Source organism: Rhodamnia argentea, chromosome 11, assembly GCF_020921035.1.
Source record: "Rhodamnia argentea isolate NSW1041297 chromosome 11, ASM2092103v1, whole genome shotgun sequence".
Classification (NCBI taxonomy): Eukaryota; Viridiplantae; Streptophyta; class Magnoliopsida; order Myrtales; family Myrtaceae; genus Rhodamnia; species Rhodamnia argentea.
The window spans coordinates 16115468-16231751 of record NC_063160.1 but is presented as its reverse complement, the minus strand read 5'-3'; the positions used below and the strand labels follow the sequence as shown (position 1 = coordinate 16231751).

At 41.9% G+C, this 116284-nt stretch overlaps 20 protein-coding genes, 1 long non-coding RNA gene and 1 pseudogene across 35 annotated transcripts; 14 read left to right on the top strand and 8 right to left on the bottom strand.

Moving 5' to 3' along the window:
• Positions 1 to 3335: 3335 nt before the first annotated feature.
• Positions 3336 to 6091, bottom strand: LOC115731882 (probable leucine-rich repeat receptor-like protein kinase At1g35710). Its single transcript, XM_048273037.1, has 2 exons — positions 4042 to 6091; positions 3336 to 3835 (listed from the first exon to the last, which is right to left on the bottom strand). The coding sequence occupies exons 1-2, from the start codon at positions 6089 to 6091 to the stop codon at positions 3414 to 3416; spliced, it is 2472 nt and encodes an 823-aa protein (XP_048128994.1). The 3' UTR covers positions 3336 to 3413.
• A 3935-nt stretch (positions 6092 to 10026) lies between these two features.
• Positions 10027 to 12557, bottom strand: LOC125312942 (probable leucine-rich repeat receptor-like protein kinase At1g35710). Its single transcript, XM_048273036.1, has 2 exons — positions 10655 to 12557; positions 10027 to 10448 (listed from the first exon to the last, which is right to left on the bottom strand). Exons 1-2 carry the CDS (start codon positions 12555 to 12557, stop codon positions 10027 to 10029), a joined length of 2325 nt encoding a protein of 774 aa, XP_048128993.1.
• A 4255-nt stretch (positions 12558 to 16812) lies between these two features.
• Positions 16813 to 18111, bottom strand: LOC125312941 (annotated as a pseudogene).
• An 8130-nt stretch (positions 18112 to 26241) lies between these two features.
• Positions 26242 to 28013, top strand: LOC115729718 (NAC domain-containing protein 92-like). Its single transcript, XM_030660345.2, has 3 exons — positions 26242 to 26667; positions 26792 to 27069; positions 27263 to 28013. Exons 1-3 carry the CDS (start codon positions 26484 to 26486, stop codon positions 27740 to 27742), a joined length of 942 nt encoding a protein of 313 aa, XP_030516205.2. The 5' UTR covers positions 26242 to 26483; the 3' UTR covers positions 27743 to 28013.
• A 6120-nt stretch (positions 28014 to 34133) lies between these two features.
• LOC115729712 (cystathionine gamma-synthase 1, chloroplastic) lies at positions 34134 to 39321 on the top strand. The gene is made up of 11 exons (XM_030660337.2): positions 34134 to 34759; positions 35164 to 35267; positions 35579 to 35652; positions 35750 to 35918; positions 36227 to 36286; positions 36394 to 36597; positions 36695 to 36781; positions 37209 to 37316; positions 38511 to 38606; positions 38706 to 38824; positions 39021 to 39321. The coding sequence occupies exons 1-11, from the start codon at positions 34246 to 34248 to the stop codon at positions 39142 to 39144; spliced, it is 1659 nt and encodes a 552-aa protein (XP_030516197.2). The 5' UTR covers positions 34134 to 34245; the 3' UTR covers positions 39145 to 39321.
• A 2064-nt stretch (positions 39322 to 41385) lies between these two features.
• LOC115729715 (SPX domain-containing protein 4) lies at positions 41386 to 45501 on the top strand. Its single transcript, XM_048272535.1, has 3 exons — positions 41386 to 41911; positions 44268 to 44433; positions 44638 to 45501. Exons 1-3 carry the CDS (start codon positions 41600 to 41602, stop codon positions 45114 to 45116), a joined length of 957 nt encoding a protein of 318 aa, XP_048128492.1. The 5' UTR covers positions 41386 to 41599; the 3' UTR covers positions 45117 to 45501.
• Positions 45502 to 46560: 1059 nt separating this feature from the next.
• LOC115729717 (transmembrane emp24 domain-containing protein p24delta9-like) lies at positions 46561 to 48427 on the top strand. The gene is made up of 4 exons (XM_030660344.2): positions 46561 to 46932; positions 47111 to 47320; positions 47469 to 47545; positions 48034 to 48427. Exons 1-4 carry the CDS (start codon positions 46723 to 46725, stop codon positions 48176 to 48178), a joined length of 642 nt encoding a protein of 213 aa, XP_030516204.2. The 5' UTR covers positions 46561 to 46722; the 3' UTR covers positions 48179 to 48427.
• Positions 48428 to 48564: 137 nt separating this feature from the next.
• LOC115729714 (pentatricopeptide repeat-containing protein At5g15300-like) lies at positions 48565 to 50707 on the top strand. The gene is made up of 2 exons (XM_030660341.2): positions 48565 to 50342; positions 50571 to 50707. Exon 1 carries the CDS (start codon positions 48814 to 48816, stop codon positions 50302 to 50304), a length of 1491 nt encoding a protein of 496 aa, XP_030516201.2. The 5' UTR covers positions 48565 to 48813; the 3' UTR covers positions 50305 to 50342; positions 50571 to 50707.
• A 669-nt stretch (positions 50708 to 51376) lies between these two features.
• On the bottom strand, positions 51377 to 54524 carry LOC115729713 (protein WVD2-like 4). 3 transcript variants are annotated; one of them, XM_030660340.2, is made up of 8 exons: positions 53366 to 54524; positions 53193 to 53226; positions 52990 to 53082; positions 52773 to 52892; positions 52390 to 52488; positions 52229 to 52288; positions 52050 to 52144; positions 51377 to 51621 (listed from the first exon to the last, which is right to left on the bottom strand). In XM_030660340.2, exons 1-8 carry the CDS (start codon positions 54307 to 54309, stop codon positions 51483 to 51485), a joined length of 1584 nt encoding a protein of 527 aa, XP_030516200.2. In that variant the 5' UTR covers positions 54310 to 54524; the 3' UTR covers positions 51377 to 51482. The 3 variants fall into 3 exon arrangements, with proteins under 3 accessions (XP_030516200.2, XP_030516199.2, XP_048128761.1); XM_030660339.2 differs by having other exon boundaries at positions 53193 to 53238; positions 53366 to 54523; XM_048272804.1 differs by lacking the exon at positions 51377 to 51621 and adding an exon at positions 51657 to 51846 and having other exon boundaries at positions 52019 to 52144; positions 53193 to 53238.
• Positions 54525 to 64189: 9665 nt separating this feature from the next.
• On the top strand, positions 64190 to 66136 carry LOC115727646 (zinc finger protein 879-like). The gene has a single exon (XM_030657899.2). It carries the CDS (start codon positions 64654 to 64656, stop codon positions 65878 to 65880), a length of 1227 nt encoding a protein of 408 aa, XP_030513759.1. The 5' UTR covers positions 64190 to 64653; the 3' UTR covers positions 65881 to 66136.
• Positions 66137 to 66587: 451 nt separating this feature from the next.
• LOC115727655 (zinc finger RNA-binding protein-like) lies at positions 66588 to 69744 on the top strand. Its single transcript, XM_030657914.2, has 3 exons — positions 66588 to 66661; positions 67028 to 67595; positions 69046 to 69744. The coding sequence occupies exons 2-3, from the start codon at positions 67179 to 67181 to the stop codon at positions 69598 to 69600; spliced, it is 972 nt and encodes a 323-aa protein (XP_030513774.2). The 5' UTR covers positions 66588 to 66661; positions 67028 to 67178; the 3' UTR covers positions 69601 to 69744.
• Positions 69745 to 69974: 230 nt separating this feature from the next.
• Positions 69975 to 72518, top strand: LOC115727649 (BAG family molecular chaperone regulator 8, chloroplastic). Its single transcript, XM_030657904.2, has 2 exons — positions 69975 to 70879; positions 71000 to 72518. The coding sequence occupies exons 1-2, from the start codon at positions 70292 to 70294 to the stop codon at positions 71750 to 71752; spliced, it is 1341 nt and encodes a 446-aa protein (XP_030513764.1). The 5' UTR covers positions 69975 to 70291; the 3' UTR covers positions 71753 to 72518.
• Positions 72519 to 72782: 264 nt separating this feature from the next.
• Positions 72783 to 76999, top strand: LOC115727650 (pentatricopeptide repeat-containing protein At5g39350). 4 transcript variants are annotated; one of them, XM_030657908.2, is made up of 3 exons: positions 72783 to 75570; positions 76347 to 76504; positions 76690 to 76999. In XM_030657908.2, the coding sequence occupies exon 1, from the start codon at positions 72993 to 72995 to the stop codon at positions 74991 to 74993; it is 2001 nt and encodes a 666-aa protein (XP_030513768.1). In that variant the 5' UTR covers positions 72783 to 72992; the 3' UTR covers positions 74994 to 75570; positions 76347 to 76504; positions 76690 to 76999. The 4 variants fall into 4 exon arrangements, with proteins under 4 accessions (XP_030513768.1, XP_030513769.1, XP_030513767.1 ...); XM_030657909.2 differs by lacking the exon at positions 76347 to 76504; XM_030657907.2 differs by lacking the exons at positions 76347 to 76504; positions 76690 to 76999 and adding an exon at positions 75749 to 76340.
• Positions 77000 to 77081: 82 nt separating this feature from the next.
• On the top strand, positions 77082 to 83538 carry LOC115727645 (probable galacturonosyltransferase 14). Its single transcript, XM_030657898.2, has 6 exons — positions 77082 to 78036; positions 78675 to 78730; positions 78835 to 78990; positions 80796 to 81386; positions 82056 to 82358; positions 82747 to 83538. Exons 1-6 carry the CDS (start codon positions 77820 to 77822, stop codon positions 83029 to 83031), a joined length of 1608 nt encoding a protein of 535 aa, XP_030513758.1. The 5' UTR covers positions 77082 to 77819; the 3' UTR covers positions 83032 to 83538.
• Positions 83539 to 84529: 991 nt separating this feature from the next.
• On the top strand, positions 84530 to 87250 carry LOC115727651 (membrane-anchored ubiquitin-fold protein 1-like). 3 transcript variants are annotated; one of them, XM_030657910.2, is made up of 5 exons: positions 84530 to 84923; positions 85322 to 85589; positions 86462 to 86623; positions 86798 to 86889; positions 86993 to 87250. In XM_030657910.2, the coding sequence occupies exons 2-4, from the start codon at positions 85457 to 85459 to the stop codon at positions 86851 to 86853; spliced, it is 351 nt and encodes a 116-aa protein (XP_030513770.1). In that variant the 5' UTR covers positions 84530 to 84923; positions 85322 to 85456; the 3' UTR covers positions 86854 to 86889; positions 86993 to 87250. The 3 variants fall into 3 exon arrangements, with proteins under 3 accessions (XP_030513770.1, XP_030513771.1, XP_048129046.1); XM_030657911.2 differs by lacking the exon at positions 86993 to 87250 and having other exon boundaries at positions 85327 to 85589; positions 86798 to 86992; XM_048273089.1 differs by lacking the exon at positions 86993 to 87250 and having other exon boundaries at positions 84531 to 84923; positions 86798 to 86992.
• Positions 87251 to 88267: 1017 nt separating this feature from the next.
• LOC115727644 (chaperone protein ClpB3, chloroplastic) lies at positions 88268 to 94323 on the top strand. The gene is given in 11 exon segments (XM_030657897.2): positions 88268 to 88662; positions 88665 to 88736; positions 88871 to 89089; positions 89352 to 89589; positions 89947 to 90142; positions 90449 to 90503; positions 90658 to 90808; positions 91039 to 91347; positions 91921 to 92186; positions 92452 to 93378; positions 93793 to 94323. Coding segments are annotated over 11 exon segments (2937 nt in total). The 5' UTR covers positions 88268 to 88488; the 3' UTR covers positions 94123 to 94323.
• A 563-nt stretch (positions 94324 to 94886) lies between these two features.
• LOC115727653 lies at positions 94887 to 97122 on the top strand. Its single transcript, XM_030657913.2, has 6 exons — positions 94887 to 95033; positions 95149 to 95289; positions 95414 to 95487; positions 95596 to 95675; positions 95963 to 96114; positions 96786 to 97122. Exons 1-6 carry the CDS (start codon positions 95030 to 95032, stop codon positions 96857 to 96859), a joined length of 525 nt encoding a protein of 174 aa, XP_030513773.2. The 5' UTR covers positions 94887 to 95029; the 3' UTR covers positions 96860 to 97122.
• A 645-nt stretch (positions 97123 to 97767) lies between these two features.
• On the bottom strand, positions 97768 to 100800 carry LOC115727643. 4 transcript variants are annotated; one of them, XM_030657896.2, is made up of 2 exons: positions 100652 to 100800; positions 97768 to 99469 (listed from the first exon to the last, which is right to left on the bottom strand). In XM_030657896.2, the coding sequence occupies exon 2, from the start codon at positions 99426 to 99428 to the stop codon at positions 97872 to 97874; it is 1557 nt and encodes a 518-aa protein (XP_030513756.2). In that variant the 5' UTR covers positions 99429 to 99469; positions 100652 to 100800; the 3' UTR covers positions 97768 to 97871. The 4 variants fall into 4 exon arrangements, with proteins under 4 accessions (XP_030513756.2, XP_048128529.1, XP_048128528.1 ...); XM_048272572.1 differs by lacking the exon at positions 100652 to 100800 and adding an exon at positions 100287 to 100338; XM_048272571.1 differs by lacking the exon at positions 100652 to 100800 and adding an exon at positions 99554 to 99920.
• A 457-nt stretch (positions 100801 to 101257) lies between these two features.
• On the bottom strand, positions 101258 to 104873 carry LOC115727652. Its single transcript, XM_030657912.2, has 6 exons — positions 104434 to 104873; positions 103623 to 103772; positions 102567 to 102825; positions 102264 to 102482; positions 102000 to 102142; positions 101258 to 101776 (listed from the first exon to the last, which is right to left on the bottom strand). Exons 1-6 carry the CDS (start codon positions 104722 to 104724, stop codon positions 101465 to 101467), a joined length of 1374 nt encoding a protein of 457 aa, XP_030513772.2. The 5' UTR covers positions 104725 to 104873; the 3' UTR covers positions 101258 to 101464.
• An 817-nt stretch (positions 104874 to 105690) lies between these two features.
• Positions 105691 to 108783, bottom strand: LOC115727647. 5 transcript variants are annotated; one of them, XM_048272346.1, is made up of 2 exons: positions 108480 to 108783; positions 105691 to 107279 (listed from the first exon to the last, which is right to left on the bottom strand). In XM_048272346.1, exon 2 carries the CDS (start codon positions 107130 to 107132, stop codon positions 106326 to 106328), a length of 807 nt encoding a protein of 268 aa, XP_048128303.1. In that variant the 5' UTR covers positions 107133 to 107279; positions 108480 to 108783; the 3' UTR covers positions 105691 to 106325. The 5 variants fall into 5 exon arrangements, with proteins under 5 accessions (XP_048128303.1, XP_030513761.1, XP_048128304.1 ...); XM_030657901.2 differs by having other exon boundaries at positions 108533 to 108783; XM_048272347.1 differs by having other exon boundaries at positions 108468 to 108517.
• Positions 108784 to 110107: 1324 nt separating this feature from the next.
• Positions 110108 to 114548, bottom strand: LOC115727640 (ATP synthase subunit O, mitochondrial). Its single transcript, XM_030657893.2, has 6 exons — positions 114321 to 114548; positions 113656 to 113706; positions 113027 to 113270; positions 111272 to 111384; positions 110473 to 110559; positions 110108 to 110385 (listed from the first exon to the last, which is right to left on the bottom strand). The coding sequence occupies exons 1-6, from the start codon at positions 114450 to 114452 to the stop codon at positions 110260 to 110262; spliced, it is 753 nt and encodes a 250-aa protein (XP_030513753.1). The 5' UTR covers positions 114453 to 114548; the 3' UTR covers positions 110108 to 110259.
• LOC125312859 lies at positions 111711 to 112051 on the top strand. The gene is made up of 2 exons (XR_007196915.1): positions 111711 to 111825; positions 111972 to 112051. It is a non-coding gene; the product is annotated as an uncharacterized LOC125312859 (long non-coding RNA).
• Positions 114549 to 116284: the final 1736 nt, after the last annotated feature.

The following is a 116284-nucleotide window of genomic DNA, read 5'->3' as shown; positions in this document are numbered from 1 at the left end:
TGATCGCAGAGGGCTTCTCGTACATATCCGACGGGGCTTTCATCAAACCCGCAGTGGTCTTCTCTTTGACGATATTAAACACGACATTACGAGCCAATATCAGCCGAATAACACCTAGCGCTCGTTTATCCAGCAATTCCCAATCAGCTTGCTTCATCGTCTCTGGTTTCTCCCCGGACAAGGGTAAGTGCGACTTCATCTGATATAGATAATCTTCAATCTGCATCTTCCAGAAACCAAAGTCCTTCCCCTCAAGTCTGTCGATTTTCACTTTTACTTCTTCCGTCGCCATCGATTCGCTTCAACTCAATAAACCCGGCTCTGATACCAATTGTTGCGCGGAACAAGCGATCGAACAATAAAATAGACAGAACAAGAAAATAAATTGGACACCGGATGTACGTGGTTCGGTCGTAGAGACCTATGTCCACGGAGAAAGCAAGAACGAATTCCAATATAGAACGAGCGGTACACGGAGATTACGGACCAAACTCGAGTAATTCAAACACTCTCAGTGTTTCCCAGCCCCAATTACATTCAAGAACGCACACAGTGTTTAGCCCCCAAATTCCTAACGAAATAATTTCTCAATCTCGCAAAGGAATTAACACAAATCTAACATCAAGATTTAATCGGCTTCGACACTTGAATTCTTGATGTAATTCCGCGAACAAAACCCACGAAGAAAACCCTTGCCAAGCACTCGATCATAAATCGGCGCTTCAAGACTTCGTACGATCAACAACGGCGCACAACTCACGGAGAATTCTTTGCATGCCCAAAATCATCCTCCAACCACGAGCATATATACATATATGTCAATTCGTGAAACTAGAAAAGATAACTTCACATGAAACTAGAAAAGATAACTTCATGTAATATTCGGTCAACCACTTCAAAGCTTGGACTTATCCATTTTCTTCTTTGACCAAGTCCAAGCTGGACTTTTCAAAAAATTTCCCAACTCTCCAACGTAGATTCCCTTCTCTTTTTCCTTCTTGTTCACGATCAAACCGTGGATTTCAATGTGCAATAGGTTTAGTAGATTTCAAACTTTATCCAATCTTGCCAAAATTTATTCAATGCAAGATATTATAGTTTGCTCGATTTTGGATGTTCGTAAAATATTCAATTTGAAATATTCATAATTTCGCTTCAAGCTCAAACTCAAGACATATTTCTAACAATACCAAATAAAATCGGCGAAGGTTACAAATAAAATCTCAAGTCAAATGTTGTGACAATCGCTCGAATCTTGCTTGCTCTATAAAATTGGAGGGGACAAGGACACTAACAATATCATAATTTTTGTATTGCGCTCACTTTGATGCGATAACGTTTTAAGCGAACATTTAATCGTCAATAATTTTTAAAAGCAGATCACTTAAGTTACATCCATAATTTTCTTGCTGCAAAATTCCTATGTGACATTACTTTCCGGAGAACCACGTAGAATAATTCATATTAAACAAACGCCACAATGGATTCCAAAGTAAGGAAATCGCCAATGTAATTTTAGGTGTTCGGATTTTAAAAGTTACGGCACTAATTTTCCCACAAGCAACATATTCTACTCATACAATCTCTAATTCTTGCACTTTTATGATTGAATTAGAATTTAAACCGATCTAAACCAGCAGGCATGTATGGATGGAACTTGTACACCGATCTAAACCAACAAGTCCAGGTCTTCTTGGGGTTTCATGTGGGTTCACTTTTGGGTCAATACGTGTTCAATGGTTCGTCGGAAGTCGTGGTCTTTATGACCTTTTTACTGCTGGTGTTTGGCCCTGCAAATTTCTAACCCATCGTAAGGGAAAGATGAATTCGACAGCAATTTCTCCATTGAAGTCGCTCGAGCTCAGATCTAAGATGAGTGTGATTCGTCAAATCTCTTTTTTTCCAATGGAATGGCACCGTCCAAACCAAGAAGCTCAAGAACAGTCGAGCTTGTTAACGCTTCGTTTGCTTCACGGAAAATAACTTTTAGGAAAATATTTTTTTCGTTTCATGAAAAATAAAGGAGTTAAGGAAAACATTTTCCTCTTACAGAAAAAGTACATTCGAAATTAGCGATCGGCCTAGACGAGTGAAGCCGAGCCTCACCAGAGGCCGACGGGATGATGGAATGTGTTTTGTATTTCCATGGCAGATTCATTCATTAAGATAGGCTAAATGGATTTCGGTCGTTTCACCTTATTATTTTGGAATAAATTTATGCACCCAAAATTTTCTCTCTTTTTTTTAATATGAAAAGAGAGAGAGAGAGAATATGTGAATGACATTTCAAGCCGACGAGTTCTTGGTTCTTGGATCTGTATTACTTCCGACGTTGCAGAATTAGGAGCTCCTTCACCATTAAATTCTATATCATGATGTTACATCTCCTGCCGCATGCCTTTGATTACTCGATGTCAACAAATTAGCTCTTATATCATACAAGCTACTCTAACTAGCTCGATAGAAGTTAAATTTCAAGTTCAATCCGCAAATTAGCATCAGCTCAATCGGACATCATGCAAAATCAAATCAACGATGGCAACTCATACTGATAAAGTCTCAAGTCAAATTTCTCGACATTGCTCGAATTTTGCGGCTTCCTATCAGCATTTACTCGATAAAATTGGATGGGATAAGGATGCTAATAATGTTTTACCTTTTGTACGATGCTCATATTAGTACGGTGATTTTTTTCAAACGATCATTTAAGTTATGCCGGGGATTTTCTTGCCAGAAATTCCTACATGGCATTAACTACCAGCGAACCATGTTGAATGATGCCGCGACATCGTGATTGCGAAGTGGCGGCCCCTCCATCGTAAACTTCACGGTTGAATAATAATGATTCACTTAGAATTTGAGCCAGCACGACAAAGTCAAGAAGTCAAGGTCTTCGCCGAGTACGCACCACAAAAGTCAACAAGTCAACGTCTTCGGACATGTATTGATCGTTGGATCACTAGACACGGTTCGTCTAGAGTAATCGTGGCCTTTTGCTGTTCTCATGATGTCGGATCTTGATCCATCGTAAAGAAGACGGTGGTCAATTGGCCTGTCTTTAATTGACGAGGAAGCCTACTAAACAGAAAGTATCCGAAATAATACGTGGTGAGTATACTTATGTACCCTAATCTTCATGGCCACAACAACATATGCTCACTTATCATGCATTCCGATCTTACTGAAAAGGCAAAATAATTTTGAAAATAAATGACTGTCTGAGAGATGTTTCTCGCTCCTTATTGCTACTTAGGTAAATTCTAACCTAGCTAGTTTAAAATAAGTTTGACATGACTTAAATGACACAAGCCCTATCCTTCGTATCCTCAATCGCGTTCACCAATTTACACCATCATTTTATCAATCGACTCTTCATTCCATGGAAACTTATTGCTTGTATTGGGGCAAGTACTTCATGGTCCTTGCTCTTCTTGTAGCCTTGACGATGCTTCTCTTGATCCACCTTCCCACCATACTCCTTGATTATTTTTTTGGAGCTGCGCAAGCGAGATGGAATGGAAGGGTTGGGGCAACGCTAGTTTTGGAGCTCGAAAAGTTTCCGAAACTTGTTTCATCGTGGGTCGAGACTTTGGATCGCTACTTAAGCAAGCAAGCGCTAGAGAAACTACTAGAACGATACTTCTTGCGGTAGAATTCTCTCTTGGGATTGGCAAGCGTGGGTCTAATATCTGATGTAGCATAATATCTTCTCTAAAGAGTGTCGAGAATATCAAGATGATATCGGCCGGATGCTCACCCATGATTGTTTCCATTGCTACCACTCCAAAGCTATATACGTCGCATTTCTCATTGATGACCAAAGTGAAAGCAAGCTCTGAAAAACAGAACAAAAAGTTGAAGAATTATGTAAGGCTCGAAACCAAGTTCTCAATGATATCTAGTGTACTATCGAACGATGAATTTTGTAAGCATGATAGAGCGTCAATAGTGTTGTTCACCACATGGTAGGTAAAGTGTACCGTTCTAGCTTTGTAACGCTAATTATAACATTCTAGAAAAGCATGGAGGATTGTTGCTCACCCGGTGCTATATATCCAAGAGTGCCTACGATATTTGCAGTGAGATTCGATGAGAAATTAGGTTCTAGGAGTCTTGCCGTGCCGAAATCTGATAGGAAAGCCTGCATTTTGTTGTCGAGCAAAATGTTGTTGCTAGAAATGTCTCGATGAATAATTGGCCGAGCACAATCGTGGTGTAGGTAAGACAAGGCATGTGCCATATCCCAAACAATATTGAGTCTTTTAGACCAGTCTAGCTCCACCGCTTCAACTTCATCTCTCAAAGCACAAAATAGACTCCCCCTTTCCATGTATTCATAAACCAAGAACATGCTTCGCCTATGTAAGCAAAAACCATGGAGCTTAATTATGCTTCTATGTCGTACTTCAGTCAAGTGTTTCACTTCGTTCCGGAAGCTCTCGTCAAATGATGGGTCTTCTGCTTCAAGACGGTGAAGTTTCTTCAATGCCACGATTTTCCCATTGGGCAATTGTGCTCTATAGACACTACCGTAACCGCCGATCCCGATGCAATATTTAATGTCAAAATCTTCTGTTGCATTGATTATGTCTTCATATGCAATTCTCCCATCATAATTCCAGATTGACAAAAAATCTCCATTTTTTTCTGTTGTCTCTGATTGCATGCTCTTCACTCTATGTCGAAATATGAACCCATAAGCAAGAACCAAACAGGAAATGACTGGTATAGCCATCAGCGGTATAAATTTCACCATTGGCGTAACCGTAGACGTTCTTCTAGAACCATCAATCCCTCGCAAACCTTCATTGCCGGAGAAATCTCCATAACGAACATTGCCCAGATAACTTGGAAATTTTCCCGTGAGATGATTGTACGACAAATCAATGTAATCTAAGCTGAAAAGCTTTTTAAAATTGGGAATCGAACCACGAAGAGAATTATCATGAAGATCGAGATAGTTCAACATGACCAAACTCCCAAGTTCATGAGGTATTTTTCCAAAGAAGTTGTTGAAGCTCAAATCGAGATGAGTGAGACTCTTCAAATTTCCTAATTTCGATGGAATAGCACCGTCAAATTCATTGTTACCTAAATCTAGAACCCTCAAGCTAGTTAAATGTGCTAGAGATGAAGGAATAGGGCCAGCGAAGGAGTTTGAGCCCAACCTCAACTCAATCAGGCTCTTCAAATTACCTATTGTTGACGGAATAGATCTACTGAATCCATTACCTTCCATGCTCAGATATGCTAAGTTTGTCAACTTCCCTATTTCCAAAGGAATAGGACCAGTGAAGGAGTTTGAGCGCAGCCTCAACTCAATCAGGCTCTTCAAATTACCTATTGTTGACGGGATAGATCCACTGAAAATGTTACCTTCCATGCTCAGATATGCTAAGTTTGTCAACTTCCCTATTTTCAGAGGAATAGAGCCACTGAAAAGGTTTCTCCCCAAATCGAGATGCATCAAATTAGACAAGAGACAAAGAGTCGGAGGGATAGGGCCAAGAAGCAAATTGAAACTGAGATCTAGGTACCATAGGTTCTTCAGATTTCCCAATTCAGGAGGGATGCGACTACTGATATTGTTACTCTGAATATCAATGACTTGTAGCATGGTGAGGTTTTGGAGACAAATAGGTAACTCACCAGTTAGGTAATTGTGGGACAAGTTGAGGTGCCTGAGCTTTGGGAGTGCACATATTTGGAGGGGAATGATACCGTTGAGGTAATTATCAGACAACCAAAGAGAGGCGAGATTGCGGAGCACAGAGAAATCCATGTTGCTCAAATTAGTTGCATAGTAGACTCGTCGTTCTAAATTTATTTCGATGACGCTTCCGGAATTGTCGCACGAAATGCCAAGCCACTCGCAATGCGACATGGAAGTGTTGCTCGTAATGTAGTCAGGCCACCATCCGCTGCGAAGAACAGCATCTGCCTCTGTTCCGGTGGCAAGGGCAAGGAAGTTGTGGGAGAGAGCTAGCGCAATAACCATCCATGTAGCAACTGCGGTCATCAGCTTGGGAACATGCAAGCCGACCACGGGAATGCTTACAGGATTCAAATGAATCATGTGGAATATCTTCATTCTTTTTGCTTGGGGAAGTGGAAGGCCTGAGTTTGCTGCAATAATATATAGAGAAGGGCAATCCAAAAGAGACAAACTTTGTGGAGAGCAATTCAACATAACGACTTGGAAGTCTCCAATCGACCAACTTTAAAGCCTCCAATTCAGACTTGCAGCATTCCATGAACCGTACGGGTAAGAATTGATTGGTCACCGCGGGTCTCACGTGTTTGAATCTTGTTGAGAAACACATGTTACTTCACCTGGGTCTCTCCATCGAGGGGCGCAATGGACTTCACATCTAGTATCGAGATGAACGATTTTGTTTGAATGAGGACTCTGTGATCCAAATAATTCGGTCCTAAATTTCATCTTAATCAAGTCATTTTGTTTCAAAAACCATGAATTATTGGCTAAGGACATGTTGCGGAATGCAGATTATGCTCACCATGGGTCACGTCTTCTTTTGTTGTAGTTTGAGAAACAGGGTCTTGTTTAGACTGTGTTTGGTTGAGCTTTTTCAGGGAGCTTTTTTTAGCCTCCAAAGCTCATCGGGAAAAAAAAAGAGGGTGGGTTTGGTTCAGCATTTGGATAAATGCTGAAAACTCATTTCTAGGGTTAAATGTTTTTTTTTTCCTTCCAAAACTATCCTCACTATTTTTTTTTTCATTTTTGGATTTTGCTCTTGTTGTTATTGTTCAGGCTTCTTTGAGGGAGACATCCAGCGTGGAGCCGATGAGAAGCCGACAAGGGGCTAGCAAGATCGCACCACCTTAGGCGACCGCCGCTTGGGTCACGCTACCTTAGGCGACGGTGGCGTGGGTCTCACGACCCAAACCTCAGAGGACGGCTGCCAGTTCCTAATCTGGCTCTCCGATGGCCTTTAATAAAAAAAATATTAAAAAATGCAGCCAAAGCCCTTTTTAACAAACAGTATGCACCTCAAAATTGCTTTACAAAGGAAATTTTACCAAACGCAATTTGTATTTTTTCAAAGGGCTTTCAGTCTTTACACTTTTTTCAAAGCTCATTTTCGAAGCTTAACCAAATTGCAACGAGTCCCATTTATGTTTGCCAATATTCATTAAGACTCCAGCGCTTATAAAGTAAAAAGCAAGACACTAGTGTACCGACGCGTCAAAGGAAACGCGATTCGAGCAATTTCTCCTTCGTTTTATCCTTTTGCCTCTGGCATTTTGTCTTGTTCTTCGAAAGACTTGAAGACAACTTGAAGTTGTTCTTGCACCGAAGAAAGGGTCACGAGTCTCGTGTTACCGTCACCAAAGCCTCCTCGTACGAGAGAGACATTACGTGGTCACGAGGCGTTGGGCCCGGTGGTTTAAGTGCGGATGCACAAAGATCCCAATGAAATTCACCTGTTAGATGATGTCGGTCTTACATGTCGAGCACGTTATTAATTCTCTCTTGGGTTCGAGTTCGGGCCAACCAGACCCGAAGCCAGCATGAAAAGGAAAAGGTCGGTCTCCTCACAGGTCAATACAAGGTACTTTTCTGTGTTTAACTTTTGTGGTGCAACACATTTTACTTCGGTTTGGTCCCGATGGAGGGGCGTAATGGACTTTGACTGTTCGAAAGAGGACTCCATGATCAAAATAATTTAGTGATAACTTCCGTCTTAATCAATTCATTTTGTTTTAAAACCTCGAATTATTAGGGGAGTGATCAAATGTTTAATATAAATACGATAGATTCCGTCGCAACGTCAACCACCCTATTATGGAACTTTACTAAATACATTTGAACAGGAAAATTGCGAGCATTCATGACATGGTGAGGTTTTGGAGACAAAGAGGTAACTCACCAGTTAGGTAATTGTCGGACAAGTTGAGGTGCCTCTGCTTGGGGAGTGCACATATTTGAAGGGGAAACATACAGGCGAGGCCACTTCTAGGCAGCCTAAGAGCGCTGAGATTCTGGAGCAAAGAGAAATTTATGCCGCTAAAGTTACTTCCGGCCTAGCAGCCATGGCGGCATCCATATAACATGTATGTTTCGGCGACACTTCCGTAATCATTGCAGAAAATGCCAGGCCACACGCAATGCGACACGGAAGCGTTTCTTGTAATGGAGTGAGGCCACCATATATCCGCTGCAAAGAAGAGCATCTGCCTCTGTTCTGGTGGCAATCGCAAGGTAGCTATGGGAGATAGGTAGCGCAATAAGGATCCATGTAGCTGCGGTCATCAGCCGGCGAACGTGCAAGCCGACGACGTGATTGCTTACAGGATCCAAATGAATCATGTGGAATATCTTTGTTCTTTTGCTTCGGAAGTGGAAGACCCGAGTTTGTTGCAATAATATAGAGAAGGGCAATCCAAAAGAAATAACTTTTTGTGGAGAGCAATTAAACCTAACGACTTGGTTTTAGTGCGGATTCAATTCACACTTGCAACATTTCATGAACCGAACGCCGCAAGAATTGATTGTTCACATCGGTCTCACCTGTTTTAGGTCATAACTTTCATCTTGATCAAATCATTTTGTGCTAAAACCTTGAATTATTGGCTAAGTGATTAAACTCTTAATTTAGATATGTCGGATTCCGTCATTACGTCTCGTATTCAGAAAAATCTCGTCAGCCCAGGTGAGCGAAGCCGAGCCTTGCCACAGGCTGGCGGGATGATGGAATGTCTTTTGTATTTCCATGGCAGATTCATTCATTAAGACGGGCTAAATGGGTTTTGATCATTTCATCTTATTATTCTGGGATAAATTTATGCACCCAAATTTTTCTTTTCTCTTAATATATGAGAGAGAGAGAGAGAGAGAGAGAGAGAGAGAGAGAGAGAGAGAATATGTGAATGACATTTCAAGCCGACGACCTCTTGGTTCTTGGATCTGTATTACTTCCGACATTACAGAATCAGGAGCTCCTTCACCGTTAAATTCTATATCATGATGTTACATCTCCTGCCGCATGCCTTTGATTACTTGATGTCAACAAATTAGCTCATACATCACACAAGCTACTCTAACTAGCTTGACAAAAGTTAAATTTCAAGTTCAATCAGCAAATTAGCATCAGCTCAATTGGGCACCATGCAAAATCAAATCAACGATGGCAACTCATACAGGTAAAATCTCAAGTCAAATGTTGTGGCATCGCTCAAATTTCGTGGCTTCATAACATCATTTACTCGATAAAACTGGATGGGATAAGGATGCTAATAATGTTTTAGCTTTTGTACGACGCTCATATTACTACGGTGATTTTTTCAAACTTAAGTTATGTCGGGGATTTTTCTTTCCAGATATTCCTACATGGCATTAACCACCAGCTAACCATGTTGAATGATTCCGCGACATCGTGATTGCGAAGTGGCAGCCCCTCCATCGTAAACTTCACGGTTGAATAATGATGATTCACTTAGAATTTGAGCCAGCACGACAAAGTCAAGAAGTCAAGGTCTTTGCCGAGTTCGCACCTCAAAAGTCAACAAGTCAACGTCTTCGGACATGTATTGATCGTTGGACCACTAGACACGGTTCGTCTAGAGTAATCGTGGTCTTTTGTTTGTTCTCGTGATGTCGGATCTTGATCCATCGTAAAGAAGACGTTGGTCAATTGGCCTGTCTTTAATTGACGAGGAAGCCTACTAAACAGAAAGTATCCGAAATAATACGTGGTGAATATACTTATGTACCCTAGTCTTCATGGCCACAACAACATATTCAAAATTATCATGCATACCGATCTTACTGAAAAGACAAAAAAAAAAAAATTGAAAATAAATGACTGTCCGAGAAATGCTTCTCACTCCTTATTGCTACTTAGGTAAATTCTAACCTAGCTAGTTTAAAATAAGTTTGACATGACTTAAATGACACAAGCCCTATCCTTCGTATCCTCAATCGCGTTCACCAATTTACACCATCATTTTATCAATTGACTCTTCATTCCATGGAAACTTATTGCTTGTATTGGGGCAAGTACTTCATGGTCCTTGCTCTTCTTGTAGCCTTGACGATGCTTCTCTCGATCCACCTTCCCACCATACTCCTTGATTATTTTTTTGGAGCTGCGCAAGCGAGATGGAATGGAAGGGCTGGGGCAACGCTAGTTTTGGAGCTCGAAAAGTTTCCGAAACTTGTTTCATCGTGGGTCGAGACTTTGGATCGCTACTTAAGCAAGCAAGTGCTAGAGAAACTACCAAAACGATATTTCTTGTGGTAGAATTCTCTCTTGGGATTGGCAAGCGTGGGTCTAATATCTGATGTAGCATAATATCTTCTCTAAAGAGCGTCGACAATATCAAGATGATATCGGCCGGATGCTCACCCATGATTGTTTCCATTGCTACCACTCCAAAGCTGTATACGTCGCACTTCTCATTGATGACCAAAGTGTAAGCGAGCTCTGAAAAACAGAACAAAAAGTTGAAGAATTATGTGAGGCTCGAAACCAAGTTCTCAATTATATCTAGTGCACTATCGAACGGTGACTTTCATAAGCATGATAGAGCATCAACGGTGTTGTTTACCACATGGCAGGTAAAGTGTACCGTTCTAGCTTTGTACCTCTAGTTATAACATTCTAGAAAGGCATGGAGGATTGTTGCTCACCCGGTGCTATATATCCACGAGTGCCCGAGATATTTGCAGTGAGATTCGATGAGAAATTAGGTTCTAAGAGTCTTGCCGTACCGAAATCTGATAGGAAAGCCTGCATTTTGTTATCGAGCAAAATGTTGTTGCTAGATATGTCTCGATGAATAATTGGTCGAGCGCAATCGTGATGCAGGTAAGACAAGGCATGTGCCATATCCCAAACAATATTGAGTCTTTTAGACCAGTCTAGCTCCACCGCTTCAACTTCATCTCTCAAAGCACAAAATAGACTCCCCCTTTCCATGTATTCATAAACCAAGAACATGCACCGCTTGTGTAAGCAAAAACCATGGAGCTTAATTATGCTTCTATGTCGTACTTCAGTCAAGTGTGTCACTTCGTTCCGGAAGCTCTTGTCAAATGATGGGTCCTCTGCTTCAAGACGGTGAAGTTTCTTCAATGCCACGACTTTCCCATTGGGCAATTGTGCTCTATAGACACTACTGTAACCGCCGGTCCCAACGCAATATTTAATGTCAAAATCTTCTGTTGCATTGATTATGTCTTCATATGCAATTCTCCCATCATAATTCCAGATTGACAAAAAATCTCCATTTTTTTCTATTGTCTCTGATTGCATGCTCTTCACTCTACGTCGAAATATGAAGCAAGACCCAAGAACCAAACAGGAAACGAATGACATAGCCATCAGTGGTATAAATACCGCCATTCGCATACCCCTAGACGTTCTTGTAGGTCCATCAATCCCTCGCAAACCTTCATTGTCGTGGATATCACTTTCACTGACATTCAACAGACTACTTGGAATTTTTCCCGTGAGACGATTGCCCGACAAGTTGATGTACGTCAAGTTGAAAAGCTTTTCGAAATTGGGAATTGAACCGTGAAGAAAATTGTGCTGAAGATTGAGATAGCTTAACATGACCAAAGTCCCAAGTTCATGAGGGATTTTTCCAGAGAAGTAGTTATAGCACAAATCGAGATGAGTGAGACTCTTCAAATTTCCTAATTTTGACGGAATAGCACTGTCGAATTCATTGTTACCAAAATCTAGAACCCTCAAGCTAGTTAAATGTGCTAGAGATGAAGGAATAGGGCTAGTGAAGGAGTTTGAGCGCAGCCGCAACGCAACCAGGCTCTTCAAATTACCTATTGTTGACGGGATAGATCCACTGAATTCGTTACCTTCCATGCTCAGATACGCTAAGTTTGTCAACTTCCCTATTTCCAGAGGAATAGAGCCACTCAAAAGGTTTCTCCCCAAATCGAGATGCATCAAATTAGACAAGAGACAAAGAGTCGGAGGGATAGGGCCAAGAAGCGCATTGAAACTGAGATCTAGGTACCATAGCTTCTTCAGATTTCCCAATTCAGGAGGGATGGGACTATAGATATTATTACTCCGAATATCAATGACTTCTAGCATGGTGAGGTTTTGGAGACAAATAGGTAACTCACCAGTTAGGTAATTGCGGGACAAGTTGAGGTGCCTGAGCTTTGGGAGTGCACATATTTGGAGGGGAATGATACCGCAGAAGCAGTTATAAGACAGCCCAAGAAAGGCGAGATTCGGGAGGAGAGAGAAATCCATGCTGCCCAAATTACTTCCAGTCGAGCAGCCGTAGCAGCGTCCTAGTGGCAAGTTTATTTCGGTGACGCTACCAGAATGGTCGCACGAAATGCCGCGCCACTCGCATTGCGACAAGGAAGTGTTGCTTGTAACGTGGTGAGGCCACCATCCGCTGCGAAGAAGAGCATCTGCCTCTGTTTCGGTGGCGAGGGCATGGAAGTTGTGGGAGAGAGCTACCGCAATAACCATCCATGTGGCTGCTACGGTCATCAGCTGGCTACCAGGTTCGCTGACAGGATTCAAGCAAATCCAATGGAATATCTTCATGCTTTATACAGAGAGAGAGAGAGAGAGAGAGAGAGAGAGAGAGAGATGATCTCTTCTTTTGCTTGGGAAGGGGAAAGCCTGAGTTTGCTGTCATTATATATAGAGAGAAGGGCAATCCAAAAAGAAATAACTTTTGCGGAGAACAATTCCCCATAACGACTTGGAAGTCTTCAATCGACTAATTTTAAACTCTCGTGTCACCGTCACCAAGGTCTCTCCCCGCACGAGACACCAGGCGTTGGGGCCCAATGGTTTTTAGTGCGGATCCAATTCACACTTGCATTGCATGAACCGTCTGCACAAGAATGATCATTCGCCTCAGCCTCCCACGACAACACTTTCCTATGTTTGAATCTTGCTGTGGAACCAATGTCTACTTCACTTTGGTCTCCATCGAGGTGGCCTAATCCTAATGGACTACACATCTAATATCAAGAATGTTTGTTCGGATATAACCTAATTCGGTCATAGATTTCGTCTCAATCAAACCACTTTGTTTCAAAACATCGGATTATCAGCTCAATGGCTAAACACTTAATTTAAATTCAGCGGCTTCCATCATAACGTCTTCTATTCGAAATGATCTCGCTCAAATTGTATGCGTTCGTGACATTTGTTTGAGTCAAATGGCCCGAATACTTTATATTGTCAAAAAAATCACTGGAAAAAGCTAACAACTTATTTTGGACTACGTGTCCTGGATTTCAGAGTTGTGATAGCAAGTACCCTTATGTCCCGTGACCTAATAACCTGTTTGATTGCTCAATGCAAACAAAATTAGCTCTTATATCCCACGAGCTGCTCTAACTAACTTGATAGCAGTTATATTTCAAGTTCAGTGGGACACCATACAAAATAAAACCAGCGATGGCTGCAGATAAAATCTCGAGTGAGATGTCGTGACATCGCTCAAATCTCATGGCTTTCGGCCACCACTTGCTCAATAAAATTGGAGGGGATAAAGACACTAACAATATCATAACTTTTCATATTGGCCTCACTTTATGCGATAAATTTTTAAGCGAACATTTAATTATCGTAATTATTGAAAGCAAATCACTTAAGTTACATCGATAATTTTCTTGTTGGAGATTCCTAAGTGACATTACTTTCCGGTGACCACGTAGAATGATTTAAAATTAAATTAATGCCACGATGGATTTTCAAGTAAGGAAAATCACCGATGTAATTATTTCTTTTCTCTCAATCGGTCTTGCTTTTATTTTATTTATTTTTTAGTTCATCGACAATTGACCCCAACTAGTTTGGGATAAAGGTGATGTTGATGTTGAAAATCGCCGATGTAAATTTAGCTATTCGGTTTTTAAAAGTTATGGAAGTAACTTTCCGACAAACGAAATATTATACTCATGCAATCTCTAAATTTGCTAGTTTTATGATTCAATTGGCAAAAAAAAAAAAAAATGGCTCCATTTGTTTCGTAAAAAATAACTTCTAGAAAAATGTTTTATGGATTTTCTGGCGTTTGGTTAATGAAAAATAAGATAGTCAAGGAAAATATTTTTCACTCATGGAAAATACATCTTCAAAAGTGGAAACTTTCTTCCCTCCACTCTTCACATTTCTTTTCTTTTTAATTATTTTTAAAAAATCAGAATTCTTTTAATTTTTCCTTTTATTCGTTTTCTTATTTCTTATTTTCTTTCTTCTTCTTATGGTCGTGGCCTCGGGTGAGGGTCCACCTCCCCAACGTCTCGCCTGTGGCCGAACCAGCAGAGGTGGAGAGAAAAGAAAAAAATTAAAAAAATACATAAAACATTATTGAAAAATTCAGATATTATTTTTATTTATAAAGAATCATCCACGATGGCGTCGGCCGTGGACTGTGGATAATTTTTGACCAAATGACGACGCATAAAATCAAATTCGACATTTCTTACCAAACGGCATAAAATATTTTCCAAATCATTGTTAAGGTTTCTACCAAACACTGGAGAATATTGTCATTTTCTTCAAAAACGTGAGCTGTAGACCGTGGATAATTTTTGACCGAATGATGACGCAGAAAATCAAATTAGACTTTTCATACTAAATGGCGTAAAATATTTTTCAAATCATTTTTAAGTTTCAACCAAATACCGAAGAATATCATCATTTTCTTGAAAAACGACTCCCTCATCGTATTTTTCTCCAAAATAGTATGCACAAAGTTTAATACACGACTTACATTGCAGATGCCATGGAAAATTCTATATCAACATGGAGGGAACCTTTTTTTTTGGGGTTCAGAGTTACGATTGGAATCTCCTCGACAATCCCATCGTTCATGAAGTCTTTTTTTGTGGTTCAGTGTTACGATTGGAATCTCCTCAACAATCCTATCGTTCACGAAGTCCGTAGCCTTTTCGGCTTCTGCTTCTTCATCCATTCGGCTTTCCTTTTCTCCGTCCTCCTCGCTGTTCTTGCAAGCCATTTGGGTCTTATTATTCTGGAATAAATTTATGCACCCAAATTTTTCTCTCTTTCTTTAATATGAAAAAGAGAGAGAGAGAATATGTGAATGACATTTCAAGCCGACGAGTTCTTGGTTCTTGGATTTGTATTACTTCCGACGTTACAAAATCAGGAGCTCCTTCACCATTAAATTATATATCATGATGTTACATCTCCCGCCGCATGCCTTTGATTGCTCGATGTCAACAAATTAGCTCTTATATCATACAAGCTACTCTAACTAGCTTGACGGAAGTTAAATTTCAAGTTCAATCCGCAAATTAGCATCAGCTCAATCGAACACCATGCAAAATCAAATCAACGATGGCAATTCATACAGATAAAGTTTCAAGTCAAATGTTGTGACATCACTCGAATTTTGTGGCTTCATATCAGCATTTACTCAATAAAATTGGATGGGATAAGGATGCTAATAATGTTTTAGCTTTTGTAAGATCCTCATATTAGTATGGTGATTTTTTCAAACGATCATTAAGTTATGTCAGGGATTTTTCTTGCCAGAAATTCCTACCTGGCATTAACTACCAGCTAACCATGTTGAATGATTCCGCGACATCGTGATTGCGAAGTGGCAGCCCCTCCATCGTAAACTTCACGGTTGAATAATGATGATTCACTTAGAATTTGAGCCAGCACGACAAAGTCAAGAAGTCAAGGCCTTTGTCGAGTACGCACCTCAAAAGTCAACAAGTCAACGTCTTCGGACATGCATTGATCGTTGGACCACTAGACACGGTTCGTCTAGATTAATCGTGCTCTTTTGTTTGTTCCCGTGATGTCGGATCTTGATCCATCGTAAAGAAGGCGTTGGTCAATTGGCCTGTCTTTAATTGACGAGGAAGCCTACTAAACAGAAAGTATCCGAAATAATACGTGGTGAATATACTTAGGTACCCCAATCTTCATGGCCACAACAACATATTCTCCATTATCATGCATACCGATCTTACTGAAAAGACAAAAAAAAATTGAAAATAAATGACTGTCCGAGAAATGCTTCTCACTCCTTATTGCTACTTAGGTAAATTCTAACCTAGCTAGTTTAAAATAAGTTTGACATGACTTAAATGACACAAGCCCTATCCTTCGTATCCTCAATCGCGTTCACCAATTTACACCATCATTTTATCAATCGACTCTTCATTCCATGGAAACTTACTGCTTGTATTGGGGCAAGTATTTCATGGTCCTTTCTCTTCTTGTAGGCTTGACGATGCTACTCTTGATCCACCTTCCCACCATACTCCTTGATTATTTTTTTGGAGCTGCGCAAGCGAGATGGAATGGAAGGGTTGGGGCAACGCTAGTTTTGGAGCTCGAAAAGTTTCCGAAACTTGTTTCATCGTGGGTCGAGACTTTGGATCGCTACTTAAGCAAGCAAGCGCTAGAGAAACTACCAGAACGATACTTCTTGCGGTAGAATTCTCTCTTGGGATTGGCAAGCGCGGGTCTAATATTTGATGTAGCATAATATCTTCTCTAAAGAGCTTCGACAATATCAAGATGATATCGGCCGGATGCTCACCCATGATTGTTTCCATTGCTACCACTCCAAAGCTATATACGTCACACTTCTCATTGATCACCAAAGTGTAAGCGAGCTCTGAAAAACAGAACAAAAAGTTGAAGAATTATGTGAGGCTCGAAACCAAGTTCTCAATTATATCTAGTGCACTATCGAACGGTGACTTTCATAAGCATGATAGAGCATCAACGGTGTTGTTTACCACATGGCAGGTAAAGTGTACCGTTCTAGCTTTGTACCTCTAGTTATAACATTCTAGAAAGGCATGGAGGATTGTTGCTCACCCGGTGCTATATATCCACGAGTGCCTGCGATATTTGCAATGAGATTCGATGAGAAATTAGGTTCTAGGAGTCTTGCCGTGCCGAAATCCGATAGGAAAGCCTGCATTTTGTTGTCGAGCAAAATGTTGTTGCTAGATATGTCTCGATGAATAATTGGTCAAGCGCAATCGTGATGCAGGTAAGACAAGGCATGTGCCATATCCCAAACAATATTGAGTCTTTTAGACCAGTCTAGCTCCACCGCTTCAACTTCATCTCTCAAAGCACAAAATAGACTCCCCTTTTCCATGTATTCATAAACCAAGAACATGCTTCGCCTGTGTAAGCAAAAACCATGGAGCTTAATTATGCTTCTATGTCGTACTTCAGTCAAGTGTTTCACTTCGTTCCGGAAGCTCTTGTCAAATGATGGGTCCTCTCCTTCAAGACGGTGAAGTTTCTTCAATGCCACGATTTTCCCATTGGGCAATTGTGCTCTATAGACACTACCATAACCGCCGGTCCCAATGCAATATTTAATGTCAAAATCTTCTGTAGCATTGATTATGTCTTCATATGCAATTCTCCCATCATAATTCCAGATTGACAAAAAATCTCCATTTGTTTCTAGTGTCTCTGATTGCATGCTCTTCCCTCTACTCGAAATATGAACCCATAAGCAAGAACCAAAAAGGAAATGACTGGTATAGCCATCAGCGGTATCACTTCCACCATTAGCGTAACCGTCGACGTTCTTCTAGAACCATCAGTCCCTCCCAAACCTTCATTGCCGTGGAAATCTCTTTCACGGACATTGAACAGATTAATTGGAATTTTCCCCGTGATATGATTGCACGACAAATCAATGTACTCTAAGCTGAAAAGCTTTTTAAAATTGGGAATTGAACAGTGAAGAGAATTATTATGAAGATCAAGATTGTTTAACATGACCAAAGTTCCAAGTTCATGCGGGATTTTTCCAGAGAAGTAGTTATAGCACAAATTACTTCCAGCCGCAGCAGCATCCTAGTGGCAAGTTTATTTCGGCGACGCTACCAGAATGGTCGCACGAAATGCCGCGCCACTCGCATTGCGACAAGGAAGTGTTGTTCGTAACGTGGTGAGGCCACCATCCGCTGTGAAGAAGAGCATCTGCCTCTGTTCCGGTGGCGAGGGCATGGAAGTTGTGGGAGAGAGCTACCGCAATAACCATCCATGTGGCTGTTGCGGTCATCAGCTGGCCACCAAGTTCGCTTATAGGATTCAAGCGAATCCAATGGAATATCTTCATGCTTTATACTGAGAGAGAGAGAGAGAGAGAGAGAGGATCTCTTCTTTTGCTTGGGAAGGGGAAAGCCTGAGTTTGCTGTCATTATATATAGAGAGAAGGGCAATCCAAAAAGAAATAACTTTTGCGGAGAGCAATTCCCCATAACGACTTGGAAGTCTTCAATCGACTAATTTTAAACTCTCGTGTCACCGTCACCAAGGTCTCTCCCCGTACGAGACACCAGGCGTTGGGGCCCTACGGTTTTTAGTGTGGATCCAATTCACACTTGCATTGCAGGAACCTTGTGCACAAGAATGATCGTTCGAGTCGGCCTCCCACGACTACACTTTCCTGCATTTGAATCTTGCTGTGGAACCCATGTCTACTTCGTTTTGGTCTCCATCGAGGTGGCCTAATCCTAATGGACTTCACATCTAATATCAAGAATGTTTGTTCGGATATAACCTAATTCGGTCATAGATTTCGTCTTAATCAAATCACTTTGTTTCAAAACATCGGATTATCGTCCGAGTGGCTAAACACTTAATTTAAATTCGGCAGCTTCCATCATAACGTCTTCTATTCGAAATAATCTCGCTCGAATTGTATGCGTTCGTGACATTTGTTTTGAGTCGAATGGCCCGAATACTTTATATTGTCAAAAAATCACTGGAAAAAGCTAACAACTTATTTTGGACTACATGTCCACGATTTCGGAGTTGTGATAGCAAGTACCCTTATGTCCCGTGAGCTAATAACCTGTTTGATTGCTCAATGCAAACAAAATTAGCTCTTATATCCCATGAGCTGCTCTAACTAACTTGATAGCAGTTATATTTCAAGTTCAGCGGGACACCATACAAAATAAAACCAGCGATGGCTGCAAATAAAATCTCGAGTGAGATGTCGTGACATCGCTCAAATCTCATGGCTTTCGGCCACCACTTGCTCAATAAAATTGGAGGGGATAAGGACACTAACAATATCATAACTTTTCATATTGGCCTCACTTTATGCGATAAATTTTTAAGCGAACATTTAATTATCGTAATTATTGAAAGCAAATCACTTAAGTTACATCGATAATTTTCTTGCTGGAAATTCCTAAGTGACATTACTTTCCGGTGACCACGTAGAATGATTTAAAATTAAATTAATGCCACGATGGATTTTCAAGTAAGGAAAATCGCCAATGTAATTATTTCTTTTCCCTCAATCGGTCTTGCTTTTATTTTATTTATTTTTCAGTTCATCGACCGCCGACCCCAACTAGTTTGGGATAAAGGTGATGTTGATGTTGAAAATCGCCAATGTAAATTTAGCTATTCTGTTTTTAAAAGTTATGGAAGTAATTTTCTGACAAACGAAATATTATACTCATGCAATCTCTAAATTTGCTAGTTTTATGATTCAACTGGCAAAAAAAAAAAAAAAGGCTCCATTTGTTTCGTAAAAAATAACTTCTAGAAAAATGTTTTATGGATTTTCGGGCGTTTGGTTCATGAAAAATAAGATATTCAAGGAAAATGTTTTTCACTCATGGAAAATACATCTTCAAAAGTGGGAACTTTCTTCCCTCCACTCTTCACATTTCTTTTCTTTTTAATTATTTTTAAAAAATCAGAATTCTTTTAATTTTTCCTTTTATTCGTTTTCTTATTTCTTATTTTCTTTCTTCTTCTTATGGTCGTGGCCTCGGGTGAGGCTCCACCTCCCCAACATCTCGCCTGTGGCCGGACCAGCAGAGGTAGAGAGAAAAGAAAAAAAATAAAAAAATTCATAAAACATTATTGAAAAATTCAGATATTATTTTTATTTACAAAGAATTATCCACGATGGCGTCGGCCGTGGACCGTGGATAATTTTTGACCAAATGATGACGCATAAAATCAAATTCGACATTTCTTACCAAACGGCGTAAAATATTTTCCAAATCATTGTTAAGGTTTCTGCCAAACACCGGAGAATATTGTCATTTTCTTCAAAAACGTGAGTTGTAGACCGTGGATAATTTTCGACCGAATGATGACGCAGAAAATCAAATTAAACTTTTCATACTAAACGGCGTAAAATATTTTTCAGATCATTTTCAAGTTTCAGCCAAATACCGAAGAATATCATCATTTTCTTGAAAAACGACTCCCTCATAGTATTTTTCACTAAACAAATGAAACCTTAAACCAGCGTGCATGAATGAATGGAATTTTGAGCACGTCCATCGAGAAGTCAAGGTCTTCTCGGGCTTCATCCGTGTTGCGTTTTGGATCAGTACCGCACGCGCTACAGTGATTCATGGGAAGTCATGGTCTTTATGTCACTTTAATTGGTTGATGTTCGGCCCTAAAAATTTCCAACCCATCGTAAGGGAAAATGTCATGGACCAACTGTCCAGCCTTTTTCTAAAATTGAGAACCGGTACTCTCGGTTATTAAAAAAGGGAAAAAAAAAGACAGAAAATTTATTAAAAAATTAAATTTATAAAAAAAATTCAAAATGTTAAGATACTATACTAAAAAATTGCCAAATCAGCACTAATTCAGCCAAATGGACTGAAATGACACAATTGCAAAAGATTTAAGACTCAATCAGCAAAAAAAAAAGTTTAAAATTAAATTGACATAATTACAATAGGTTTATGACTTTTTTGGTAACTTTCCTTGCGCTCCCATCTTATTGGAACTGCCCTTGGTAAACTGCCTCTGTTGACTTCTCCAAAATAGTATGCACAAAGTTTAATACACGACTTAAGTTGCAGATGCCATGGAAAATTCCATATCAATATGGAGGGAACCTTTTTTTTGTGGTTCAGAGTTACGATTGGAATCTCCTCGACAATCCTATCGTTGACGAAGTCCGTGGCCTTTCCGGCTTCAGCTTCTTCATCCATTCGGCTTTCCTTTTCTCCATCCTCCTCGCGGTTCTCACAAGCCATTTGGGTCTTAGGGCTTGGACCAAATCTGTACCCTCGCGTAGGCGGCTCAATCAACTTGTTTGGGGCCAGAACTTTGGGCTCAGGTAAGACCCTTGGCCCGCCCGAGATCATCGAGCTCAACCGTCCCCAAGGCTTGAACCGGCGTCGGATTGTTTAGCTCTGTCAACGCTCTGGCCAACGACGAACGAGCAAAACTGGGAAGGACAAGACGCAGTTGATAGTTCGCCGGTCTCTCGCGACGGAATTCTTTTCGCCCATGCATTATGTCCGATTGCGTGTTTATTCATGAGATTACGTGCCGCCGGTCTTCCACGTTGCTTCATCGGGCGTGTTTGTTTGGAATGATGGAGTCGGGGAAAGAAGTTTCCCCCTCTCCTTTCGCAGTCTTACTGTGAGTTAGTTCTCGAGTACCTAGCCGACTCCACCCCTTTAGTTCAGTACAAAGAAATGAGACCGTGAGATGCGATCAAAGCGAGATACGGAAAGTCTCCTAGATATATGCAACCTCACAAGAGATATGGAAAATCAAGGGCAGTATCCAAAATATCTCCTACATCCCCTCAAGCTCAAGATGTCGTTGAAGAAGTTGTTGGGAAAACTCCCTATGACATTTGAATGATTCCAAAATTTCCCATGGCTTAATATCTACTTGATTAATGCGGATGTTCATTACGACGAAGATGCGATCATTTTAGGAAGACACTTGTAATATTGCTGGTCACCGCAAAGTTCAGCGAAAATGTTCACAAGCATGAGGACCTTGACAAGAGGAGACCGAGTCTGATACGACGAGAGGTTCGTAAGGACATAGAGGTACCAAGATCAGGTGACCATCAAAGTAAAGCATTTGGATACTGATATGTTCAGGAAGACCATTAGATCATAGATATCGCAAGTCGTTCTGGAATGAATGCAATGAACAACACCGACTGACAATTGACAAGAACAACTCCTAGAAGGTGCTGATCATCCTTCCATCTCAAGGATGGCCGTTCCACTGAAGATATAGCCGCTAACAAGCTGGGAGTCCACTGCAAGAGAAGTAGAGTTGAGTCAAAGCAAAGTTGATGGTTTTGGTCAAAAGTCAAAATGAATAGTTGACATAACATTATCAGCAGACTCTGTTTTTGGAAAACCTTACTTTTGCCGGTAGGAGCGAAGTGACCTAAATCTCGGCAATTGCTCCAGTCAATTCCCAAAGGCTCTTAACTCTTGAGAAGTGTTTCCAATGGTTGGATTGGAGGAGGAACCTCTATATAAAGATTATCATAGCAGCTCGAAGGGATTGGATGGAAATTTGAAAAAGCTTACGCTCTTATTATCGTCTATTTATGTCTTGTACAAGGTATGCTACTGTCTGTGTAATATTCTCTTCGTTGTAGAGTCTTCGTTGCTTGTTATTCAGTGATAAGAAATTTGTACAAGTATGATGACAGTACTCGCGTTTTGGTAGTGTGATTTATTGTGTTATTGAAACAATACTTGAGGGCTGTAACATTTTTTAGAATTACTAATGAATTCCAACCGATTTAAGGCTATTAGCATGGCAAGTGGACGTAGGTTTGGAGATAAAATCGAACTACTACAAATTGAGGTGTATTATTTTCTATATGTTTATTATTGTCTATATATGCCTGACAGCAGCACTAGCTTGGTTAGTACTTTTAATTTGTTCCTGCAACTATCAAGTTATACTTGTTATATTCTGCAAAAAGAAAAAAAAAAATTGCTTAAGCTTTTAGACGATATATTCACCTCCTCTAGGTTGTTGTGTTAACCCTAACATAAGTCAACTTGAGTTTCGATAGAAGACAAATTGCCTAGGTGAATCGCTGAAACGGTTTGATGTGTTGAGAAGAGAAATGTTGACGTGGATGCTTACGTGACTGTTGAGTATTATTGTGGTTGCTACGCGGACAACGTGGCGGAAAACATAGCTCTCCATAAGATCATGCATACACCCTCCGAAGACATGTTTGGTTTTGGCTTTCTTTTCTGGGGGTGACACCAAAGATCACACCTTGTGAACAGCTGGTATTGTATGGTCTTATGATGGCAAACGACAATGATGGTTGAGCCCGTGAATTTAGGGTTAAGATAAGTATAGCCCAACTATTGATCAGAACAACTAAGTAGGTATCTCATCCCACTTCCTCATTTAGACTATGGTGCGTAAGGCAACGAATGAAAATAAATCACATAATATATTTTTTTATGTGGACCGGTCCATGCCCACCTAATTCTCCTAAATATCTTAGGCTAAGATAATTCAACATAATCATGTGCCAAAAGTCTCTATTTGCCTTAGATCTAGGCACTGCTTTCTCATGTTTTGTCAAAGTATCTAGGTTTCAGAACTTCAAATCTTGCATCCAAAGTTCCACTCTCACCAATTTTGCATCAAATTAATGTTGCGGCTAACCAAAGGATAACCCAAGCTCTAGAAATAAGCGATACGGCCAAACCGAATCTCAAACAAATCAGAGCGATCTTATCAAGGATAAGATCGATTTAAAGTGCGTTCGCGTCAAGTCTCGTATATTTGATAGTCACGTAAAAGATCGAGTGTTTAGATAGAAGCGCAAGCAAAAATTCTCTTCAAAACAAGATTGACATGATGATAGGCTCTTACGTATTTATGATGGAAGCACGTGCATCATATCGATGGACAACTACTAGATAAGAATAGACCTACGGAAGGAAACTACGCGGTCTTTCACATCTTGATTTGCATGGGCTTTTCGAGCTTGACCGTGGGAAGAAGTCATCGTAATTGGTAACCAATCCCCTCATTTGTCAGCTCCAGCCACCAATGGGACACCGCCACGTAGCTGTCTCCTGTCGTGGCATCAAGCGGGCAGAGAGGGGGACAAGGGCCCACATGCCAACTTAGGAGCTTTTGGCGCATGTGATTAGTTAAAATAAGAAAACCCCAATTAAAATCTAAACATTGGGATTTTGGGTGCTTCAACTTTGCTGTCGGCGTCCAATTGCACGTCCCCAAGTAGTTCCCAGTTCGGTTGCTTCCCCGTCGGCAAATGGCGGCACTGTCTCTGTCGTAGGGTTTTTTTTTTCTTAACATAATCCTTTGACGTGGCAGATTAAATACGTTGACAAACCCTCGAAACTCGACCGTCGGATCCACTAAGGTTGCCCAAATCATTAGAATTCCTTAAGGTAGCCAATGCTGCCACGACTTGTAAAACGGTGGGTCTATTGGGAAATTTTGTCCTCTTTCTCGCCCCTTCCCTAAAAATGAAAGGTGTGGCGCTTTTCTGCATTATGCATCTGATCTTATGATGATATAAAAAAATTAAGAGAAATGCTTTCCTGATAGTATTATCAGGAACAGTATAATTCAATCGTAAATTCACATACCATCATCGCATATTTTGCATAAAGCAATCATTGATTGGGAGATCGTATTGTCAAAAAAAAAGTAACTCCCTAAAAGTAATATTCAAAGACCCAAAACAAAAAAAAAGTAATATCCAAAGACCTTTGTATGATGCCTCGGTTTTTATAGAATTTCATTCAAGCAAAACGTTTTCGTTATTATCGATTTGGAATTTTCCGCCATTGATGTACCGAAGATATAATTATACATGTCAAGAACGATAGAGATGACATATCCGAAAAGATATATGTAAAATCGTGGATCGTATACCAATTTGATGTTTAATGAATGGGAGGCATATTTCCCACTCCAGCCGATAAAGGGAGCTCCAATCGACCAATAATTCACAATTGTTTAGGCTAAAGAAAGGATTGCACTAGCTTCCATGCCGATCTTTCGACATCAGCCCTTTGTCTTTAATGAACCAAGTCTTCCACAACTTTCCAATATGCGAATATCTTGATGCAAATTGTTAATTAATTATTATGCTAACGATAGGTGAATGAACAATACGTGATTTGCGACGAATTACTTAGTAAAATAAGGAATCAACGTGACTTATGTTTGTTGTTTAGTCGATAAATATGTATTGTCGTGTGAAATTAAGTCACTCTGCCATATCCGTGCGATGCAAGGATCTTCAACTAGTATCTTTAATCTCGTGGCTAAATGGATCGTTACGCTCACTTTTCGTGTCCGAGCTTGCCTCCGGCATGAGATCGTCCAAATTGGCGCCCTCGACTCATTTGTAGAAGCACGGGGTTTAAAAATTGTCGTCCTGATTTGAAGTCACGTGAAACTTATCCATCAACAAGATGTCCCGAACGTGGGAGATATGAGATCGGAGACTTATTTAGTCCTCAACACCAATAATTGTAAGAAGCAAAACCCACTGATTCTCTCCCTAAATGGTAAGCAACAAGGACATTAGGCCATACTCATTGAGGCAAACAAGGTCAAACAAGACAAGATCGTATTGGTTTTGAACTGATATTCGATCTACAGATTCACTTTGTCAAAGTGGCACCACACGACTTTGACGAACTTGGCTCAAGTAAAAAACAAAACAGAACATGAACTTGACTTGGGCGAATCAGAGACTTCAAGAGGCAAAGAGCTCGACTGAATCGTGTAAGCAAAACCATATAATATGGCACCATGCGAAAGCATCTGAAAACATAGTGGAGGCTAAGGAACCCGTCGTGTACATGAACAGTCAAAACCCTCTTCCAATGACGATAAAGGTTCGAACTTTGAGCATACAGCTCAGTGTTTCTTAACATGATTCCATTAGACCCGATGATTCTTGATGGGGGTCACGGCTGCAAATGTCCAGGACGTTTCTGACTTGAGCAGAACATATGGGTATTCTCTCATTGTTTAGGCTCTTCTGCAGAACCTCTTTTTGAGAAGATTTGAGTCTAATGACCTCATAATTAAGGTTTCGAAACGGACCGCACCAGCACGGGGAGTTCGACTTAATAAATCAAGCACCGGTAGAGTTGGGGTAGCACGAATTTCAGTTCCGGTCTCCTTTATCGGCTGATAAAGTTCATAACTGCAGTAGTTCCTGGAAGACCTTGCTTGAACAGATTGAGCTCAAGTCGCCATCTTTATCGCTGATTGCTGTAAAAGATGCCTTCTCATTTTAAAACGGGAACAGAGGTTGTGAACCCGTTTATGTCCCGGGGAACATAGTTGAAGCTTTCCTTCTTTGACTTTAGGAGAAATCAGATGTTGACTGAAATTATAAAAATAATATAACCATCTGAAAGCTTGGAACTTGCCCACCAAGTTGCCTTACAGCCTACGCTTCTTCACCTCCAGAAGAGCGAGTATTTAGAGAGTTGTGTTGCTGCAGAATCAAACCTTCTCTGTTATTATTGAGAATATTTTTGCACCACAGCGTCTTTTTAGTTTTTACCTTCTCAAGTATCATCGCCTGATTGAAAGACTACTCAAAGCCTGTCTTGCCCTCCATTCAACTCCAGATTTTCGATTGATTTGCCATTTAGAACCTCGAGAGATCGTCTGAAACAATCGGGACTTTTTAAGTGTGTTGTGATGGGTGACACGGTGATTTTCGAAGAAAATGAAGAGTTGGAATTGCCTCCGGGCTTTCGATTCCACCCGACCGACGAAGAGCTGATCACTCACTACCTCACCCCGAAAGTTCTGGACGGCAGCTTCTGCGCAAGAGCCATGGGGGAGGTTGATTTGAACAAGTGCGAACCGTGGGACTTGCCTGGTAATATACCCCTTAAGCGTTGCACCCTTGGGATAGGATGCTTCTTGTTCCTCTTGTCGTTTTTCCCAATCTGTCATAGAATGATGTACTGATAAGTTTGTTTAAATATTGTTCGGCTGCGAAGGGAGAGCGAAAATGGGCGAAAAGGAATGGTACTTCTTCTGCGTGAGAGACAGGAAGTACCCGACCGGTTTGAGGACGAACAGAGCGACCGAAGCTGGTTATTGGAAAGCCACCGGGAAAGACAGGGAGATTTATAGGATGAAGAAGGTGGTTGGGATGAAGAAAACTCTGGTTTTCTACAGGGGAAGAGCTCCCAATGGCCAGAAGACCAACTGGGTCATGCATGAATTCAGACTAGAAGATGGCTATTATCAACGGTATCTTTCAAACCCACTAAAGGTATGGCCTTGCCGGGGCTACGCGGTCGGAGTTTTTAATCAGGTCATTGTGTTTTTAGACCTCTTTTCATAAGGCCATTGAACCGCCAAAGCAGTTTCGAACACAAGATCATCGTATCGATAGCGTCCTAATTCAAAAATACTTGATTGCTCAGCTCAGTTTTTGATGATTGTATTTCCCTTGCGTTTTGCAGAACGACTGGGTCATATGCAGAATCTTTGCAAAAAGACCGGATGGGAAGAAAGCTGATCAGTCTGTGGCTCTGTCCGGCGGTCTAGAGAGGCTGAGCTGGTCTGACAAAGAGCCGAAACCATGTCTCTTGCCTCTGCCTCCGCTGGTGGAGTCATCTCCATTCACCACATCCTTCTCTGATCGAGCCGAGGATCACAACGCTCAGAAGGACCTCATGTCGAGCATGCACAGCCAGAAGACTCACCTCTTTCCTTCCTCATCTTTGTCGGAGCTAGAACCGTCTCTCGACTCCGCGCCTCAATTCAGCTGGTCCGACACGGTCTTCATGCACGAGCAATCGATTATGGGGATGCTGCTGCTCGACAACTCCGAGTCGAACGCGAGAGCAGAGCACGCAGACTTCTCGCAAGTTAAACGCCCGAGCAGAGAGGCGGTTCAGACATCTTTCCACCGCGATGTGGATTGCCTTTGGGGAAACTGAGGTTGGAGTTGGAAGACCAGGTATCAAGTGAAGGTGAAGAGCACGACGGTTCTTAGATGATTCGAATCTTCTTCTTTTTCCCCTCTTTCTAATTAGTTTTTTCATGGGTGGGGACTGGAGACTGCCATTGTTTGAAGAGGCCCCGGTGCTTTGTGCGTGTGTTTGCAGAGAGTCTCTGCATCTTCGTAACTCTGCTTTTCCCCCTGCTGCTGCTCTGTTCTACATCTATATAAAGTATATATGCAAGGCGAAAGCATAAGGTGTAATGTTCAACCTCTGATTTTTATCGAACAAAATTTTCATAAAGTCCATACTTGTTCATCAAAACGAATGGCAAAGGTACGTTACGGAACGGAGCGCTACATAGGTTTGTAAATTTGACAACATCGACAACAAAAAATAATTTGTTGCTTAAATTTCAACCTTTGTTTGGAAGCCTATTGATTCTAACGCACGTAGTACTGGGCGTTCGATCGACGTAGAACCGGACCCGATGGATGAGCGGGACGGAGCTATCCCAGCGTCGAGGCTAAAAGTCCTCGCCCAGCGATTTGTGTAAGATCGGGCCTGGGGGGACCGAGCTGAAGAAGGAGTTTGCTCGCATAGGCCCGGCCCAATTGTAAATTGGGCCTGATGAGCCCGGTCTATGAACAAGCCCAAAAAGAATGTAGCCACTTCATAAGATCGTAACTGTGTCATTAGTACATTGCCAGAAATAGGTAATCCAAAACTCAGGACCAAAATCGCCCGGGCCAAAAAAAAAAAACCCACGACCAAATCCTTGGCACAGTAAAAGGGTTTCTAATGGGCCAAAATCCCATTAGAGAAACAATCACCTTGCTTTGTACGTTGGAGTGCATATTGCATTGAGGAACAAAGAATTCTTGATCTTGTCCAATAAGAATGATAGCACATGTCACAATTTGAATGGCATGAAGGCCTATGCGGACAAAACAGATAGCTTGTACCACGTCGTTACCAAATTATGGTCCGGTACGACATGATTCTAACAAAATATATAAATAAATTAACGATGTCTCGAAAAGATAGCTCGAGGCGGCTTTCATCCGACCTACAAAATCCCATAGCTATTCACACCACCTAGAGGCTACAGTGAATAAAACTATTGTCGCCGTCCATGATGGCAGTCAACACATGATCATGTAAACTCACACGGGTTCACGATCCTGGTTCAATCTTTGTTTTTTCAATTCAATCTTTATTTAATCCTAACCCCCAACCTGGATCATTGAAAATCGACAACCTAACTCTCCACACTTGCCAAGCAGATACTCCTATGGTCCATGTGAGACCGATCCATTGCTTTAACATAGTAAGAGATGCCTTTCCTAAATCCTCAAAGCTCGTGTAAGTATTCTATTAGCAAAACTATTAGATTAAAGTGTTATGATGCACGTGTGAGTTGTGTCAAAGAAGCATCGGATCGAAGAATTGATGTAGTGTAGAGCAATTAATATATCCTACTTGGTCCATAGCTCATTGGCTTAAATTTTTTAGTGAATGTCGGTCCAAATTGATATATTGACGGACTCGAACTTAGGTTCTCTTTTGGCCATTCGATCTCCTTGAGTGAAGATATCAAATTTCTATTCCGCACCCCCAATGTGAGAAGACGTGCAAAACACGGAGAAAAGGTACAAATGATTCTTAACCCTTGGGAAAACGTTTACTAAGGTGGACGGCGCGGACTTGAGTAGTACAAAAACGATTAAATATTGACCTTAGGGCTGCCCCGGTTAACTTAATTATAATTTTGCATGACTTTAGTGTGTTATGGAGACCCCACTTCACTATTTCGGCAATGCAATGGCAACCACGGCGTGTTTGGATATTCACAAAGTCCCAAAAGCATCTTCTGCAGTGATGCTGCCACCGACCACATGTCCCATTGAAGTTATGTCCCCAAGCCCGTGATGTTCCAACAGTAGCTAAGCACAACAGCTCTAAGGAGCAAAGGTTAACTTCCTGATTGTCATGAGACCATTACCAGCTGTCCTTGCGTCTTAGCACCGGGGCATTGCATGCTTAGAACGGCTGAACTATTACTGGTGATCGAGGATAGTGCATGATGCGGGGTCCTTCAAACTAGGTCAATGACTCGGACCATGACATCCGATGTCGGAATTTGTGTTGCAGCGAAAGACTTTGAAATCATGATTAACATTGGAATGATCGAAAATCTTTAAAGGGTTGAGGAAGATGGCCTGGGGTCATATTTCATGGAGCTCGCTAAGCAAACAGAGTTCATTAAGGGATCGCATCATGCTACGGGCGATCAAAGGCGTAAAATTTACACGTGTCCTAACAGAAAAAACCTTGCACATTATTCTCGAGTCAATTTCGTGAACTTCTCCGAAAAATCATTTTAACATCGTCTGACATGTCGATACACGTTTTCTGCGGCATCCTCGTGAGTGGATCCACGTCCATCGCGCATGATTGACACATTTGCATGGTTTCACATAAGTACGTCATGTGTTTCCAAAATTTTGAACCGTGTGATGATCATTGGAGCAACCCGGAGCTAACGTGTCAAGTGGCATTTGTCAGAGCTATATCGGCACAAGTACGAATCCGCGACGGCCCGTTCCCCTTTCGAATCACCAGGGAATGTCCTTTCCAACATTAGGGCCGGCCAACCCCACGATCAGTCCTCAGTAGCCGACAACATTCGATTAAATTAAAGAAGAACATCACTTCTCGTTTTCACATGTCGCCCTTTTTTGCCCCTGACTTCAATAAAGGCGGCAACGACGTCAAGCCAAAAGGAGGCAGAAGGACAAAAAAGGAAACAAGTCGCGAAAAAATCACAGGGGAATCAATTATGCAGCCCCCCCACCTAAAAAATTGCGACTTGATATTGCCTTGTGCGCGTCCAAGATGTTGGACCACTCTTGTGGGCCGGGGTTGGAATTTAGCTACCTCGTCGGTCCCTATAGTTGGGTCTATCGAATCCATTCGGTGTTTGTTGCATCGAAATAGGTAATTGGATGGATCTTACATGAGACTGATTGGAGATCAAAAAAGGAATATTATCAAAAGAATCTCGAATATATTGTAATTGTGCTAATTCGATTATAAACCCTTTTTTTTTATCAATTCAATACCAAGCTATTTACATTTGTGGTAATTTAGTCATTCCGACCAACTTTGATCGATTGGCATTGATATGATAATTTTTAATAATTTTTTTTTCCTTTTTTTTTTTATTTTTATCCTTCTACCTCTAGCCGGTTGCCACCAGAGGTGAGGGTCGGCGGGTTTATCGAGATCGCATCAATTAGGTGTAATTTGGGATTAGACTCGGACATATTTCCTCGGTGAAAAATTGAATTCGGGACTCTCCATCTTGGAAAAAAGAAAGCAATCCAAGACCTCGATTACAAAGAATTGATCAATGGGAATCAACTCGAAATCTAGTTCCTTCTTCCACTTAATGCGGGGGCGAGTGCTCATCCTACTTGAGCCAAAAAAAAAAAAAAGGGAGAGAGAAAGAGAGATGCATGGCATTTTTGCTTGCGGTATCCCTGTTGTTGGTTGATAGTGAGATGTGACTCAATTTTCGCGGGGGATGATGACATGATAAGAGCCCGAATAGACCTAATTGTAAAAGTCTTGTCATTTCGTGTAAAGAACTGAGTAGGCCAACCCAATTTTCAGTATTTTCTTTGTTAGATGCCGCAAGCATCTCAAATTTATACTCATTTTATAATTCAGTACATAAACTCCAATTTGTTTATTTAAAAAAAAAATTTGTTGGATCAAGGACCTTAACTTTTCAAATGAGCGGAGCACCGTAAGCGGGCTATACGCACACAAAAAATCGTGTGAATTCTAAAAGACAGAGAAGTATCACACAATGTCGACATTCCCCACGCTTTGCCACTCCCCACGCTTTGCCACTTGCGTGTCAAGTATTTTTTCTTATGTTTTTTGTTCCTAGGTACCGTTCTTTTGTTGGGGTTATTCTTGTGATTTCACATCCTCCGTCCCTCTCTCTCCTTTTTCCAAATCGGATCATTCACCATTGGTGGGGCCCACTAGCGCACAAGCCCAAGGACTCATACCCCTTCCCCTCCCCCCCTCTTTCTCACATAAGATGATAAAGATAGGGAAAATTTTAAATAATGATCCCAAAATATGTAATTATTTTCTCGAATAACGACTTGAAGTAGACTTTATTTCAAATAACGGCCTAAATGACTCAAATCATTTTGAAGAAGGGCATGATCGAAAATCTTTTAATTTTGTGCATTTTTTCTATTTTTTCCTTTTCCTTTTCTTTTCTTTTTTTATTTTTCTCCTCCCCTTCCCTCCCCGGCCATCGCCAGCCTCGAGGCTCGGGCAATCCACACCCGACGCCTGGCCTCGGGTGTGGGTCACGATGGAGTGGCGTTGATCCAGAAGACGCCTTCGCCAACCGCCATGGATGGCGCCAATCTCTTCCAGAAGCTCGGCCTCCCCCATCTTCACCAATCTCTCCACTAATTTCCACACCAGGTCACTCCTCTGGCACATATCAAGGAAAAATTCGATTCTTTTAATCATGTCTTGTGGAGAATGTTTCTTTTGATTCTCTCCCATTTGTTTGATCATGCTGTACATTGTCGTTAATGCTGCTCGATGATGGGTTTAGTGGGTGTTGCTCTGATTGTGGCGGATGATTAGTCTCGTTCCGGCGATGGCGGGACCGGGGAGGAGAAAAAGAAAAAAAGGAAAATAAAAAAAGAAAAGGGAAAGGGAAAAATAGAAAGAAAGGAAACAAATTTTAAAAAGTAAAATGACGAAAATATCCTTTGACTAGGCTTTTTTTTTAGATAATGAGGATACTTTAGGTCTTTATTTAAAATAAGATTCACTTCAGGCACTTATTTGAAAAAATAAATGCATTTTAAGTCATTATTTGAAAATTTTCCATAAAACTATAATGTAGCTCAAGAACTTAATACATGTTCCGAAAAATTAGGGCACTCATAGCAACATTTCTGGAGTAGAAATTCATTTGGTAAAGCAATTTATAGAGCAAAAATTCATTTGGTCATGCAACTTCATTTTTCTACTTATGGAGTATTTTTTTGCTCCAAAAGTAATTTTAAAGCCACTTAGAGAAGTTAAAAAAAATTATTTCCCTCTAAAAGTACAAAATCAAAATTTTCCAAAAAATTGATTTTTAGAGCAAAAGTGTTGCCATGTGCGCCCTTAAAAACTCGAAAAACAAAATTACTATTGAAGCTTCAAAAAGTATAACCCGAAAATGATTTATTTTATTAAAATACCCATTCATGATTATGAAATATGAATATTGTTTGATCTATATTCGCTCAATAAAATGTTTCTCGTGTCGATATTAAACCTAATTTATATAGGCATGGACTAAAATATATAATAAGCATGTAGTTTTTTTTTTTTTTTTTAATTGGAGAGTTTTCGAGGTAAGAGTTGGGCTTTAAGATAAGGAAAACCTAGGATAATTGAGAAGACACAACTAAGAGATTTAAAATTTAGAAAGAAGTAATATTTTGTTTTAAATTTTTTTTAAAAAATTTATTCTGAATGAAACGCTAAAGTTAAAAAATAACCATTATTTAAAATGCTCCTTAAAGAATAAAAAGCATCTTAAAATGCAAAACGAAATATAAAGGAAAAACAAGTATCTATTTCAACTGCCTATATGTTACTGTAGTAGTGCAACGAAACCAACGCTATATGTGGATAATCATTTTAATAAGGAGAAAATTCACCTAACATCACATCTAAATACATACTACATAAAACTAATTTGCTTAACTATTTACATTAATAAAAGTACGGTCATAATTTTTTTTTAATTCTTAGTTACGTTATATTAAAAATAGAAACGTTTAGTTCTACAATGTTTAATTTTTTTTTTTTTTGCAACTTAGTGCACTATTTTCTTATAACCTTAATTAATTGGCCTAAACCATAGCGGATGTGCTCAAAATGTCTATACTAAAAGTTTTCACTACTGCTAATAAAGATGTGATCTCGCTAGTAAATAGATTGGAGGTAGGCATGCTAGTATCATAGATGCGGATTCGATTTTCGCGCTCTTGCATGTTAGTAAATGGATTGGGAGCTAGGAACGTTAGTATCATACGTACGGGAGTTCGACTCTTGTGCTTAGCAAAATTTAAAAGACGAGAGATAAAGGTACGATAGATTAAAAAAATATACATATCTTTCCTTACCAACCGCTACTGTTGTCCAGGTCAGCAAAAGTCCACGGCAATCGCTTCCGTCGAAAATAACCCGAGTTAGTTACACCCCCACCCATGGTTAATCCAGCTCGTAGAATACAGCGAAACGACAGGTAAGAGCTGCGTGTCGTATTTATTTAAACACCCACGCATTTGCCCAGTTCCACGCTTTGTTTTTTGCCACTTCGGTTTCAGCAGGGAAGACAGAGTCAGAGCTGCCACCGGACCCAGAGCGCCTTACGACGCCGCATCGCCGCCGCTTCCATGGCCGTCTCAGGTTGTTTGCACCTCCAGATCACATCCGCCTCTTCCTCCGCCTTCGAGTGCCGCTCCGCTCGGGACTTCCGGAGCTCGCCTAGGCCGGAAAAAGCCAGCTACGGCCGGTTCGGCTGCCGACCCGACGCGGCGAAGCGGGCGATGCTGTCATCTGGCGGCCTCTCGTCTCTGATCTTCCGCTTCCCTCCAAACTTCGTGCGCCAGCTGAGCACCAAGGCTCGGAGGAACTGCAGCAACATCGGCGTCGCTCAGGTGGTGGCCGCGTCGTGGTCGAACAACAACATCTCCGCCTCCGCCGCTACGGGCGGAGGCGCTCCATCCCCCGCGGCGGCTATAGCCGGCGCTGCAGCCGCGCCGGTTGTTCCGGCGCTGGACTTTGTGGCCGGCGGGGAGGCGCTGGCGGTGGACGGCCTCGAGAACGCGGACGTGCTGTCCGAGGATTTGAGAACGCATGAGGCGTCTTCGTTTTTGAGCTCCGATGGGAGTCTCACGGTTCATGCAGGTATGGATCTGTTGCTTGCTATTGGCGATTAAGCTCATTTTATGGGAGAAATGAAGACAGATGTGCGAGGAGTTGTGGGTTGCATTTGTGGGGGCTCAGGCCCTTATGTTATTATTAGGGTTCTATTGTTGATCTCCTCATTGGCAACCGACTTCCTTTTGGCATATTTCTCGATAGCTGGTCATTTATAACTTTTGATTAAGTCGAATTATGGGAATGTGAACAAGGAGCGACTCTCTTGTATGTTTTTAAGGAATACAACTTTAGTCTGGTGCATTTGCAAAGTTTGAGAAAACTGTTGAAATAAACCAGCTCTTTGATCCAACTACACACCTTGGGGTTCTTTCTTTTAGGAGGATTTGTTTGAGCTCATTTTGCTGTAATAAGGTATTTTGATTATGCAGGTGAGAGACTAGGACGCGGCATTGTCACTGATGCAATTACCACACCTGTGGTCAATACTTCTGCTTATTTCTTTAAGAAAACTGCTGAGCTAATTGATTTCAAGGTACTAATATATCATGATGGATGATCTCTAGCTGTGTGTCAACCTCACTATTGCTCATGATTTTTTTTTTTGGTGAATGCAATTTGACCTGCAGTTTGTCCTTTTCTTGATTGGGGTACTTGTAATGTCAAGTTTTGGATAGAGCCACAAGTATTGATGGAGGGGCTAATGCCTAACATCACGTGATCATTTTTGCATTTTTTTTGTTTCTCTTCCTCTATATGGGAAAGCTCGGGCCTTTGAATTTCAGTAGTATTGGATGCTACTTGCAATTTATTTAAGCCATTAGTATCTCCCTGATTCTGCGATAGGAAAAACGCCGCGCAAGTTTTGAGTATGGTCGATATGGGAATCCAACCACAGTTGTGGCAGAAGAGAAAATCAGGTTGTCTTATTTTCCTCTGACTAGTACTGTCTTCGGTATTATGGACCCCTGTCCTACAAGACTAATCAAAAGTTGTCTTCCTTTTCCGATGATGCAGTGCTCTTGAGGGGGCTGAATCAACGCTGATTATGGCCTCTGGGATGTGTGCCAGCACAGTTATGTTAATGGCATTGGTTCCAGCTGGAGGACACCTTGTGACAACCACAGATTGCTACCGGAAGACCAGGATATTCATCGAGACTATTCTTCCCAGAATGGGAATCTCGGTAATTGGTTCTGACCTTATGTGCATTGCAGTTGCACATCTTGTGTACCTTCATGTTCGTGGGCTTTCGCAATCATTTCTGAAGATTTTGTGCTGGGATGATCCAGATATTATCTTCGATTTCGATAGTGTCGGATGAAACTTCTTATTTGAAAATGAACAGTTTGAATCTTCTTCTTTGATGAAGACTTTTAACTATTTTTTGCTGTCTTTTATGACGTGTACCATTTGCTATTGCTTGGGAGTTGGCTGCCCCTCATATATTTGTAGTGGAGGCCCTTTTCCTTATTGTTATTGTTGAAAATGCAGGCTACAGTTATTGACCCAGCAGATATAGAAGGCCTTAAGTCTGCACTTGAGAAGAATAAAGTCAGTATGCTTATTTTCACTCATTGTTCACTCATTGATTTTTTATGACGGTAATATTGATAGAAAATTGACTCTGTGTTGAGCTGTGATTTTGCCATTTTCTGCAGGTTTCTCTTTTCTTCACAGAGTCACCCACCAATCCTTTATTCAGATGTGTAGACGTCAAGTTGGTCTCTGACCTTTGCCACAGTAAGGGAGCATTGGTCTGCATTGATGGCACTTTTGCAACACCTTTGAACCAGAAAGTTCTGGCCCTTGGAGCAGATTTGGTTTTGCACTCAGCTACCAAATTCATTGGAGGGCACAATGATGTGTGTAATACTAGAGTTGCCACATGCTTAGTCACTGTAGCACGCAGAATTCTGTCGTTTTCTATTTGGCACTGACTTTTTGCAAATTCATTTTCAGGTCCTTGCCGGTTGCATTAGTGGCTCGCTGAAATTGATGACGGAAATTCGTAATTTGCATCATGTTCTTGGCGGCACTCTCAACCCTGTGAGTTATATCACAATGCTGTCTTGTAGGCTATGCACTTCCCAAAATCTGCAGGAAATGCTAGATGTTGGTTTGAGAAGGTTTGCTAATGTTGGAGGCGAGAGAGGGGGTGGGGGTGAGCAAAGATATGATTAATAGTTTGGCCCTTTAAGTTAGCTTGTGTTTGGATTTTAGACAAGAACTGAATGGGGGGAGTAAAATGAATGGCGCAAGACTGTTAACTATGAGAATGTTGGTTATTGAGAAGCCAAGAGAAAATAGAGAATGATTAGTTTCATCTCATACAAATTTACAGTGTGTCTATTTAATCGATGCCAGTGTTGCGTTTTTCCTCTCCTTATCGTCCTGTTTATAATTGTTTTGCCCTATTGATAGTTGTTATTTGTCATACTGATCATGGTGATATTCCTTCCTCTTTTATGTACAGAATGCTGCTTACCTGATTATCCGCGGTATGAAGACACTACATCTTCGTGTAAAGCAACAAAACTCAACAGCGCAGAGGATGGCCGAGATTTTAGAGGCACATCCTAAGGTACATATTGGCAATTTGTTCTTCATGTCTCCCAATTTATATGTCTGGTGAAAGAGCCTTCTACTATAATGTTTTCTGAAGTTTTTCATGCTGAGTTAATGAAAAGTATGAGTTGAATGGTGCATCTTCTCTCATTCTTCTTCTTTTTCATCTTTTCTCCCTTTCTGTATTTTTCTGTCATAGCGTTGTTTCCTTTTGGCATTGCTTTAATATGTTTATTCCACTGTTATCCTGTTTGCCTGATCATGTCAAGATCTTTTCAGAAGAACAGGATTTAAAAGTAGCTGCTACTTGTTTCATGTTCTTTCTTCACTTACTTTCTTTTGCAATCAATTAAATACAAGTGTAATTCTGAAATTAAAGGGGAAATAACTAGTACATCCCGATTTTGCATACCAAGTTAAATTTTTGAAGAATTTGATGATGCTTCTATCCTAATATAGTTATTGAGTACAAGTAGACAATCAGCCTCTCTTTTTTGAAATGAGATCTTGTATATGACTAATATAGTCATGTGATCAAACATATTGTCAATACTTGTACCAGATTTTGCATTTAGTTCTCGGAGCTCAGTTTCTTGTGTCTTTTAGGTACTTGTGAAAGTGACAAAGCTTCTTTTAAGGCCTTTGGCTATAGTGATTTAGGGAGGACACCGGTTGTGAATTATCCATCTATGTGGTCTTTTCTTCATTATATAGAGAGCACATGGAGAAAGCTTTGAGCATGGTTGTGTTAATCCTTTTCTGCTAATGCAATTGAGATTATGAGGCGTCGCTAGGGATAGCTCTTGGCTGCTTGAATTTGAGCATTTACATTGGGAGTGTAGAAATGATGAGCATGAAAGTGCAGTCTGTTTTTCGGATAGCCGCTCCATCCTTAAATCCATCTTCTGGACGTAGTATGATCAAGTTGCAGTTTGAGTTGATATCTATCTTCGATTTAACTAGCATTTTTTGATAATTTCATTAAATGGTGGATTTATGGAAGTGAAGATGATTAGATTTTGAATAGCTTTCTGTCATGTCTTCACTGTTCAAGCATTTTTTGGGGCATATTTTGTTGGTATCTGTTGTACATGCATGGAGATCGGTGGCTTAGTGTTGGCATTTGCAAGCTGTACGTGCGTGGAGATCGGTGGCTTAGTGCAGTTAAGAGTATGCATATGCTAAAACACTTGCTTAACATTATTGTCAGGTGAAGCGTGTCTACTATCCAGGCTTGCCCAGTCATCCTGAACATCACATAGCCAAGAAACAAATGACAGGCTTTGGTGGTGTTGTTAGCTTTGAGGTGATTTAGCGTCTTTATTTTCCGTTCCTGGTCATGAAGCTGTCTCTTGTTGGCTTTCCTGCACACAACCTTACAATTGTTGTTCTCCAAATCTTGCAGATTGATGGAGACTTGGTGACCACCATCAAGTTTGTGGATGCTCTAAAAATCCCTTACATAGCCCCATCATTTGGTGGCTGTGAGAGCATTGTGGACCAACCTGCCATTATGTCTTACTGGTATCCTACCGATGTCTCTCCTCTGTTGTCTTCTGTGTCCTCTTTCTAAATTTTATCGTACTGAACTGCAAGATAAATACTGGTACGGAATCTTATAGAAGATCTCTTTGGAGTGGTGTGGCATGTAGACAATTATCCGCCGTACTGGCACTCGATTCTGCTGCTTATCATTTCCGTTGCATCCATTATGGAACAGGGACCTGAGCCAAGCGGAGAGGGCCAAGTATGGGATTAGCGATAACTTGGTGAGGTTCAGTTTCGGGGTCGAAGACTTTGAAGATTTGAAGGCTGACGTTCTTCAGGCACTGGAGGCCATATAATGGGCATGCCCGCCTACTACTGCGCTCTTTTTTTGTGGGGTCTTGTTTAGTTTGGTGCTTCAATTGGATTTTGATCACCAAATATTGCCCTTTCGCTAATATTTCTCTTTTGATGAAACCTGGCATACCTATAGGCTATAGCCATTCTTTATATATGGATTTCTTTCCCGGGGCGCATGTTTCCCGTCCATCCTTTATATTTTCATACAAAAGCCTCGATGCTTTTTTTTTTTTTTTTCTGTTACAACTAAGGATAAGTCCATTGAGAGTATTAGACTTGAAAGGGCAATTGAGTCTAATCAAATCTTAAAACTTTTGACAAAAGAAAAAAATTAAGTCTTGATACTTGTTAAAATTGGTGTGATCAAGTCTTTTCATTTCAAACTTGGCTGTCGAAAAATGTTCATGTCGCTTTTTTATTAGTATTTTATTTTTTTATGCAATATACTATGTGGCATTAAGGTTATTTAAAGTACTGTTAAGGTTAATTGAAGTACTATAATAAGGTCGTTTTGATCAAAATCTCAATTTTTTTAACTGAAGATCAGAATCCGACCAAAAAACAAAAAAGTGAAGATCAGAAATATAAAAAGCTAAAAGTACGTTAGAAAAAATACAGGCGGGAAGCGCAACGATGATGGTCAATAGGGTTGCCAATGCCTCCGCAAGAGCCAGCGATCTTTAGCAAGATCCAGAATGAGGGCAGTGATATTGATTTATAAGAAGTTGGGGAAACTCTTGAATTAGCGGAAGCGTAGGGATGATTGCCCTCGTCGAGGCGCCAACCATTGCCGATGCCACACTAGTGATGGGGTGGCGGCCACATGCGGGGGCGGGGGCGTGGCCCTCCTTCTGTCTGTAGTTTTTTTTTTTTTTTGTCTATTTTTTGTGTCATTTTCACTTTCAATTTTTTTTTTTTTCAGTTTGTCTCTTTTTTGGAAAACTTTTGGATTTTTGCAAATTCTTATTATAGATATAGTGCAAAAATTAGGATTCGGATCAAAATAATGTCATTTTGATTTTAGTTAACCTTACCGCCATATAGGACGGCATGTAGGAGATAAAAAATAATAATAAAATCAACATTTTTCATTAGTCAAGTTGGACGAAGTTAAAAGAATAATTCGATTGCACTAATTTGATAAATTTTAGGATTTGATTGCACCTTTTAAATGTATTAGTATTTAATCGTACTCAATTTTTGGATTTCTGTTCTAGAATTAAATAACACGTGGTGAAAAAAAAAAAAAAAGAAAGAAAGAAAGAGAGACTTAAAGAGTGCGAGATGAGTCCTGTAGAAATAAGACCGCCAAAAACATCAGGCAGATGAAGGTGTACAAAAGCAGGGCTTGTCCTGAACTCGTGCATAACTTTGCCGGGGCATTAGCCCACTTGGTTCGCCTCTTGGCATCGACTATGGGGACTTGTAGAGGATAGGCATCCACCAAAATCTTTGCATCAAGTCGAACAAAAGCTTGTTAGGAAGGTTGAGGTTAGCCGCTAGAGGAAGCCCCTTCCTTCAAAGCTCAAAATATCATAACGAAATGAGATAATGTTGGGTCCCAATGTGCGGAACTCTATCGCGGGTAGGGATAAACGGTTTCAGGGTCAATTCAAATGAAATCTGAAATCTATCTGTCGGAACCGACTCCTCAACTTTTGGAATCTAAAACCTACTCTGGATATCCTAAAATTTGAAACTTATCTTGTCGCAAGTTCCACGATCTAATTAGGTTTCGCATGTACTTTTAATTGAACGGTTGTGGTAAATCATTATCTCTATCGATCACTTTTTGCTATTACATTCTATTTACCATAACTCGTATTTAGATACACGAAGGACATGAAAATATTAACAAAGTAAAAATCTCAATCATAATTGTCGCATGAAAATAGAAGGTATTTAGCCATGGACCAAGGATCGATTGAGCGTCCCCTTATCACGATGGCCGCAAGATTCCCCAGACGGCCCGAGGCGGTCCCGAGGGGAGGGGGAATATGCGGTGGTTGTGAGCAGATTCCGCGGGATGCCGCCGCCGCCGCCCCTAGTGCTGGTCCCGGAAGTGCTCTCTCTAAGATGTGCTTTCACCTTAACTGAAGACCAAGCCGTCCTCATCGGTCCCACCGCCATCTTCGTTAAGCTAGTAGTCAATCCTCGAGATTTTTTTTAGAAGGAGGAACATTTTTTTATTCTCTTTAGCATCCTCATCCCCACGACATTCCTTTATCAGCAGCAGCAGCACATTCGGAAGATTCCAATTTGTCTCTCTCCACGACCAAATTATTCCAACTCTCCTCTTTTCATCCTCTCTTACACAGGAGAAACTCTCGAGCGCCCCCCACCCATCCCGTTTCTTGGTTTGGTTCCTCGGAATCGTCGATCCCGTCGTCGGTCGACCCGCTTGCACCGGGATCGCCGGCCCGTTTCCCCCCACCCTTTTTCGTTTTTATTCCTATGAAATTTGGGAAGGAGTTCACGACCCATCTGGAGGAGACCCTGCCGGAGTGGAGGGATAAGTTCCTCTGCTACAAGCCCTTGAAGAAGCTCCTCAAGAGGTTCCCCTCCGACGCCGGCTCGCTCCCTCCCCACCTCCGCCTCGACCCGAGCCGAGAGCCCGCCCCAGGCGATGGTCGGCGCGAGAGCCACGACGGGGGCGGGCCCTTGGTGGACTTGCGGGAATGGTTCGTCAGGATCTTGAATGATGAGCTCGAGAAGTTCAATGATTTCTACGTCGACAAGGAGGAAGAGTTTGTCATCCGTTTTCAGGTTTGTAAAATTTTTTCTCTTTTGATATCATGTGTGAGGCTTGTGAGTTTCTGTGGGATTTCTTCTTTTGACTTGTGGATACACTTCTTGTATTTTGTTTTGGGTTGAATGATTTTGGCCTGGAGAACTCATGCTGCAATGAATTGGGGTGGAATCTTTCTGGTGATCACCGTGAATTAATGCGTCGTGTAGTCAATTCCCAAGCTTCTTAAATTGAGTTGAAGCTAGTGGTGGAATTGCTTATGATATAGCTCCATCTGATGGTTGAAGTTGCATTGAAGAAGGGGATTGGGAAGTCAAGAAATTGCTTTGAGCAAGTCGCAAATTTCAGTGTCATCTTGGAGCCGATATTCGCTCCTAAAGGTGATTGGGTTGGGCTCTGTAGTCGCATTTAGTCACTAATCCAGTGAATGGTTCTTAGTAAGAACCGGAGAAGTGAGTGATTTTGTCTCCATAGCGAACTCTAGCAACGAGGCGTTAGGGCGGGGATTTGTTGATAAGCTTCATTTCGTAAAAGGTTGTTGAAATACTTTTACTGCATTTTGACTTGACAACCATGTTTTGCTCTCTTCATTGTGGGGTGTCCCCACACTTATGTGTACTCCTGGATTGCACTTCTTCCTCTTACATAATGATGAGGTTGCAGGGCATGTGTGCTGGAGAGAGTGTACTACAGGAGTACTAAATATATTTTTTTGGAGCCTACAACCCAAAGAGAGTGTTAAATTCTTAACCAGATTTTACAACTTGCTTGTGCTCTCATCTTGGCAGCTCATTGGCTTAACTTACAAAACATCTTTTTTCTGACAAAAATTGCTAATTTCTTTAACCGTTTGTAATTCTCTTTATCTATCAGCATGGAATATCTTTTGCACTATTATCACCATGTTTCGAGATGCAATATGTTTGAGTTTGATATTATAACTTACTTTTCAACAGTCATATCATAAACTTGCTCCAGGCACAAGCAATAGTGTCAGCAAATTTCTACTTGCTTATTTTGAGGATTATATTCAATTGAGCCCCATTCTTTCCATTAGCCATTGTCTTGTAAAATGTGGTTCTGTATATCCCTAAAGTACAGTAAGGGAATTCCAATTTGGAGACAAATTTAAAGCTAGACAGTATCAGATGCCAGCAGTTTGTGAATAGATTCATACTTGAGACCTTGACCTATCAACTTGTCTCACGATACATTAAGCTTCCTCTTGTAGTCACGTTTCTTCAAAATATTGAGGTTCATCATTACTTGGCAAAAGATGATGGGCTGAAACTAACTTCTTTTTACTTTTGAAGAAGTGATTACTGTTCACAAACTTAATTATATATGGAAAGATTTGAGTTTTTATGGACATCGAATCATTTGCTCATGCATAATACATGCTACCTTGGAATATGCAATCTTGCAGTTTGGCTTGGGATTGTTTTCAAATCAAATTCTTATTATGGAGACTCTCAGTCGTGCAATATCATTTTCTTTAGTTATCCATTTGGAGTACTAATTTCTTTAAAATAATTTCACAATGAGTGGTATGTTTCAGAGTCTATAAACTTTCCTCAATGAGATAAAATGTTGGTTGCTGAGTCGTAGATGTCCTTGCTCCATGTTAAATTATAAAAGCAGTGGCTGATTGACTTGAAAAGCTCCTTTTGATGGGGTATTGTCCATCACTGTAGAAAGAACTGATCAAGGAAGTTTTGTTTAGTTCTTAGTTTGGAGAATCTACATTTTTAAATTGAGTAGTTCACATCATTGTAGAAAGGGCAAGAGAGTGGTGGCCTCCTGCCCTGATTATCTTTTATTAATGTGGCCCTCCGTGTAGAAACAGATTGTTCAGTAGGGTCAAATTGTGTTCATTGGACCTATTGTAATCCACATGCCGTGTCATGCTTGCTTTTTCCTGACCTTGGCTTTGCATCACTGCTTTCTGCTAACCAGGCATTTTCTTTTGATTTTGTGCAATTTAACATGTGCTAGTATCATAGAGAGAAGTATCATGGATGTCATCGCTGATTCCTGCGTGTTATCTCTTGGCGGGTGTTGCATATCTAATTTGGTTCTCAAGGGTTAAAGCTTTTTCAAGTGCAAATAAAAATTTTGATGGGGTGGGACTATGAAGTATGATAGTTTTTTCTTTGCTATCATGATCATTTCTACATTTTGACTTTTATTTTGGAATTGGTATTAAGTGCTGGGCCATCCTGAAATTGGTCATTGGTAATGTTGGAAAAATGAGTCAGTCGGTGTTGAAACTTTGTGAATGATATGATTGTGCCACTTGATGTCTCTTCAAGGAAGCATTGATCACTTGTTCATTTTTGGGTTTTCCTTTTCATTTTTGTTGCCTTACTGCAGGAATTGAAGGAAAGGATAGAGCGAGTTAAAGCAAAAAGCAGCAAAGCTGGGACCTCTACATCAAAAAGTGAGTTTAGTGAGCAGATGATGGAAATCCGCAAGGACTTTGTCACAATCCATGGGGAGATGGTGCTTCTTAAAAATTACAGCTCCCTTAATTTTGCAGGTACCTTGGCTTCTTATTTGGATTTCATTTCTAAATCTCTTTTGAAATGTCTCCTGCCAATGCAGGACACTTTCTTAGATGACAAAACGCCGCTTCCTCTAGATTGTAAAATCTTTTGTAAATGTCGTGTGGTGGTTGGTTTCAATTTCATTTTTTTTTTTTTCGTACTATCAAGTCAAAAAATCATTTCCTTTGGTTTTGTAGGCCTTGTTAAGATCTTGAAGAAATATGACAAAAGAACAGGAGGCTTATTGCGTCTGCCATACACTCAGCTTGCTCTGGATCAACCCTTTTTTACAACCGAATCACTCACGAGGCTAGTACGAGAATGTGAAGAAAATCTTGAACTTCTCTTCCCTCTGGAAGCGGAAGTTATTGAAGCAACTGGCAACCTGTCAAACCAACCAACAAATGACACTGCTGATGTCCCGACACAGCCGTCCTCGACACTAGGGGAGGAAACCATGGACATCTACCGGAGCACCCTTGCTGCGATGAGAACGATACAAGGCCTCAAGAGAGCGAGCTCTACCTATAATCCACTTTCCATTTCGTCGTTCTATATGAGACATGATGATGAAAGCAATGGGGCTGTGACCTCTGAAGACTCAGCCTCGAGTTCCCCTTGCACAGTGCAGAATGGGGAGGACACTGACCGGGAGGACGCAGACGGGCCCATCTAATCCAGTGAAGTTATTTTCAGTTGATTCCGGAGAAGCAATGGAGTTGAATAATCACGCTAATGTGAGCAGCGTGAAGACACTAACTGCAATCAATGCGAGTGAACGACAAGGCACTGTACAGTCCATAGGCACAGCTTCTGCAGTTGATGTAATTGAGCTTAATTATGTACACTTTCTGGAGGGTTTGCTCTTGGCATAAGCCATAGGCGGTTTGCTTTGCATTAAATGTGGCTTGTGTTCTTGAAAATTTGAACCATAGGGAGTGGTAAGTCTGTAGGCTTAGGAACTGCCCATGGCATATTCTGGAGTCTTTGATTAGTTGACTGTTCAGTTTGTATTTTTGGTTTGTTCATCAGGTAAATCAAAGAAGTTTAGTTACTGAGAAGTGAGAACTGCGGTATCCATCTCCCCTTCCTTTGACTTCTCGCACCACCGTTTTCAATATGATATTTTCCATATTCAAGGGAACATTTGTTAAGAATTGGAGCCTGGATCGAGAATTAGATAGATGTTTGGTCTGGATCGGGTCGGGATGGGTATCAGTCGTCGATTTTGCATTACATGACCCGTTTTCAACCTATTCAAACTCGGCTCAAATTACCCGTTTGGATAGGCTTACATGGAGCTCATCACTCGGGTAAGACTCATCACTTTCACGCCGTGTCCATGCTCCGACCACCGAACTCATCCACGCAGGTATTTTTATCTGTTAGCGTGACGCTCACCCATGTCTCCAAATGGCTGCTGGGTCACACGAAGTCTTAGCCCACGACTCGACCCGAGTAACCCTGTTTCATCATTGACTCAATGAGCTGGTCCATGAAGTTCCCCATTCTTCAGAGGCAACAATTTAAGAAGAAAAATTTAAAAGAGTTGGATCTCATGTTGGGTTTGGGTACAAGATTGGATTGGGGTTAAGTTGGGTATTAGTTGCTAAAATTGTATTGCATAAAAAGGCGTTAATATGGATTATATGGGCCATTTTGATTCATATCAATATCATCCAAACTTATCCGGTTGATAGGCCTAAAGTGCACCAATCATTTGAGTGATGGACCTCGAGTTAGGGTGCCAAACAAACTTCATGACAAGACCCGGAGCAGACGCTTTTTATAATACATCCGTTGTATGATACACACTTAAAACTTACGAAACATTGTCCTAATCAAGTATAAGAACGTCTTCATGTGTATTGTACACACTTCAAAAGTTACGAAACATCGTCGTAATCAAGTATAAGAATGTCTTGATGTGTCGAAAAATGGTTGTACGACGTTACAACGGGGTCGTCGTGATTAAGTGCAAAAGCCATCCGAAAATAAAAGTTACATGGTGTAACGGTACATCTGAGGAGCGCACGTATCAAATCGTGACAGTCATCCGTGGAATGTTGCTTCGCGAATTGCGCAAAACAACCAACGATTAACAAGTAACAACCCCGCTAAATTCTCTTACCACCTTAGTAAAAGGAGGAAAAAAAAAAACAGGAGATCTCACATCTGAGTGAGTGTAGCTTACACGCCTCCAAAAACGTCTTCACGTAGATCACCAATCGCCGAACCAGAACTAAGGAAGAAAGGAAAAGAAAAAGGAAGAGGACCGCGAAATGTCGAGGTTTAATGTGGCGCCGAGAGCGGTGATGATGGTGGTTTGTATGTGGAAGGTGGCGAGCTGCATGCGGTTCGACCTCGAATCGGGCCACTCCAAATGCATAACAGAGGACATCAAGATGAACGCCATGACTGTCGGCAAGTACTCCCTCATCAATCCTAACGAAGGCTATCCAATGCCTGACGATTACAAGCTCACTGTCAAGGTATATCGCATCATACCCTTCAATTAATTCTAGAGAAATTGCACTTTTTTTTTTTTTTGGAGTTGATTGGGACAATATGGACGTGCACAGCTCCCTGGCTGGGATCTGTTTGTCAGTGAGGCTTTGTTCTGAGGACTGATGAGATGATTGTTGAGCGGGGTTGTTTTGTGTTTGCTAGGTGAACTCGCCTCAGGGACACAACTATCATCACTCGGACCATGTCGAATCGGGTAACTTTGCATTCACAGCAGCTGAATCAGGTGACTACTCGACGTGTTTCTATGTGTCCGACCTCAGGCCCCCGAGGACGATGGTGATAGATTTCGACTGGCGGACGGGCTTTGCCGCCAAGGACTGGTCTAGTGTTGCTAAGAAGGGTAACATCGAAGTAAACATAAATTACTCATTTTGCAAACTGCAGTTCAATGTTCTTTACTGTTCTGTTGGCTGACTAAGATTGTGTTCCATGTTCATAATGGACCTGCATTCGCTATATTTGCGGGTAAATCTCTCACTCTCTCCACACTCCGGACTAGGCAATGGAAGTCGAGTTGAAGAAGCTGCTGGACAAGATCGCATCCATTCACGAGGAGATGTTTTATCTTCGCGAGAGGTATAATTAATCTGAATTTTTTCACACAATAGAGCCTGCTCAAATTGGTGACTGCTAGTTATCTATAGACTAGAGAATTAGACAGAACATGTCCTGTTGGTTCCATCATTACAGGATGGAAGCTCTTATTCAAGTTATATTCCAATGAAAACACGGCAATCTGCATTTAAACTTGTTTCTCAAGCTCATCGGACGAAGTCACTGATTGCAGTCCGCTAAAACTCTTGAGCACATGGAAAAATCAATCTTCAATCTCAGCATATATACTCTTAATTTCATGGCATGGCTTTCAGTACTTACTTAATACTTCACTGATTACCCAAAACTCTTGAGCACTGAAAAAATCAATAACATCTATACTCTTAATTTCTATGGTTTTAGTACTTAATACTTCGATATTAGACTATATCCTCTATTGCCGCGCCGTGACGATTGGTTAGAAGAAAGTAAAACCCTTCGATATGCACTAATCTGGTTGTGTTTTACAGGGAGGAAGAGATGCAAAAGCTTAACCGGTCGACCAACTCCAAGATGGGCACCTTCAGTTTCCTGTCACTCCTGATTTGCTTGTCCGTGGCCGGTCTGCAATTCTGGCATCTTAAGTCATTCTTCGAGAGGAAGAAGCTCCTTTAAGCCTCCATTCTAAGACTCAACAACCCGTTATTTGAAGCAGTGTCGCATGCTTTTACAGTCCCCATCATCCCATTTTGCATCTGCTTGACGCAGATTTGAGCGGGGCAATTAAACTTTCATTGATCCCACATCGGATCGGACTATGATCATGGATCTACAATGATGTTCGTAGCCTTCATATTTGTACATTGGTCATTGGATTATATTTGGAAGCTGTAATAACCAATTGAGCATCTCTGTTTATGCTAATTAAGGGCTTCGGCTGGGAAGATTGCTTGTTCCTTAAATTGGCATAGCACAACACTATTTTGCAGACAAGTCACTAACTGTACATGAATTTTCGCTCTACTGTAAGAGAAGAGAGACATAGTTCGAACTTATGGGAACGGGTTCAGAAGTTGCCGATAACTAATCCACAGTCTTGAAGCGTTTCTGATGAAAAGTTAGTGACTTTTGTTCTCCGAGGATTAGAAACTTAGTAGTGTCCTTTTCGTGCGATTTCAATGTTCCTCGATTGCCCTGCGATTCTCCCCAGGGTCATGTCTTGCCTGTGCTGTGCTTCCGAGAAGGATCGAGAGGATCGATGAAGACACTTGGCATGAAGAAGGAACGACCTTCCGCCTCGAGCTCAGGAGATGCAAGTGCCCATGATTCAGGTACGGCTGCAATGCGGAGCCCAAGCACCACTTAGCCTCGCGGCCGCTCTGGCTTCCCTCGCCGAGACCTGCCTTTCCATGCAAGGCCTCACGCAGATCCACGCTCGCGCTCTGCGCTCCCACCTCCAAGATCACCCCATGGTCCTCGCGAAGATCTTCCGCTTCGCGGCGGTGACGCCGTCCGGCGACTTGCGGTACGCGCACCGCCTGTTCGACCAAATTCCTCGCCCGAACGGGTTCTTCCACAACCTGCTCATTCGCGGGTACTCCAGTAGCTCGCAGCCTTGTGTCTCCGTCGACCTGTTCAATCAGATGAGGCGAAATGGGGTAGACCCAGATGGGCATTCCTTCACATTCCTGCTGAAAGCGCGGTCTAGAATGGAAGGGAGGAGCGATGATGTCCATGGGCTTGTGGTGAGGCTTGGATTCTCCGGGTATCTGTTCGTCAAGAATGCTTTGATCCACATGTACGCGATGGGAGGTATGCCCGCCGGTGCTCGCAGAGTGTTCGACGAGACCAGGGCAGCCGATGTTGTTTCCTGGTCCGGCTTGGTGACTGCTCACGTGAGAGCTGGGGAGTTGGAACTTGCCAGGGAGGTGTTCGACGCGATGCCCGAGAGAGACGTGGTTTCTTGGACTGCCTTGATTTCAGGATATACGCAGGCAAGCCGTTCGAGGGAGGCCCTGGAATTGTTCTGGGACATGGGGGAAGCAGGAGTGTGGCCGGACGAGGTCACCATGGTGAGTGTGATCTCTGCTTGTTCAAACTTGAAGGATGGCGAGACAGGGTTAAAGATCCACCGTTACATCGAGGAGAATGGGTTCGGGTGGATGGTTTCGCTCGGCAACGCCTTGATTCACATGCACGCGCAATGTGGATGCATGGAACAGGCATGGCAGGTATTCAATGGCATGGGGCGGAGAAGTTCGATCACATGGAACTGCATGATCTTGGCATGCGCAAACCATGGTGATGCAGAAGATGCTATAGACTTGTTCCAACGTATGGTTCAGTCCAATATGCGGCCTGACAAGGCGACGTTTCTGGCGCTTTTGGTTGCTTATGCGCACAAAGGACTGGTCGATGAAGGGTACAGACTATTCCGGTGTATGCGAAGGGAATTCAGCATCGAAGCAGGTATTGAGCACTACGGATGCATGGTAGATACGCTAGGCCGGGCCGGAAGGTTGGAGGAAGCATATAACTTGATCATCCGCATGCCTATGCCGAGCAACGATGTCATTTGGGGGTCTCTCCTGGCGGCATGCAGGATCTATCACGACGTCGAGATGGGTGAGAGGGTGGTGCGGAAGCTATTCGAATTGAATCCTCGTAAAGGAGGTTATTATGTGCTTCTTCGCGATATTTATATCGCCGCCGGTCGGACGGATGAAGCGAATGAGATGGAGCAAACTATGGCAGCCGATGGAGCTTTAAAGACTCCAGGATACAGTTGGTTGGGAGGATGAAGTCGCTCATTTCTAGTCATAGGCAAGAATCGCGGTCCCTAAGTAATCAATCGAAGTCAGATTATCTCGCCCAAACTGCGTTGGAATATAGTGTTTATTTTTTCCCTCCCTTTTGACAATTAAAAGATTGGTAAGGGCGATCATCGTAGCTGCCTCCTTTTGGCATTATTACCATGGTTTCACACCCGTTACGAAATTGATTTGAGCCACAACTACTCATTCCAGTTGCAGATGTACGAACGTCGCTGCAACCCCACTGGCGTGCCCATAAGCGTTGAAGAATAGTGTTAGGCACAAGTTTGTTTGGTTCGCGACATAACTAAGTAAATATTTTTGCGGCAGTTGCAAACAAAGGAAAGAAAATGTTTCGTAACTAATTAGGCAATTTTCCACAATTCTCAAATAAATGCAACTAAGTGCACAATTAGTGGTGACTTTATGGTTGAGCGTATAATTATCGTTACTATTTAAATCTGAAATTACAAGTCAACAAGGACGCAAAACTAAATTAAAGGCTCGTTATTTTAAATTCTCAAATTATTTATATATGATAAAATGATAATCAATCAAAAAAATATTTGTAGTATATCAAAAGGATCGTCCAACATGATTGTGTGCATATCTTATGGTTGAGTATTACCAAAAGATAATCAGTTATGATCCTTATCAGACCATTATTGTATATTTTCCCAACTTTGAAGATTGAGAAAGTCCAAACTATTCTCTTCTTTCTCAACATGCTCAAACTCAAACTGAGAGGTCCATAAAGCCGATTGCGTCAGTGACGTTCTCTCTTATTGAACCAAGGAACCTGAGAGGAACTTAGATAGGCTTCTCCCAAGTTTGAAGACCAAGTGTTTGCAAGGCTTCAATGGTAAAGACAATTTCACACCCAAAGACGGGGACAGTAAGTTTTTCATGGTGACAGAATAGGGTAACTTTCCCTAATCCGGGGTGAAGAGTGTTGCTGAATTTACCACTCCTATTAACATCAACAAGGGAATGGTGCGACTCTCTGCAAGTTCTGTGTTGCCATATTTCACCAGTGAAAGCAGAGAGAGGAAACAAGAAGTCCAATCAAAACTTGCAACTTTATTGTTGCTTGATTTACATATTTTCGCAAAAGAATTATATTGAACAATATTATTGGTAACTAAGAGAGCAAAGAAATCTATAGTTCACTTCTGCGTATCTTCGTGGGCACATTCATGGTATGTGTAGGGGCTCATGTCATTCCATGATAAACAGCACTTGATCTTCTTCTGCTGAGGAATGTGAAACTTGGGTTCTCTTGGGATAGTTGGGTTTTTCGATGACCTGCACAAGCGAAGAAAATAAATTCAATATCTGGGTCGACTAACATCAAACAGAATCTACACTGTCTTGAAAGAAAAAGCAGTCGTTTGATGATCTGAGTAGAATTAACAAAAATCCTTTCCTTTCGAAACACAAGATCTCGTAGCAGAAGTCACCAAACTCATCTAATAATGTCTCACCTAACCTTTTCAACAGTAGAGACAGACGGATGTGAAATCATAAGAAGATAGCCACTTGAACCGAATAGTGTCTAAAAAAGGGGAAAAAAGGGTCCTAGGCTAAATTCAGTCAACCTTTTCTTTTTTTTTTTGGTCGGGAAATTCAGTCAACTTATAACGTCACTTTTAGACTGATTAGTGTTTAGTTTTTGATGAAAAGTTGGAACACCAATGAAGAACCTTCACCATTTCTTCAGTGTAAAACTTTACCTCTTCGGCATGAAAGGCCTGTCGAAATATGGCATGGGTTGTGCCTTCGGCACAAGTTCTCTTCTTAGCCTTCTGATTTCTTCTTCTTCTGCCAACTATGAGAGAGAGAAGAGATAGAATTCATTAATGAGAAAAGAAGCTACACCAAGCCTTAATTCTTATGATATTCTTGTACATACCCTTTGCTGCCTCTCCCTCTCCATCTTGTATTGCTCAATCAGGCTCATCTTTTCTGCTATCTGAAGAGCACAGAAAGAGAGTATGGAACATGATTGATGTTTGTTTTGCATTATTAAATATCTAAGGCATGAAAAGCGTGTCAACATTAAGGCAGGAGCACCTGGTGGTCAAACTCAGCTCGCTCTGCTGCCCGCATATCACTGTGTAGCTTCAGGTCGAGTGGCCTAGTAATCTCCTTTACGGGAGGTTTGATGAGACACTGAGAAAAAAAGAACAACAGCGCACCAATGAAGAACAGTGGCCAAGAAATGGTCTTAGAGCTTGAAGCCTCGGAGCATGACAAGTTCTAAATGTTTCTGGATTTACCTATAAGGCAGTTAAACTATGCTTTCAAAGACTGGTTGCATACAAAATCCCCAATAAATGATTCCCTTCTCTCAATGGTTTGTATAGGAAGGCATGTTTGGTGCCCTATTCCCATTAGAGTACCATATGATAAAAATTAAACAGTTTTGCAGATTTCTATGGAAAGATGAACCTCACCTCCGGTTCATCAGTTGTCCATGGCAGACCTTGCGCAACTGGTATCCGCAGTCTGTCTTCCTCATCCATGGTCTCTCGCATCTTCTTCATGAACTCCTCCTCTTTCATTCTTCCCCTTTGCTGCAAATATATGACCAATAGCAAATGGCAGTCAGTCAGTCAGTTTGGCGACCGCTTTACATAGTTTTGGCACATCAAGATAATTTCTAGTTGTTACCTCAGTTCTCAGCTGAAAAGGTTTTTGGCTGGTGACTCTCAGCTGTTTCTTCTTCCATCTACTTCCACCTAATGTTCCATATGATTCGAGGCTCTAAAATCACAAACAAGAACACATGATCGATACACTGCCTAAACCAAATTATCAAGGAGAATTTCCAACCACATTCGAACTAAAAAGTAAAAATAGAAGATATTCCTTACATTTCTACGGCTTCTCCGACCCCCATTAGAAGTTCTGCTTGAAACGCTAGAAGTTCACAGGCAAATAAAACCCAATCAGAAGAGAGAACTGCACAGTCGAACCCAAAATAGGCCCAGAAAGATATCATCAAAACATAGAAAGCTCGGCACAACTGCACTACTGTTTGACAAACCTTCCTTGGCTGCTGTCCCATGAAGAAGAAAGAGAAGCACGCGAATCCAGGCCTAGATTCTCGGCTGTCAAGTGCAATTCCGACGGAGAGAAGGAAGACGAAGACACCTCCGTTTCTGGGGCCTTTGGGGGCGGCAATCCCGGCAACGCCCAGTTCATCACCTTCTTCCTACTCTGCTCTTCAGCCACCTCTCTCTCATCCTTCGAATCTGTCTCCTTCGGGTTCGGTATCTTCATGAGATTTTCAAATGCTTTAACCAAATGCATCACTCTCCCGCACCCGCTATCAGGCACGCTCTTCCTCGCCTCTTCCATCAACTTGTCCCTCCTCCTCTTAACTGTGGAAACCCCAACTTGTATCGGAGCAGCATCAAACTCACCCAGCTCGCAAAATTCGGGATCCTCGAGTGGAGACGACCGATTTTCCTCAATTTTCCCCTGAAAACCCTCCTCATTCCCCAAATCATGTACCATCAACCGATTCTCCATCTCTTCTCCTCGTTCAATCAACTCACTTCCCTCACCGTCCTTGCTCTTAAAAAACTCCTCCTGCGAAGCCCTCAAGCTCTCGTAAGCCACGCAGAGACACTTCTTCGGATGCCCACCGGTCTTCTCCTTGCACTTGCACGCCGCTGCTCTCGGCCCCCCGGCCTCCCCTTTCCTCGCGTTCCTCTTCGCCAAAACGAACTTCCGATCCCGAATTCTGTTCCTGGGGGAGTAATTACTCACCGGATTAGGGTTCTTGGAGGCCGATTTCTGCGATTTCGCGGACTTGGCCGCCGCCACGGGGGAATTGGCCACTCTGGGGCCAGGGCTCGAGTGCGAGAGATTAGGGTTCACATTCTCACACAGCTTCGCGGTCTCCTGCTGATTCTTCAACCTGGACGACGCTTTGGATTCCTTCGCCGGCGTCACAGATGAGGAACTCTTATGGACTAAATCCATCACCAACAGGAACGAATCGCCAGCAGGAACGAATTCGGGTTTTAGGGATTTTCAGAGAGAGAGAGAGAGAGAGAGAGAGAGAGAGAGAGGAGAGATTTGGTCTTTGGTTTGGCGCATCGATGCAGGAGTTAATGTGAAGAGAGCGAGAGTGAAGGGAGGAGAGAGAGAAGAAGAATGGAACGTTGAGGGTTTCCGGAGGGGAACGCTCTTTGTAACGGCTAGTTTGTTTCGGAGCGGAGCTGAGCCTTTTTGGGACGTTGGATGATCGATTCGAATTGTTGTGGGGTTTCCAGCCGTTGATTGTGAGGGGAAGATTAGGATCTCAATTACCCAATGAGAAAAGCCCCCCGTCCTTCTTTGTGGATAAAATAATGAGCTAATATCATAAAAAATTCCAAACTAGTATATTCGTGACAAATTTGCCTCTAACTATTTTTTTTCCCATAAAAAACTCTAAACTGTTATACCTATGATAAATTTACCCTAAACTATTTTTTCGACCACCAAAAATTTTAAATTGATACATTTGTGATAAATTTATTCTAAACTAATTATTTTAACCACCAAAAATCATAAACTGATACACAAGTGACAAATTTATCATCCTTTAAATTGGATTGGTATCACGAAAAATCTCAAATTGATACACATGCGATAAATAGAGAGTAAAGCCCCAAACATGTACATTCGACAATTGCCACGAGTCATCTAACTCAACAATTTAACGATAAAATTTAACGAAAACTAATATATAGTAAATTAGTCACATGTGTACCAGTTTGGGGTAAAATTATCAAATGTGTACTAGTTTAGTGTTTTTGATAGTCAAAAAAAAGTTTGAGAAAAATTTGTCACAGGTGTACAAATTTAGGATTTTTCGTGATATTAACCATAATATAATGAAGCCAAATTTTTTTTCCCGAGCTAATTTCAGTTTTTGCTTTGGCCCCAAAAAGTAAAATGCCATTTTTCACTTTAGATCAATTGTCAACTTTTATTTATGAGGGAGAAAAGGCACAAGTTGAGAATTACCATTACCATTAGAATTTAGAAATTACCATTACCATTAGAATTTAGAAATTACCATTACCATTCGACCAAAAGAAAAAAATTACCATTACCGGGTAAAATGACAAATGTTGAAAGTAGAGGCTATGACCATTTGGTTCATTAGATTTGCCCAAGGGACTTTGAGAAAATGCAAATACTTTTGGGCTAAAAGTCTTTTTCAAAATGCAAGTAGTGTTTGGTATCCACCATAATCTTTAAAGATTGACAAATTCCACTTCTTCATCTTCTTCTTTTGGGAATGACGCAGCCATCATAATGGCTGGGATTTGGTCGTCTGAAATGTGTTCATGATCATTTTCGGATTCTGAAGAAGGAGATGTTTCTGATGGTGGTGCAGATGATGTTGAAGAAGAATCATCTTGCTCGGTGGCTTGAATTGTGGAAATGGATGGAATTTGTTTCCTCAAAAAACTTTCAATGGGATTAGAAACCATGAATGAAGGTAGCTTACGTGAAGGGGAATGTGGAGGTGAGTCGGGAGGTTCTGGCGGTGCTGGGGGAATTGGAAAAGTAGGAACGATGATGATGTGTCGGAGAATTTTGTTCTTTCGGCATCAAGCCTTCTTGATTGCTTTGAGACGAGCTCGAAGAGCGAGTACGTTTATACCGAATCAAGGTACTGTCTCAAGAACTTCTGGAAAGGGGTCGAAGAAGTTTGGCTAGAAGCTTGGGACGAACGAGTAGTAGGACGTGTATGGGGGGAAATGGAGAAATAGGGGAAGTAAATGAGGAGAAAGGTGGTTGGTACTCAAGTTGAGCTTTCGATTTTCAAGAATGAGGATCTGTCTCTTGACTTCTCTATTTGAGGAGTCCGGTCTTCTAAGTAATGGTGATGGAGTGTTGATTTTCCATCATGTAGACTCTCTTAGAAATCGCAAGCATCTTGCGGATGTGTGTAGAAGCTTGATCAACTCGATCTACTTGAGTAGAAACTTTCTCAAGAGCCACGTTTTGGGCTAAGGCATTTTCCGTCCCAATTGAGAACGATTTCATTGGAGCTGGACCTTTCTTTTCCCATGTGGGTCAATCTCGGTTAGTGCGGGTATCTTAGGAGCATGATAATCCTGCTGAGGGTCGAGTGGTGGAAAATTTAAAGTGGATGAGTGAGATTCATCTGTAAGTGGAGGAAAATCGCCGGGTTGAAACATACAGAATGCTTGGAAGTGGTTCGGGGATAGGAGCACATGTGTATGGTTTTGGGAGATCAATGGAGCAAGACGGATTTTTCTTGATCCATTTTTGGATGGGTTTATAAAAGGGACTGGTAACAGGTTTCTGAGGCGGTATTGGTGGATATTTTGGGGGTCTCGGTTTACAAGAGGATGGAGAAGGAATTTGAAGTACGGGAGGGGCACCATACTAAACAAGGTATTGCCAATTTCCGCCGTCTTCGCCAAGAGGACCTACGGTGGGATCACCGTCAAGGTACCGTTGATACAAGGGATCTTTCTTCTTTTTCTTTCTTTTTGAAATGGATCTTTCTGGCCTTTCACAGTTCTTGTCATACTTGCGGTTTTCTTTTAAGAATTGGTCGAACTGTCTTTTTCTTCCGCATTTTTCTTCAATGGCAATATGAACGACTCTTTTTTTTTTTTTGTGTTGTTTTTAAGAGAGGCCTTTGAAGATGTTTATCAACTTCATCCGCAATCTCTTTAGGAATGGAGGCTAAAAGATTGGTTTAAGATTGATGTACGCCCGAGATGATAAAAGAGTCGAATCATCTCTTTGAAATGTCTATCAAGATCCTTTCGAGAAGTGGAGCAGCATTTTCGTTCAAAGAACTCTTTTCGCTTGAGTTCTCTTTCAGGTGGGTTGACCAACAAAATACAGGAATGACCATAGCGATTAAAGTTCATTAGGAGAAAAGCAATTTGGTCTTGTTGAGATGGAGATCCACCGAGTCTTTGGGGTTCCAATGAACTTGCTAGTGAATTCTAAGAGAACTTCATAAGTGCTTTGTTCGAAGATTTCGGCAACAAGCCATGTATGGAACTCCTGGATTTTCATGGGCCAACGATGGTAAGGAACATCATCAAGAGTAAAGTACGTGCTTGATGAGGAATGGGCTGGACGAGATGATGGACTTGGATCTGAAGGGGTTTTAAGATTGACAAATTCCACTTCTTTAGTATGACAAGAACTGTGAAAGGCCAGAATGGAAGATCAAATGCACCAGACACTGTAATGATCCGTCTTGCTCGGGTCACAAGAAGAAGGTTCATTTCAAGAAGTTTTCATTTGCGAAGCCTCGCGAAAGCAAGTGGAAATTCCTCAGAAAGAAATCACGCGGTCGTTCTGCAAAGCACCGCAAGAAACCCAAGTCTGACAGATGTTATATTTGCAACAAGAAAGGTCATTTTGCAAAGAAATGCCCCCAAGCAAAAAACAGGCGTTACATGATCAGAAGATCTCTCAAAACACAGATCTCTCTCGTATGAAGACGTTGAATCCATCTTCTCCATTGAAGAAGAGCCGTCTCAAACACTTTGTGTGCCATGAAACTACTCTTCGATTCAGACTCACCGGGAGATATTCTCTCCTTCTTTCCTCTTGTTGATTCTTTGAATCCACTCCCCAACATTCCATCCCCCACATTTTCAATCCGGCTCCACCTTCCGACAACACCAAATCCATCCAAGTCATTGCCCTCATTGATTCGGCCGCACAAACCAAAATGATAACCATATACCAGATTTTCCAAGCACTCGGGAGAAACTTTTACTACCAAACTGCGTAGTAAACCCCTCACCATTCATATTCTCCCTGGTTGTGAAATCACCACCCAAATCCTTGGATGTCCATCTCATGACAAGGATCTCATCATTGGTTGGGATATTCTTTCTAAGCTCCACAACTCAAGATAAACCCTAAGGGGTTAAAGTTTCAAAAGAAGTTCCAAGAGTTTGTTGAAATCCAGAGACTCTTTCTCATCCAACCAGAAATCCTTGATCCCATTTATCAATCTCTCCTTTCTCATTGTTCAAAATAGTTGCCCAGTTTGCTCCAACCCTCTTTGGCAAAATTCGACTTTTTGTCAAAATTCCCTTCAAGAAAAATGGAGAAATCAATCCCACCAAGGCAAGTCATTCGGGTATGAACCCGGATCACCTTGCTCAAGCACAACAAATGTGCTCGGCTTCTTTCCAAGGACTCATTGAGCCCTCGACTCCCCTTGGGCATGTGAGGCCTTCTATGTCAACAAAAGAGCGAGCAAAATCGTGGAAAGCTACGGTTAGTCATAAATTACCAGCCTCTCAATCTGCTCATCCAAGATGACAAATTCCCATTGCCCCATAAGAACTCTTTGTTCTCCAGCCTTGCTCGAGCCAAGATCTATTCCAAATTCGATCTTAAGGCAAGCTTCTGGCAATTAGGAATTCATCCCTCAGATTATCTGCATCCCTAACCAGCACTTCCAATGGAGAGTCCTTCCCTTTGGACTTAAAGCTCCGTCCCTATTCCAGAAGGCTATGTGCAAAATTTTCCACTTGAGATATGGCCTTACAGCTCAGCGAGTTACTCTTGGGATACACCCAGGACCCATCCTCATGTATTCGAAGCACTCCAAGAGTACAACAGTAATCAACCAAGCTCTACTTGCATTTTGAAACAACTTTGACGTAAATGTTGTTTGATGAAAAATGAACTTTGTAAAATATTTTTTCCTTTTGAAAAAAATGCGGCGGCGAGGGCGACCGACGACGGCCAATGGGCTATGACGGTGGGCGGCGGCTGCAAGCGAAGGTGACAAAATTAAAATAAAAAAAAAAATTAGTTGCATTTCGCAAAAGTCTTTTAGCCCAAAGTACCTCTAGAGGTACTTTGGGCTACAAGACTTTGGAGAGCATTTGAGATGCAATTGCATCTTCCCAAAGTGAGCCAAAAAATGAACCAAATACTATTTGCATTTGGCCAAGGGACTTTAGAGTCCCAATGCTCATTTGCAATGCTGAACCAAACAGGGCCTATATTTGTGATGGAAAAAAAAATATTTTTTCGTCTATATTTTTCTACTCAGCATATAATAAATTTTCACTTGCACAAAGGTATCTACTCAAGTTTATTTGCCGCAAAATTGGGCTAAAACAAGTTTTTTTTTTTCTTTTTCTTTTTCGAAAGCCAAAACAAGTTGACATGGCTATGTCAGATGATGTCGTGGTGTGACACGAATAATAGTTTTCAAAACCAAAATCCAATTTAAGTTGAAAAATAGAGAGATTGCGAGTGGAAGAAGAGGAATTTTTTTGTTTATATTTTGATCACGGCAAAATGTGGTAAACGTCTATATTCGGGCCTTGCTGACGACCACTGTCAATCGGATTTGGCTGGATGTAACGAAGAAGAAACTTAATTAGACAATTTGTGCGAGTAAAATTACTTAATTAGAAAAATCAAAAATAGAAAAAAAACGTGAAAGAAAAAAATAAAACTTTTCGAAAATAAAAATTTGCAATGTACGAAAAGTAACTTTTGGATCAATTTTTCCAATTTCAGTCTACTCACTCTGGTCGCTGTACTCTATCTCGGCACATTTTCGATCGACCGACTCTTCGGGCCAAACCACTGTTCGTGTTCGTCGTCTCGCTCCGGTTTCATCTTCTCCCTTTCCGGGTAAAGTGTTCGTCTTTGCTATCTTGCCCCCTCTCGATTCCATTACGGGCTTGCAGTTACAGTTGACACGAGCTAAGCATGTCTATTTACCTGACCGAAATCGATGATTACTGTTGTGATTAGCTGTAGGACGAACTGTGTGACGATGTTGGCCTGGTGATACTTTGTCCTAACTTAGTTTGTCTTCGCCCTCAGAGCTGGATGAAGCGAAGCTGCTCTATAGTTGGCCTATGACAGTTCGAAACAAATGCCCGTTTGTTTTCTGAGGTAGACTACTGAACTTGGCCTAAACCCCAAGGTTACGGAAGGGGGAAGGGTTGTTAATTATATCTGGTCGAGAATGATTAACTGGTCTATGCGTGAAGCAGGCGGCGTAAGCGTGCCGGGATTGAGTTCCGGAAGCAGACGTCGCGAGGGTTAAGTCGATCAGTAAGCAGAATTAAGTAAAGTTTAGCTCTTTGGAAATACTTTTGAGACTTCTTCCCCTTGGTCAGTAGATTTGGCCAAATGGAGTTAACCAAGTTTATTCTTGGTTTTCCTTTGAATACCTTATTTTGATTGTCAATTCATTACTCATGTGCGACGCGAATACCTAACAAATATGACTAACGAAATGTTTAGATGTTTGGGGCACATATTTGCACAAATGTGGAATGAGACTTGATACTTGTTCTAATTCATATTGCAATTTTTCATTTAATGTTTTGTTTTAATGACTCGGATATGCACAAGAAATAGGCCATCATGGCCTCTGGTTTTATTCATGGGGAAATGCTTTTTTACCATATTAACATTCACAAAGATCAACCCTAGCCATCAATCTTAGCTAAAATCAACACACCCCTCCAGGAGAACCTTCTTGATCACATATGATCCTTCATAATTTGCACTGAATTTGCTTCCAGGGTGCTGTATAATTGCCAACCTCTTCTTCGGCACTAAGTCATTGACCTCAAAATGTCGGGGACGGACTTTACGATTAATCGACTTTGCCACTTGCTTATGATAATACTGACCATGATAGACGGTTCGCAGTCTTTTCTCGTCGATCATGTTCAATTGCTCATATCTCTATTTAATCCATTTTGCTTCCGATAGCTTTAAATGTGACAAAATCCTCAACGAGGGAATCTCTACTTCTTGTGGAAGCATTGCTTCCATGCCATGTACCAATGACAAAGGCATTGCCCCGATCGAAGTTCTAATTGATGTCCGGTATACCATCGGTGCACATGGGAGTCTCTCATGCCAATCACGGATGTTCTCGGTTGTCTTAGACAAAATCTTATTGATATTCTAGTTCGCAGCTTCTACTATGCCATTCATCTAAGGGCGGTAAGGCGAAGAATTCAAGTGATGGATGCGGAACTCGTCAAGAACCTCGTCAACCAACTTGTTGTTCAAGTTTCAGCTATTATCGGTGATTATAGCCTTTGGCTCCCCATATCGGGCGATGACGTCTCGACGCAAAAACCTAGCCACACTCTTGGCTGTGACATTGGCGTATGAACCGGCCTCGATCCACTTTGAAAAGGAATCGACGACCACGGGTAGGAAACGATGTCCATTCAAGGCATTGGGATTGATTGGTGATGATTGATCGGTCCTGTCACGTCGATCCCCCACATCAGGAAAGGCCACGCGCCTCGGTCATTCGGTGCAACTCAGCAGGAACTAATGTAATGTCTACGTCCAGTTAATTGTTGCATAAAAAGAGTCATGTCCTTGCATTGATCATGCAGTCTCAGGTGTTTTAACTATGTTAATAAAAACCAAGAAAGAACCCAAAATGCAATATTTTTACTTATTTCTCTGGGTAGGCCGCTGGGAGGAAAAGAGAAGAGAAGGGAAATGCAGCAGAAAACAAGGCAAAAGGGGTCATATGAATGTGAGGTGTGAGGTCTGCCGATGACCAGACCTACCGGTGAGAGAGGGGACGACTTATCCATTAACATCCCATCAATTATCTAATGTCGGATGATTACCGGATGATCATTTCAAAAATGTCTTTTTGGTGATGCCATTTGCGACTCCCCCGATTCATTGTAATAACAAAAACAGTACCAAGTCTAGATGGGAAATTTTTCTTTTCGGGAAACGACGCGAAAGAGAAGAGAGGTTGATCTTTTTAATAAGCCTAATTTGGTTTAAGGGTGAGTAGACATGAAATCATTCCTCCCTTTGCGAAAAATTATCTCTTTTTTAATGTCTTTTTGGTGGGTATGGGCAAAACTTCTTTTATCAGCAGCACAACTAGGTTGATCTTTCTAATTCAGTTTAGTCCCTTTGTTAACTCGCGAGGCCGTTAAGGTTTCGGAACTTATACTAATCTACTATGCACTCAAAATTTTTTTTTTTCGTTCCTCCTATTTTTCCTTTCAATTTCGATTACAAACAAAAATAATCCAATTCATAGAACCGACACGGAAGTTAAAATCGGACCAATCTATATAATTCATGATCAGAAAAAAATATATTTCTAAATAAAAATCGGACCAATCACAATTATATTAAAAAAAAAAAATGAAGTTTCACTTAAAAATATAATGGTCAAGAAATCGTCCCAAATTTGACAATCCCCTCTCACAGAGTTTTTCTAAATTTGCACTCTCTGATGGCTAGCGGATCGCAATGCACTTCGCCGGAGGCAATCAAATGGCTTCGCTCCCCGAGTTTTTGACTACTAATAATTCTCACGGGATAGCATCTTCCGGTGGCTCTAACCAAAAGGCCGCGGTGTTGGTGCTGGATGTGCTCTAGGGTCGGTGCGCAAGGCTGGGAATGGGAACGGAAAGAGTCACAGGCGCCCCTAGAAAAGGTCAATGTGATAGCATAAAAGCTTCTTACGATTTTTTTTACAGTGGCCGCTCGTGACATTATCAAGGAGAAGACGAGATATATAGCGAGCTCGAACCGATGGGACTGCACCCAAATTTTCGGCTGGATGCTTGTACTTTTTCTCGCTGGCCATCCGACGGCGACGAGGATAATTTTTGGCCCTCCGTGCGCCGGGCGCTTGGAGTTGCCGACGAAGATCATGAACAATCATAGTATTGTAGAGGTACGTGACAAACTGAACTGAGGAATTACTTGTTTTGCTGGACAGAGTTGGATCATAGTTACAGCCATTACTTGTCATTAACATCTGTTGATTTCTTATTGGTCCATGCCGGGGCACTTTTGTAATGAAATACCCTTTTGTACATAGGGGTATTCATGTTTGTGGCATCATGGTTCTGGTGGTGTGGTGGTGTTGTTGCTAAGATGGTTTGTTTAAAAAAGTTTTGTTTTGTTTTTTTTTTGGATAAGGTTTACAAGGTTAATCAAACTTTGCCAAGAATAAGGTGAATATTTTATCTTTCCCGAGATTTGATTTGTACTTTTGTTTTTTGGGTCAACAGATTTGATTTATCTTGGGCAGTGGTGATTGCTTAATTACTCCTGTTGATCATCACGAATTCATCGTTTCCTTCTTAAAGTCAAAAGTGATTTTTCAATAGCTTAATCTTCTTCTTCTATTTTAAAAACTTTGGTTAACCGATGATGTTGGATTTTTTTTTTTTTTGAACAGGATGAGGTTAGGTTAGGTTAGGTTATAGTTTCGATCTGAAAATTTAGATCACAGCAAAGCCCTAACAAATTCGATACCCATATCCGAGAGCGAAAATTTGTGTCGTCTTATTATATTCGCACGATCCTTTAAATTTCAACGTGGTTGCCGAAAAAAAAAAATAAATGAAAAATGCGTGATAACATGTCAATTCGTGTCGGGGTTCAAAAACTTTTTAATAATTTCTATTGTGATCTAGTCGTGTTCTCGTGCCATATTCCCGATCGTTGCGTATGAAAATGACTTTTAAGATAAAAGTCGCAAAATACTTGTGTTCCGAAAATTAAATAAAATAATGTAGTAGGAGAAAAAGTTTCGTAATTTTTTTTTTCCCGAATGGAGTAGTAGACTTTGCCAATTATTTGTCTCGACCCTTGATATAAGCACCTTTAAATAAAAACGATAAGAACAAAAGGAGTCCTTGTAGGCCTAAAGAGACGTCCGTACGCCTAATTCCCAGTTGCTTTCCATGCAAGTGCAGTGTCTCTCCCTCCCCTGCTCGATCAGGCCACGCAGAACCAGCGGCGAATAGGATTATCCCGCATCCATTCTCGTGCCAATCTCACGCCCGTATCAAACCAAAACTGCAAAATCTCTCTCTCTCTCTCTCTAAAAGGTCACTTCCACATATATCACTCCTCTGCGGATCCCCTCGAGCCGAACCAGCGAAGAAAAGAAGGCAAACCCGTCTCGGCGGTTCGGCGTAGGGTTCTCCTCTTCGGGCTTCCGATACTCCCCGTTCCGTTTCCGTTCCTCTGCAGCTCCGCGCGCGACCTTCAAAACCCAGGAAGATGCAATGCGGAGCCTCTCCTTCTCGATTGATTTCTGGAGCTAAGAAGCGTCCTTTCCTCTTTTTTGATTTTTTCTGATTGCTCTGCTTTTACGCCCCCCGTTTTGTCGATTCCTCCTTTTGGCTTGCTCCGAGGATCGATCCTGCCTCGGCCTCTCGTTTGTCTTTGAAAAAGATTCAGACCCCTTTCGAGCTTCGGGGTCTTTTTTCTGTTTTTCCTCCTCCGTTTGGTGGCTCCGTTTCTGGGTTGATCTGCGCCGAGATGGCGGAACAGGGTCAAGGGAGGAGTTATGCGTGCAAGCTCTGCGGGAAAAGCTTCGCCAGCGGAAGAGTCTTGGGAGGCCACGTCAGGAGCCACCGCGCCACGACGGCCTCCAAACCGGCCAAGAACCAGAGGTCGCCCCTCCGCGGCCACGAGACGGAGTTTGCTTGGAGTCTCGTGAATGAATGTTGGGTCTGTGGGAAAGGGTTTCGGTCGCGTCGCGCTCTGTTCGGCCACATGAGACTCCACCCAAGAAGCGAAAGAGGAATGGATGCTTTTGTGGTTCTTCCTCAAGAATGTGATCAGGCGTTTGAGCCGCAGGGCTCTTTGTGTGCCCATTCGAGGTCTCAGCTCGAGAAACTGAGGATCTTTAATAGGATGGACGCTGATACGCCACAATCCTCGTCTGGAACATCTAGCGAGATTTGGCGGCCAGACGAGGAAGAGGCAGCGGCTTCTCTTTTGATTCTCTCTATGGGCGCTGTGGCGTATCGGATGAAGAGAAAGGACGTAGGACACCGCGAGGATGGTGGAACAAAGCTCAAGAAGGTGAGATATGATCACACTGATCTGGGGTCTGCAGATAATGAAGTTCACATCGAGATGCTTCTCAGGGGAGTAGAATTCCAGAATGTCGCAGAAAAGGGTGATTCTGTGTACGGTGGTGGTGAATTTGAGAAGGGATTTGACGGCGCCCTGAGTTTCAAGCTCGATGGAGTCGTAACCGAAGCAACAGAGGTGGTCAAGCTAGGCCAACCCCGCTCCTGCAAGACGACGACTTTCACCGCCGGTTCTGAGAGATCTGATGATTCCCCAAGAAAGAAGGAGTACAAGTGCAAGAACTGCAGCAGGGCATTCCCATCTCACCAGGCACTCGGAGGCCACTGTGCGCACCCCGGGAAGAGAGGGAGCTCCTGCTCTGCAATACCGAATGACGCGGAGATACGCGGGGCTAGCCGGGGTAAAGGGATTGCATCGGGAAAGGCCTGCGGCGGTCACAAGAGCAGTGCTCATCGCCTGGTAGCGGAGGAGGCAGGAGGCTATGCGGCCAAAGCCAAACTGGACATCCCCGAGAAGCTGGAGATCTCAGCAGGCTTAACCAGGCTGATCGATCTCAATGTGCCATTTGAGCTCCAAGGAGGAGGAGAAGATGGTGCTCATCCTCTGCTCAAGAGGTGTCTGGTAAGAGAGCACGAGCATGGGGCTCTGGTGGGTCCTGTGGTGTAGATAGAAGTCGACTGCAGATTTGTTTTAGAGCTCTACCAAGCAAGCAGCTGAAGAAGGAGATACACAAGTTACAGTACAGTACAGCTACAACAGATGCCATCGCTGGGGCTGTAAATGAGTTTCGATGATCCTGTACCAGTGTACAGTGAGCCAACTTTTGCTTTTCCTATTGCTTATATGCCTTGTTGTCCTTCGGTTCTGATTCATTCCCTTTGATCTGGTGGGAAAAATCCTGTTTTTTTTAAGTCTTTTGCTTTTGCTCCTTATTAACTCGAAATGAAGAACTATATCCTCTCACCAAATCACCTTTCAGCGGTAGTATAAGCCCCCCAGCTACTAAATCAGCCCCCAATTACATGTTTAACCTTGTTGATAAAATAATATTAAAAAAAGACACAAGTGTTTTTCTTGTCTTTTGTAAATTCGACATGTACCGCATAGGAAAATTTGTCAGCAAGGCTTCTTGAGGTGTAAACACATACCCAATGCAAAGATATTGGTTTGCCTAGTTCACTTTTAAAGTCCACGTGAGACCAACCACATCTTGATCTACCTTATTATAAGGTACGAATTTGAACTTTCTTTTAAGTTCACTAGAGGTTGTTTTTATGTAACATATGGTTAAATTAGCCGTTCTACTTCTTTATTTAAATTCACATTTTTGCCCTTCAAGGCAAGAATTGCCTAATCACGTGAGAGCACGAAAGCAACATTCCGGGGAGAATTTGGCCTCGAGTCGAGGCCGGGGGTAAAATGAAACGGATTTTCAATGGTCAATTGCGTGAATGGATATTTAGGGATGCTTTTATTTCGTTAAAAATGAAAAATTTGAAAAATATTTTTCAAAAAATAATCATTTTTTATCCACGTAATTATTTAGACATAAGTTATTACCGATAATAAAAATATTATTAAAATGATACAATCGATCATTTCTTGAAAAATATTTTTCGAGTTCTTCATTTTTCGTAAAACATACGGAGCCTGAAGGGGCAAATTGCCACGGCCCCAATAATCCAGGGGCATGGTGTAATTATACGTCTGCACTTTCTTCTTAAAAATTCGTTTTTTATTTTCAATTTTTCTTGGAGTAAAATGAAACGGATTTCCAATGGTCAATTGCAGAAATTGATCTGACCCAAAAAAGAAAAATTGATATTTAAGGGGGCAAATTGCCACAACCCCAATAATCCAGGGGCCATTATGTAATTATCCCTCTGCACTTTCTTCTCAATGTGCCCTTTTGTATTTACAGTTTCTCTTGGAATGAAACTCTTCTCGCAGAAAATTTGCTGAAAATGGTGCAGCAGCAAGCTTCCATGGATTGTTACAGCACCAACTTCGCTCAATTTCGCCAGAACTCACGTCCTCCGCCATACCTACAAGTCACAAACCGAAGCGATTCGCTTCTCTCATTATCATCGTCATCATCGCCAAACCCACCTCTTCACCTCCCCAAACTCTTCGACCCTAGCTCCAGTTTCACCTTCTCTGCCCTCCCCCAACCTCAGGTGCCCCATCTCTTCTACGCCGACGCCGGAGCTGTCGCAACACTTCCCGGCGCGGCCCCATTTAGCTCCTTGAGCTCTTATCCGGCCCATCATGTCGACGGGACACCCAGCTATGCGGCGTATCGGGCCTCGAGTGCGCCGAGTTTGGCCGCCACGTCGGGGAATCAGCAATACGGGGTGGATCCAGCTACATATGGAGGAGTTGTGAGTGTTATTTTTCAAGAAAAAGTTAATGGTTTTCTGGTGTCTTTGGGGCTATATATGTTAATTGATGCGGAAAAAGTAATTGATGATTGATTGAATTAGTCCATTTGCTACATTGTCGTCAATAATGTGTTGCTGATTGAACATTGAAGTGAATTGATACAGAAAGGCGGAATTGATCTGCTTGCGAAGTAATCTCATTTTACCATTCCATTATGTATCGAATATCACCATTCATTCGGAAATTCACCGATCTTATATCCCATCAATGGTGAGTAGTGAGTGAATTAACTGAATTAGGTGCTCATTTTCGTCGGGATCTGTTGATAATTCCAGGAATGTCATATGTCTTGTGTCGGAAATACTTGTTCTGTTGGGGCTGAGAAGCATTTTTACCCCCTCGTTTGATTTGCAACGTCCTGATCACAAAGGGTTGATCTCAGCTGATGTTTTCACTTTCCAGTAATGCTAGATAGGTTCTTGGCTTCAGCCAAACATAAAAAGACGATAGGAGTGAGAAATTTTCTAATAAGCACTGTGGTATTCGGATAAAGGAATACATAGAATTGAACATAGCCGCAGCTTATCTAGGCGACCTGGAGGGTCACCATTGACAGGTATTTCTACCCGTGTTAGTGGAAGGACGTCTGTAATGCTATAGCGGCTGTTATAGTAGGTAAAATCATCTGAAATATTGATGCTCTCGGTGGTAATTAATTGACTTTTGTTCTTTCTTGAATCAAGATGACTAATTGTTTTCTCATAAATTTGCTTGTCATTGGATTAGACTGGCTGTGTAAATGAGTTCTTATGCTAGCGTTGAACATGTGGACATGACTATGGGCGACGAGTTCTATCCCACTTGCACGCATTATGTATGTGTTAATGTAGTGATAACCCAGTTCATCCTTATCTGCAATCCTAGTTGTTTGGCTGATTATCCATTATTTGACATAGTAGTTGGCCCATTTGGTTGATCTAAGAAAGCACTTGAGTTTCTTTTGCATTTTTTAAAGGAAGTTGAGGCAGTGGTTTGTGCCTTTGTGTTGGTATGTCCTTCGTTCTGTGCTCGTGGAAGTTTTTCTTCTATCTGATGAGATTATCTAATCGCAAAGGAGACAAAGAGCTTCATATCTATTGCAGCTAGGATTTCAGTGCTCTCTGAATTATAAAATACGGTAGTGAGGTTGGCGCCTAAAAATAATTTTATGTCTCCACATTGGCCATGACTGAAGGACAAGTCTTTCCAGTTGTGCTGCCTTTGCCCTTTTCTTTCTATATTTTATGTGTTTTGTAGTGCAGCTTCGTGGTTTTTTTTTTTTAGAAGAAGGGTGCGCATGGGGTTGGGGCACGAAGACCAGTCTATGTTTTGCTTTTTGTCTCCTCGAAAACGGCCTTTGTATGATTGCTAATTTGGATATTTGCTTACGCTGCATAGATGAGTGTAAAGCACTCTCCTACAATACTTGCAGTACCTACAGATAGGACAGGGCAATTGGCTGCTATAAATCTCAACCCTGCCTTCCGGAGTAATCCCAAAGTTAAGCCTCCCAAAATTGGTGCATGGAAGAAGCATCCAAAGAAAACAAAGGTTGTACAATCTGCTTACTGTGGAACTTGCAATGTCCACTGTAACAGCAAAGACATGCTTGATCAGCACAAATTGGGAAAGAAGCACATGAAGAATCTTGAGAAGCTAAAAGAAGCGGCTAACTCGGTTCCCACCGGATCAAACGGGTCAAGCAATGCACTAATCGGTCCGCCTGAGAACCCCGATCAGCACAGTGGGGTTGCCGAGCAAAACAGTAGAAAGAAGGCAGCGTCTGAGCCCGTGGAGGACCTGGAGACGAAGAGGAGGAGGGTCGTCCAAGGTGGGGCGGCCGTGGATGCTGTTAGGACGTGCACCATATGCAACGTGGTGTGCAACAGCGACACGGTATTTATGTACCATCTAACCGGACAGAAGCACACCACCATGCTGAAGAAACACACAGCTGGATCATGAGCGCGTCTCCCTTTCTGTTTTGTGATTCCGAGTCACTGATCCCGTGGTTTATGTACAGAAAGATGGTGGGGGAGGTTAGTTTTTGGCCTCCTCGGCACACTCAGTAGTCAAAATACATATTGAGCCCCTTGCCTCTGAGATAACTAGTCCGGAATCATTCTTTTTAATTGAGGGACCTGGAACGACGATTGAACTATATGCTTCGGTGGAAGTGAGAGAGACTCGGTAGACTTCCCCCCATTTTGACGTGTTGAATTTCGCACTCACCTTAATCTCTATCTTTGCTTGTTTTCGCATCCAAAAGAACTATCGGGATTTCCCAGAAAGTCCCTTAAAATCGGAGTACAGGGTTGGTTTGGATGTGTATTCTCGTTTGTTATTATCTTCGAAATCAAGATCGTATCTTTTTACCATTTAACCGAAAAAGATGACAGCTCAGGGGTCGTCGATCGTCAGTCATTGTCTGATGGTTGTCCTCCCCGACAAATGATTCCCACTAATCTACCGTGCAACTACCGTGCAACCGCCGTTCAGATCGCCAACGGATACGAGTCTCAGCTTAGTCAAAGGAGTAGAAAGAGAGGAAAAAGGGTCCGCGGAGCACGGACTGATAGGGATAGGCCCCGCTCGTTGGGTCTCGATCCCCCCCAAATCCATCCTCTTCTCACGTCCTTCGGCCTCCCGCCGCCCCATGGCTCACCACCACCACCAACACGTGCCGCCACCCCCGACCCCCTGTTGCTGCAGCAGCTCCTGCTGCCGCTCCGGCGCATCCCACCACACGCCGCCTCAGCCACTATTAGACCCGCTCGTCGAAGCCCTCATTTCGCGCCTCCTTCAACCACCTCCTCCTCCTCCTCCTCAGGAGCCCCGCAAACCATTCCCTCGGACCCACCAAGAAACAAGCTTTAGTCAACCCCATCACCACCACCCGCAACAGCAGCTCCGGCATCACCCACATTCCATCTCCTCTCTCCTCGATCGCATCGAAGCTCTGGAATCCTCTCTCCATTCCTTCTCCATCTCTCCTCCTTCTCCTGCTTCCGGTCACCGCCGTCGGTGTTGTTCTCTCAGGGACGCGGCGGCTCGCATCATCCAGGGCCACTTCCGAGCCTTCCTCGTCCGCAGATCCAGAGCCCTCCGAGACCTCGAGCACCTCGCTTCCATCAAGTCCGCCTCCCTCGCTCTCCGGTCCTCCGTCTACGCCTCTTCCCACCTCGATCTCGATCGCGTCTCTCGGAAGATCACCGCCCTGCTGCTTCAGCTAGATTCCATTCAGGTAGCTGAAAAGAATCCCTCTATTTTGTTGTCTCTTCTTGTGTTGTGTCACTTTAGCACTTTAGCTTGAAAGTCTCTGTTTTTTTTTTTTTTTTAATGGCAGTTGGCTTGATGTTTGCAGGGTAATAGTCCTGTGATAAGAGATAGTAAGAGGAAGATTAGCAGGGATTTGGGTTGCTTGTTGGAGTACATTGATAGTCTTGCTGTGAAAAGATATGAGATTTCTTATAAAGCTAAGAAGTGTGTGAAATCTGTGGGAGGTAGAAGCAAAGCGAAGGACTTGAGGGATCAGAGAGAAGTGGTTAATAACCTGAGGACGAGGGTCGAGAGGGTCCGCGAGTTGTCTAGGGCTTTAGAGAATGATGCTGGGGAAGAAGTGGAGCTTGAAGGGTTCCACAATTTCGGCGATGGGGAAGTGGACAATGGGAGGGTGAGCAGGGCATCGGGGAAAAGGCATGGAGTGAAGAAAGTTGTGAGCTTCGCGGAGGATGGAAATGTGTATAGGATCATCAGCAGCAAGTCTGACGAGGCAAGCTCGAGCGGGGATGATCGGGATGGTATTGGTGGTGGAGAGGTTTTGGAGGATTTTCGAGAGCTTGAAGAGATGAAGGGCTCTTCTTATGTGGCTGAGGATGATGATGACGATGATGAAGAGGGAGAAGCTGAGAAGGAGAGTGGGGAGTCTCTGGAGAGCAGCGATGGAGAAAAGCACCAGGGAAGGGTGAGGAGTGGAGGTGAAGTGGACAGTGGTGGAGGATATAAGGGCCAGACCAGTAAGTTCAGATTCTCTGCTCCAGTACCTGAGAAGATGGAATCAAGAGCTGATTTGGTGAAGAACAGAAAGAATGTGAAGATTGTAACCTCACAGCAATAAGCCAAGAAAACTTGCAATCTGACTTCTGGTTCCGGCAATTATGCAGCTCTTGACTTGGCCATTCGATTACGGTCCTTGGCACCCCGGTGATTGTTTCTTTAGCTTGATTGGGATTTGGCGAATGCTGTAGACGCGGGCATTGGTGGTTGTGGTAATCTTCTTTGTTTTTTAGGTTGGGCAGAACATCACATTTTTCTTCATGGACATCCTGTGGCTGTGTAACACGTAATGCCTGCTCTTGCCTTGTATGCTGTTGCTGCTTTGATCATTCTGTGAGAGATTGAACATTGCTTTCTTTTTCATGGGACATCCCAGGGCTGTAACATCTATGCCGGTGTTAACTTCTCATGTTCTGATTAAGTGCGACTTGCGATCCCCATGTGTTATGGTATTATGGTATCCTCCTCGCTCTCTGATTCTTCACCGACTGAGATATGGGGAGGCAGTCTCAAATCTCTCAAAAGGAAGCATCCAATTCCGCCCTGCGATACTGAACAAGTGCCTAACGTTCTGCCAAACTTTGTGCATCCGATGAACACATGCATTAGGAAAGCTCAGCTCTGTTCTTGAGGCTGAGCTTGAAGACTGCATATAAATCCTGCAGAGGTGGTCATAATTTCAGACAAATGAAAGTAGAAGTAGACTGGTTTTTTCCTACACTGTCTCCGCTGTCCTCCATGGGGGATTATAGACAGATTAACGAGCTGAAGCTGCCAAGTCAGACCATCGTTGCCAAGATTACATCAACTTTTGACCAATAGAGTAACTAGTGTTGCTTCTTAAACCCCAACTCTTGCGCCACAAAATTTGAACTTCTCTTTGAATTCAACAGCACTATTGTAATATTGAGAAAAAAATAGTAAAAAAACATCCCAAGGAAATATCGAATTGGAAAAGTTAAAAAAAAAAATTGTTAGAATTTTAAATAAATTATAACACCGAAACCCATTAAAATAATATTTCTTTTAACAAAACTCATGCTATTGAGTGAGGCGAGGTAAACACAAAATTCTTTTCGGAAGCAAAATGAGCGGAGCAGGTAAGAAAAGTGCTCGTAGCGAGAATAAGGATCGAACAGGATTGTTAAGAAATAATTTGGTATTATTTATTTGCGTGGTCGTGGAGGCCCGGGTCGGTTCGTACTTTCCGGCGCGCAACGTCTCAGACCCGGAATTGCCGAATCGGGGTATGAGAATCCGCCGTCGTCCCCCTCCAACACCGAGTCGGCGCAGTCAGGTTCATGAATGGCCGAAAGCACCTTCTCAAGCCACTAGCCCAGTGCCGGTCACTTCTTCAGCGTTTCAAAGCGACTCGGTCCCTGACGAGCACCAAGCTGCTCCATGCCCGGATCATCGTCTCGGGGCTGCTCTCCACCTCAGGCTCCACCGCCCCGGTCCTCTCCAATCTCGCCCTCACTTATGCGCTGTGTGGGCACGTCCCCCACGCGGCCGCACTGTTCGACGAATTGCCCGTGAGAAGCCCGTCTCTGTGCAATGCCCTCATCAGGATGTATAACCTCTGCGGCCGACATTACGAGGCGCTCTACGTGTTCGTCAGAATGCTCGCTTCGGGTTGGTGCCCGCCAGATTATTTCACGTACACGTTCGTTTGCAAGGCCTGCAGCGACCTGTCGCTGCTTGACGTTGGGTTTGCTGTCCATGGGAAGGTATTTGCTGCCGGGTTTGATGCGGACACCTTCGTGCAGAATGCTTTGCTTGCGTTGTACATGAATTGCGGGGCAATGGGGGCTGCAAGAAAGGTTTTCGACGAGATGCATGAGCGGACGGTGGTTTCGTGGAATACTATGATTAGTGGATACTTCAAGAATTCATATTCGGGGGAGGCGGTGATGCTTTTCAAGTTGATGATGAGTGCTGGCGTGGAGCCTGATAGTGCAACAGTAGTTTCAGTGTTGCCAGCTTGTGGTAATCTAAAGGAGTTAGACTTGGGAAAGTGTGTTCATAATATTGTTGAAGAGAAAGGCTTAGGGAACAAGAATATAGCTGTGAGTAACGCATTGCTAGATATGTATGCAAAGTGTGGTAGAATGGATGAAGCTCAGGCAGTTTTTCATGAAATGGATAAGAGGGATGTTGTAACATGGAGTGCCATGATTAACGGATATGCATTGAATGGTGATGTCGGAAAAGCTTTGAATAATTGTCGGCTAATGCAGTTTGATGGGGTGAAACCAAATCCTGTGACCATATCTTCTCTCCTTTCAGCATGCAGTAGCTCCTTTCTGCTCAAGCTTGGAAGGTGCTTTCATGGCTGGTCGATGCGACAAAAACTCGAATCTGATGTAACGATAGAGACAGCACTAATTGACATGTATGCAAAATGCAAGCGTGTGGATGTCAGCTTTCATGTTCTCGCAAGAGCTTTGCAGAAGAAGACCGCACCATGGAACGCAGTCCTATCGGGATGTGTCCACAATGGCCTTGCTAAAGAAGCCATACAAGCTTTTAAACAAATGCTGATAAAAGAAATAGAACCGAACCTCGCAACTGTGAACAGTCTCCTTCCAGCATACGCCATTCTAGCAGATTTGCAGCAAGCAATGAATATACATGGTTATGTAGCAAGATCCGGCTTGGTAAGAAATGTAGAAATCATCACAGGCCTTATTGACATATACGCAAAGTGTGGACGTCTAGAATCTGCTCACAGACTTTTCAATGATATCCCTAGGAATGAAAAGGACATCGTAGTGTGGAGCGTAATAGTAGCTGGTTATGGAATGCATGGGCATGGTGAAGCTGCTGTTTTGCTTTTCAAGGAAATGGTTCACTCGGGAGTTAATCCCAATGAAGTCACTTTTACCTCTGTTTTGCATGCTTGTAGCCATGCAGGTCTGGTGGAGGAGGGTTTGGATTTGTTCAATTTCATGCTTCATAATAACCCAGTGAAGCCGCATTTTGATCACTACACATGCATGGTTGATCTATTAGGCCGAGCAGGTCGGCTGCAAGAAGCTTATGGTTTAATTAGAACAATGCCATTTAAGCCCAACCATGCTGTTTGGGGTGCGTTGCTCGGTGCTTGCGTAATCCATGAGAACGTGGAATTGGGTGAGATTGCAGCAAAGTGGCTCTTTGAGCTTGAGCCTGAGAACACAGGCAACTACGTACTGCTGGCAAAAATTTATTCAGCATTGGGAAGGTGGAAAGATGCTGAGGACATTAGACATATGATGAAGAAAATAGGATTGAGAAAAGCACCAGCTCACAGTTTAGTGTAAGCTTTGCAGGTGTAGATACTGGAATTCTTGTTATTGCGTATAAGAGCCTGTAAGTGTACGCTACCTGTGTCATAGAATCACCCTGAGTTGCAATTTGCAAACTGTTACCGGAGCTGTTTCACAAAGCGAATTGCAAGAGGTGTGTGCATTGGAAACTGGATCGTTTACCATCTTCTGAGTATCGGAATTAAAGGAGTGGCAATATGCAAAGAAAAATTCCAATCAGAAGCAATTAACTGGTCAAAATGACTTGAGGACTTTATGCTTTCCATTCTCTGAGCAGGGGCCACCTATCCATGGATGATTTGGTTTCCAGAATATCCAAACAGATTGGCATTTGCTTAAACTCGCACCTGCAATGGTGCTTTCTCAGGTCGGTGATGATATTCATGTTTGCACTGTTTGTTGTCATGGAAAGAACTGAATTCATTAGTCGGATTGTGCTTTCATCATGGCCAAAGAGAGTAAAGATCATAAGCATGGCAATTTGAGAACTACAGATTTTTCCCCCTTTGGTGAAGTGAATTCAACTCGGGGAACGACATTGAGCAAATTGGTGACCGTGTTTGAAGTTACGGTATGGCCACTTTATTGGATGTCTGAAGTAATTAGACATCCATTCTCTTTTCTCCATCAATTATGCTTGCTGGTTGCCTGGATCTACTTAATTTCAGCTTACTGACCCCTTGAACTTGATTCAGTTGTTATTGGAATTCCACTACACGTGTATGAACAGCTACTTGAGTGGCTTGCAGGTTTACCTGACCTGGAAATCGAGCCGACTCCATTTTATATCGGCTTGTTCTTTGAAGATCGAGTTCGATACAGAAATTCTGACCGGGATACCATATGGTTGAGTTCCCTTTCGCCAATGGCTAAGATGCCCACAAAGGATTCTCCCATATGGTCACAAAGAAAAAGCTAATTGCAGGGCGCAAGTCTAGTGCTTTATCCAAGACAAGAATAAGCTGCATTTATTAGTGGATCCGTCTTGTCTAATCAAGAGACACCAGAACTAGCGAGCTAAATTGGTTTGTAAAGTGATGTTGGCTGGTTCATCCACTAATTTGAATAACAATTTACAGCCTGTCTTGATATTCCTGTACATTAGTTTAGCATATCGACTTTAGCATCGCTGACATTGCTCTTCTAACGAGGGTTTGCTAATGGTGAATTGACCCCTCTTTGGCTTTTTATATAAAGAAACGAAAAAGTGCATCTTTCTGTCTCCATCCCAAGACTCCAAGACATGTGCCACACCTCTTTTCTCTCCCTCATAGGTGATGGGTTTTGTTCTCGGCGGACCCACGGATGGGGAAGTTCCTTTTCTTTTCCTCTGGATCTCGAGTGCAGGCATGAAACTCTGCTGGCCAACTACCTTTCATGTGGAGTGACATTTTTTGCCGAATTGAACGAGAGCCTTGACATGCCGAAATCGGATATACTAATTATTCGGAAAATGACCCTTCATCCTCGAAACACGCCCTACCGGGAAACGCCGACTTATGTAGGTTTTTGCTATTTTGCGATCTTTTATTCGCCCAATTAGTCCTTTCTTATGTTCTGCAACCTGGACTAGAAAGCTGCATTATTCACGACTCTGTACCGGATCAGATGTGCATGGCATGCGTTCAATTTCAAGATGGAGAAAGGTCGTCATGTTTGGTTCAATGATCTCTTTCTCTTGCTTGTGCAGGAAAGTAGGTTTCAATTCAGGTCGGCCGAGGTAAATATGCAGGACGGTTATCTTTTCTGTTTGGCCCTATGCATGTCCAAGGAACAAATTTGGATGTCCTGCCTCCCCGTCCCCTGAGCCCCAACTGACAACCCACCCGGTTGAAAGTTAACGATTGATCGGTAGTAAATGCCAAGCACGGTAACATTGCCTTATCATCTTGTACAGACAGATCTTTTGCTAACGTTCCAAACGACCAAGAAATAAAGGAAATTTCGCGCGTTTGGGTGCTTTAATTGTTCGTGCAAATCAAAACATCAATCGTGAAAAGTATGAATTTGGCCACGACGACTTATCGTCACAGAGCGGATCGTTCGCAGGACTTCATCGTCCTCATAGGAGATTTGGTAAAATCTAAAATGTAACTTTTCACTGTAAATGGAGAAGAAATGTGGAGACACGTCGGATTCCGAAACTCGTGGGACGTTGGTAATTCGGTAATTATCGGATGTGGACGGTGGGGATCGGTCGGGCGGGAGATTTAGTTGGGCCGTGGTGCGCAGCACGGTTTCGGATCTTTGGACGAACTTTATGACGTCACGATTCGTGTGCCTAATTTTCCTCAAATTCATATTTCAAAATAATCATTAAAAAAACAAATAAAAAAGAGGAAACGGAAGAGGAAGGGGAATGAGATCGGGTTGACTGTTCATTCAAGCTCCAATCAAACCTGAAAAGGAAAGAGCAACAGCTCCCCAAAACAACAAACTCCAAACCCTACCCCACTCTCTCTCTCTCTCTCGTCCTTCCATGGAGGAAGACGGAGCCAAGCTCAATCCGGCCTGAGGACCTTCTCTCCGACGCTCGCCCGATTCCGATCGGTCGTCCCAGATCCGGCATTTCGCCATAACTCCAATGCGGTCTCGGGCATTGCCCCTACGCAGCGACGATTCCCGCATTGCCGTTCCGAACAGATCGCACCGCTCGTCGCAATCTCTCTCCCCGGCTCCCGTCTCGGCGCTGGCGTCCGGATCCGATGGTGGCTGCTGCGAGGCGATCGCTCCCGCTGCTTCTTCCGATCGCGAGCCGCTGCCGCTGCCGGCTGTTGTCGTCGTCGTCGGCGTTGTGGTGAAATTGAGCGTTCTTAGAGAATGATGCAGCTTAGCTTCTCGCCTAGCATGAGGAGTTTGACCATATCGAGTAGCAATGGATTCGCTGACTTGATGAAGATCAAGATCGCAGCCCGCCACTTCTCGTACCGGACGCTCTTCCACGCCATTCTCATACTCGCCTTCTTGTTGCCCTTCGTCTTCATTCTCACCGCTGTTGTCACTCTCGAAAGTGTCCCCAACTGCTCCTCCTCCTTGGGTACTTTACATCAAATGACCTTTCTCCTGTTTTAAATTTTGTTCTATCTCTGCTCTGGGACGTGCTTTTAGTTCAATCTGTTTGATCAATTGCATTAAGACTGGGTTTTGAATTTTTCGTTGCTTTCAGTTAAATGAGTGGAATTAATTGTGATTGAATAGGTCGCTGGTTACTTTGGTGGATGGTGAAATGGGCATGATTGTTTGGCCTTGCACTGTGGAGACTTTCTATGAGAGCATCGAGGGAAATCGGTTGTTTGCTTTGATTTCCTTGCGTGGAGCTGTGAGATTAATGTTGATGCGGCGATGATTGTTTTGCTGAAGCACCTTTTTAAGGAAAATTTGCAAATGCGAGTTACATAAATGGCATTATTACAATACGACTTTGATAGATGCTTTTTTCCTTCTTTTTCGTTTTTTTATCTTTCGGGCCCATTGACACTGGTTATTCTGACATTTATGATGTCTGTTTCATGTGATAATTCTTCTGGAAGAGAAGTCCATAGTCGATTCTGATTGATTGGGCATTTTCTTGGTCCCCTGCATTTTCATGTTGGACTTGAAGTCTGAACTATTTGTTACTGAGTGTAAGACATGAAAATCAGTGAATTCATGTGCTCACGTTGTTGTATGCTTCAGGTTGTTTAGGCAGAAGATGGGGGCCTAGCTTTCTTGGTAGGGCTGATGCTTCAGAGGTAATTAACTGGAGTTCATGTTTGGTTTTGATTCTTTTGTTGGCATAAATCAAGAAGAGACTAGAGAGGACTTCTAATTATTTCTCTTTGGTTGGGTGCGGCAGAGATTAGTGAGAGACTTGTACATGATCCTCAATGATGTTAATACCGCAGCAGTCCCAAATGATTTAGAGCTCCCAGATTCATTTAGTCAGCTTGTTCTTGAAATGAAGAACCACCAGTATGATGCAAGAACCTTTGCCTTCATGTTAAGAGCAATGGTATGTTATGATGTACATTTGTATATTGTTTATTTCTCTGATTTTCCTTGTGCTATTTTGTTTTATGCGGATGTTTTGCTTCAATTATGTTGCAAGTTGGCAATGCTATTTTCTTGCAGTTTTTGCTCTTTTAACAAGCATTTGAGCTAGTTCAATTGGGACGATAAGTTTCACTAAATGGAACTCATTTTGCTACCCATGGTCTATCTGCATATTCAACTTGGTATCCTTTTTACTATTTACCACTGTAGTTTCTTGAAAGTTTCATGCAGTTTGTGTTGATTCTTTAAAGCTTCATATTACATTCTTCACTTTTTTCAATTTTCTAAATTTCCATGGGAAGAGGTTTCAAATTCACATTCTACAGTTTAAAGTTAGTCCTAAACTTCCCACACTTGCAAATGTGGTATATGAAATGATTTTTTTCCATGGGAAGTCAACGGAATCTTTTAGGTGCGTCTTAAGTTTCTAAATCAATGTTATATAACTTTTAACTTTTTTTTTTTTTTTCTGACTTCATTTTGGTAAAATCTAATTTGAAGTAATGTACAAACACTGAGCAAATTACCACTTTACATGCAATATGTTCTAAACATATGACTAACCATGTTGACATTGGGAAATTTTAAGAACAAAATCCAAAATTATATTATGCTATTAAATGAATTAGCCTTTTCACTCTCTATAACTTTCTTCCTTTGATAACACTAAACTGTGACATTTTATTGTTAAAAGCAAACTTTACTCATATGTTTTCTGATGGAATTTTCTAATTTGCGAACTTTATCATTCATATGTATTGCAAAGCAGAAATGATTAAATCAGACACTTTCAAAAATTTACAATGAATGCGCTAATGTCACGGTAATTTTTTGCTTCTGGCATAATTAGAGCGTGCTATGGTTGCAAAATGTCTTTTGTCCAATATCAGTATGCAGCATACAATACCAAAGAGGTGATTTAGATGGAAGATGTTTCCTTGAGCCCCTTTATTTACTAAATTTCAAACAATTGCCCAGTAGACATTCAAATTTGAGCTATCTTTGAACAAGCAACAGGTTGTTCACTTATACAAATTCGTTGTAGTTCTCACAAATACTAGTCTGGTAAATGGGTCTCTGCCCTTATTTCCTCTAGATAGTTTTTCTCCCCAGCTCAGTCAGGGCAATAGGTTGGACGTTTTATCTGAGTTATCATTTTGGTCATGGATACTGCACCTCTTGTTGGATGTTGACTTATGTTTTCTTACCTAAACCAAAGTGCTAGCAATTCTAATGTTCACATAAGAAATGCATTTTGCATTCAGGTACCATTTGGTTGAAAAGAGACTTGTTAAAGAGAAAGATCCTTTTAAAATGCTAGCAGTGATAGTGGGCTAGCAGAAGCCTGTTTTGAAAGACAAGACTACTTTCTGAGAGCAAGGCTACTTATCTTTCATTATCCCAGATGTGTGTGTCTGTCTAAATATCAATGAACTCGGTGCAATTCTTACCTTTATAGTTGCATTAGACCTGCCACTTGTTCCATTAGTTATTTTTTCAGTCACCATTTTATTTTCAACCCTTTCTATGCATCATCTGGTGAATATTCTTGGATTCTCTTGTTCATTGTTGAGTTGTTTGGCTTACCTTCTGCTGTCATCTGACATAATTGTTTTGTGATGTTGCATAAAGAAATCACGCCACATCTAGTTTGATTATTTTCGAAAGAGTTTGATGCTTAGATGCAGTTTTCTTTTAATGTCTGCCAGAGAGTGAAAGTAATTCGGAAAATCTTAGCGTAACTTCCCTTTCTTTTCATTACAGATGGAGAAATTTGAAAGAGAGATCAGGGAGTCCAAATTTGCTGAACTGATGAACAAACATTTTGCTGCCACATCTATACCAAAAGGCATCCACTGTCTGTCTCTGCGTTTAACGGATGAATATTCCTCTAATGTTCATGCGCGAGTACAATTGCCGTCCCCGGAGCTTCTTCCTCTGCTCTCAGACAACTCCTATCACCATTTTATTTTGTCTACTGACAACGTTTTAGCTGCTTCAGTTGTTGTCGCTTCTGCAGTTCAGTCATCTTTAAAACCTGAGAAGATAGTCTTTCATGTCATCACTGACAAGAAAACTTACTCAGCGATGCACTCATGGTTTGCACTTAATCCTGTCTCCCCAGCTATTATCGAAGTAAAAGGTATTCACCAGTTTGACTGGTTAATGAAAGAAAACATTCCTGTGCTAGAAGCAGTTGAGAACAACAAGGGAGTAAGGACTTATTACCATGGAAATCATATTGCTGGAGCAAAGGTTGATGATACTACTCCAAGGATGTTTGCTTCAAAATTGCAATGGAAAAGTCCAAAATACATTTCCTTACTCAACCATCTGAGAATATATATACCAGAGGTAATCGGAGTGATTAGGTTTTCAATAAGGGGTTCTGGTGAAGGGTTGCACTTTTAATTTGCAAAACAAGGCACAACTGCTTAGTTTTGACATACTATATAATTCACTGCTCCTAGGGAGAAAAAGCAGGCGGATGCCTGCTTTTCTCGACATTCTTATCCCTCTTGTATTGATTATCAGATAATGAAGCCATCATTTGCCTACTGCTGATCCTTTAGCATATAATCCATATTACAGGTCTAGGAATGACAATATATCAGGGTGAGGAGAATCAATAGTTTTGCTCCTTGTTAAAGATTTCCTTCCACCTCTTCTATACCTTGTATGCATGTTTATCATCTGGTGTACATTTGCTTTGATACATCCTTTCTTGGACTTCTCATTTTTCACAATCATTATAATGAGATTAGGATATTGATACACACCCGATTTTATGTGGTTATTTCATCTCCCAGGAGGGAGATCACGGGTAATATTTCATAGGTGTAAGTTGGGCTGATTTGGATTATTATGCATATTCCAAAAGTATATCATGTGTCTTTACTCTGTTCTCTACATACATCAATAACTTGACTTGGGAATTAGGCTTTGCTACTCTACATCTTTTTGTCGAGAGTCTTTCTTCTGTTTATTTGCCTCATATAGTATGCTGACTGAGTGATTTGATAGCTATTTCCAAACCTCGAGAAGGTGGTTTTCCTGGACGATGATATTGTGATTCAGCGTGATTTATCTCCACTTTGGGAACTTGATCTTGGCGGAAAGGTTAATGGAGCTGTCGAAACATGTAGGGGTGAAGATGATTGGGTTATGTCCAAGCATTTCAAAAATTACTTCAATTTCTCTAATCCACTAATAGCAAAACATTTGGACCCTGATGAATGTGCTTGGGCCTATGGCATGAATATATTTGATCTTCGTGCATGGAGAAAGACTGATATAAGGGAGACTTATGAGTACTGGCTAAAAGAGGTACATTTTGCTGACTTTAAACCTTCTGATGTTTTTTTTTTGTTGCCTGTATATTTTGGATTCAGATGTGCAGTGGTCAATGTTATCATTATATATTCACTGGTAGTGTGCTTAGGGATGATAGCAATATGTCTTTCAAGTAGTGGTAAAGTTAATGATCCAATCTGGATACGTCCGCATTGTTTTATATTAACTATCTGATTCCATGTGGACCTTATTTAAGGGAAGATTTTTTCATGCTTGTGAGGAATTTCTTACCGTTTAATTGCTAAATTCCTCCCATCTCCTAACAGTCCATCATGGTTGATGGGCTCTAAGTGTCTAGCTTTTATGTGTACTGGAGGTTTATGAGACGACTTATCCCACTCTTTTGGGTACCTTACCGCAGAATCTGAAGTCAAATATGACAATGTGGAAATTGGGTACTCTTCCTCCTGCTTTGATTGCATTCAGAGATCATGTTCACCCAATCGACCCGTCGTGGCACATGCTTGGCTTGGGGTATCAGATTAAGACCAATGTCGAGAGTGTCAAGAAGGCTGCGGTTATACATTATAATGGTCAGTCAAAACCCTGGCTTCAGATTGGCTTTGACCACCTGAGGCCATTTTGGAGCAAATACGTGAACCACTCCAACGATTTTGTAAGAAGCTGTCGGATATTGGAGTCATAGTTGCTCAGCTTGGAGAGCTTGTAGCAAGAAAATACACGGAAGGACAGATGATATGGTGAAGGGCCATATTGTCAATGGCGTTTCTTCGCATATTGCATTCATATTGCAAGCGGAAATTTCTTGGAGTGTACTACCTCCTCCCTCATCAGATTTGCATCATCCGTTGCACTTTCGGCGGAGAAGAAGCCAGATAACTGGGTCATGAACCCGACTTTCTTTGCACGACACTAGCAACAGAAAGGGTATGAGATCAATTGCAGGTCACGCTCCCCTTTAGCTACCAAATGCAGGGATTCGCACTTCTAAACAGCACTTCATTTACTCGCCAATTTTTGTTACCATTTTTTTCCTCCCGATTTTCCCAATATTATTTGTAGATGTAATTGAACCGGACATTGCTACGACACCCATCGGTAGGGAGAAATTGTTTCTAGATAATTTTTTGTTTGTCATATTGTACTATAGAAGATATGGTTTATTTGTGCAGAAAAAAATTCTTTTTCTTGACAAATGGTTTAATCTTTCACCCGATTTTTTGCCCCCACCATTTGAAAGCCAATTTCGCTGAGTTGGAATTTCGATGTACACACGTATGTGCGCGACAAGAAGGTGAAACTAGGGATTGACGGGAAGGAAACCCACTTGGAATTATTGGTGGTTTAAGCCTCTTTAAGCACACATCGAACGACTCTGGTGGCTACTTCATTTTACGATTACTTTTAAGCTAAGGTGGTTAGAGTTTTCCCATTTTTAAGGCTAAGCAAATTCCTAAGGGACAACACTAGAACGTCACTCATTGCATTTTCAGTAGTTTAATGGCGAATTCACCATAACCATCAACCGGATTTCTCTTGTAGTGTTTCGATGAATACGATTCTCTCAATACTCAATTGCATGATCAGCATATGGGAGTTGTGTCATCTAGTGTATGATTGCGAGTTGCTAGTTGATTCTTCCAAAGCTTAAACAAAGAAGAAATTAGACGAGCGATTTCATTTTCGGTTCCTTCTCCACGTGTCAACTTGATAGCCCCAGCCCTCCCTCCTCTTCTTCCTCTCTTCTAATCATCTCCTGTGTGTTGGTGCAGCATCGGGTCCTTGTCCCTCTTTCTCGATGAACTCTCGTTAAGATTTAAAGGAGCAACAAGAAAAGGCCTCAAAACACCCCCAATCGAATAAATAACATGGTCTTCCCTCAATATGATAATTAATTGGATCTTGCTTCTGTCCCGTTTTTCATAGAAGGCCCGTATTGTATTTGAATTCTTTAACTGGCCATAATAAAGATGGTTGAGACATCGAGATCACCAAAATAAAAAAGGAAAAATTCAAACTTTATCCATCCGGGTCAATGGGTCATTGAATCTTTCATTCGAAAGTTAAAAAGATGTTCTTGTCCCATGAAAAGTCGGAATTCATGTCGCGCCCACAAATCGAAGGCCCCACTTTGTTCCACAGAGAACACCTACCTCTACAAAACAAAAGTCCCTCCAACACCTCCTCGCCTTTTCGACGTCTTGCAATGATATAACAGCACAAACGTATGTGTCGCGCGTGTGTACTGTGTGTATATATAGGGAGAGATTTGAGAAAAATGAGAGCTGAAATCTGTCGATTTCCATAGTATTAGGAGGGCTGAAGGAGAAGGCGAGGCGAGGAACGGATTGGTTTTGACCCCGCAGATTCACATGGCTTTGAAAACTCCGAAACAGCCTCGTGCTTGGAGATTGTTTTGATCTTTTCCTCTTCTTTTAATTGGGACTTTTAAAGCATCTGTCCAAACGTGTCCATCGACGAAACTCATCGCAGGTTTCTCCCCAATTCCGTCTTTTGCTTTCTGGGGAACAAGAAGAGCCAACCGCCACCCCCAGGATCAAGCTTTTCCAGAGGCCAGTGAGTATTTTTGTTTTTTGTTTCTTTCGTTCCGAGGCTCGTCAGCTTCTTTTTCAGTGATCTTGAGGATTTTCATAGGCGACCCAGAAGAATTTACGCGTCGATCTGTGATTATTTTGGAGGATTTGGTCCTGTTCTTCATCTGGTTTCCAAGGCTTTTTGTGCACTTTGTGCGTGCTCTTCTTTTTTTTTTATCCTTTCGGGTGTCACTGTGAATTTCCCTTGGTTTCATTTCCTATCCTGTGGGGATGCGGAAAGACCGAGCTTTAAATATGATTTGCCAATTTTGTGTGTGATGAATTATCTCTGTGTGATCTTTTTTTTTCTTTTTTTCTTTTTTGCTATTAGCTTCCATTGGCAAGTGCATGTTCTTGAAATTTGATTGATTCATTTTGCAGAACAGTATTGGGGGAGTGACGACCAAAACCTTCCCTTGATTATTTATTGCCGAACTTTTCTGGATTTGCTCTAAGATTGAGCGCAAGTGAAGATCTTGGTCGTTTGGGTTTCACAAATCTGCGTGATAGCTGAGGATGAGTGGTGTCCAAGATCAGTTGGAGATCAAGTTTCGATTGACCGATGGGTCAGATATCGGCCCGAAAAGCTTTCCTGCTGCTACAAGTGTTGCCACTTTGAAGGAAAGCATCCTGGCTCAATGGCCAAAAGGTTAAATTTACAGTTTTATGGATTCTGGCACTTGGTTCTTGTTCAGCAGTGCCTTGTTACCAATATGTGCTTCGTTTAATGTTCAATTTCTTCTTTTTTCTGTCAATCTTTTTATATTCGATCTAGGATGAAGCTGAACAGGTCAAGTAAGATTGATCAGGTTATGCATGGTTAGTGTAGGATACTGAGATGACAATGACACTGCCTATTGTGCCGTATCTTTTTAGTAAAGAAGCTTCATCCTTTGAGAGTATCTGAAATTGAAAGTTCAGAAATAATCCAATCCCACATGATGTGAATATCCCTGAAGCAGATGGTTGTCTTTTTCTCAAAAGTGGATTGAAGTTTTCTTTAAAGGTAGACTCTACAAAGAAGCATCTCAAATCAAGGACGAGCCTGGTGAAGTACACAAACCGGAGGATGCATCTGCTGATTGCGGACTGTTTTGATGGTTTTAGCATGTCAAACAATGTGCTGCATTTGGGAAAGTGAACTATTCATTTGAATTCCTTTTCAGTTAAAGAATCTTTCTCTAATTACTCTTGGGGAAAAGAATTAGGAAACTATTTACAAGCAACGCTGGTTCAATAAACCTTGTGATCTTTACACTGGGGTTGGTAAATGACGGGTCTTGCAAAAGAAGGCGGGATACGTTCTGTATAATCAATGCTCTGTTTCAGAAGATTCATGTGTCTGACTTTTGTGTGCTGTGAAATCTCTGATTTTTCTGCTTCTTACATAGTGCATCACAACTCCACATTGGCACGTTTGCTTGGCTAGCCAGTTCCTTTTTTTTAAATGAGTGTCTTGATCTTGCTACCTACAAGGTCAATTTAGAAGTGACATTGATTGCTTTTCTTGTTATCAATTAGAGAAAGACAATTGTCCAAGGACCATCAAAGATGTGAAGTTGATTAGCGCGGGAAAGATATTAGAGAATAGCAGAACAGTCGGCGAGTGCCAGAGTCCCCTTGTCGACACTCCTGGTGGAGTTACCACCATGCACGTTGTTGTTCAAGCACCTATGGAAAAAGGTACGAACATTGATTCCCTATGTTCTTCGAATATCTCCCCATTAAAACTTGAAAGGTGAACTATAGCAGTATTTTAGTGGGAATAACTTTTCTGACCTCTTCTTTCCTCTTCTGTAATGGTGCCCTTTTGTTATAAGCCTCATGGAATTATGATTTTCTCATAACATTCGACAGAAAAGAAGGAACTAAACCAACCACAGAAGAATAGGTGTGGTTGTGTCATATTATAGCTTGGCAGATTTCGAGTGAAGACAGCATTGTTTCAGGTGTGTTGACATAATCATTCTCAGTGCCACCAACTTACGTTATCGACTGAAGCCATAAATGAGGTGGATTGCCCTAAAACATTCTGTTCATGACATTATGCAGGAAACGAGCGTGAAAGCTGGTACAGAGAACGGTTTTGAGGAATCCGTGTTCAATGAGAGGGAGTCGGTACCATGCAGATTGTTATACAAGTCAATTTTCATTACTGATCTTTGGTTTATTTATCCTGCCTTTGGCCCCTTGCACTGTATCATTTCGACATACCTTTTCTTCTTTTTTCCATTTTTCACCGATTGTTAGCATTGTAGTTCATAAAAACTTGGTATTCAGCAATAATCTCATCTCTTCAGGTTGAAATTCTGTATCGTCTTCATCTGTTCTTGGTTCCCAGTTCCCCTGGCAACATATGATAACGCATTAGTCGTATGAACATAAACTGTCAGGACCCTTCTAATCTGGATGGCACACTTCCAGCGCCAACATATGATGTTCTTTATGCGGTAGCTTGCTTACAACTTTCGTCAGCGAAAATCGGACAGACTCAAGAGAGTTGCTGTTCATAATCAGAGGATAACTCCTAATCTGATTCCTGAAGCACTGCACCCAGAATCTGAATTGGAAAATGCCAGAAAACCGGAAGTTCGGCGACTTGCGCATCATATAGTAGGCATTCTTGATCGGTGTTTTGTGAGCCTCCATGATTCCGTTGTTTTTGTTCGGCGGAGTGAGCTTCTTGAAGTTGGTTCCTGTCGTTTGAGGATCCTCATCGCAATTGCATTTTCTCTGTGCAGACCTGTACTGTGTTAAAGTTTCTGTTCTTTTCAAAGGAAATGCATCCTCTTAGGGACAGTACTTTACAGTTTACGCTAGGCTTTGTTCCTTCCCTTGGATTCTAATGGAAATGGCAATGATACGCTCCCATCCTTGCTTACTTACAATCTCCATCACCCAGATGTTCGTTTCAGCCGGTTAAATATGAGGAGAAACCGCGCGTCAAAAAAATGCGGTGCCGAGTCTCGAATTTCCTTTGAGGTTGTGTCTCGGAGCCTCTTTACGCCGGTACTTTTTCGACTCGTGTGGTCATTAAAAATTTAAACTTTTGAAACGGATGATTAAGTGTTCGAACAAGACGGAATTAAAAAAAATGTGGTATGAAATCGTTCGCCGAAGCCAAGTCGATAAAAATCGAGGAAAAAATCGCTCATTCCAAATTATTTTCTTTAGTTTTGTGGGACTTACAGTTTAAATTTTCCTTACAAGGGAAAATAAGCTGAAAATCAAGAAAATCTCCAGTCGCTCTCGCTCTCGCTCACTGTCATATCAAATCCATCCAAACGAGATGGAAGGGAAGCGAAGAGTCTGCAATCTTCGAGCGGAAAAATTGAAAAGCTCGAGACTTTTCAAGAAGCCTCTCTGCCCCCCCTCCACAACCCCCGAGAAGAGCTCAGCTCACCCAAGAATTTCATAATATAACGTCTCTCTCTCTCTCTTTCTCTTCTTCGGCCACTTTTCTCCGTCCTCAAGCAATCCTCTCTCTCTCTCTCTCTCTCTCTCTCTCTCTCTACTTTGGTTCTGCTTCCCTGTCTCTCTCCTGCGCAATGGCCTCGACGACGACGTCCTTCTCCGGGATCAGCCTCCGGCCTCCTCGGCCGCTGCCGAGCTGCTGCAACCGGAGCGCGCTTCTCGCGACCCCGCGCTCGTCTCTCAGCTTCCCCAGCAGCTCGAAGCCGCTCGGGAGGGTTCGGCTGAAGAGGGAGGGCGGCGGCTTCCCCGCGGTGCCGGGAGGTTCGGGCGGGGCTCGCCGTCCAGGCCGCTCGTCGTGCGGTGCGAAGCTTCCGGTGGACGGGTGATTGCCGATTCCTCCTTGGATTCTAGCGCTTCGTGCGCATGCCTGTGTGTGGTGTTTATAATGTGTATAGTCAGTTCTGTGCACTTGAACCCGAAAAATTATTCATTTTTGTAGTTGTGTCGAATTGGCAGATCACGCAGCAAGAATTTACAGATATGGCCTGGCAAGGGATTGTTTCCTCACCAGATATTGCGAAAGAGAATAAACATCAGATAGTGGAGACCGAACACTTGATGAAGGCTCTATTGGAGCAAAAGAATGGGCTTGCCCGGCGGATCTTCTCCAAGGCTGCAGTTGACAATACCCGTCTCCTGGAGGCTACTGATAAGTTCATCCAACGGCAACCAAAGGTATCTTTATTGAATGACAATGTCTTAATTGGCATCTTTTTTCGATCAATGGGTGATTATGGTTAGATGCTGCTATCCTGTTTTACTAATCAGTTAAACATTTTTGGCATTGGTGTTGCCTCTTGAGAGCCAGTTGTTAATTGAAGAATAAAAGGATTTAACATCACTTGATGTTCTCTGCTAATAATGGAAACGGATAACGACTGTATGGAATGTTTGATATGTGGTTGATTAATAGCTGTTACTGTTTAACCCGCTGCAGGTTCTTGGCGAGTCAGCTGGCTCAATGTTAGGCCGTGATTTAGAAGCCTTGATCAACCGAGCTAGGGAATTTAAGAATGAGTATGGGGATTCATTTGTCTCTGTCGAGCACTTGGTTCTTGGTTTTGCACAGGATCCACGATTTGGAAAACACCTATTCAGGGATTTTCAAATAACTGAACAGAAGTTGAAATCTGTGGTAGAAGCAGTAAGAGGGCGACAATCTGTAATTGATCAAGGTGACTGTTTACCTGATTTATGTGTTGATTTCCCTTCTTCATTGTTTGTGGAGGCAATGGAGAGAGTCAGCATTTTTCTTTTTTGTCTCGATATTCATCATTAGTTCTCTGAGGGCCTTTACGTCACATATATCATGTCTTGTCAAGAGGAATTTGGAACTGCCGACTCTATTCTTGTGCCATGTGTGTACTTTTTATTTGGGTCAAGCCGGGTGAGTGTGTGCTTTGAGTTTAATTGTGAACAAGCTTGGCAACATCTAAAAACTCATCTCATGCAAAACCATCTTTGGAATTTTCTGTTTATATTTCGTCTTGTGTCTTTCTGTGTGTATCTCATGCTGTGAGTACTTACTGCAGATCCAGAGGGGAAGTACGAAGCTCTGGAAAAATATGGGAAGGATTTGACAGCTATGGCAAGAGCTGGAAAGCTTGATCCTGTCATAGGAAGAGATGATGAAATACGTAGGTGCATTCAAATTCTTTCCAGGAGAACAAAGAATAATCCTGTGCTAATTGGTGAGCCTGGTGTTGGGAAGACTGCAATATCAGAGGGGTAAGTACTTATAGAGACATGGGATGTTTGTGAAGTAGCACTGAGATGGGACTTTTGATCTACTGTAGGCTTAGCTGGGTAATCGGTTTCATTATTTGACAGAACTAACTCGTTGTTTCTCTACTCCTGTGCCAAGTTTCTGCTCTTATGATTGTCTAAGTTAGTACCTGTCAACAAAGAAACTGCTGTTTAAGTTTTACAAAAGCATGAGTATTGCAGTCACCATTTAATTGCATTGGTGCTGTACCTTGGTCAAGGCATGAAATTTTGAACGATTGTTGAAATTTGACCTGAAACTTTTGACAGACTAGCCCAGAGAATTGTGCAAGGTGATGTTCCACAGGCTTTGATGGATCGTAAGGTGCGTATTTTTATGAAAAAATTCCCGATGGATGTATCATCATCTCCATGCGTTTGTGCACATTTGGTTGTATAATTCTTGGGATAGTGAATGGGCTGTGTGTATTCCTACTTGTTTGCTATGATGACATTTGACCTTAACTTGAATTTCACAGCTTATATCCCTTGACATGGGTGCCCTGATAGCTGGAGCAAAATATCGAGGGGAATTTGAAGATAGGCTAAAAGCTGTACTGAAGGAAGTAACTGAATCTGATGGCCAGATCATCCTCTTTATAGATGAGATTCATACGGTAGTGGGCGCAGGTAGTGGACTTACTGGGCAGATGTCTGAAATTCCTGTTTCAAAATATATGCTTCGGCACTGATACTGCAGGTGGTTCAATCGAAGCCGCAGTCCCAATTTCCTGGGAAGTTCGTTGAAATTTCTATTGGAGCTTTCTATCAGCTGCCAATGGCCCGCTCAGTTAGGATTTTGGTCGCTCGCTTGTTTGACGTCATTTAGATTATGAAGATGGTTATGTAACTTGTTGCAGGTGCTACAAATGGTGCAATGGATGCTGGCAACTTATTGAAGCCAATGCTTGGACGAGGGGAATTGCGCTGTATTGGTGCAACGACACTTGATGAGTACCGCAAATATATTGAGAAGGATCCAGCTTTGGAGCGCCGTTTCCAGCAAGTCTATGTGGATCAACCTTCAGTTGAGGACACAATATCAATACTTCGGGGATTGCGTGAAAGATATGAGCTGCATCACGGAGTCCGAATTTCTGACAGTGCACTGGTAGCAGCAGCAATTCTTTCTGACCGATATATAAGTGGCCGATTTTTACCTGACAAAGGTACATTTCAAACTGTCTGATGAAGCATGAATATATTTCTTTTCGCTATTAATCTGCTTCATGCTGATTACATGTTTGGTTTATCAGAAGGCTGCCAAGCTATAGTTCCCCTCATAGTAGAAAGTGCATTTTGTCGACTGATAGGATCTTAAATATTCTGATCTGGAGGATTCTTCTAAACTGAGCTGACGAGATCAGTTCTTTCTGTGATGAAACATAATCAAATATGTCCTACTGAGCTATTGGCAACATATAGCTCTTAGTTGGCTGCATTGGCCCCACTTCTTCCCCCTCCCCCCCCTCTCTCTCTCTCTCTCTCTGTTTTTTGGGTTTTTACAAATTTGGAATAGGTGATTCGTACAGTGAAGCAGTGTCATTGAGGAATAAAAGCATTATAGAGGATGGTCTGGCTGAACTCTAAAGGAGAGAATCTATTAGAAGTTTTATTTTAGTTCAATAAATGTTTGGCTGAAGTAGTATATTGTGTGATGTTATTTTTAGCTGGCTTTAAATCGTAGTCATTTGAAGGAATTCTGAAGGAAGATTGAAAACGTAATGTCCTCGCAATTTCAGCTATTGATCTTGTGGATGAAGCAGCTGCTAAGCTTAAGATGGAAATTACTTCAAAACCAACTGCTCTCGATGAGATCAATCGGTCAGTCTTGAAACTGGAGATGGAGAAGCTGTCACTAGCAAATGATACGGACAGGGCTTCAAAAGAGAGGTCGAGCCGCCTTGAGGCAGAGTTGGCTCTCTTGAAAGAAAGACAAGCTCAGCTTACTGAGCAATGGGAGCATGAAAAGTCTGTCATGATGCGAATACAGTCCATCAAAGAGGAGGTATGGCATTTTGCCTCTCTTTATATGTCAATTTGATGAAAATGATTTTCTTCGGAGGGTTCCTGGAGTCACTTACAGGATTAATTCAGATAAATCTTCTTCTTGTGTTTTCACATTTCAAAGTTTGCATCCTCAATGCTGAGTTTGGATGTTAATCAGATGGGAAATTGACATTGAAAAATAATCTTATTTGTTAAGATGTGATAGTGTCAAAAATTGCAATGTACGTGCTAGGAAATTGAGTTGTCTGCTTATTTTTATGCAGATTGACAGAGTAAATCTTGAAATCCAGCAAGCTGAGCGGGAGTACGACCTTAATCGTGCTGCTGAATTGAAGTATGGGAGCCTAATTTCATTGCAGCGCCAACTTGAAGATGCAGAAAAAGAGCTAGATGAGTACATGCGCTCTGGAAAATCTATGCTTAGAGAAGAAGTAACAGAAAGTGATATTGCTGAAATTGTTAGCAAATGGACTGGTATCCCGGTCTCCAAGCTGCAGCAGTCGGAGAGGGAGAAGTTATTACATCTTGAAGAAGAATTGCATAAGCGTGTTGTAGGTCAAGAGCCTGCAGTGAAAGCAGTTGCAGAAGCGATCCAGCGTTCTCGAGCGGGATTGTCAGATCCTCACCGACCTATTGCTAGTTTTATGTTCATGGGTCCTACAGGTGTTGGGAAAACAGAGTTGGCAAAGGCTCTTGCTGCTTATTTGTTCAACACTGAGGAAGCGCTGGTACGAATCGATATGAGTGAGTACATGGAGAAGCATGCAGTTTCAAGATTAATAGGTGCTCCACCAGGTTATGTAGGGTATGAGGAAGGAGGTCAATTGACAGAAACGGTTCGCAGAAGACCTTATTCTGTCATTCTCTTCGATGAGATAGAGAAAGCTCACTCTGATGTGTTTAACATATTTCTTCAGATATTAGATGATGGGAGGGTGACCGATTCACAGGGTCGGACTGTGAGCTTCACTAACACGGTCATAATTATGACTTCGAATGTGGGTTCACAGTACATTCTAGATACTGATGATGATACTTTACCCAAAGAAACTGCTTATGAGACCATCAAACAGAGGGTAATGGATGCTGCAAGGTCTATCTTTCGCCCAGAGTTTATGAACCGGGTCGATGAATATATAGTTTTCCAGCCTCTGGACCGTGAGCAGATTAATAGGATTGTGAGATTACAGGTATGCAGTTCATCAGTTATATATGTAGTGGCATAGCATTCTTCATTGTGGTTTCTTCAAGAAAAAACAAGTTTTTATGGCTCACTACAAGGTTATGCTGTTTGTCTCACTTTAGAAATCTGACAACATGCTTAGGTTGTTTGTTAGGACGATGCTTTTGTTCTTGGCTGTCTTGGCTCTCATATTTCACTTTCCAAATTTCTATAGAGGGAAAGGTCTTCTGACTTGTGTGATAAGATGTGATGGAATTACCGGTGAATCCTGGGACTTCTCATCCTTAAATGACTGCTAATTTAATGAACATTTGATGAAATAGTGGAGTAGATGCAATGTCCTTATACCATTATGGATGCAGCGGTTTGGCTTCAGATGGTATTGTAATCAAACTAATGCTTATTCGTGTTTTGTTGACAGTTGGAGCGTGTACAGGAGAGGATTGCAGATCGGAAAATAAAACTAATATTGACAGATGGAGCCATCCAGCTGCTAGGGAGTCTTGGCTATGATCCAAACTACGGTGCGAGGCCGGTCAAGCGGGTGATTCAGCAGCACGTCGAAAACGAACTCGCCAGGGGCATCTTGAGGGGTGAATTTAAGGATGAAGACATCATCTTAATAGACACGGAAGTCACGGCATTTGCCAATGGTCAACTTCCTCAGCAGAAGTTGGTGTTCAGGAAACAGGATGGGGACTCGGATATGGCTGCCACAGGAGATCGAGAAGCCCTCTCGCCTTCTGTCTGAATGTTTTGAGTAATTTGACCCCCTATTTAAGGTTCTGAATCAGTTCTTTTCTTATACAGCAACATATATAGGTCCCACACCTTTTCTTTCCTTTTTCTTCTACGGCGGGAAGGACCCAGGCTTCTGCCAGTGAACCCTTCTGTAAACCAATACATGCTCCGCATGAAGTGTATAATGTGAGATAAATCCTTCGAGAGTTCACGTACAAAAAGCACTTGATCTTTGCTCAAAGATTCGCTGGTGCAGACCAGCTGAACTTGGACCTGCACCAAGTGTTTAGTGAGGGCCAAGGCTTTGTGGAGAACATGATGACAGGTACTGGAAACTCCGGCGGCGGCTCAAGGCCTGGCCCAGCTTAGTACCCCGTCGCTGCCGGCTGATGACATCCAGTCTCTTTGTTGGGCGCGGACACCCAATTTAAGTGCGAACGCAGGGGCAAAGAGGATGCATGAGAAAAAAGAGGGATGTTCAAATCGTTTTAGGACCAATGTTCCGAATGATTAATGCGAAAACACCATCTCAAACATTTCATCAATGTTTCACTGCGTACGCCAAACTTAATAAGAACTTCCTATTTGCATTCTAAGAGAAATATGAAAATTACCACATATTGCTAGGGTGTGAGGCCTCACTCATTAGACCTTGCATTAATAAATACTAAAGAGGTTAAACGCTACTTAATTATTTCGAGGAAATCGGTAATTTGGTTGAATTTAAAGTCTAATAAGGTGCTTGGCAGAAATGGAGTTTCCTTTCCCCTCTCTCTGTCTGTCGCGCGGCGCGGTGGTCGTTTAGGCAGATGTTCCATTGATGTCTGACGTCCCGTGTAGTCGGCTTTGCAATATCGGAGGACCCGAGTTTCAGAAGAAAGGCGCTGTCTTTCTGATCATCCAGCGAACAAGTTCAAATGGGTCGGTGAAAGTGTGAATCGTTGCTCGTCTCTTTGTCGAGAATCGAAAGTTATTCTCGTTGTTTCAATCGAGAACTTGTCTTGTTCTCATACCGCAGTTTCGTTTTTTGTTGCAGACGGCGAAAATGGAGGAGGAGAATCGGAACAAGGGGAGGTGAAAGAGGGGGTGGCCTCAATAGCCATTCTTCCGTGCGGCTCCATCTCAGGCCACTTCATCCACCTCCCTCATTCCATCTGCTATGGCCTCCATGGCACTGGTTGGTACCCACCTCTCCTCTCTCTCTCTCTCTCTCTCTCTCTCTCTGTGCCTTCTCTTGCTTCTTCTTGTTACTGCGTTACGTGTTGAGGATTGCTGTGGGCGACGCTTTTTTTCGTGGGCAGAATTGGCGTGCGAAAGGGAATGCAGCAGGGGAGAGGATTACCGCCTGATCAAACTCTCCATCATGGACTTCAAAGTACGAGAAAATTATTCTACTCTTCATGTTCGTGTTGTCCCAGAGACATTGAGTGGTTTCAACCCTTTTCCTGATAGACTTGCCTCAGTACTATTTTCATGTTGACAGACCAAACAAGAAGGGACTGTTGTGGTGGAGTGCCAAGGCCATGATGCTGCTCGGTTTCACAGCATAGATCATGCTCACGGGTGAGCGTCCCTAAGAATATCTTATGGACCTGGATACTTCAGAGAGGCACTTTTGTTCCATTTCAATAATAACCTCCGCGTACTGGCTTTACTATTGGTTTTTGCTTTGGGATGGTGCTTCTCTGATTTAAGTTTGAGAGAAGCGTTCACTACCTCCGCTCAGGTTATGATGCTAGATGGGAACTTGTTGTCTGACTGGAACCTTTTCCAGTGCGGTTGTTGTTGCTATTGATGTTATTTATGATGTTAACCTTGTCGATAACCTCCACACTTGTCTTGTTGAGCAGTTGGGATGAGGATGTGGCAGGTTTACTGGAGCAAAAACATCAGAAGAGCAAGATTGTGGTCTCTTTCGAGTGTGAGACCCTGAAAGCTGAGGAAGCAGCAGAGGACCATATCAAGAAGTTCATGCCAAAATTAAGTGGACTTGATGCTGTTGGTAACATTCTCGTTTACATACTTGTGCAGCTAATTTAAGTGGTTCATTTTTATCATTGTCTACACCTATACAGCATTGGAAGTGTTAGTTCTGTATCATTTAGTAGGGCAGCTGCATTACTCATGTCATTCTGGAGAAGACATACCACAAGAACTTACTGGTATTAGATAACTAAGACTGTGGATCATCACTTAGAGCTGAATGCTGGTTATCTTTGTCCCTATAAAATAAGAGAGACATCCTGAGACTTCAATCTACTTTTGTTTGGGCACTACAGCGGACAAGACATGCTCTAACTTCAAATCTACTTTTGTTTGGGCGCAACTGTGGACTGTCCAATATAAGTTGTAATGGCATCTTAGATTTTTGAACTTCTCTTTAAGCAGTGGCATCTTCAAGCAAGACATCCGTCCTCTTGAGAGAGAGAGAGGGGGGGCTTATTGCTAAGGGTTAACCATGCTCTAGTTGATCATGATCACCATCTACTGTAATATTAGCTTAATATTATGAGCAGCAGAAATGTTTCTTGTGACTTTTAAACTTCATGTTCTTTCATCAAGCTTTTTGCTGCAATGTGGTTATCAACGGTATATCAAAGTTGGAGTCTTCCTTAACTGCGGGTTAATTGTTCTTGGCTTAGCTAAATCACTTATCTTTCATTTGTAATGCAGTTAACATTGGGCGAATGAGGATTGCCGGGTTGAACTTTGATGCAGAAAAGGCAGACTTGGAGCAGAATGTGTGATATTCATGGTGCACATATTTTTTGCTGAAACTTCAAGCTTCCTTTGTCATAGGCGAGAGCATGTTTTGACAGATGATATGTTTTGTGATTATCTGGATAATTCGTCAAACCCTTGCATGTTTACAGTCGGTATGCATTGGCTATTCTGGTGAGAGAGTGTGATACTTGTACGTGTGAGAACTCAAAGCTTGGTTATCAGCTACTCGAGTTCAGTTTAGTTGTTATATTGCTCGAAGCTAATTGATATATGAATACTTTGAGTATCCTGGTATCCGTCGTGTAGTTTGTCTGCAAGACATAAGTCATTGGAATACAAGTATTTAAACAGGTGCTGATTTTCATTCTATGACCTATTAAATGATCGAGTTCAAGCTCAGTGGCACCTGTACTTATTTCAAGTTCAAGCAGATTTAACTTTCACCCAGTTCTAACATGGAGGAGTATGCATGTTAATTGTAAACGGATTCCTATATTTATGTCTAAGTGTGCATAGGGTGACTTACATTGCTGTAAGCAACCCAAAAGGAAAATCACTTTAAGAATCAGCACAATCATCTCCTTGTGGGGATGAATTAAACAAGAAAAGGAAAGGTAGGAAACCAACTTCAGAATAAAAGCTTGCTCAGAGGCTCAGAGCATGGAAACATGAATCTGCGCATTGGAGGATGAAGAAGATGCAGATTACTAAAGATGAAGAAATGGTGTGCAACTAAAGTAAGGACTTCAATGATCCAGAGTGAAGTCAAATGAACGCAACTAAATAAATTTACACCTAGAGTTTACCATTTATGGTCCCAGCTGTTGAACTAACTGCATTTCCATTACCCTGAAATGTCACAGTAAAGAACACAAAAAAGGCTTAAATCCAACCCAAGCACTCTATTGTATGATTTGCAGCATCATTGTTGATCTAAGTAAACCTCTCGCCTTTGATTCCCTATTGTTGGACTTACTTCATTGCCGAACTGTGCAACGATCTCTGCACATACCTTTCAATTGCCTACTTCACCAGCTATTTGGTTTCTTGAAGGGAGATCACTGTTTCAAAAGCGCCAACCAAAGCCTTCACCTTACTCTTCCGGGTCTTAACCAGTTCACTAGCTGTTTCTTCAATCATATTGTTGAACAGTCCCCGGCCTTCTTTCTTCTCTCGGACGTCTTGATGTTTCAAGGTGACTTTTACGGATCTTGGTGTGCTGCTATTCTTGCCACCCTCAATTTCCTCTCTTCTCTTGAAGGTTCTCCTTCTGGCATCAGCCTTCGGATTTTGGTTCTCTTCAAAAGCTCTTCCTCGTCTATTCTTTGGCCTCCTTGGACTACTGCTTTCAGCTTGAGTTCCAACAACCACTTTGCCCTTCCTCAAGCTAAGATTCACAGCTTTACATGTTTCATTTTTCGCAGAATTTGTCCTATCTTGTGTTGGCCTCTGTGAAGTCCCTGATTGTACCAAACTATCAGATTCACCGTGACCAGAATAAGAGCAGCCTTCTCCTTCGTTGTCTGGATAATCAGAAGGCTCATGTTCTTGGGATTTTGGAGATGGATATTTTGGGAGAGAAAGATGCTGTGGCAGTAACAAGGATTGATCTGGAGACATTTTAGCAGCGCTTCCATTTTGGTCATCCCCAACAAAAGTGGTAGTCGTAGAAGTAAATTCTGAAGGTATGTGCTCAGTCTCCTCGTCAATGACATAAAGGGTCTTCTCCTGGACCACCACTTCTTTGGCGATTTGTACAACTTCAGCATTCTTGGTGCTGTTGCGATTCTTGTTCTGATTCTTCAGAGGGGACATAACTTTACTGGCTATGCCCTTTCTCGGTCTCATACTTGGAGATCGAGAAGAAAATTCTAGGGAATTAGAAGTAGTCAAGGATACCGACTGATTCTTTGCCGCAACTATGGAGGTCCTAGTATACTGCCTTGTCGTGATGTTATTCTTTTTTCTATGGCTTGAGTCTCCCGATGAGTCAGGCAATGACATAGGCTCGGCTTCTAAGGGTTCCCTTTTCATCTTCGTCGACCTTGAGTATGTTTCTGATGAGAACATTGCTGAGGCTCCCGGAGAAAATTGTTTTGTTCCACTTGATGCCATACCTGGTTTCACTTTTTTACGCAGATAGGAGAAGTGGGTTTTTGAGCTGCGTGAAGATTTCAACTCAGCCTCTGATTTCTTCTTCCCTTTTGCATTGAACTGAACCCGAGCATGGTCAGGGGCCGGTCCTCCTTGTTTGCCCACATTAGCTATATCAGAGGTTTGGCATTCCAAATTTGACAGAATCCTGAGCTTATTCGTCGGTTGTCTCGCCAAACCTGGCGCAACCACATCTTCTGCCAACAGCAGTTCATCAGGCAGCTTCCTGGTGGTCTTCCCACGGATTGGATTTATTGGCTTTGTTTTGAACGTTTGTGGCCCTCCATATTTGCAATGTTCATGGCATGATCCCACCGGAGCCCTGAGATAGTGTGGGGTTCTTCCACTTCTCGAAGACCGCGGTTTTCCCGCAGAATTTCCTTCATCTGTATTGATTATTTCCGAGGTTGCGGGGGACTTGCTGCACTCCTCAGCCATTTAATGAGGAGAAAATACACAAGATGAATTGTTTATGAACCCTGTCACAAAACAAGAGTTCTTCAATGATGGAGAAAAGTTAGGAACTGCCTGCAAATAATGGATGCTTAAGTCATTGAACAAACTCCCAAGACATCGTTGAAGCAAAACTTTAAAGCTAAGACTATGACCACGAGCTCCAGAAGCAGACATCAGTTGAGAGGAGACGAGGATACAAGAATCAATTGAAGAATAACTGCAGGATATGCAATTTTAGTAAACGCTATACGAGGAAAGGCAACAGTCATTCCATAATTTGACATTGCAGTTGGATGTACGGTTTATTTTAGTTCAAGTACAACAGAAGAAAGACGTGTGAAAAACTTAAATTTCCTCGTCTACCATTTTTTAAGTTGCCTTGTTTTAAGTCTGCTTGTTCAGAGACGTAATCTCGAGTGTTCGCCGCATGGTTTTACATTTAGAGACGTTTTAATGGCATCATTTTGTTCATCAAATTGCAAAAGGAGTTTTAGAAATGTGAAAAACAAGAAATACATACCAATCCATAATAGCTTATTTGGTTTTAGACCCTCTAGCAAAGGTCGAACAGAACAAAAAACTGTCGTAAGGCACACTATACCACATGTCGATCGGAACACAGCCAGGCAAATCGATTGACTGCGACTCTAGTGAAAATGGGGTGTTCTTATCGGGACAATGCTTCTGTGAAAACACGATTTAGTTGGACGCTTTCCGCACATGTTTATCTATCTACGGATCAGAAACAACCTCCCTTTCGCATGAATTATCAATGGAAAGTTGATTCCCACCCAAAAGAAGGGCAACTCTGGATGATCCTCTAAAAGAATCACCGAGAACCTTCACATGAAAAAAAAACCAGGCTCGTACCTCTCAAAAAACCATCGATAGCTGAATATCCTGTTAAGAAGTCCGCTAAAACGGCCAAAGCTTAATCAAGAACAGAGGAACATGGCAATGAGGAGTCACGACTACATATGTACTTGCTCGAGGACGGTCAGTATTTCAAAATCCAAACCCGACCCGCCATCAGCTGGACACCGACCCAGGTTTTTCCTGGTTTTGGCCGGCTAAACCGGCTCACTGCCTCTACCGCTTAACAATCCTGTTCAACCTCTGACACGGGTTCAAAAACGCCGGCAAATAACGAAAGAATGGGCGCTGTAGGCCCGTCTTTGATTCAAGATAAGTGCTAGCTAACGTACCTTTAAACTTGCGTATGCAGAGACTGCTTAACGACAAAGCAAAGTTGATATGAAGCACAAAGGATATTGCCTGAGTCCCACCTTTTGTGTATAGATTTCATGTATCAGAGAGAGAGAGAGATGGACGAGTTCCTTTGCCATCGTAAGATCGTGCGGGCAAGTCTTTTGTGGCTTTAATGGGTTGAGGTGGGCTTTTTAATGGGCAAGTGCATTTGTTGAAGGATTCTGTGCCAGATTGCCTTGTTTATCTATTTTCCCTTTCTGGCCAGAAATTAAATTCTCTGGATTTGTTATCTAAAACGCGAAGATGGAATTAGAAGTCGTAATCCAAAGGCAATAATGATAGGGACAAATGCCAGAAAGAGTCATTCCCTGACCAATTTGATCATTTAGCTCATATTTACTTAGCCTTAGGGACAATGTTCATGAAGAGGATGTGTCATCGGTAAGCAAAAGACCGGTATGCGCAGAATAGTATCTAATCCTCAGAATAAGATAATCTCACAGCTGTTACAAGAACTGATCATTTTTTTTTTCTTGTTCATCGGTTTTCCAAGTCAAGACTCAGGTAGAGGGCCGACTTTCAAGTATACGCACAGAGCCGAATAGAATTTAAGCAGTAACTTTCAACTAATAGCATGGATCTTGTTTCATATAAAAATGCTAAACAAGAACTTTCTGGTAGATACACTTCTGTTTTCATTTTCTGAGTAGACGGCATGAAAAATGTCCTGTCAACTCCTAATAATAAAGGGTTTTAACAAATTTTCACAGATGAAAAGTTTTGCTGATGATAGCGGCTTACATGTAAGGTTATGTTCCTAATCTCTGTTTCCTCCCGGAGACGGTCTTCTTCACAACTCCGATAGAGACTAAAAACTGGTCGAGGGATGACAGGGTCTTCATGTCATCAGGAGGGAAGTAACTGGCGGCCTTCCCCAGAAGTGATGCGAACAGAAGAGAGAGCGACGGTCGAGTCACATATCGATCGCCCAACAGATCATCTAGAAATGCAAATGCTGCCAAGAAGTCGGACCTGCTGGCATTTATCGGCGCAGCAAAATGAGCGGGAATTATTCTCTTGAATCTCCAGTCCCGTGCAATACTGTCAATCCAATCTCTAACCTGAAATTTAAGAAAATAAATTAATCGATTAATTAACATAATCACCCCACAAGGTTCTTTAAAGTGGTTTCTGCACTTTTCAATAGGCTTTATCCAAACACATGCATAGGTCCTATACTAAAACGGTAACGCCATAATGGGTAGACTCTACTTTGGCATACAGTAAGGACAAAGCACAAATTCTAACAAAGAGGAAAGTTGCATAGACAATGGTTATTTTTACCTTTTCAGGGACCTTGCTGAAGACTAGTGTCTTCACAATGGGAGAAACAATCAGCTTCTGTGACATCTGAGAAAAGCTGGCATTTGGTTCCAAAAGATTGGATGGGCCGAGAAACAATATTTGGAGGACCATTCTTTCCCAACCTGCAAATTTTTTTGGCATTGCCTCATTATCTTTGCGATACTTGTAAAGCAACCTTGATTTGCTCCTGCAAAATCTCTTGATATTTCATGAAGGCGGATAACTGAGACAGAATGAACCAACCTTTCTGACGGGTCATGTTATTGTCGACAACAGGCTCCTCCGGCACTTCCTTCCCCTTACTCAGGATCTTCACTGCCAATCCATTCTTCGCGGATGCTAACAAGGACTCTTTGCTAATACATTCCGGTGGCTTTCTAGGGACGAATATTACGGCATCGGTTACAAGTAAAGTTCTCGTGCGCTTGTGGTAAAAAGCTACCTCAACATATGGCCCAATTCCTGTAATCAGTACAAAAAGGAAAATTATTTCCTGCTGGAACCCTGCAAAGCGATAATAGGAATTTCATTTGTGATGAGTATTACCAACTTCTGGTGAGCTCAAGACCTTCTGTTCAATCTCGTCAGCCCATGGGGTTGACCAATCCTCATCTACCAATGTTCTAGCACGAAATATTCCAAAAAACTCTAGGGGCAAATTGAGTGGCCAACTCCACTGCCTTGGTGCTACCCATACTCTGGCCTTTGGGAATTTCCTTGAAAACGGGCCAACAAAAATTTTATGCTCGTATGCGAAAGTAGGCAGGACAATGTACTCAACCGGCGCCCCTAGCTCCTTCACAAGCTGGCAACAGAAAAGGAAATATGCTGTCAGAAGGTGCATTTATATCATAAATAACCACAAATACTATCGAGGCTAGAAATCAAGGTTAGAACAGCTTGTGAATGGTCAGGTGACAACTAGATCCCTTGCAGAAAGATAAACTTCAGTGAACTTAAAGATGACGGATGGTGGTGGTTTTCTTTACATTATCCAGAGTTTGCTTTTCTTGGGCTAAACTGCATGTTTCCATAATTCCAAAAAGCAGAAGAACAATTCAAAGTACCTCTGAGAATTAACACAGAAAGGAGATGCCATCATGCAGATACAGAAGGAAGAGATCTTTGAAGAATTTTGTTCTTAAAGTCCTCAGTGTACTTAGATGCTACATTAAATGTTCTTTGGACATGTAAAAGGGTTTTGGCATGTTTTAAGAACTTGTCGTGTAAAATTTCTTAACTCTCACTTTATTTCAATGTCCTTACATAAATTTACAATATGTATTTGGCTTAATTGCTGCCTCAAGTCACCAGTTAACAATCATAGTGCTATGCAAAATTGATCAATAGAAACACGTTTCTTGTCAATGACACTCATGTTAAGTCAGGTACAACAATATTAGGATTGAAGGGAGAGGGAGACTGGCACTCGTTATCTTGCCCTTAGGAAAAAATGCATCTCGTCGAGGTTTTTTCCCCTCTTACAAAACAGAACAATTTTAAGAAGTCTGAGGTCTCCATAGAGAGAGACAGAAATTAGAGGAGTCTGAACATATGGTCTCAGAAACCAAGTAAATGAATTACTAGGAAACCAGATTTAACCTCAATGCACTCCTTCGTCGGAGCAATGGGTGCATGGACCCATAATCCTCCAGATTTGAGCTTAATAACTGTCATCCGGATATTCGTAGAGACGCTGCTAAAGCCCAATGCTTGCTCTTGTTCAAATAGCCATATGCATCCTTTCACTGCCTGGGCACAAATGATTATTAGTACAAGAGGATCAGCAAGAAAACAGCAATGGTCCTAAAATGTTGCATTCCGCAGCGATTAAAAACTCTTGATCAACCATGCAGTGCTGTTTATACTTCTTTAACATCCAGCGAGAAGGTTAACAATTTCCAGCAACTACGGCAATCATGGAGGATTTGGCAATGGGGGTAAACAGTACCTATCAGGCAGAATCTGATGTAGGTTGTGCTGTTTCATTAGCTATAAAGTGAATGAAATTCCGCAGGCTGTTGTTCCCTTGCTTTTCATTATCTGCTTTATGAACATACATAATTTGACACTACGTACATAATGGAAGACAAGCTAATGCCAAATAATTTGCTTCAATGTGCATTCCACTGTTTATTTCTTTAAATTCCCCAACCAGAACTATTTTGCCCACTTGGCCTCTTTACTTCAACTAACTCCAAGGACCTAACAGCTTTTTTTTTATCATCTAATTCCCAGGACAATATGGAAGGGGGCAAAATGATTGAACAACTAAAGAACTAATATCCCAATGACTGTGCAATCTGCTCAAGGGCTTTATATCATGTAATTGTCCAAAATTCACTATAGGCTAAAATAAGTAGCACGCTGAAAAAATATCCTAAATTAAAGGGAGGATCACAGAAAAGCTAACCTCGGTCCTAATGGTGCGCCTGTTGAGAAAAGGGCCAAGAGGGAAAGGAAAGCCTGTGATGTTCAGATAAAACCTCCTGCCGCCGCCGCCACCAGTCGAGACAGCCTCAGCTGCAGCACTGGCCGAAGCAACCACCAAACTGAGAACATTTTTCCCATAATTTCTTGGTTTTAGCTGCAAGGAGACACACTTCAACGACCCACCGAGAAAGCTCGAGTTTTGTTCCTTCAGACAGCGTGAATTCTGAAAAGGAGTGGATTTTGGACAAGAAACAGCCATGGTCGCCACCATTTTTTCATGCAATCCCACCGTTCGTGGGGGTTTAGTTTTTTGCTTGCACCAAAAAATGAGCAGGCTGAGGAAGAAAAATTAGTGGGGGTCGCATCTTCCCGCAGGTCCCAGTTGGTGTCCGGAATCTCCAGGCTCTGCTTTTGACACGTGTAAGGATCCGAATTGCTTTGTCCTATCCTACCTGGATCTTCCGAGGGTTTATTGTGGACGTTGAAAGAGAAAAGAAAGTACATGGAATTTAGAAGCAAAGGGAACGTTCCAGGATCAGTGCAACCGAGGAACTCTGAGACGTACAAATACAACGCTGGCCACTTGAAAGTTATATTTGGCCAAGTTGCATTGTTGCATAGGTTTCATCTAGCAGACCCCAGGTGCTGGAAAGTTACCCAGATCGAAAGATCAAGTTGAAACCGGGTCTTACCTCTACTGTCGACTCCGATATTTCAGCAACAGCTTTAGGTTCGTCGACCCAGAGAAAAATCTTACTGGTCTTCTCGCTAATTCAGACTCAAGACATGCCATGACCATGAACTTCAGTTGGAGGAGTCAACATCGGCCACCACATCAATAAGCAAAACTCAAAATCTGACTTGGATGAATTCAGTTACTTTTTACGTGCCCTCCCTCACACTCATAATCATAGTTCACTTACAGTTAAAGCTGCACAGATGTTACTTTATATGGCTTTTTTTTTCTTTTCTTTGTTGAGAATATTATTCCCTCAAAGCACATTCTGAATGCTGCTGGAGACTTTCAAGCTGTGTATAGTTTCTACACTAACTGGAAAATTTATATCCGGGACCTTCCTGCATGAAGCTTCCAATCACTACCCAATTCAACAACATTGCACAACTCACATTCACTGTCTGGATGCAGTTTTGGTTTCTGGAAATGGTCATCTTTACATCAACACCAGTCATTACATTTCGGTGAAATCCAGTCAGGACAACGTCCAGGTATGTGCAATCAATACAATGAACAGCTGGGACTTCTCCAAATCTCTCACCATCACTTGGAAGAAAGAAAGACCTCCTGACTTCATGACAATCCACTGGCTAAAAAGAAATTGCACAGATGAAATGTTCCTTTTTACAAAGCCACGAACCATCTCCTCCATCTCCTCCGGCATAATCGAACAAAGATTTCATTTTTAACATTGGTCTCTATACAAACTCACAGCTTTATAAATCAACTAAACCACTAAAAAGAGTTTTTCAACATTATTCTATAAGAGCCCCGCCACATTAAGAAGACATAGCAACCTCTGGCAGTGATTCTCTGGATGAGATAGTCCTAACACAGAGATTTATTAAGAGTAACTCTGAGAATGAAGAACCAGCACAAAAACAGAACCAGCACAAAAACAAGGCCGTCAAATCACACTGCCAATGAGTTTCTGAAAAGACATGACAAAGTTTAAATCACATGACCAACTAGCCTAGTTGATGATAAGGGAAATAATGAGATCACGGACTTACAGAAAATGAGCAGCCAAGAATTCCATGGAAGGTGAGACTTAGAAAAATTTATATGGGTATGAGGGTATTTTTCACAGATGGAAGCTAATATTCACACTGAAATAGGCAAAAGCAACTGGCCTCTTAAGTGATGATCTCCCTCACAAGCCAGTCCAAGCTAGGATATGCAAAGTACAAGATGAGAAAGGAAGGGAGAGCAAAAAGAACTGTGATAAGCATGTACAAAGCCAAGATGGCTGCACTGGCCGGTATTGCATATAGCACAATGAGGAGGAATATGATAACTAGAGGGAATTTTGCCGTCAGGTGAACAAAGAAAACCAGAGATTTCCGCAAGGAAGAATGTATTCTTTCCATATTGAGAGAGACATTGACACGATTTTGATCATGACTTGATCCAGCTGACTCACTACGGTGGACATGTTGCATCCTCCTCAAGTTACCCCTGCTCACTCGACTTCCCAGAGATGGATTACTGTTTGATGGCCACTGTAACTGATGATCTTCACAGGAGGAGGAGCACAATTTCCCTCGGTCACCATTCATGCTCTCGACCATCCAGAGCAAGAAATAGTTCTTTCGGGGAAACTTAAGGTTGCCCTTATAAACTAGACGGAAGGACAAGAGATTGCACCATGGACAGGAGATGAAGAGCGGAAGCTGAATCGGAAGAGTAGGAAACTTCACAACTGCCCATTGCAATCCTAAAATACAATTTTTGCAAAGGGTATGGCCGCACCACAAGACATAAGGGACATTTTCAACTATATTAAAGGATTCCCAGCATATAGGGCACTCCAGACCTTCCTCTGTGCTAATATTGGAAGAGACATCATCATCTGAGCATTCTGATGCAGCTTGAGTCGATTTTTGATTCTCACTTTTTGAAACAACATTTCCAGCACTAAAGTTGGGTCCAAAATTCCACATTCTACGGAAGGCGTAAGGGCACAAGGCTTCACAAGCGACTCTATTAGGAGAAGTTTAAAAAATTGATGCACTCGGTAGGCATCACGGAAAATTAGCCTTGCCTGGGTCAATAGTGCTTGCCAGAGCAACAAGCTGTCACCATTTCACCTGAAAATAATAGACGAAGGAAAGATGAAATACATGCTTGGCGAGCATTGGAGAAACTATAACCTATATGTACTGCCTACATAATCGACATGTTCTCTCAAATGATAAAAAAAATGGGTAAAGTACACGGGAAATGTATGGACCATTTTGCCCAAGTAAGTCACTAAGAAGTAAGAAACCATTTAGAAAGAAACTGCTCAAGTCAATCAAATGACCAAATAAGCACTAGGATGTGTAACAAGTGATGTAAGAATGTGAAAGTGGGAAAATAAGTGGCAGCACACAAATAACAAAAAGCCGTAGAGCCATTCAGCGCGATCTCGTTTTCTCCCCGGACATTCATGCAGGGAACTATGAGGATATAAACAAGACAAGGAATCTACAGATTAAGGCAGACAGAAACGTAATGAAACAAAACATCATCATGTGATCGAGAGCACATGGCATGGAGGTTTCAATTCGCGATGAACAGATAAAATCTCTTCATTAAGAGAAACATTTGAACTTCTTAATGATGCAATTTATCAATTACTGCGCCAAGACAAGCATATGCAAGACAGAGCACAAAAAAGTGAAGAACTCATTGTCAAGCACTCATATGATTTTCCCAAATTTACAGCACACTAAGCCCGGTCAGGCAAACACAATCAACCACCGCCGACAGAAGCCTAGCCCAATACGAGCATCGAGAAGCCATTGATACCCGAGTTCAAGGAGAGAACGAACCTCCCAATAGAACGCCCAGGTTTCCCGATCCCTATAAAGGAGAAAGAACCGAAAGCCCTAGCCTCTAACCGGAAAAACAGAAGCGAAGGAACGAGCTCACACGACAAGCAAATTCCATATTCGGTGCTCAAAAATAGTACTACCCACACGGCAAGCAATCTAACCAGAAGATCCCAGATCTCCAGAAGACGCTTCGACGGCTCACTCCGACAAAATGCCCCAATCGACGGCACGAGACACCAAACACGTCTGAATCTCCAATCTCCTCGGCGCCGAGAAGCAACTCTGCGAACTCCAAATCTCAGTCCCCATCAGTTAATAACTTCGTATCTCAACAAACACAACAACTAAAAAAGGGGGGCAGCAAAAAACGACAACCTAACATTCAAACGACAGAGACCGTCGTCAAGAACCTGACATTAAACACAAAGGAGGAAAAAAAAAACGGAAATCGAAGAAGACCCAATTGAAAACCCTCGGGGACGTGAAGGATTTGCAGGGAGAACGAGATGGGAGTGCAGGGTTACCTCGTCAGCTCGAGCAAGTCGTGGGGGGAGAGAGCGAGAGCGGAGACCGATATCGGTGGACGCACGCGCACGTGACGAGATTAGAAGCGTGCCGAAACTCGGAGCGACCGGGAGACGGTGGGAGCAGCAGAGACAAAAAACAGCGTGCCAAATGTGCGGCCACGATGCGTCGAGGCGTGTCCAATCCAACGTCGTGGAAGCGTCCCCGTTTCTCGGGCATTCGCGACACGTCACCTGCCGACATTCTTCGAGCAATTTCAACCGATGTGGAGTTGGATCGACAGATTGAACAGAGAATATCAGAGACATGTAACGGGAGAGCACGTCAGTAACGTCGCTCCCATTCTTGTTACGGCCGCATCCCACGCCTCTCGATGATGCTGCGATGCCCACGTCCACAAATTATTTCTCTGAAAATGGGAGAATAACATAGGCTTAACGGGTTAATTTTTTTATAATTTTACGGCGGCTTGGACAGTAACAATCTGATTCGACAAGAGCGGGAAGTGCTTATCGGAGGCATTAAAATCTTGAACAATGAACTGCTACTTAACATAGCGAAGAGGGTAAAAATGAATCAAATTTTATACCGAAAGAGAAAAAAATATATATGTCAAAATCGAAATTAACGTATGTAAGTTGCACATGACATACATCTACTCCAAACCTTCATGCCCCACGTCTTATTTTTATTTGAAAATTTATCAAAACTAAACATAGATGAAGACAAATTAAGGAAAAGAGCCAACCTTAGAAATTCTTGAGAATTCATATTCTCGACCACTCTTTCCCTCTACAGATTTTTATCTAAGATTTTGTTTGTTTCGCAATAAATAAATAATTTAAAAATATTTTGTTAAAAATAATCACTTATATTATCTATAAAAATAAACAAACAAAAAACATTTTCATCGCTTATATCAATATTAAGACAAACAATTTTTGGTAAGACCATTTTTTAAATTATTTATTTTTTACGAATCAAATGAAACCTATATATAGAAAATGAAGCACCAGGTAGCTACATGATCGTGGAAAAGAAAATTTCGATTATTTCACGTAATTCCTAATTTTTCTTTGCTCCTCGAGTGTGTGTACACTCACAAGTACCATGCATTCCATCAGCGAGATCCCGCGGTTAGCGACCAGGAATCCATCGATCCACGCTAATCCAACACTAACAGTACAAGCAGAGATTTGATAAGCTGCTTTGCTCGGAAATGCACTCATCAAAATGCAGATTGACAGAGACCAAAGCTTACCCTGTCTCTCACTCCAATCATTTGTGCAGTCCATCCAGCATCTAAAATCACGGCCAGCGTTCGCGAAGAATCACAGCCGTTTTGGAAGATTTTGGAAGGCCAGGAGTTCCCGACACAAACAGGAGTAAAGCAATCGAAAGTGCAAATGACATTCAAAGAGCAAGGAGCAAGAAACGGAAAAACATTCCGATAAGCAGCTTAACCAATTAAGAAATATGCGCACTGTTTGGCAAATGATTTGAACATCATACCGTCTGAGCAAAGCACTGATGGTCTGTGTAGGATGGTCTGCTGGAACAGGAAATAGAACCACGAGAATGAGTAGCTCTTATTGGAAAAATTGGATTTGACAACAAAGCTGTGGCCACCAGCAACAGATAGCAAAGTAAGAAACTTCAAAGCTCCTTTTTTGTCATTAAAGGCGCTTGCAGAACTTGATTCACAAGCATAAACAAGCACGAGATTTCAAAAGAGGTCAGTGATGGGCTCCCGCAAAAACCTCTCCATCTGCTTCGCCCTGGTCACTATAGACATATCAAAGATCTTCATGTCGAATTCCACCACAAGCCCACCAAGAATACTGGGATCAATCTGCCAGATTCAAGCAACTCCGATTAATTCCCATTTTAAAGGACACGACTCACTGAAAAAGGGATAAATTACAAATTAACCACGCACCTTCTGCTCAAGAATTACTTTCTTCCCTTTTCCAATTACATCTTGTAGTGTCTCCTTTAGCTCTTTCTCCTCTTCTGGGGGCAGAGGCTGGAAGGAAATGAAAATGGACCAACAACACGGAATTCAGTTTCAAACTACACAGCAGTTCATAGCTTTAAAGCACCAAAAGTACTCTGACTTCCGCATCACCTGCAAAGGCTTGCCAGGGTACTGCTAAACTATGTTTGCTAGGCCAAGCCACAACTACGAACTACAGGGCACATATCAAAATAGAATCCAAAGACAAAAGCAACTCTTACATCTGAGAACCCATAAAACTGTCAATGCTACCAACTATATGGAATCTCTTTCCTTATGAATTGCAAGGGGAAGCAATCAAATAAAAAGATAGCGAAGGAACTCACAGGAACTATAAATCAAATTCTTGCGAAATCAAAGGCTATTTCATCTTCGAAACTGATATAAGCTGTTATCAAGGAAAAATGGATTGCATCACAATAGTTATATATGTCTCCATGAAACACTTATATGATTGATTAGTTTTCAAATTTTACACGTAAATTAGACTTTGGCCGATATTTATGAATGAGCTCAACTAAATAAACATTTCCAAAGTTCTGCCTAAGCTGTCATGGTGATGTCGCATTACCTGAAGCAGGCTTATATCATACGACATTTCACAGTAAGCCTAAAAGAAAACAAAAGAAGGAAGACTTGTGCTACTTCATATTATGAAACCCAAATTAATAGTACCACATATTCACATGCATCTGAGAGTACATCCAACTAAATAACATACAATGACAGTTGTAACAATGGCCTTCACTTCTCCTCTGTGCGCCATGGTCAGCTCTCTGAACTTCTTAATGATGTCATCTAGGTATCTCAGCCTCCCATTCTCAGCCAGCAAAACTAGAAAAGACAATTGAGCATAGTTACGGTCGGTATGGCGAAGAGAAGCAGTGAAGGATAAGAAAGAGACCCATTACCAAGGGACTCATAATTTGAAGGGAATCAACAAAGTAGTTAAGGCACAAGCCCGTTTAGAATCTCACAAAGGTAGCTTCGCAGAAATGGAGGAAAATCAACAGGGAAAATATTGAAAGGAGGTCATCATAACAAGAGCACCAACAATACACAACACTATAATCCTTTGCAGAGATGACTAGCACGCAAATGCCTAAGCCATAAAAACAACAAAATCAAGTTGACCACAACACGCAGCAGTAATGAAAGTAAGCCAGAAGCCCACATGGAATCCATCAAGTAGTTAATGCAGAAGCCCATATTGAATATTGCAAGGTTAACTTCGCAGAAATGAAGGAAAAGCAACAGAGAAAGCATTGAAAGGAGGTCATCATAGCAAGAGCACCAATGATGCACAACAATATAATCCATTGCGGATACGACTAGCAAGCAAATGCCCAAGCCATATTGAATATTGCAAGGTTAACTTTGCAGAAATGAAGGAAAAGCAACAGAGAAACCATTGAAAGGAGGTCATCATAGCAAGAGCACCAACAATGCACGACAATATAATCCATTGCAGAGATGACTAGCAAACAAATGCCTAAGCCATCAAAACAACAATATAAAGTTGACCGCAACACGCAGCAGTAATGAAATTAAGCCAACCAAAGACAACAACTACAATCAAAAGCCTACCAAAGGGGTACCAAGACATAGCTAGAAGGCACTGTACAGTCTGGTCATGTGGAGTAAACCATAAGTGATTGATGTTGATAAATGAACTTACACTCAAGTATACAGTGTCAGGGACAATTGGCGATAGCAAATGAGCTCAGAAAGGCAGCATCCTCAACCTACTTAAGCCACACCAGGCTTTTTTAAGGAAAAATGTGCTCATGGATACAAACCGATACAACGCTAAAGATCTTGGGGAAAATGAATAGTCTACCTAACATGGATCAGCCCTATCAAGGACCACGCATGGTCATATGACATTAACCACAAGTAAGAGGTGTCACTGACTAAGAAATGACAAGAGTAGAACTATAAGTTTTTTCAAGAGGAGGTTCATGCAGCAACCCATCACCAACAACTACAACACGAGAAAGGAAAGGCGGATAACAACAATGAGCCTTCCTAGCAAGCAAGTGGAATAATACTTCCAAACTGCAAAAGGAACTTTTAAAACACGTTTGCAAGCTAAGAGCTATAACGAAGCACCAATTGGTTGCATATATAAGGGATAAAAGTACCAGTAATGGAACATACAAAGAAATTGCAGTACATATTCGAGACACATAAACTCAACCAATTACTTTCTAGTGAAAATTCGGGGAGATGTTACTAGTGACAGAAAGGGAAAATGAGGCAAAACCAAAGTGTCGGTTTCTCCAAATATACAGATGATTGAAGAATGAGCTCAAGAAATATTTCTCGTTACGATGCAGAATTCACTATTAAAAGGACCAACAGAAGTGTATAATACGAGACACAATATATGACGACTCAGATTCCAAATCATAGAGGCAACAAAAACAACAGTTATTAGTAATCAAACCCAACAAAGTAGAGCGAAATCTCATACCCAAAAAGTTCTTTGTGACTTCCGAAAATTTAGCTTCATCACAGATAGCACTAATAGCCTTAACTCTAAGGCCTGCAGGAACGGTTAAGTCCTTCATAAACTGTGAAAAGGTAGAACTCCTTGCTGAGGCAGCCACCAGGTCAACAAACTCAGACTCAACCTTATCCAAAGCATTAGCCTTCACTGCAGCCAGGTATAGAGCAGAAGCATAGTTTCCTGAACCACCGTATAAGACAAGAGGCACCTGCATTGCCAGACAGGCAGAAGAAGACTGAGTTAAATCACTCTCTTCTCAGTTTCCCAATCTTTTACAGATCTCAACAGCTTTCTTAACTTACATAGAAAAATCAATTGTTTGCACCGTAACATCTCAAGTTTACATTGACTAAAACAGAGTTCAATGAGAATGGTAGCTTTGACTAAGATATTAAAGCCATCAAGCATTTCCATAACTAAAGCACACTGAGGGAGCATTCTTGAGAAAATTCCAATCCCAGGCTAGAAAGTTCCCTAGAAAAGCGAAGGATGCCTCCTTCCAAGCATATGCACGAGAAAACAGTGTTTCCTACAACAAACTGCCCCTTAAAATAAAAGACTTTTCTTAAGTACATCATTTACACTTTAGTTACCTTGACTTTGTCAACCTTCTTTGCCAAATCAGTAGAATAATTTCTTGAAACCTGCAAGAAACCAATGTCAAACAGCATATGAAAAACGAAATGGACATATATGCTTTACAGAGTTTGGCCATTATAATCTGCATCAGGTCATGCGAACAAGCAACTAATGGCTGGTGATAAAGTCGTGCTAATGGGTCTGACTAAGAAACTACAACATCTTACGGAAAGTAAGAATCAGTCACAGTCCAGGACTGCTACTACGAGAAAAGAGCTGCTAGTAAAACAAGAACATTAAATTCCATGTAATGCAGCTCCCTTACTGCCCATTCCTTCCAATTTTCTTATTTTTTGGCAAAAAAAAAAGGCCAATAACCAGACATGACAAGCAAAGCAAAATAGAACTAAACTAATCGTCACAAACTATAGAGACATTATGCTAGAACAGCCTACTCATCGTAGAGCGATTAAAGAGCGACCGCCTCGAGTGATCTCTCAAAAAAAAAAAAAAAAAAAAAAAGACAGACGATATCATCAAATCCCAATGTGCGCCACACCTATCCTTACACACGAACCTTCCCAATTTCAGACAGAACTATTGGAAAGAGATACTACGATACAGATTACGATGCCAAATCCACATTTCTTCCTTTGTATTTCTATCGATCAGTAGGTACCTCGGCTTTGGAGAAAGTAGGGCACAGCAGAGCGCGGCGAAGAGCGCATCTCTGACCCGACATCGAATCGGCTGCGGCCATCATTCTGCTGAGAAGAGGGAGGCTCGATCTGATGCGCCCGGCCATTGCCATTTGCTCTCAATGACGGAACCGAACCCTAATTTGACCTTCTGTAAGCGTTCAAGAAAGCTAAGACTACGATGAACGTGAGAGACAGACGGTGCAATGGAACTGACTCACTGGGACCAGCTTACGAACGACGCCGTATTCTTGGATTTTGCAAAACGACAGCGTTGCGAATGACCTCATTCTTTCTTCCTTCGCTCCCCATTGCTTCCACAGTCCAAATCCAATCCCTCTAAAACCTCCTAATCCATTTTGCCCCCCCTCCCCGACCGCAAAAAAGGACACTTTTAATCACTTGACCACATAAAGAGCGACCCTTAATTAGTATTTTGCATAATCGTTCTGAATATTATTGTTGTGTTTGGTAACTATCCAGGACATAATAAAGTCGGACATAAATGGGATATAGACCGACAAAAAAAATCATAGGGAAAAGATGAGATAGATCCGGATAAAATTTCTTTTGTCCAGCTAATTTTCAAAAAACCCTATGTTGTCGTTTCCTTTCTCCTTCGTTGACACACACGACTCTGCTCACGTCAAAGTTTCACAAAAACACTTTACGAAAGCAGTGAGAGACGAAGCTCTTCTTCTCCATTCTAATCCGACAAATTCAAGCTCCATCTCCGGCGAGGAGCAACATGCAATTCTTCCCCTCTTTGTCCAATCGTTTGTGGGTTAGTGAGTTCCTTCTTTGGTTTGTATTATATTTTCACGGATGCAATCGTTTGTGGATCCAGCTTTGTTTCTCTCTTTCTTGTGTTTTTTTTTTTTTTTTTTTTAATCATCTATATTGGATCTACAGGGAAGCAGCCTTCCTCATTGTGAAACAATGCTGGTGGAGTTCGGACCTGGTTTCTTTGTCTCGGGGGATAGTTTATCTCTTGATAAGTGTTGAACTGGCAATCACTAGCCATGCTATTCAAGAACACCCTCCAAGAAAGGGTTTATTCTCTCTGTATGTGACGAAATTATTGATGTTGCCAAAGTTCTTTTAGATATCTTCAAGCGACAATAAGCATAGCGGCTGAACAAGGTTTTTTGACCTCTACTTATGGGCGACACGGTTGATATAGGTCAACGGTAAAGGTATATTTCATGCTTGTCCTAGTTATTTACACCACGGTCAAGTTCGGTTCCTTGGTGAATACAGAATTATACAAATCTTTGAAGATACGATATCAAGATTGAAAATTACTTTCTTTGAGCTGCATGGGTTTGCTTGAAAGGAGAATGGAAAAGCTCTCGATTTCACAACGATTGTTGTCCCGTAATGAGCTCGCTTGTTGTTGAATAAAGGTTACTAGAATTTCATGAACTGTAATATGTCACTCTCTTTGTAGCTCTTTGGAGAATGGCAGAGACTACTTAGATATGAATAATGAAAGCATAGACATTGCCAATTTGCCATATCAAACTTTAGATGTTTCTATACTGTATTTGCCCTTTCTATTTCATATTTTGATGGATAGCTTGTAGAAAATTGACTTAAATATGTTGGATTCATGTTCATGCCTATTGTCCATATCCATTCAATGTTCAAACAACAATCATCAAGGTTTGTCTATACTTAGGAATGGATGCTAGCAATTTCGGTCAAACTCAAGGAAGGGGAACAAAGAGAGATTGATGTGTATGGACAATAGACGAAGAAAATGCACTCCTAGGTGATCTTGAAGAACTAATTGCGTAAGGAATGAAAGTTGATAACGGCTTCAAAAGTGGTTACATAACTATGCTAGAGAAGTGGTTTGAAGAAAAGTTCCCTAATTTTGGCATCAGAGGTTAATCCTCACATAGAGTCAAAGCCAAAAACTTGAAAAAGTTGTACAATAAGA

Bases quoted from the DNA above. Each gene is read 5' to 3' on its own strand.
- LOC115731882 (XM_048273037.1), bottom strand. From the start codon at position 6,091: ATGAAGATATTCCACATGATTCATTTGAATCCTGTAAGCATTCCCGTG. The intron at 3,836-4,041 runs GTGAGCAACAAT...TCTGTTTTTCAG, and splicing joins TCTTGGATATATAGCACCGG to AGCTTGCTTTCACTTTGGTC.
- LOC125312942 (XM_048273036.1), bottom strand. From the start codon at position 12,557: ATGAAGATATTCCATTGGATTTGCTTGAATCCTGTCAGCGAACCTGGT. The intron at 10,449-10,654 runs GTGAGCAACAAT...TCTGTTTTTCAG, and splicing joins TCGTGGATATATAGCACCGG to AGCTCGCTTACACTTTGGTC.
- LOC115729718 (XM_030660345.2), top strand. From the start codon at position 26,484: ATGGGTGACACGGTGATTTTCGAAGAAAATGAAGAGTTGGAATTGCCT. The intron at 26,668-26,791 runs GTAATATACCCC...TCGGCTGCGAAG, and splicing joins CGAACCGTGGGACTTGCCTG to GGAGAGCGAAAATGGGCGAA. The intron at 27,070-27,262 runs GTATGGCCTTGC...TGCGTTTTGCAG, and splicing joins ATCTTTCAAACCCACTAAAG to AACGACTGGGTCATATGCAG.
- LOC115729712 (XM_030660337.2), top strand. From the start codon at position 34,246: ATGGCCGTCTCAGGTTGTTTGCACCTCCAGATCACATCCGCCTCTTCC. The intron at 36,287-36,393 runs GTCAGTATGCTT...CATTTTCTGCAG, and splicing joins CTGCACTTGAGAAGAATAAA to GTTTCTCTTTTCTTCACAGA. The intron at 38,825-39,020 runs GTATCCTACCGA...ATTATGGAACAG, and splicing joins CCTGCCATTATGTCTTACTG to GGACCTGAGCCAAGCGGAGA.
- LOC115729715 (XM_048272535.1), top strand. From the start codon at position 41,600: ATGAAATTTGGGAAGGAGTTCACGACCCATCTGGAGGAGACCCTGCCG. The intron at 41,912-44,267 runs GTTTGTAAAATT...GCCTTACTGCAG, and splicing joins AGTTTGTCATCCGTTTTCAG to GAATTGAAGGAAAGGATAGA. The intron at 44,434-44,637 runs GTACCTTGGCTT...TTGGTTTTGTAG, and splicing joins CAGCTCCCTTAATTTTGCAG to GCCTTGTTAAGATCTTGAAG.
- LOC115729717 (XM_030660344.2), top strand. From the start codon at position 46,723: ATGTCGAGGTTTAATGTGGCGCCGAGAGCGGTGATGATGGTGGTTTGT. The intron at 47,321-47,468 runs GTAAACATAAAT...ACTCCGGACTAG, and splicing joins CTAAGAAGGGTAACATCGAA to GCAATGGAAGTCGAGTTGAA. The intron at 47,546-48,033 runs GTATAATTAATC...TGTGTTTTACAG, and splicing joins ATGTTTTATCTTCGCGAGAG to GGAGGAAGAGATGCAAAAGC.
- LOC115729714 (XM_030660341.2), top strand. From the start codon at position 48,814: ATGCAAGTGCCCATGATTCAGGTACGGCTGCAATGCGGAGCCCAAGCA.
- LOC115729713 (XM_030660339.2), bottom strand. From the start codon at position 54,309: ATGGATTTAGTCCATAAGAGTTCCTCATCTGTGACGCCGGCGAAGGAA. The intron at 52,145-52,228 runs GTATGTACAAGA...TCTCTCTCATAG, and splicing joins AGAGGGAGAGGCAGCAAAGG to TTGGCAGAAGAAGAAGAAAT. The intron at 51,622-52,049 runs GTAAAGTTTTAC...TCGCTTGTGCAG, and splicing joins AGGCCTTTCATGCCGAAGAG to GTCATCGAAAAACCCAACTA.
- LOC115727646 (XM_030657899.2), top strand. From the start codon at position 64,654: ATGGCGGAACAGGGTCAAGGGAGGAGTTATGCGTGCAAGCTCTGCGGG.
- LOC115727655 (XM_030657914.2), top strand. From the start codon at position 67,179: ATGGTGCAGCAGCAAGCTTCCATGGATTGTTACAGCACCAACTTCGCT. The intron at 67,596-69,045 runs GTGAGTGTTATT...ATGAGTGTAAAG, and splicing joins CAGCTACATATGGAGGAGTT to CACTCTCCTACAATACTTGC.
- LOC115727649 (XM_030657904.2), top strand. From the start codon at position 70,292: ATGGCTCACCACCACCACCAACACGTGCCGCCACCCCCGACCCCCTGT. The intron at 70,880-70,999 runs GTAGCTGAAAAG...TGATGTTTGCAG, and splicing joins TTCAGCTAGATTCCATTCAG to GGTAATAGTCCTGTGATAAG.
- LOC115727650 (XM_030657909.2), top strand. From the start codon at position 72,993: ATGAATGGCCGAAAGCACCTTCTCAAGCCACTAGCCCAGTGCCGGTCA.
- LOC115727645 (XM_030657898.2), top strand. From the start codon at position 77,820: ATGATGCAGCTTAGCTTCTCGCCTAGCATGAGGAGTTTGACCATATCG. The intron at 78,037-78,674 runs GTACTTTACATC...TGTATGCTTCAG, and splicing joins CAACTGCTCCTCCTCCTTGG to GTTGTTTAGGCAGAAGATGG. The intron at 78,991-80,795 runs GTATGTTATGAT...TTTTCATTACAG, and splicing joins CCTTCATGTTAAGAGCAATG to ATGGAGAAATTTGAAAGAGA.
- LOC115727651 (XM_030657910.2), top strand. From the start codon at position 85,457: ATGAGTGGTGTCCAAGATCAGTTGGAGATCAAGTTTCGATTGACCGAT. The intron at 85,590-86,461 runs GTTAAATTTACA...GTTATCAATTAG, and splicing joins CCTGGCTCAATGGCCAAAAG to AGAAAGACAATTGTCCAAGG. The intron at 86,624-86,797 runs GTACGAACATTG...AACATTCGACAG, and splicing joins TCAAGCACCTATGGAAAAAG to AAAAGAAGGAACTAAACCAA.
- LOC115727653 (XM_030657913.2), top strand. The intron at 95,290-95,413 runs GTTGGTACCCAC...TTTCGTGGGCAG, and splicing joins CTATGGCCTCCATGGCACTG to AATTGGCGTGCGAAAGGGAA. The intron at 95,488-95,595 runs GTACGAGAAAAT...TCATGTTGACAG, and splicing joins TCTCCATCATGGACTTCAAA to ACCAAACAAGAAGGGACTGT.
- LOC115727643 (XM_030657896.2), bottom strand. From the start codon at position 99,428: ATGGCTGAGGAGTGCAGCAAGTCCCCCGCAACCTCGGAAATAATCAAT.
- LOC115727652 (XM_030657912.2), bottom strand. From the start codon at position 104,724: ATGGTGGCGACCATGGCTGTTTCTTGTCCAAAATCCACTCCTTTTCAG. The intron at 103,773-104,433 runs GTTAGCTTTTCT...ATTTGTGCCCAG, and splicing joins GGCGCACCATTAGGACCGAG to GCAGTGAAAGGATGCATATG. The intron at 102,826-103,622 runs GTTAAATCTGGT...TTCTGTTGCCAG, and splicing joins CGACGAAGGAGTGCATTGAG to CTTGTGAAGGAGCTAGGGGC.
- LOC115727647 (XM_048272346.1), bottom strand. From the start codon at position 107,132: ATGTGGAATTTTGGACCCAACTTTAGTGCTGGAAATGTTGTTTCAAAA.
- LOC115727640 (XM_030657893.2), bottom strand. From the start codon at position 114,452: ATGGCAATGGCCGGGCGCATCAGATCGAGCCTCCCTCTTCTCAGCAGA. The intron at 113,271-113,655 runs GTAACTAAAGTG...CTGGCAATGCAG, and splicing joins AGAAGGTTGACAAAGTCAAG to GTGCCTCTTGTCTTATACGG. The intron at 110,386-110,472 runs GTGCGTGGTTAA...TGAATCTGGCAG, and splicing joins AAGTAATTCTTGAGCAGAAG to ATTGATCCCAGTATTCTTGG.